Genomic DNA, 144,179 nt, shown 5'->3' with positions numbered 1-144,179 from the left:
TAATTGTGAATAAACAGAAAAGTATTCTACTTAAATAAAATAATTATGAAAAATATAACAAGATATGTGCTATTTCTTTCTCATACACTTTAATGTTTAAGATTATTACACGTGAATTAAGAAATTGTGAATTGAACTAAAAATCATTATATTTAGGTTAAAATATTCTTATTTAATATCTTATTTTTTATACCTGCATTACTAGTGGTGAATAATAAAACAGAATATATTTAAAAAAAACATTAAATAGATTTTAAAATTCTAAAATATTAATTATTTTGAGAAAAAATAAAAAAACTAAAACACCAAAAAACTATGGGAAGGAGGTAGTATCAAGTAAAAAGTAAGCTAAAATTTAAATTAACGCACACATGAATGTACTAAAAAAATATATACAATTTCAGTATCGGTAAATCCCTCACTTTTTATTTTTAGAATCAAATATAGGGTATATTTAGCAAGTAATTTTACTTATTTTTTGACTTTTTTTATTTGATAAACAAGTAATTTTTAGAATCCCTTACTTTATTTTAAATTTGATTAAAAATATTTTAATATATAGTGTAACATTAATAGTAGAATACATAATTTGAAAAAAATATAATAATTAAAACTAAAAATGTAATGAAAAATTGGAAATAATTTATCTTTAAAAAATAAATTACAAAATTTTAAAACTAATTAAAAAACTAAAATTTTATCACCTCAAAATATATTTTTATCCATAAAACAAAATTAAAATTCAAATAAAAATATCATATAATATATATATTTTTATCATTTTATATTTTTCAATTAGTTCAATAAATAATTTTAGCAGACACTTATTACTTAATTATTAGTTAGTTTAAAAGCTATAAACTTTTAAGTTTGTAGTTAGTTTTTCAAAGTTTTGTTAAACACATATTCTCGAATGAAAATATTTTTTTTGAGTTAGATGCAAGATAAAATCCTTTCATCAAATTCTTAATACAATTACACGTTGAAAACTCAAAAGTTTAAGACTAACTATTAAATTAAGATAGAGAAAAAAAATATTAAACATCTATATAATCATTCAATCAAGATGAGTTATATATAATAAATTTATTAATTTTTAAAATAATTATTTAAAAATAACTCAAATAATAATTTATAAGTAAATAAACATTAAATTTATTAAAATAATCTTTTAGTAATTGATATCTGGTTTCTCAAAGCACCTTATTGTGTTGATGGTAACATTGATTCCTGGCGTGGTCCAGCAGAATCCAAATAGAAAGGTGACACGTGGGCTGTGGAGGTGTGACGAATGGGTCAATGACGTAAACATATTGAGAGGGAGAGTGAAGATGTCATGCATGGTACTGTACTGTTCTTCTTGTTAACTTATCTTCAAGTACTCTACGGAAGATATTCATTCATTTTATTCAATGTATATCATTAAACTCAAAAAGTTAATGTACTGAGATCCAATTATTTAAATAATATTGAGTTTAACTTTTTTATGAATATAATTTTTAATCAAATTTTCTTTATTTTTTAACTGAATTTTAAATTAATTAGATTTTTTTTCTCTTAATAAATCAAAGAATTTAGAAAAAAAATAAATACATATCTCTAATCTTAGCGGATGCTAATATTATTATCATATGTGCCACACTTCTTCCATCATTACCTAATTGTACAAATCCTGTGCAGTTTCTGCATAATTGTACCACGCACCATCATCTTAATTCTATTAAATGACGTAAATAATAACGAAAATTAAATGTTATTTATGCAATAATTTATAAAAGAAATTATACAACTAAAAAAAATAAAGATGTAATAAATAATTAAGGGTAGTAGATACAAAAGAAAGTGTTATCATATAAATTTTATTTGAATAACATAACTTAAGAATAATGATAAAATTTGACAGTCAAATTATATGGGCCATACTTAAGGGTATATTTGGTTTAGAAACAAAAGTGAAAGAGAAAAAAGAAAAAAAATTGAGATGATTTTTCAGATTATTGAATAGGAAAAGATAAATAAAAGAGGATAGAAAGAAAAAAAAATGTAAATTTAAAATGATTTGAACATCCTTAATAAATAAAAATATAATTTCATTTGGTATCTAAGTTTAAGTCTAAGCTCGCTTTTTCCCTACTTCCGTTCAAAAAAATGACAATTTTAAAAAATAGTGAGCCCCATATTATATTTCAACAAAGCAATTACTCAAAGTTGCTTCAACCAAGAATTAATTCTTGACTCATGATTAATTTTAAAATTTTCACTATGATGAAACCAAACATGTAAAAATATATCCAAAATCAATTATAGACTCATGATCAATTTTCTAATGCCAAATCAAACACATGTGGGATAGCTTCTGCCTTGGATTCAAAATATTGTCAAGAATTTTATTTTTAATTTGATTTTATAATAAAACATTTAAACATAAATCACAGTAAAAAATCAATTTTACAAAATCAATTTACATTCAAAATCAAATTTGCCAACGGTTATCCAAACACATACTAATTTTAAAGTAATATGATTTATATTTGAATGTTTTTATTATGAAATCAAATTAATAGCAAAATTTGATATAAATTTTTTTATCCAACATAAAAAATTTCTAAAATCGCTTAACACATAATTAATGTCTGATCATCAAATAAAAATAGTGTAACTTTATCTATAATCATGTTATTTGATATTTCAACATGATTTTAGAAACCCAACTTGAAACAAAACATGCATTGATTATGATTTATGCCACTTTCTTTTCTTTCTATCATATTTCACTCATTCCTGTCAAAGGCTTAATATTCCTTTTTAACTCCTAATTAACTATTTTAAAAATAAATGTTATATATTGACAGTATATATAAAATATTTTTACACCATCATTTAATCATAAATTATTATATATATATATATATTTATATATATAATAAATTTGTTTATCTTAATATTAACTTTCTTAAAAATCATACTATTGATATTTTTTATTGATTAACCGTATTGGTGTATAATTATTAAATTCTTTAAGAAAAATGTCTCTCATATGGAAACATAAGAGAGAATTTTCATTTGTGAAAGGAAAATGTTAATTAATCGCCATTTTGGTCGGATGATAAACATTGTATAATGTAAAGGGATATGTATGATGTATCAGATTATTCCTAGATCATCCCACTTGGTTCTATAGATGCAATTAATGAACTCCTATATATATATATATATATATATATATATTCATGTATGTATATTAATTGAAGTATATTTATTAATTTTTAACTTATGCGGGAAAAGGAAAGAAAAAGGAAGAGAGGAGTTTGCATGAGAGTGGAATAAATCTGGCCACACGAGAAGTTTTATTTTTTATTTTTTGGAAATTGGCATATATATTAATCAATTTTTTTAGCCCATAGAATCTGTGTTCCAATATGGAAAAGGCAAGAAGTGGTTGATTTGCGTCCCCATGATAAAGATAATGAAGGCCAGCAAGGGAACAAAGGCTATAATGAGAAGGGCTCTGCTCTGAAGAGACCAATATATCAGAAGAGAGCTATGAGATGCCAAGCAAAATAGGGTTTTGTCTCTATAATTAGCAGCACCAACTTTTTCCACACGAGGGATAAACACTTTCATCACACTCCTCCCCTCCTCTCCATCTATGCCCACTTTCTTCTTAATTTTCAAATCCACACATATATAACAAAAAGTTATTAGTTTGACTCGTGTTGAATTCCATCTTTAAATAAGATTTTAGATTTAAATTTTATAAAAAAATATAATTAAAAAGAAAAAATCTAATAAAGATGATTCTTCATATTTTTAATAAAGATTAATCATCAATAAAATTACTAAGTAGGAATGGATTTAGAAACCTTAAGAAGAGATTAAAATTTATTTTCTTGCTTTATAATTCTTTAAATGTTTAATTTTTAATAAATAATAATTTTTTAAGAAATTATTATTTTTACACATAAAATTGAATCTAACTTTTGTATTAAATGATGACAACCTTAATCATTATCATAATAATAATAAATACACAATTATTTTTACACTGATCATCACTTTTATTATTAAAGTAAAACAATAAACATAACTAATTTTACACAATTTTATACTAATTAACATTAATCATTATTATAATATCAACAACATACAAAATTTTATACTAATTAACTTTATATATATATATATATATATATATATATATATATATATATATATATATATATATATATATATATATATATATATTTACAATGCATGCTTAAGATTTTGTGAATGGAATTGGGGTCCTCTAGTTTCTGGGAGGGGCTGTTCAACAGAGTGCACTGAGCAAATGCTTTCGATATTTGACTACATATTTCAGCCTGTCCACCAATGAATCATTCCGTTGATAACGTGCAAAGCTTATTTTGCTATGCATGTGTAACAGGTTGACCTATAAGGCAACAATGGCTTTGAAATATACATGTAAGTACTGGGTTGGCAATCATGATTCCTGCCACCCCCGTTTCATATTCAATGCCAAACGAAAGAAGTCCGATTCTAAAAAAGAAAAATATACAAATATTACTTTTGAAACTATGCCAATTTTATTTTATTTTTATCAACATCAATATTATAGTCCATGTGATTTAAGTTTGAATATTAGATATGTAGTTATATTTTTTACTGTATATATATAATTATATTAAATATCAGATATAAAACTTTATTACCTATAATAGTTTACAATAATAGTTTACGGTTATCTAATTCGAGTGGGATGGTGCATCTAATAGAAAAGACATATATCTTATATAAAAAGAAAAAAAAATCGGGTACAAAAAAATGTTACTGACGATATTGGTTGATTATAAAAAATGAAATTTACCTAATAAAAAAAATAAGCACTAGAATTGTCTTAACAAAATCTTTGTTTAGCGAAATTTTAACTGTAATTAGTATCAATTTTGAAAGTTTATACTAATAGTTTAACATATTATACTGGCATGATTTAATATATTAATGTTATATATCGATAATCTATACTAAAAAATATTTGTTGACTGTTAATATAAATTTATAATGTTTTTATATTAGTAAATTAATTTTTACTAAAAAGCACTATATCGCGGAGGTCAATTTAATAGAAAAGTAATACTACTTAATGATAATTTATTTTTTTAATGTGTCAACGGTATTTGTTGGGTAAATAACATTTTTGTTATTAGATATATAGAGCATTGATAAATTCATCTCCAAGAGAGAAATGTAAATTTTAGTCCCTAAAAGTAAAAAAAAATTATGATAAATTCATCTGTCTATTAATTTCTGTTTGTTACCATTAATGAAAGAGCTTATGTAATACGAATGGATAAAAGTATGACAAAAATGATTATCAACATGATTGCGGAATAGATTCGACCAAAATGGTAGTAAATTTCCATTGAACTAATTTATCATAGTTCAAATTTTGTTTCATTTAGGGTAAAATATAATTTAATCTTTATCTTTTTTTTCTTTTTTTTTATCGTTACAAGCATAACATTACAATAAACACTTAAAAAATAGGAAACCAAACATAAGTTAAAACAAATATAATAATAAACATAATTTGTTTGTTGCTCTGAAATTTTTAATGTGACAATACCTTACCCAATGTATGAGATTCAAACAAAAATACACAACCATTAAGTTAATACAAATTATGTTTTACCCTTAAATGAAACGAAATTTGGGGTCTCATAAATTATTCCAATGGAAACTTACTGATATTTTGGTCCAATGGAAACTTAATGACATTTTTGTCCAATCTATTTAGCAGTCATGTTGACAATTATTTTTGTGATATTTTTGTCCCTTTATGTCACGTCGGCTCTTTCTTTAACAATAACAAATGAAAGTTAACGGATGGACGAATTTGTCGTATTTTTTTTATTTTCGTGGATTAAAATTTGAATTTTCATCTTTCGAGGACGAATTTGTGAGCGTCCTATACATTCAAGGATGAAAAATAATTATTTATCCTTTATAATATGCAAACTTAAAGTCTCTGCCTATGGGGATGTCATTAATTATTGTAAAGCAAGTTGACTCTGCTCTATAATAAACTATTCTCACTTCATCTTGTGCGAATTATTGTTGTATTGTTGACATTTTCATGTCAAATTAGAATAATGCAAACAAGAACCATGTAATTTATTGAAAGAAAAATGTACCATCAATCACTTTAACCCTTTTCATGTTCATGCTGAATTAATGACATTCTTGTTAATTAAATGATTTTTTAATTTACTTTTTGTTTATATGTATATTACTCAACGAAATCAACTAATAAAAAATGTCATTTACTCATAAAAAAACATCAACTTTTTTTTCACAGCAAGAAAAAAATGTGATCTTATTTGAAACAAACACATCCTAAGATCTACATTATTTTATTATCATTAAGATAGACCCTGCATCCCTTCGACCCAGATCAGTCATACCAAAGGATAATCTTTGTATCTCTAACTTAATTTTTTCATGTTCACGCACTCAAAATTGCGAGATTCTGTATTCTTTCAGTCTAGAACAGTTGTACGAAGGACAACCTTAGGGTCTCAACTTACTCACTTTATGCTTATGCACTCAAGATTGTGGAGTTATGTACCCCTTTGGCCCCGAATAATCGTACAAAGGGTGATCTTTGTGTCTCAAACTTAATCTCCTCGTGCTCACGCACTCAAGAAAGTGAGACTTTGTAACCCTTCGTCCTAGAATGATTGTACGAAGGACGACCTTAGTGTCTCAACTTAGTGTCTTCATGGTCATGCACTTGAGATTGTTGGGATGAGTACTTCTTTGGTCTGCTTGATCGATTTTAACTCTTTCCATTAGCTCGTTCAATTTCTATTTTACTTAGAAATTGCTCAGATGCTGACCAGTAACCTTGTCTTGCTGGTTAAGCATTCCACTGCACACCTTGACAAATCCTTAACCAATAAGCAACCTCAACTGCTTGCGATACGTGCCCGAGGTTCTTGTGACCTCAATTGCTTGAGATACATGAACGAAGATCTAGTATTAATATTGGATCAAACAGTTAGAGTCCAACCCTTTATAAACCCTAGTATTTGACTTAGAAAGATAGATTACACTTTACACTTGAATGTTTGATAACTGTAGTGCATAAATATATTTTGTAATTAAGTCACATAAAAATTATTGGATTTTCCCTCTTTTACTACTTCTTTTTGTGTGAATCATTAGGATTTTGGCATCTCTGAGTTTTTGTCTAGGAGGTGCTTAAACTGGTAAACTTATATTATTTTGGTGGTGTATTTTTTGTAGAAACACAGAAGAAGGCATAGAATAGAGTTGAAGGCCTACAGACTCTCGCTTAACGCACCATACGCACTCAGCGTGACACGGTCGCTCAGTGGGCTGTCATCGCTTAACGCGAAGAAACCACTTTGTGAGTCAGATGTTACGTGAAGGCACGCTTAGCACGTGACCACTTACTCCTCGCTAAGCGCACAATCTCGCTTAACGCACAAAAGTGCAAAAATCAAAACTGAGTTGCGTTTTAAGTGGAAAAAAAGAGAGGGAACATTATTTTTGAGTTTCCCACACAGATCGAGAAAAGGATATGGTTGGTGCAAGAAGAAGAAAAACAACCATTAAGATTCATTCCTTTCCTTCATGACAATGAGAGACTAAACCCCAAATTGTTGGGAGCTTAGCAACTAAACACTCTTGATGTAACGATTCTTATTATATATTTAATGTTATTTCAATTTCATGGTCTTTTTTTTGCGCTTAATTTTATGCTTGTGGCTTGATCATCCATATTTATGCTATGTTTTAGGGTTGATGTATTGGAAAATGTTTATCTCTTAAAAATTGAGAAAAAATATCTAAATAATTCATCTCTAGGAATAAAATGATTTTATTTAGCCTGTCTATGCATATCCGTTTATAATTCAATTTAGCTAGTTTATCTCTTAAGAGATTAGGAGAAAAATTAGACTCTTTCGTGTGAGGATTCACGATTAGAGTATATGAGTAGATGTAGATGTTAATTGAAATAGTATTGAATAGAGAAAAATCATTAACATTACATCAAGAGTAGTTTCGGTGAGTTAAGCCCCAACATATTCATCATTTTGTATTGACCGTCACCTCACCGCTCTGAGTGCTTGTTTTTCTTACCCTTGCACATGCTAATTAATTAGTTTAATTTCATATTAATTTACTTTTGATACCACATATCACTAATATTTGAATCAATTTATTAATTACTTGAAAATTGCATATACACAACTTTGAGTACAGTCAAAATTTTTATGAATTCGACACTCGAACTTCCATTTTACTTTACTAGACGAATTAGTACATTTATCAATGGGTTAACAATATTCTTAAACTAGATCTTGTTATCCTAAGGCACAATCTAGCTACAACAAAGTCTAATCAATTTCTTCATCAATGGATTTTGAATTCTCGCTGAATTATCTCAAAATAGGCGGGTGGTTAGTTTTTGGAAATACTTTTTAATCTTTATTCCCACTATTAATCAAACAAAAAATATTTGTTTTAAAAATTTATACATTGAGAAAACATATTATTTTTCCGTAAAAAAATAAATTTTCAGTTATTAATGAAAATAAAAAAATATTTTCATAAACCAAGCATACCTTAAATTTCTTAGGAAATTGATTAAAGCAAATCAAATTCCAATAAGAATTAAATATAAGTATAAGAATAAAGGTGAATGAAAAATAATATAAAAAATAATTCTAATATAAGTTTGCAAACGTGAAAATTATATTAATGCTTAATCATTATTTCATATTTTTGAAATAATTGACTTCTATATATACTTTGCATATTTTGAGTACGTAATAAATATTGTTGACCAAATAGTTGGTGACAAGATATAATTATACATCCACTTTAATGAATATTAAGAAGGTCACTACTCACTAGTGATAGTAACTAGCTAACTCACTAATTGAAGGGTCTTAATAGTAGGCCTACTCACGTGTCCAGCCATGCATGTGACTACACATGGGAGGTTTAATTTGGAGGCCACAATTAATTATGTAGCTAGTGTCATTGCATTACTTTATTCATCTTTAATTTCCATATAGACTTTATTGCAAATTGACGAGACAAACATCCCATATGGCTGGTTCAAACTAGCAGCAACTAGCAACTAGCAACAAGCTGAAACTGAAATGCATATTGAATTGAATGAATATTCCATCCGCATGTAGATTATATATATATGATGATATTGTTGCGCACTTAATAAGTTACATCTAAGATCGTTGTTGTGTGCTTAATAATTGTTCGTCCTGGCACCCATTCTCCTGTAGGTTAAAGATTGTAACCTTGCCTTGATGTCAATCAATGTCAAAAATGTCATGCGTGTATATAATACTTTATATGTATAAATTATCCAATTATATATAGGTTGAATAATTAAGAAGCCTCTGTGTGTCTCTATGGGTTCTAGCTATAGCTAGGGACATATGTTAGGAAGGAGGTCAATTATTTGCATAGTACGTAAAAATTAAAGAATGAGAACAAAGCTCTGAGGGTCATGGTAGCTATCTTCATCTAGCTAATCGTAACTGCTCTATAGCTAAGATATGTTTTCATGGTGTCAAAAATAATTTTAAGGACCAAAAATTAAACTAGCCAATTAATAAATGAACTGGTTATATGGGACAACATCATTTTGCATCATCATGCTTCTCACATGGCTAACCTTTTGAGTGACCAACCAACCCAATATCCCTTGAATCACTTTCTTTGTCCCCTTTTCTAAGCCTTCACAATATACTTATTTCATATTCTTCTTTTTAATTACTAGTTTTCAAGATCTTTTTGCGTGTGCATATAATCTCTTTTTCTCATAAAGAAAAATAAACTTTCCCTCCAAATATATCTATCGAGCATGACCAACTAACTAACCAACATCATGATCACCATTCAGACCCTATAAATGCATCATGGCACTATGCGTTTGAAAGAAACCTATAGCATCTGCCATGAGAGACGCACACAATATATATAGATAACCCCATAGAGATGGCCTCTGCTCACTCTGCAAGCAACAACTCTCAGGAAACCACGGGCGTACGTGGAAGATTCTCCTCTCTCAGTAGTATATATTTGCAACCCTATCTATGCATATCTAATCTAGTTCATTAAAGCTACATGTATAGCATTATAAAGTGCTAGTAATTTTCCATGATTAATTAGCTCAACAAACTGTCTTTTTTTGTTTCTCAAGTTGGTTTGACATGTCCCTTAACAAGTCACAATGATTCATTTAGTATCTAATTAATTATCTGTCACCCAATAAAAATAAAGTGATATAATAGAAAGAAAGAAAATTAATTAATAATAGAAGTATGTTTTCTTCCTCCAATATATATATATATATATATATATATATATATATATATATATATATATATATATATATATATATATATATATATATATATATATCAAGTTTAATTACTTTTACATATGTCTAAGAAAAAAATTGGTATATAAAAGATGTTGAATTTACTAAATATTTTATTTTTACACATGTTTGACATGTCGCTTAACTCGTAATAAGTAGGGTTAAAAATAGTTGAAGCAGTCTATTAGTAGCCTACGACTTGGCTATGCTTGTCTTGGTTATTAAAAACGTTAGGATTAATTTTTAAAAAAAAAGCCTATTATTTAAGTAAAAATGTTGGGTCTCGTACTTTAAAAAAAGTTTATTAAGTCTAGCTAATAAGTCGACCTATTTTATATGGATATATAGTATATTATTATATTATATGTACATAATTATATATAATACATATACGTACATAAGTTATGCAAAAAAAAACTTATACGTACATAATACTATATATTACACATAATAATATAAAAATTGTATAATTATCAATAGATCTGCTTTACTTAACTAGGTTGATAGGTCCAATGACTTTTTTATAAATTTTATTATAAAACAAGCTTTTAAATAAGTTTTTAAGATCATATCTTAGAAAAAAAAATGCCAAATAATAGGTCAGATTTAAGCTTTATCTTTTTAATTAGTGAATTCCAGAATGAAACCTACTAAAACCTTACCTAGTTTCACCCAGCTTTGTTTGGTATTGGCCAAAAAAATTTCATAATTAAAGTAGAAAAGTGAAAGATTTATCATTTTCTTTATTTAGAAGTATCATGCAATAACAAAGAATCATAACTTATTTGAGTTAAATAAAAAATAAAAATATATAATAAGTTCATAAAATTAAAGTTACTTTATCATCTGCCTAATAAAAAAAGATTAATTAAGTTTTTAGTTTTTAAATATTTTTCAAAATTTGGTGTTCCTGAACAAAAGTTTGATAATTAGTCAAAGTCCCCAATTAATTATTTTTGTTAAGATTTTTAATTCTTAAATAAAAGTTTGACCTCTAAATTTTTAAATTTTTTTAAAAAAATTCCATTTTTAGTTAACCTATACAAAAATGATTAAAGAAGGTGAATTTAATTAATTAATGAACATTTTCTTTTTTCACACACATACACATCATGTGATGAAAGAGTGTATAGAATTCTATTATTAATTAATTTTCATATAAAAAATTCTGTAATGAAAGTAAATAAAAATGACTATATTTCTTTTTCCTCCTTTAAAGAAGGTACGAAACAAAGTCATATGAGCTTATCCCTCTTGCTCCCCACACATTGAGCTTGAATATCTCACTGTGTGGCACCATTGCCTATCAAATGCATATATAGCTGTAGCAGGTTAGGGCTCAGTTGGTTACCCATCATTCTCTGCCCACTTTAAGGTCGACACTTGGAGGGACCACCCCCATTTTGATGTCATTTAGGCATGCAGCCTAATTATATATGTTATGTTGCAGATGTTGTAGAGTAGAGGCTACGTGATTTATATTCAATTCCAGACATGCACCGCATGCATTTCTTTAACTCTACATATCTTATCGATATGTGTTCTAATCTCTTCTCTCTCTCTCTCTCTCTCTCTCTCTCTCTCTCTCTCTCTCTCTCTCTCTCTCTCTCTCTCTCTCTCTCTCTCTCTCTCTCTCTATATATATATATATATATATATATATATATATATATAACTCCCTTTCCATTTATTTATTTCCATAAGTATTTGCGATACGATATGATTGAAATACTATATTAAACATATATTTAAATATGTTTATATATATCTTGGACCTCTTTCTGATTTATATATGCAACATTTTCTTATCTAAGATAAGGTTTCTTAGAGGGAAAAGATGTCAACTCAAGCTACTTGTTAGTGCAATCTTATATGCAATCGCTTCATGTCGTTAGAAAAAGTAAGTTAAGCAATTAATGGGCGATATACATACTCCCAATGAATTGAAATTTGAAAATGGAAAAGACACTTTAGGTCCACTAAACACCCCAAAATTAATAACAAAAAAATTAACAAGGAGACCAGATCCAATTCAATCGACAAGTGTTTTTTTTTCATATTATTTTTCCCGGCTCGCACGCACACTGGGAGCATTGACATGTTTCATAAATGCATTTGTGTAAAACTGAGGGTAGATTTGGAAATAAACGGGAGTTTGTCAGTTGGAGAGATAGAGGAAGAATTGTTCTTATTTTTTATTATCTTTATTTTAAAAAGTAATGTCACAGAAATTTAAAAAAATGTTAAAGATATTATTGAATGTTAGTGTAAATCAACACTGACAGTTAATCAAACTCATTAATTCTATATCTTTTTTAATTTGGAAGAGTGGGAAAATTTGCTAAAAGCGCTTCCTGTATATATTATTTGTAAAAGAAGTAGCTAGGATACATTAATGTATGCAAGTAGAGAAACTATTTGGTCAGCCATAGAAAAATAAAATCGGTGAAGTAAGGATAATTACTTCTTTTTTTCAATACATACATGATACATATCTCATGTACAGAGAGAAATAGATACACTATTTGTCATTGTCTACCATGTATGTATAAGTTAAATTAAAATTTAATATAATAGGCAATATGATTAAAAATAATAGGATTCTATGTTGAGAATAAAGTATATATGGAATAAAGAAGTATAAATGATGTCACAATGTTTTATTAAAACATGTGTATGAAACCATATCACTAATATAGTGGTTTCATTATATTTATATGAAGAAGAATAACCTATTTAAAGAGAGAATTTGTGTTTGATTTTTATCATATGCAAAATATCTTTAGATCAATAATAATTACGTATCATAATAAAATTAATCTTTAACTCAATAAGTTAAAGGACATGTGTAGTCTTTGGTCCGGAAAAAATATATATGTATAATGTTGACAACTTTATCCTAAAAAAAGTATATACACACACACAATAATTTATAATATCGATAACATATTAAAATACCAAATATATTAATTGAAGTTTCTTGAAAAAAATGGTAATAGAAATATCAAGTATAAGAAACATAAAAATTGTCTTATAATAAAAAAATACAAGATATTTAGCTTAGATCTTACAAGATTTCAAATAGAAATAATATTTCAGTGAATTCAACATTAATATGGTATTATTTCAAAATTTATTTTTACGTGACTCAATTTTATTCCTGTATTTCAAATATCGATGGACTTTTATGTAAAGTTTCAGTTCTCATATGATTTTTTTTTATTCTTAGAAATTAAAGATAATCAAGACGTTTACTACATTCACACACTATATTCAATTAATTGAGATGGATCTCCTTGTAAATATTTAACAAAAACTATCATATATAAAATTTAAATATATTTAAACAAAAAATTACTTATCAAGAAATTAAATGTATATACTTATGTATGCAATTTAGACATCACTGTATTTTCAGTACAAGAAAAATTGCATTTAGAGACCGACTTTTCGATCCTTAAATTGAAATAAATAGTCTGTATGTTATCTATTTTATTATCTTCTACATTAACCGATTTTATCAGTTTAGAGACCGAAAAGTCAGTATAAAAGTTTCTGCCAGGACAAGAATAAAACCAAGGTGAAAAAACTGTTCAATGACCTATGCTAAGGGCCCAAAGTTTCTGCCAACTTCCTCATATATGTGTGGATGGTTTTTGTTTTCTTTGTGATTACCGTAAGTGGCCCATAGGAATTTTTTAAAATATTTTTAAAAATATGTTTTACGAATTAATTTAAAATTAATGGCCCAAACAGGAATTGAATTTGTGACTTTCATATTATTAGCATAACGCTCTAAGCTAATAGACCAATTATGTTTTAAAATAATTAATGTCGCTATATATAATATTAAAATTTCTAATGTATATTTAATGCACATGTAAATTTACATAATAAATTTTGTGATAATTAATTTTGATCTAATAATTAATTTTTTGCATATATAATTTGTTTATATATGTAAAAAAATTAATTATTAGGTCAAAATTTATTATGTAAATTTACATGTGCATTAAAATATACATTATAAATTTTAGTATTATATATAGCGACATTAATTATTTTATAACATAATTGGTCTATTAGCTTAGTTGATTAGAGTGCTAATAATGCAAATGTCACATGTTCAATTCTTGTTTGAGCCATTAATTTTAAATTAATTCATATTGGGCTTACGAATTCGTAATCCGTATCAGTTTACAGAAGGACAAAATTGGAATTGTGTATGTTGTGTTGGATGTACCTGCAATTTCCTGGGTTTGCAAAGAAAAACCCATCTGTGGACTATGTCGGCCTGGAAGTTGATGGCCCAGATGCCCTTCCCTGGATTCATATAATGTGCAGGCAACACGAGAAAGCTTTGGAAAAAGGAACTCTTAGTTTTCTTTTTATAAAAAAATGAAGTGGAGAAATACAAAAAATAAAAAAAAACGCAGGGACACAGTGATCACCCAAAAATGAAATAAAAAAAAATGAAAAACTTCTCCTCACACAATTCGACTGTCCTGCTTTTTTTTATTTACCATCCAAGGGTTGCAATTTGCCATTTTTTACTCTTAAAAATATTCATGTATTAGTGTTAAGCATTATGGCATTCATGTTAATGCCATTTAATACGAATTATTAACATATATTACACATTACACATGTAAATAAAACAGGGGACACATAAAAGCGCACACCAAGAGAGAAAATGTTTTTAAAGGAAAGAATATGCTAATGAAAATTGGAATGCAAATTTGACTCATGTACCCCCAGTACTGCTAATAAAAGGAATGAGAAGGAAAACTAGCATGGATGTATTTTTAAAATGGAAATGGACTGCAGAATAATGTTTAGGGATATCATTATTCATAACTTGGATTGGATGGGAACATTGGTGTGATAGAATATTGTTTAGGAGTAGGCTAGGTTATACCTAAACAAAGAAATGGTCCTAAATAGCTATTGCAAATAAGGGGGTTTATATATGATAGGTATGTAATTATACACATTTTAGGAGGGCAAGATTCAAGTAGAATGAATCATTAATTAAACTTTTTTTTAAAAAAAATTAACTCCTTTCTTGAATCTCAAATAAGAGAATTGTAATTTTGTTTGTTATCATGATATATATTAGTGCGAAATGTTCATTAATTTTACTCATAATTAATTTAAGCCGAAAAGTTTGATTGATCATCTTTAGTAAGATCTTTCATTTCAATCATGTTTTTTCATTCATAAAACTTAAACTCCAAATTTTATTTAAAGAGACAATGTTCAGGATCACTCAAACCAATAATTTATTAGGAACACTTTCTTTCAGTAATTTATGTATCATTTGTGATTAAAATTTTATCAACGTCATGAATTAATAATTATATGATAAGTGTTTAGCTGAGGTCATTCTAAGGCTTAATGCCGTTTACATTTTTTCTGTAGGCTAGGTTGTCGATATATCTCCTAATCCCAAACGCTCAGATTGTGTACCCAAGGAAACTTTGAACTGCTTGAGAGAAATATGAAATGAGAGTTCAAAGCAATATATTTACTTATCACTTATCATATTGCTTGTCAATGTATCTCGTAATCCTAAACGCTCAGATTCTTTATAGCAATTAATGTTTCTTGTGAGCAAGGCACTCCATGAAAATGTACTCAAAATCTCCAATCATAATTTTTTATTGTCTTGTGGCATATCAATATATGCAGTAGATAACTAATCTATAGGACGTTAAATTAAAACTGTTAGAGATTGTTCCCACAAGCATTGGAGACACAAACAAAATTATGAGTTCTTTGTTTCTATTATTCTGCAATCATGTAAGTTTTTGTTGCTAGTTTAGGAAGATATATCTTTACGGGAGATGTTAGGATGGTGACAAGTGTATCAATGGTACAACTAAAAGTTGAGAAATAAGAGTATGATTAGGGATGTTAATGGGACGGGATGGAATGGTACAACTAAAAGTTGAGAAGTAAGAGTATGATTAGGAATGTCAATGGGATGGGATGGAGCGAGGGTGAGAAGTATTCCATGACTTTCTGTCCCTGTCCCTAATTATCCCTTGTCTCCTTTCTTGATTCTCGGTGTGGGGAATTTTTTTTTCTATCCCCATCATCGAGGCTCCCAACCGTATCCATGGGATCCTGATTTTTTTTTAAAATATTAATTTTAAATTCTAATACAAATAAATTTAAAAAAGACTTAAAAAGTTTTATGAACATAATATTCAAATTCAAATAAACAAACATGGACAACAAGCTTAATTTGAAATAATACAAACATAATGTTCAATAATAATATAAATAGTTCAAACTACAAATATTTTTTTATAATATTTTGAACAACTAACAAGTCTAAGTCCTCCAATTCAGTAACCAACAAGACTAAAGTCCTCCAATTTAGAAACCCTCCAATGTTGCAAGTCAGTAAACTAATAATATATTAGTATATATCCATTACCTCACTATCATCATTCATGTCCTCAGCAATAGATTCAAATAGGTGTGTTATGTTTGAAGAACCTAACAAATAAATAACCAAATAAACTTTCAAGCCATTTAAGAAAATTAAGTGAATTAATATATATATATATATATATATATATATATACACACACACACACACACTACCTTTCATTTCTTTACCTAACCAGTTTTGGGTACACATCAAAGCCTCCAAATGATCTTTCAAAGAAATAAAGAAAGTCTAGATAATCAAAACAGGAAAGCAAACTTGGGTTTAAACTGAAAACTCAAATCTGAGCAGTCAACTAGCCAAAGAAAATAGAAGATTAAAATTTTCAAATGTAAATTGTAATTCCAAAATGATCAAGCAAAACTATGGGAAAAGAAAGCAATGAAGGCAATGTGTAGCAAACAAATCCATTGGCAGGAAGAGAGTAGCCATCACTTACACTCCGAGGTGACCTGTGGCGAGTGGTAACGGGACTAGGTGGCGACAGTGCGGTTTGGGGAGAAGTGAACGATGAGACACGATCTAGGGCGAGAAATGAAGTGAATAAGTTATTTAAGGATTTAAGCTTTAAGGAGGACTAAGTCGTTAGGGTTTCTTCAAATATAAGAGAAATTTTATAATTTCCTTATACTGAGGACCCACTGGGCGAGGGGAATGATCCCCGTACCCACGGGAAAGATAAATTCTTGTCTACGAGACCCCGAACAGGACAGTTTCCGTGGGAAATGTTTGTTTAATGTACAAATTAACTCAACAACCAATTAATTAACCTTTTGATTTGATAATTAAAAAAAGGTTGAGGGCTTAATTTTTGTATTTTTCTATTTAATTGAAGAAAAAAAACACTAAGAAAAACTTGTGAAAATTCAATTAATAAATGGAATTAGGTATCAAATTCCATATTGATTTTCCCTTAAATGTAATAATATTTTCCTTTCTTTTTATGCAATTTACCTTCAATTTCTCTAACTTAGTTTAATCCTAATCTCGTACATTATTTATTAAATCCTTTCATTTTTCTGTCTCAGTCATTGGACTTGTCTTACACAATCTTACTTGGGATCATCATTTTTAGAGTAGAGGTTCCATCTCGATGTATACTTCCTCGAAAACTTTTGAGTTTTCTAAGGTAAACTGCTTTATGATAACACATAAGGAGCATAAAAAGTTAGACCATCCCATGTCAAACACCTCAATTCTTAGCTATTACTTCTTGTCAACTTACAACATCTTTGTGAGTATCTAATTTCACTCTTTCCAAATTGACATTAGGAGTCCTTACAAGATCATGTTATGAATGTGTTTTTTTTTCTAAGGAGAGAACAACAACGTCTAATTCAATTCAAGAGACCCCTAACTCCGAGCATATATGTTAATACACATTGTAAATTTACATGTTACCGCCTCCCGCTCCATATTAGTACACTTTATTTCATATAATTTATGTCTATTAAAAAACTCATACGTAGGAAGTTAATTGAGTAGTGTTATTAAATATTGCATTACTTTTATTTTCTACTTCAATTTTAAGTCATTAAAATTGTTTCTTTTTTCTTTTTTATCTTAAAAGACTTTGGGAGGAAAAGAAATAAAATAAGTTAGTAAGTGTTTGGATGAACATTATAAAATTAATTTTAAATGAAATTGATTTTAAAGTTATATGATTTATGTTTGATGTTTTTATTATAAAATTAAGTTAGAAGTAAAATTTATATAATTTTTTTAACTAACACACAAGTTATGTGAAAAAGTTGTTTTAACTCATAATTATTTTTAGACCTATAATTAATTCTAAATGTGAAATAAAACATATAAATTTTTTATTTGAAATCAATTATGTAATCAGAATTAATTCTTGAACGTGAAATTAAATATGCACCTAAACAACTTAAAAATTTCTTATATATAAATTAATTCTTGTAACATAGTTAAAGTATGACAATTAAGAAAACTCTTTATTGATTCCTGGAGAATAAATAAGTCAATAATTTTGATATATTTTAGACTCCTCTTATACCATAAACTTTGAAAATTTCACCACAAGCATGTAAACTTGATGAATGACTTTTTAAGAAGAAAAAGGTAAACTAGTTTGATTTATTGTTATATTTATTCTTATAAGATATATGGAATATATTTATTATTAAAGTAAATTCATGGCATTTGTTAAATTTTTGCCCCTTGATAAAATTTCCTGGTTTTGTCCTTCTTCCTAAGTATATGAATTTTCATTGCTTAAAAGAAGTTAGTTTAAAAATGGGATTTTGTTAAGATTTAGGGTAGGTTTGGATAATTTTTTTCATAAAATATTTATAAAAGAAGAAAATAAGAAAAAAATGAAATAAAAACACATCCCATGATATCCTAAACAAATATCCCATTTTTTAAATTAAATAAATATTCCATGATATCCTAAACAAATATCCCATTTTTTAAATTAAATAAATATTCCATGATATTCCTAAGATAAGTCACACATATTACATATATTTGATATTTACAAATATTCTATAGTGATGAGTGTGTTGTAGTGACACTTCGTAAATATTTCAACTTGGCTTGGATAGTTGGATTGATTTCCCTTTTAATGGTCAAAATTGGCTCCCGCTTTTTTCGTGAGTCCATGTCCAGCCGAATTTTAAAATCTTTCCGAAAGTGTTGGTATTGTACAAATGAGAGACAACTCAACTTTACAGGTACATGAATAAAGACAAGCACATAAAATTTCACAAGATGATATAAATTGTCGAGGTTAAAATATATATTTTTTTTCTATAAAATTAGAAATATTCATTTTTTTATTTTTGTAAAATATTTAGAACATTTTTAGTTTCCGGTAAAATTAAAATATATCACTAAGTTAAACAATAATGCATTTCAATTTTACAAAATTAAAAGCACACTAAGTTTTACAAGGACTACAAGTATATGAAAAATTTTATAGAGACCAAAAATGAATATTTTTAATTTTATAAGAACAAAAAATATATTTTAACCAATTATTGATGTACATGTTTGTGAGATTTTTTTGGGGTGAAATATCTAAGTTTAAATTATATTGAATGAAAAAATAAATTTTATAGAGCAAAAAAATATATTTTAACCAATTATTGTATATGTTTGTGTACATGAATTTTTTTGGTAAAATATTAAAGTTTGACTTATATTGAATGAAAAATTAATTTGATAGGAACCAAAAATATATTTTAGTCAATTATCAATGTATGTGCAAATTGTTTTTTATAAAATATTAAAGTTTGATTTATATATTGAATAAAAAATCAAGGATTGTTACTCATATTACAACATCTTTTTCTTTTTTTAAGTATACTAGAAAAATGTAGACCTATATGAAATCATTAATTTAAATGTACTCAAAATAAAATTTATTTTAATTTTAAAACCATAAACAAACAAAGGGATCAAGTATTCCTTTATTGGGGTCCATTTTGGGTATTTTCTCTTAAAAAGATCAAGCATCAAACTAATAAACTTGTATGTAAATTTTTTATTAATCTTAATTTGTTTGAAACTTTAGAGAAAAATTATATATAAATGAAAATTACAAAGTTAAGATAAACGAAAGGAGTTTCAACTTGCAACGAATCTCTTGATTTAGTTACCCATGAGTTTTACCCCTCAAGAAAGGACTTGATGTACTCTTACAAGGTCAACATCAATGTTCTTCAATCTTCAAGCAAATTTTGTTTTTATACTCTCCCTTTCACCAAAGTACAAGAACAGCACAGTGTTTACACGCATAAGTTTTAGAATTACTTGCATGAATATTTGAAAGTAATGGTGATCGATCGATAGCTTTCACCTTTAAATTAACTTTGATTAATTTAAACAATTAGAGTCCAAATCACAAGTGCATGCATGGATTTGATCTCTTAATCCTTATTTTCTTAATTATATGCCACGGTTTCAAAGTCGCATAAAAGGAGGGTAAAAGCGAAGATTATTAGATAGATATTCCTAGCTACGAATCAATTGATCTTTTCATACCTCACCCCAAAAATGATAAAGCTGGAAAAAAAAATAGCAACATTGCTAGTTAGTGGGGTAGAAAAAGAAATATATGTTCAAGCAAAAGCGTCTTTTCATTGCATGTGCTTTAGTGCATCACAACTCATTCTATTTGGTTTCGGGAATTGGAAGCTGAAGAAATAAACGTCTATAAATAGACGCCATGTGCAAAGTAAAATGAAACTTAGTTCATTCATTTGTTTTCTCTCGAGAAATCTCTACGTAAAATATAGTTATTTTTTATAATTTAAAAACATTGATCAAAATTATTATCACACGTAATAATCTTGATTCGTGCAGTAATTTGATCAAACAGTTGAAGATTAACACATAGAATATGTTTGATTTATATTTAAAATTATTGGAACACGTTGAAATGTAAATTCAATATATAAAAATAAAAATAAAAATTTTAATGCGTAAAAATATTTTTACTTTAAAATTAAAATAGTTTTTCATCAAATTTTCAAACGTGTGGATATAAGTTAATATGTGAAATTCTACCAAAAAAAAAAGTTAACATGTGAAAGAGGATGTAAGTGTTACTTTTTCTTTTTTCCTTATTCTTGAGTTTGGAGAAATACACAATTTTGACTTTTCTGTGCTCTTACTTCTCAACTTTTTTATTGCTTTTCCTCTTTTTAGGAAAACCACTATTAGTTATAGTCTATATTTGGTTGATAGTTTTTGTTTTAAATCTGAAGGTCGATTAATCAAATCAAAAAGCATTCTATTATAAATCACTTGTTAAAATTAAATTCAGTCAAATTTCTTTCTTCCATCCTAATCCTGCCTTTTCCTCCAACTAAACACTATATAAATTAATAACTAAAAAATAAAAAATAACAAAAATTGGCATATTTATGTAATATTATTATATAAATTTTAATTTTATTTTATTGATAAAAATATGTTTTTGAATATTTAAAATTTTAAACACTTTTATTTCTTTATTTATAGATTAATTATTTTAATTATACTTTTCATGTTCAATTTTTCTTGTAGCATGAAATCAAGTATTCATTGATAACACGATTAAAACTCATCATCCTTTCCTTCAATATCTAATAATAAGTGTGCATGGAATTGTTTGAAGCGGATGAAGTATTTATCTCATATAATAAATGAATGTATAATAATCAACTAATGAATGCAAGTCAATTATTCAGTAATGACCATTAAAAATCATTATCTCTCTCATAATACCTAATAACAAATGTGCATTTAAAATTTATTTTCTTTTAAATTTAACACCAATTAATATGATTCATTAAATAAACTGAAAATAGAATAACCGAAGAAAATTGTCTGAAGTGTCCTTGGTATAGGGGATAAAAAGTGGCCCAAAACTATTATAATTTATAAAAGATATCCTAAAATTTGAAAAATTACAAAATAATTAAAAAATTAAATTATTCAAATTTAAATTACAGGCATAAATTTTAAACAATTTTGACTCATCTTGAATTAATTACATCTCAAAATGATTCTCAAATACTAAGTTTTTTTTTAAGAAATAATAAAATAATTAATAAAACACCAGATTAATAGAAAGCCTACTTTTAAGAACTAAAAGGGAGTTTTATTGCTTTCTTTTCCGGAATCAGATTCTATCAAAGGTAGAGGTAGGTTACCTTTCTCTCTGATTATTACTTTACCAGTAACCACAGTCCTATTGTTAACTGTGGCATTTTCTTACTTTATATTATTATATATCATTTAGATGAAATCAACCTACTAAGTTAACTCATAGTATTCATTATTAAATTCCATGAACTTTCTTTGTTCCTCCCTGCATGTTCCATTGGCTCGTTTTTTGTCATGAACGCAGATTTTCACGAGGGCTTGACAGAGTCTTTCTTCGGTTTCATTTCTCTTGTTTTGTCTCCTTTCACACCCTCTATATGAATTAGGCCAATAAAATTACATAGTAACTTAGTAAGTATATGCCCCATTCACATTGACACTGTTACTTTTCTTCTTATGTCATTTCTTATTATTTTGGAGGGTCTCCAACAAAAATGCATACTTTAACCCCCCACGTTTCACCATATTTGTAGGTTGTTGCTCTATTTCTTTCAGTGAGGCAATGGGGAGAGCCACTAGGTGGGTGAAGAGTTTGTTTGGAATAAGAAGAGAGAAAGAGAAGAAACTAAACTTCAGGTGTGGAGAGGCTAAAAGTATGGAATTGTGTTGTTCTGAGAGTACTAGTAATTCAACAGTTTTGTGTCACAATTCAGGGACTATACCCCCCAACCTTTCTCAAGCTGAGGCTGCTTGGTTACAATCATTCTGCACAGAGAAGGAGCAAAACAAGCACGCCATCGCAGTTGCTGCTGCCACGGCGGCAGCTGCTGATGCTGCCGTGGCAGCAGCACAGGCTGCGGTGGCGGTTGTTAGGCTCACCAGCCAAGGAAGGGGTCGCACCATGTTTGGTGTTGGACCTGAGATGTGGGCTGCCATCAAGATTCAAACAGTGTTTAGAGGATTCCTGGTGAGTTTGTATTCCAACTTTGTTTATTTATGCCCAAAAAGTATAGCCTTTTTTGGCTTCAATAGTTAGAGGGTTTATTTGATTCATAATGTTGCTCTCTATTTGTTTTTTTGGTGTTCACTGTGGAGTGTGGAATTTTAAAATTGATGACAAGTGTTTTGAACAGGCAAGGAAGGCACTAAGGGCATTAAAAGGATTGGTGAAATTGCAGGCACTTGTCAGAGGGTATTTAGTGAGGAAGCTAGCAACAGCAACCCTGCATAGTATGCAGGCTCTTGTTAGAGCTCAAGCTAGAATGCGGTCCCACAAATCTCTCAGGCCCATGACCACAAAGAATGAAGCATATAAACCTCATAATAGAGCAAGAAGATCCATGGTATTGGCAGAGATCTTGAATTGTAGCTACATTTCTCATTATATGAACTATGGTACTTATATATTCTAAGCTAGTTGTTGTGTTGAAATATTTTCAGGAGAGGTTTGATGACACTAAGAGTGAGTGTGCAGTTCCAATCCACAGTAGAAGGGTATCATCTTCTTTTGATGCTACAATTAACAACAGTGTTGATGGGAGCCCCAAAATAGTGGAAGTGGACACTTTCAGGCCTAAGTCAAGGTCTAGAAGGGCAATTTCAGATTTTGGTGATGAACCATCACTAGAAGCACTTTCTTCTCCCTTACCAGTTCCGTACAGAACCCCTACACGTTTGTCCATACCAGACCAAAGGAATATTCAGGACTCTGAATGGGGGTTAACAGGAGAAGAGTGCAGATTCTCTACAGCACATAGCACTCCGCGCTTCACAAATTCTTGTACCTGTGGCTCAGTTGCACCATTGACACCAAAGAGTGTGTGCACTGATAACTACTTGTTCCTAAGGCAGTATGGGAATTTTCCAAACTACATGACTAGTACTCAGTCTTTTAAGGCCAAATTGAGGTCTCATAGTGCTCCAAAGCAACGGCCAGAACCTGGTCCAAGGAAGAGGATTTCCCTCAATGAAATGATGGAGTCTAGGAATAGTTTGAGTGGGGTTAGAATGCAGAGGTCTTGCTCACAGGTTCAAGAAGTCATTAATTTCAAGAATGTTGTGATGGGGAAGCTTCAGAAATCCACATAATCTGTTAGGGAGACAGACAGAAATTATTCCCACCAGAGGAGGCGGTGACTTATCGGGACAGATTCACAAAGATATCTATCTCTCTTGTTTTTTGCACAGTAAAAACTCTATATTTGTGCCCCCAAAGTTTGGCAATTTGCAGATACATAGGTGGTGGTAGGAATGTGAAGACAAAATAGAAGGCAGAGAGAGAAGCTCCCCATTGTTTTGTGAAAAGTTTGGTCATGGAATTTTCATATATTGTCATTACAAGTCTATAATCAAATGCAAGAGTCGCAATTTTCCTATAGTGTAAACATCTTGTGTGCTGCTTTTTTTTTTTTTTTCCTTCTCTTTTTATTATAGTAGGAGTCTGTTTTGTTGGTGATAATGAAACCTCAACAACTCAATTGTTGTAGGCTTGTAGATGATAAAAACCATTTCTAATTAAACAAGATTCACAGTAAAGAAAAAATATTGGAAGACTAAACAAATAATTTTCCTATAAGAAAAAGAGGAGGAGGATATGGAAGAGCTTTTATATATAACGGATGTCACAACATGTCTCAAATATACTTTTGTTGTTCAATAATATGTAAAAAGAATTTTTTTTTTACTATTCTTTTTAGATGATGGAACTAAGGTTCAAATCCCTATTAAGAGAAATATCTTTATTTAGTGTTTAACCATTCAAACATGATTACTTTCAAAAAAGGATACATACAAAAAATACTTCTATTTTTAGGAGCATAGCGATGCCTAATACAGTTGATTATACAAGAGGAGCAATGCTATTCTTACTCTTTCTTTTTAGAATATTATTTTTGTAAGAAAACAAGCTAATTAAAATATAATCATTCATACGTGAAATGTGTAAACAACAAAGTGTACTAACATACCTCTAAAAGTGAAGCAACATCATGCTACATAAGACTTTTTGAGTTATCAGGAAATTTTTTCTGCCAAATCATTGATAGCATGATTGACTTTAAGCCAAGCTACATTGGAGTCACACGAAATCAGGTATCAGAGTTCTACCTTTTCAACAATTAGCAACTAATGATTGGAGATTTCCATTACCCAAAACTAAAAAATATTGATTGCATATTTCATTGTTACTGTCAAGGAATATTTAATGTCAAAGGACACTGTTGACTTCTGGCTCATGCACCGTCTGTCATAAGATACCTTTACTGGTATGAACAGTTTTTAATTGTTTTGAATTTTGAATGAGAATGGGACGGTAGAACAAGGGCTGTGTTGATGTTTGGCCTTTGGTGGTTTCAAAACTTTTGTTGCTGTTTGTATCTTTTATCTTTTTTAACTTCTTCACCACTAACTTTCTCTACACTTTGGCTAATGGTTTAATCAAATTTGATAAGACTGCAATGTTAACTATTGATCAACTGTATATAGATTGTAGCTAAGGGTCTAGTCAAATTTGATTAGGTTGCACAGTTAACTATTGATTAACTGTAGGTTGTAGAAAAAAAATATGTATTCATAAAGAACATGTAGGACACTTCATAAAGTGTGAATTTACAGACTGTCAAAGAGGTAATATTTTATATATGTTTATTTACTTTGACAGAGATTTGAAACTTATCTGAGAAAGTTTATATTTTAGAAAATAATTATTCTTTTCAAAAACTTTTAAGGGACTTGATTAAAAAATGATTATGTTTCAAAAACTTGACAGCTATGATTTTTTACTTTTTAAACATGCATTCATGTCCGATATAGGATACCAGTCAAACACAGAAGAACTAACTAATGCACTGTTGTGCATATATTTAAATGTAATTTGAAGTTTAAAAACCAACAACACTGAAAACGGTAGTGCCAAAGATATTACTAATTTATTTTGTTTATTAGATGAAGGACGAATTGAAAATGCTTAATGTTCATGCAGTTAGCCAGTCTAATTCTGGAAAGCGTTGGGTACTTGCATTTTTTCTGTTTTTTTTCCATTAACTTCTTCACTTTGAGCCTTTTATAGGTCTCTATAAATGCTAGCCTGTATCTCCACTTGTCAAGCAATATTTTAATTTCATTAGTTTCTTTACAACTTGCATAACAGTATCAATGAAACCTTCCTGTCAGGTTCTATGTTGGCATTCACCAACTCGCTCCTCTCAAATTGCTAAGGTGGCAAATGTGTGTGAAGAAGTTTTACATTAAATAAGAATAAACAAACTAAGCAACATATAAGTGGGAAGAATCTGTACACCTATATATGTTGTGTTCTAACTTCTAATAACTCACATCATGATCATGATATTCTACAGTTATGTTGTGTCAATGCCATACAAACCAAGCCCAAAATAGTAACATGTTAAAAATGAAAATATTAGTCAGTTCATGCTCTGCCTAATACCTATATCATCGGTATTGGTTCAAAGCTTAAGCTGACTATGATTATGGCTTGATTGTTGTGAATTTATGGGTTTGAGATGTCATTAATAAAACTCAGCAAAATCATTTTCTATATGACACTGGCAGTAAGGAGCATTTTACTTTCTGCAGTATCTTAGTGCACAAAAGGTTGAGTCTTTGCACTTTCCATCGGAACCTGATTCCATTCTTTGTTTCCATATATAGTCAAGTACTTAACAGTGGAAAGGAAGGGAATCATCTTATTATGCTTAAAGATTCAAATCCCCAAAGTCTTTCATTCATGCTCTCGACCTTTGTATCCAGAAAGTCAAAAGTGGATGAATGATCAGTATGAAGAATTTATTCATAGGGTACTTTAAGCTTCCTTGTTAAATTCTAGTATTTAGCTTATTATTTATGTTCCTTATTTCTTAACAGTGTAATGCATTGATCTTTCCCTTTCTTGATGAATTTATGAGAATACCAAGATATAGGAATCAAATCAAATCAAATTAAATTGATAGAATAACACATGTTGTTGCTTGAATTTTGCATCCATTAAGTGGGATATTAGGCAAACGCTTTTTGTTTTGTGCAGCTCAAGTCGTTTAGGAGAAAAACAGACCTATCACCTAGAATATGAAGGGAAACTGGATCTAAGAACCTTTGAAAGAAAAAAATTAATTAGGGTCATCTATAGGTTTGACTTTTGATGCATTCACGTTGTGCTTGAGATGGAGACCATGGAATTCATTAATTTGTTTCATTTTGTTTTTCAAATGATGAGTATTCCCAATGGCAACATAAATCATGATGTCACCCATCTATAGGTTTAACTGGTTCCCTAATCACATTAATTAAGAAATTACAAATAGAAATTTTTTATTGGCATTTAGTATATTAAAAATGCATTGGAAATCATGACAAATATGCATTGATTATATTTTTTAATGAAAATTTTCTTTCTTTTTTTATTGCTTAACCACTACTTTAACAAGTTACCAATTGTCTTTAGAGAAATAAAGAATCGGTCAAAATTGAACTTATAAATTTACAATCCTTACAAGTCAATGCATCTGTAACTTACTTTACACTAATATCAGAACTACGTACTTTCAATTGCAGCTTTAGCATCCAGAATCGCCCGAAGCTTCTGGTAAGAATTGACATCAATCACCTGTAATAAAACAAAAATGTCTGGACACGGAGAAATGCATAGATCGATCAATTAATTCGTAAGTGTACTAAATTTATAAGTATTCGGAAGTTCGATTTTCGAATTTACAAGAACTCTATTTGTACTTAGATTAATGTAAATCCAATTTAAAAATAATAGATAAATAATTTAAAATAAAGATAAGAAAATATAGTAGATAAGATAAAGATTTAAAGATGAAAATAAAAGATTTAAATTAATTATCAATTCAGGTAACTCTGTTCCACCCACATCTGTTCAATTACTTGTCCCTGATTCTTCAGGATGACAAGTCTATTTTATTTATCTATCTTCAAAGAATGCAAAGACTCAACAAATAAAATGCATGAAGTATGAATGAATTCTAGATGTTTGCAAGAATGCATGGGCATAAAATTATCGTTCTATTCCTAGTAATGATTTTCTTATGAAATCCTTTCTTTTTGTTCTATTAGAAGTTACCCTCTTCCGAGCGTCTAACCCTAACACCAATGCATGCATACCTTCCTTAAATTTTAATTTTATTTAGAAGTTACCCTCTCTCGAGGATCCAACCCCTAACAAAATAAAGATGAATAATGCAAGATAAAAGCATAAAAGATAATAGAATAGAAAACACTTTTTGCATAAATAGTGAATATATCATACATCGTTTGGCTTTTAGACCTACTAGGTCCTAACTAGGGGTTTAATCACTCATGGCCATTAAGGACGACTTTACAACGGATGAGGTATAAGAAGAACTGATGTGACAAGAGGGGCGAAAGAAAGGGACTAAATGAAACCCTACTAGAGGAGGATTTCTGTGGTGTTTTCTCTTCTCTTTGGTTTGACTCTTTTTTTATAATTGTTGGAGTGGACTTGACCTAATGCTAAAAATCTTCCTTAGTGATATTTTTTTGATATTTTTTGGATTTGTTTTGCTTTTAATCATATCTTCCTTGGACTTCCTGATATTTTGGATATTTTTTTTTGATCTTTTTCTCTTTTAATCTCTCCTTTTCATATCTGTAAGTCATAAATAAGAAAAATATCAAATCTTAATATTTAAACCAAAGATAACTACTAAATAAATATTTTTAAAGATATTTTCAATATATTTTTATCATCAAAATAACTCATATTTAGCCGTTATCAAAATCTCCTAAATTAAAACTTTGCTTGTCCTCAAGCAAAAATAAAAATGAGAGCAAGCTCCGAATGCTCCAACACTTTCAATAGCTGCAATTTTTTCAAATTCTTTCAACTGGTCCTTTCTGCATTTGCCATAATCTCACAATGGAAGCACAAACAACATCGAGATGAAAATAGTTAGTATCGGAAATCAATTAAGTTGGCTTGCCTCACTTTTCTCACAAAGGTAGTGTTTCTCTTTGCGCACAAGTGTTTAGGGTGAGTGTTTGAAATTTTACGACCTGCAATTAAGATTTCCAAATTTGCACTTCATCTCAATTAAAACTATTCTTACTTACACTTGCTGGATCATTAAGGACTTTTATTGGTTTGTAACGGAACCTGACTAAACCAGAAATCATGATTTTTCTTGGATTTCAAAAACTTAGGATTAGTAAGAGATTATGCATCCTTAGAAAAACTTTCACTTATTTCTTGCATAGGGTTATTTATTTTTTAGCCTTTATTCCTCTAACAACACTTTTCTTCTTGGCACTTATGACACCTCTATTTTTCTGCCTTTATTTCAAAGTTTTTTTTTTTTTAACTTTAGCACTTATGACACTTTTTTTTTTGCCCTTATTTACAATCTTTTTTTTCTTAAGAATACTTTGGGCTTACAAGCTTCTCAGGGTGTCATATTGTGTGCTGCTTTTTTATATATATATATAGGCAAATTTCCTTAGTAATCCCCCAACTTAAGGACTTATCATAACTTAAAACCCTTATCCTCTCTTAGAATCCTAAAACAAGGTCAAGGATATTAAAATTAGACTCAGGGATTTATTCAAACAAATCATTATTTTGGTGTACATTGCTAATGCACTCCAAGTGAAAAAGGAGCATGTCTATATTAACAAACCCACACACACACACACACATATATATATATATATATATATATATATATATATATATATATATATATATATATATAACACAGAGTTATTTTGTTAGTTCATGTTTAACAATGACAAATATTTCCAACTAATTATCAATTGATGAGATAGTGGCCCAAAAAAAGAAGAGCGACTACAAAGCACGTAAAATGTTCTTTATTTCTATTGAAGGCAGCACAAAAAAGAGGTGTTGTTCCTTTTATTTTCTCATTTAGTGTTATCAAATTAATTTAGGAGGTATGTTGGATTGAAATTGGAATTTTAAAAGACTGTTTAAATATAAAATTCTGTCAAATTTAAATGACCACATAAGAATGTTACGGCTTACAATATTTTTTAAAAGACTTATAATCTAGATTTTCGAGTTTCGATTTCAATATATTTATAAAGTAAGAATTTAAAAATATGAAAGGAATTTTTGAGTTTTTAGAAAACATTCACAGTTTAGTAGAGTTGATGTCAAAGATAAATTCAAATGATAAGGTTTATATAAACAAAATCAAAGTCAATACAGTTTTTCTATTTTTTAATAAATTATTAATTTTAGCTCCATGTATTCCTAGGTAACATTTCTCCACGTATATAAAGTTATACTATCCTTTCAAGCGTTAACATCTTCTCATTCTTGCTCTTGAATTTAAACACTTAGCTGTGATTTTAGTTATCTAGTAACACTAATTATGAAGATTTGCTCTTTTGTTCTATTGAAAATTTATTATAACACTTTTTGCAAAGAAAGTTATGAGAAAAGAAATTATGTAGGATGAAATAAAAAAAAAAGTCTGACTACCACCAAGAAAGGAAAGAATGAATCTAGAAAGTATCAAGGATTTGGATAAAATTAACTCATGAGTGTATTATTTATGCATCCTACTAAAAAAGTCACAAAATCTATCATGAAAACAACCAATCAATTTTTTTCATACCCACAATTTTTTCAAGAAGTTGTAAAAAGTTTTAATCAAATATCATTGAATTTCATTGCCTTCCTAAAAAAAACATAATACTAGTGTTGATTGAATACCACAACTTCACACCTTGTTATATCATTTAAGTTAAATGTCATTTTTAATTCATTGTGTTTTAATATTTGTTTCATTTCACTACATTAAAATTTAAAAATTTCATTTTAATCTTTTATGATTTTGAAAGTTTCATGGTCATTTCTTCTAATTTTTGTATACCATTAACTTTAAATTTCGAAATACTTAATTTAAAATGATAGTTATTTTTTAAAAAATACTTTCAACCATAAACTTCACTAACCTCCGTCATTTTCTTTTACAAATTCTTTAACCGTCACAACATAAACACTACAACTACCTCCGCTTAGACCCCACAACTTGCATCCACCTAACAACACCAACATGTCATCCCATAGACACACTGCTATGCGGCAGTAATTTTTTTATCTTGCTTTGATTTTTAGCCAATCAGTTAAAAGTCTTGATTGAAAACTACAAAACTTTTTAATAATAAAAAAAAACCTTTTGAAATCCTTTAAAATCCTAATCCAATCCACCCTTTTCATAAAATGATAGAAAATCAAAGGCCACTGCCTTCATAAGAATGGAAATTTGATTTCTTTCAATATTGCATGTACATCTAGAATTCTCTTGAGCCTAACATTCTGCAATCCTAAAAAAATCTTAATTCCGATAATTTATGAGCCCCTACTACAATGGATGACAAAGTAGTTTCATTGATATCTAAACACCTACTTAGAGGTTAAATATTAGATTCTCAAAAATAAAAGTAAAATCGAGCCCAGCATGCTATGGCTATATGACAGCAAAGACACGCAGCATAAGGGTGATTTAGTGGACAACTTATCGGTCCTTTTGGCCATTTACCAATCTATTAAATAAAACAACGGGCTACTGCCAAACCAGTACATAAATTTTTGGGGTCCACATTGGAAGCGCACGAAGATGTTACAGAACAAAAAAAATAATCATACTTCGGCCATAAGAAATCCAAAACTATATATACACATTAACTCAACTTGGACAAAAAAATATTTTAACGAAGTTCAGAAACGAAAGGAAAATGGCCAAGGTGTAAAATTGAATTTATTTCGGACACGAATTACAAATGTCACCTTCGTTCTCCTAGATAGAATGTCGGAGTAGTTCTATAATGCACCTTGCACATTGGGGGGTGAGGATTGAAATGTAAAATCAACTTAAGGGAGCATGGATGTACCACACATGCAAGGTGTATTGTAGGATTAGTTTAGAATGTCATTTAGGAGATCTTTCACATAGTTACCCACTTTGTTCAAGTTTTTGGCAACACCAGATGCCACCAGGCCTGCATTTCTTTGAAACCTGCATATTTAGAATCTTAAGATGTTAGAAGTAGTAAATTCAGATTACATCCCTAGAATTCGTGTAGCTAGAAGGCACACACGTACTACAAGAGTTGACTATGCTGAAAACTTCCACTTGCCTATTCAAGAACTCTGTCGCATGATTTGGAGGTATGTATCTTCGAGGTTGAGGAGCAGCATGTTCATCTTCAGGACAAATAAGACCAAAAACCCAGAAATGAAAACGCACAGTTAGTAAAAAGTACAAATAAAAGAAGAAAATTAACCACAAAATTAAGGAATCCTAGCTAATAAAATAACTATTCAGAAAACCAGATATAAAATCATTTTTAATATGAAATGACTTTTTGGTATAGAAATTCATGCAGGATGAAAAAATTATATTGTAAAACAATGACATTTTTTTCTGGCACACAGGAAGAATACTAGTCTAGAAGAATGAATCACTCCGTACACTTGTAAATACTAAATAGGATTGTGTTGAGTGTTCCATGTGATACATTCATGATTATCTATCATTCACCCCATTACAAGTGTAGAAAAGTCCACTGATAGAATAGGCACTAGGCAGAGGAAATTGCTTCAAAATCGACTGTTTTTTAAAGTTTGACACAGAACTTCTAACTGATTATAATATCTTCAATTAAAAGAAATTCTTTCAGATTGACAAAAATAAATGATGGTCAAATTAAAAAAGTTCTATTTTCATTTTGTTTAAAAGAAACTTGAGGATTGCTAGCTATCTGGGCGATAAAGTAGTCCACAATTAATCAAACTATGGTTCAATACGCAGGCAAGAGAAGAAAAAACAAATCTTTTATTGGATAATAGCTAAGAATTTCAAGAGTCTCAGCTTCTCTCCCAACTGTGAATTTCCGAAAACTGAAACAGAGCGGTTTTTCCCTTATTACCCAACTGCCACTAATAACTGTCCGACTAACTAATTTTATGTTAGACTGGCCCATGGGCCTAATTTCCCTCTAGTCTCTTGTTCCTTCTAAAATACACTTCAGTATTTGAGTTTCTAATCCTAACACTTGGTAATAAATATATCTAAGCCGTTTAGTGCAATAAAGAACAACTTTGCATATGAATTTCCAGCATAACATTTTTTACATTTTGGGAAAGTTATCATTGATACAAAAAGGGAACACAAAATAATCATCTCCAAGATACAAGAGAATTATCCAAATATGCTGAGGCTTTTACTATTACTTTTTCCAACTAAATGAGGAATGATTGAAAAAGAAAGAAATAACCTAGAACTGTAAATTTTTTTTCTAGAACTGTAAATAAAAATAAAAACCAAGAATTTCAATACCGTCAGTTTTATGAGTAGCAGGAACATGGCCAGCATCTGAATTTGAAGCTTTCTCCACTAAGACCACCTGAAACATGCATTAACAGTGTCATAAACTAAGACCACATTTTCATTTACATTTTAAGTGATCACTGATGCACCACCTCATCCCCCACTCTCCAACTTTTTAATTTTATTTTATCATGAGGAATGCTAGGTTGCTAGCAACAATCTTGTTGACCCTTCAGTATTGGCTGGAAATCATGTGAGTTACCCTAAACAATAAATGAGACTCATTCAACGAGTGGGACCCAAATTACTTAGTTGGTTCCACATAAATTTACCAAACATCAAAGAGTGTGCTAGAGTCTAGAAGTTCTCTTTTATCTTTAATGACTTCACAAGTTTTTTATTTGACCCCTGAAATAGATTTTGTTTGCTGCATGATATATATGCAACTCTAGATTACACAAATATGTACTAACTTCAAAGAAACCAATGGAACAAGATAAACCTAGTTTTACAAAATACATAAATTACAAGGAAAAGGAGGTTAAGATATAAAACCTCAAGACCAACACAAAAGGGCAATTTTGCTGTTTTATCCTGAGAGCCAGCAGAAGAATCTTTGTTGTCTAAGTAGACAGAGTATCCAATACATGCATACTTGAAATTTGCAAGGCTGCGGCCCTCTTTTGAAGCTTCCAACTCAGTTTCTCCAACAACAAAAGGGGGTACTGGTTATATGCATAAGAACAACGATATCAAAGGCTTATAATGATAATGAAATAAAGATTAAACACTCATAAGTAAAGCAAATGATAGAATATAAAACCAATCCAAAAGATTAAACTATAGTTTCTTTTATGAGAAACAATCTTTTTAAAACCTTGCTCAACAGCCCTCATACTCAATTTCTAATTAGTTTGAGTACAGGCTAACACTCAGCATAAGCAAATTAGAATCCAGCTGCAGGCTCAAGTCAAAACAAGAAATGCAAAGTCATCTTAGATACGTTGCTCTGAATCAAACTACAAGGTAAAGGCATAGGTACTCCGCAAAAATCAACAGCCAATCCAGTACATAGCTCGGAAATAATTGATAAATTTTCCATGCTCAGAATACAATATTTTATATTCAATAACAAGGTTCAAAACATTCACCCACAAAATTCCATTTCATGATTTTACCAATATACAAGTTTTCAAGATTCATCAAAGATATGAATAGTAAAACAAAGAGAGAGATACCTTGCTGGAGTGCTCTGGAGAAACCAACGCATGTGGGGTTTTTGGACTTGGCCTTATGAAGCGATGTGTAGTAGGTGCATCCCTTACACGATTTTCCTTTGGATCCTCTGGGGGTGTGAGGCATGTTCGGGTTAGGGTTTGGATTTGGATTAGGGTTACCGTTAGAAATTGGATTGGGAGGTTGAGCACCTCCTGATCCTGGCGTTGCAGCTTCGTCTTTGGTGACCTCCATCATCAATTCGCGTTTCTTCCTTTGTAAGTTCCCATGTCTGCGCTTGATCTCTATTCTAATGGCCGGGGAAAGACGACAATTCACCACAAAACGCAGCAACGGATGAACGACACACGACAATATGCTTTGGGTTGGGCTTTATTTTGTTCATTTTGGATCTGATCATAGGTCCAAATGAAAAACTGGGCAATCTGTCTCTCTATGGTTATTCGAGGCAATTGCTTGGTGCAACCCACACAAAATACTAATGTGTCTCCAGCAATTTAAGTGAAATGACAGAAAAAACCTTTTACTTAAAAATTTAAAAATCTTTCTTCTCCTCTCCCTCATCCTACATGTTGTTGGTGCGCCCCCTTCTTCTTTGTGTTTCGCTTCGTCTTGTGCCGTTAACAACCCGCTGTTGGTGCCTCCAATTGTTGCCACCACTTTCCGTTGTCATCGTCGCCGTGAGTGTGTGAGTGTCTTCGTCTTTTTTGTTTTAATGTTGTGTGTGACGCTGCATTTGAAGGATTGAAATGTTATATATTACATCGTATAAAATATGCGGATTAACAATCCTTATAAATTATAGGAATTGTCAATACGAATGAAGTATCTTATAGAAATTAAATTGTTGATAATAACGCTATATCTATTTTAGAAGAAGTAGTTATTATATAGAGCAAGAAGAATAGAATGTTATAGAGTTGCTTCTTATCGTAAAAGGCAAAACATTTTTTTCTTCTATTGAAAAATTCATTGTTGATGGATCTCTTTAATTTTCTTGTTTTCCTTTTAATCTTCCTTTTCATATTTTTAAAATAAACTAGTGATACTATATTATACACAATGCTCGATAACGAATACTGATTTTGGTAGTGAAATTGTGTTGGTATTAAAACAATAAGTGAAGTATAATGACCAAAACCTTAACATGACCCAAGATTTTTGGCTTGTTATCACCACATCCTCACAAAACATCTATTGATTCAACATTCTAATAATGAGGAGAAATTCTAATATGGATTCAACATTCTAACAACTTTTGATCCATTCACAAAACAACAAACTCAATAATAGGACCTAAAAAATAAGTGAAGCATATTGATCAAAACTAAATTTATTTGCATTGGTTGATGTTCACATATTTGTAAAAAAAAATCACTTTTACATCTGTAGTAGTACTTGTAATAAATTAAACAAATATAAAATTCGATTTCTCATAAATGTTAACTCGTGTCTACAATTGACCAAAGCCTGCAATTCAATGGGAAGGAAGCTTTGAATGAAATTAGACACAAATAACAAGGGTTTGGTGTGCATAGATGAACATAATAGTAGTAGTGTCTCAAGATAGTATTTCAATGGCTCAAAGAATCACAATTGAAAAAAAAATGCCTCTCACAGCCATTATTTCTACCCAAAGGAGTGGTACCTAATAACTAAAATAGTCAAATATGACAACATCTATTCTTAATTTCCTATCAGACAAGTGAAAATATTCAGTTTTATAACAAACAATTCAAGTGCATATGAACGGAGCCTATTATTCATTGGAAATGTTTCACATGGTACCAAAAGCATTCAAATTGTCATTCCAATCAGTGCACATATACATTAAGACATTAAATTTACAAAATTATTGACAACTCAAAAAGTGAACACAATGTAGATGCAAATTTGTATAGACAAATTATTGGGTGTTTGAGGTTCATTTGTCACAGTAGACCAGAGATTTCTTATGGTGTTGGAGTGATGATTTATGACTAGTCCAAAGCAATCTCATCTAGCAGCAACCAAGAGGATCATGAGGTACCTAAAGGGGACAAAAAACTGTGGTATTTTGTTTCCAAATCAAAAAGAGAAGGGTGATCTACATCTCGTGGGTTATACTCAAACTGGTGTGGAGATAAAGTCACTTCTGATTTTGTGTTCTTATTATCGGGTGCTCCAATATCCTGGAGCTCGAGGAAGCAAGATGTTGTTGCTTTGTCAACCTGTGAGGCTGAGTATATAGCTGCCTACAATGCATCGTGTCAAGGTCTCTTGACTATTGTCCTTACTAGCCGAGTTGAAGTGTGGCAGTTTTGAGAAGATTGAGCTGCAAATTGACAGTAAATCTGTCATAGATTTGGCCAAGAATCCTGTGAGCCATGGGAGAAGCAAACATATAGAGACTAAGTTTCATTTTTTCAGGGATCAAGTGTGCATGGGAAGGATAGGTTTGCATCATTGTCCAACAGAAGTTCAAGTGACTGATATTTTGATCAAAGGATTGAAGACTGAGAGGTTTTTGATGCTGAAAAAGATGTTGAACATTATGTGTTTCTGATATTTTTTTAGCAGTTTTCAGTATTGTGTAAGTTTAGAGCTTTTGAATTATAGGAAGTGTTAAAAGGATAATTCAATACATCTAATCTATAACCAAGAGATTTATTGATTAACATTGTAAATAGGCATAATTACTATTGCCAATAAATAACTTCTCAATAATACATTACATGTGCTGTACAGTTTCTCACGGCATTACATAAAATTCTTTTCTCTGGTTCTAACAATATATAATTTATACATCAAAGTGTTTTCTCCAAAGAAAATCAATATAAAAATAAATAAATATTGTGTATTGATTAAACTACACTTTGATCCATTCGGTTCCATCAATAAAGCTAAGTGAAAGAAAAGGTGCAGCTTCCTCGTCAGTAAGCTCTCTGGACCATGGTACTCTCCCTGCAAAACTTGCTCCAAGTCCTGTGCATTTGTACTGCCCATAGAATACAGTCCTGGACATAATACAAAAAATTAACACGGTGACTTTAATTTCTAAACATTCTTTGTATAAAAGTTTTTTTTATTATCAAAAAATTTATTAAAATAATAATTTTCATCTAATTCATTGATAATATAATTTTTTTTATAATATTACTTTCTTTGTCTCAAAATAACTTTAATTTTAGGTTTTTAGTTTTGAAAATAAAATTAAATAGATTAATATTCTCACTTTTCAATAAGATATTAAAACATCTATTCAAATTTTGTATAATAATAAATAATGTTAACGTATAAGCTAGACTTAATTATTCATTTATTGAAATTGAAAAAGAAAAAGAAAATTTTAGTAAAATTATTTCCTACTAAATATTAATTCTCTTGAAATACTTGTTATTTTGTTTTGTATGAAAAACCTTAACCATCAATAGTTTGAAACGTCTATACTAATCTTTCATTAAACTATAAACCCACTCACATGCGCATGCCAATATTTTTTTTTTTTTGGAACATAGCTGTATGCCAAATAACATTACAATAATAATATGTGAAGCTATGGATGGGATTAGGTGGCTGAGGCTCTTTTCAGACACTATATGCCTTATCTATATTGCACATACAGACATGAAGTTCAGTGGTGAGAATCCACCCAGTATAGTATTTAGTATTTACTTATCACTTTTCCTAAAAGTACTGTGAATTTTCTTATTCTTCAGAAAGTTCTTAGTCTTTTCATTTCTTTTAATTTTTTTATTGAAGGGTTCATGACATAACACGTAGGCTTGCACCATCCATACTTATACTTACGTATAGGGAATTGGACACTCATATAAAGCTAGCTAGGCCTATTTTCTTGGCCTCAAACTAAATTTGGAGATACCACCCAATATTTATTGCTATTCCCTTGTTCTATCACAAGAATAGACTCATTCATATTTCTTAATAGTTTGATGGAGACCGTTTGGTTATGTTGCTGTAGGGGTATTTTTGTCATTTAAGCATAAGGTTAGTGTGAATGGCTGAAGGGTGCTTGTGACTTATTTATTAAGTGTGGAACTCTAGAAAAAGAGAAAGATGACAAAAAACCCTTCACACCCATATTGTACGGTAAGAAAGTAAGAAAGTGAGTGGCACCGCCCCATTTTCGTCTAATAGTCATGAAGGGTTAAAATGTTGAGAACCCAACAAAAATTCATTGATGTGTAGAAGCAGATAGGAGCTAGGAAGATTTTTTTTTTTAAGTCAAGGTCCTATTATATGAAGAGTTAAAAGACTAATTTTTTCAGATATGAAAAGATTAACTTAAAAAATATCTCTCAAGTCTCAACAAATATTATCTCATACACATAAATTTAAGAACAAAATACTTTACTGTGTGTTTAAGAGACATAATTTTTTACCATGGTCCATCTTATTGATATAGGAGAAGTTTTTCAATATACTTTATGGGGATGTCAAACATAATTTCTGGAGGTAATATTTTAAGAGTAACTCATTGTCCTTTCCATTAGTGAGATGACACTAAGTGCATTACCATGTTGAGAAGTAAAATACTCTCAACAAGGTGCCAAGAGTTCATGGCAGATACACTGAACGGAAAAACAAAATGACCTTTAGGCCTTGTAAAAAATTTGACTTAAATAAATGGGAGGAAAAAAGGAGAGGTTTTATTAATTATATGGAGAGGGACGGGTCTGTATTGACATCTATGAGAACAATTTCCTTCACAAAGTAAATTTTACTTAAATGTATTAAATAATTATGTTCCCCCCAACAAAAATAGATGCCGCCTCCATAAATTTTTTTTTTAAAAAAAGAATATACAAAAATATAAAAGATAACAAAAATGATATTAATTTTACTCATTTTAGCATTTTAAATTTATAAAAACTTAAATATTTTTTTTTTATCATGAGATTATGCATTTTGTAAATATTTATTAAAAAAAAATTGTCTGTAAAATTATTATAGACCCTTTTTTTGCTCTCACTAAAGTAATCTTATAGATATGCAAAATGGAGATGTTTCACTTACACCTAAAAAATATTAACTTATTTTAACCTTAACCTTAAGTATTAGTATTAAATGAAGTAAGGTTCATTTAGAGAGAAAAAAAAAATATTTTCTAAAATCCTGAAGTGAAGTAAAATTTCAGTAAAATATAAAATGAATTTCTCTATGTAGTAGAAGAACATATACATACATTTCACGGTTAGGATCCCCCCAGTTATACCAGCCTTTGGGAATGATGATGTTGTCCATAAATGTGTAAGCAAAGACCACGCGAGAAAAGGGTCCCCAAGCCCTTCCAAGGTATAGTGCCCCTGATCCCGTGACCTTACAGTTCACAAATGAGAACCCCGTGTCCTCCAACATACTACTCCTTCCTTGAGCTGTTACTGCCCCTGTATTCTGTGCTATGGCATGCACGTGACATCCCTATAGTATAGTGTCATCCACAAACATAATCACTTACCTCATTGCTAAATGATTATTTTACCTTGCTAATTATAAAACAATTTTTGAATTTAATAAGAGTATAGTAAATAGTTTCTATGCACAGTGACTAATAAATAAGATTTTTAAGATAATTAATCTAAAAATCAAAACTTTTTTTTAGCATGTGATTGAATAAGAATGTAAAATTTCTTTAAACAATTAGTGCCTACACTGGTTACTCATAATAATTTGCAAATAACTAAAGAACTCATTTATTGCTCACGTAATGAATGCAACACAAAATTGGTTAGGTTATGCTGATGTGGCGGGAATTAAAACTGGCATATTCTAATGTTTCAGATTAATTGAAAGCAATCAATGCAGATTAGAGGTATGAAAAGAAAATCTAACCTCAAACAGTGAGAGAGAGTTGCCGAATATGAAATCAACAGAGCCTTCAATGTAACAATCCTTATAGTAATGTCTGCCCAAATGATCATAAAGTGTGTCTTGTGCTCCTAAGAATTTGCAGCCTACAAATGCTGCTGTGTCTGCTGAAATCCTCAATGCCACCGCTTGCTTTCCAACTGCTCCTGGTGCAGGAACTGGAGTTGTGTTCTGCATTCAAATATATATTGTTATGCCTGTAAAAAAAAACTCACACACATACACAAAGCTAAATTGGGATTGAAATAGAGGGAGAGATTTATTTACTTACTTGGAACGTGATGTTCTTAGCAAGGAAATAAGGTGAATTCACAGCAAAAGTTGCCGAACCATAGGTTCCTAGTGGCCTCCCATTTGGGCCAGGTGTTTGAGCAGTGTCACCCCATTTAACAATGGTTTTATCTGTACCAGCTCCTTCTATTGTTATGTAGGATTTCAAAGGAGGAATATTAACTTTCTCCCTGTACATATACACAAAAATGCAAGGGGAAAATTAGTGGCTTCCATTCAAATGCAATTCACAATTTCACTACAATAATAAAACATGGTAGAAAATTTGCATAATGTAACATGATGGGGTAAAAGGAAATGGAAAGAGCTAATAAGCTATTAGTTGTAAAATCATCTTCAGACAAAGACCAACTCTCTGAGAATCTGAATGATTGAATCAGAAGGAAAAGGACATTAAAAGAAACAAGAGTTGCTACAAGTGTAAACTAAAAAATAAATAAATAAATAGATATAGAACAACACAATTCTGAATGCAGACAAACAGCAAAATCCACGTCTTACAAGAACAAACCACGACTTTGAGAAGGGCACAAAGTAAAATGAGCAGAATTCAGTTAAAGTACAAGAAAATGTAGTACTAGTACTCACGTGTAGACCCCTGCATGGACTTTTATGACCACTCTCACAAGATTGATGAATGGAAGGGAATCAATGGCTTCTTGAATTGAGGTAAAATCTCCAGCACCAGGATCCTTATCAACGTGCAAAGTGTAAGAAGCCACAAGCTTATTTTTAGCTGACTTAAAAACTGAGTGTTTGAGGGAACCAACAAAATTCACCCATTTCATGAATTGCTGTTCAGAATACTGCACTCTAGTTATGTTGGTCGATAACCCTTTACCTGCAGAAAGTCTTGGTCTAATTCCCTTGGTATGGCAATGTATTCTACTGGGATTTTGCACAAGAAGAACTGCAAACAAGATGAACATGTAATGCAAGTTTGACATTGTAAGAGATACAACAAAGAGAGACAGAAAGAAAAAAAAGAAAGAAATGTGGAATAAGATTGTTGATGCGACAAAGAGATGGAGAAAAACAAATGATGTTAGTAAAAATAATGTAACAATAACACTAATGGGGAATGGTCTTTGGAATTTGAAGTGGCCTAGAAATTGTTTATTGCTATGGCTTATATGCTAGTTATGGAACTTAGTTTAGGTGTAAAGTAATAACTTTAAGTTGGTTGGAATGCAGCCTGTTTTGATTTTATTTTAAGTGAAATCTTAGGTTGGAACTTCCTTAGAAATAGTTAGTAAGGTTTTTTGATAATTTAATCATCAACAAACTCCAAAAATACTTCATACTTAAAACATGATAACATAAGAAAAGTTTAGGTGTAAAGTGAAAAATAATGACAGTGAAGGATTGGTCACGGGTGCTTCTTCTACTGACATCCATGTAGAAAAGAGGAGAGAGAAACAATCTCAACCACAGGACAGGTTGCACTTTTTGCGCATAAAAAACATTGTCTCAGAAATATTTGGTCATTAATTATTAGTCATCTTCCATTTGTTGTAGTTGTTTGTTTGGTGTTGCCCGTGAGCCTTTTTCTGTTTGTGCATGATCATGGAATTATTCTTATCGAGATAATATAATGGGTTGAGTTGTACTTATGCGCGTCAAATAGCATTTCATTTCATGTGAAAAGTATACATTTTGAGGCCAACTTTTCTGCTTGTGCATGCTGAAAATTGGTAACACCTACTCTTGAGTCTTGAATCATGGCCGTCCAATATTTGGACCCTCGTTAATGTAATTAGATTCTTCTTGTTGTTTAGCTGATTACAGTTATTTGACCACTTGTAATGGTACAGATTTTCTCAATTCTAAATTCAGTGCAGTTGGTGAATCATAGAAACTCTGTGGGCACCCAAAAAAGACTAGGTACTTTGGCTAAAGCAACATTGGTGAGGCCAAAGTCATAACTCTAGTGATGTGAAAGAAATGCACCGAGACAAAACTACAATTTGGTTCATTCTTCCCTCTTGTTCCCTTTTTATGCTTTTGTCATGTGGATTGTGGAGGTACTACTTTTCTTTTGGTAGATTCTGTGCACTGTTGTTAGTTCATACTACTACAGTGTTTTCTCTTGCTTGATCATTTTCGGTTTATAATTTTCTTTTTATATAAATCAGTTTTTATGTCAATTTTAAAACTTTACCTCGTACATTTATTCTCTCTAGTTGAAAAAAGTTTTCCTTAAATTCATCCAAGATTCAGAAAAAATAACAAAAATTGTGTTATACAATTGACAATAGGGAAATCCTATGTAAATACTAACTAATAATTTTCTTTGCTAAAAAAGTACTGACAGAGTAACTCTAATGTTTTGTTCTCTAATATTTTAAATAGAATCAGTCAAAATTATAGCGTATTGTACTCTAAAAAAAAAAACTTATGCACAAAATTCACAGTAACTCTTGCAATTTAGAACATAGTAATCAAAGGATCTCGATCAATTTTGTGAAATCTAATAATTGTGTGAAGAAAAAACATATTACAATTCAATCCATGATCATTATCATCCAACCAACAATTCACATTGCCGTGTTATAAATCATTAAAACTATACCACATCCATCTAGTGCTCCTTTTTTAAAGCATAATTATATTCTTTTTAAGCTTCATAATTCAGTTATACTGAACTTTCAATACTTCTCCGGCAGCACCAAAGATACCTTCCTCAGTCACCCACTCAAAACAGTCACATTAGCAATAGAAGAAAAGAAACTAATAAAATAAGACAAGCAGTCATACAACAAAAAACCAAATAAAATAATGTACCTAACCTAATAACACCAATATCATCTTTTTTTTTAAGAGGTTATTAATATAATTAAAACATACAATTTGAAACTTCATATACAATTCCATTCCATTTGCAGAATACATGAAACATACAAATAAGACTTAGCTTTTGAAAATTCATTGGCTAAAGATTCAACTTAAGTTTGTAGAAGGATACTGTTGGCACAAGAGATTCACAAAATTAGAAATAATAAAAATACACTCAAAAGAGAAGAAGTGAAAGTCTGATGTTCATTCTTAGAGCAGCTGAAATGCTTTGTATCTGATACATATATTCTCACAAAACAGAACAGTAGTTACTTCTACCCAACAAGCTTAATAGCTCGTATACTGATCATAAACACAAAGCTTAAAACACACTAGAGCAAGTACTAGTCAACACACTTACTGAACATACACTTACTGCAATGCATAAAGTATAAAACTCCAATAGAATTTTTGTCTTCCAGTTTGTCAACCAGCTGCCATGTATTGTTGTCTTCAATGGTGGTCATGAAATCTTTTATGTTTTTAGCCTCATTCATCTTTAAGGCTTCACACTCCCACTTAAGGTTGAGAACCTACATTTTCTTGGTCCTCTCATTTCCAAAGAACTCCTCTTTAAGCTTCTCCCAAATCTCCCTTGCTGTATCCAAGTTGGAAATTCTCATAAAAACATCATCATCCACAACTGAGTGCAAGATGGTAAGAGCCTTTGCTCTTTTGGCAACTTGCTTACTGTGAAATCTGATCTGAGCAACAGTTGGATTCTCTTCCAAAGCTGGTGGTTCAGTTGTTTCCATTGCTTCCCAAAGATCAAAAGCTTTCAACTGACTTCTCATCTTCACAACCCAGATTTCGTCGTTCTTTCCTGTGAATACAGGAGGTGCTAGTAATGGAACATTGTTGGAAGCCATTTAAAAAGTTGGGTGTTCTGAAAAAGGATTGGGTTCTCTCAAACTCTGTTTTTGATTTCCATTTTCTCTCTACACTCAAGGTTCTCTCACAGTCCCTCATGATCAAATCAACTTTAGATACCAATTGTTGGCACAAGAGATTCACAAACCCAGAAATCAGAAAAATGCACTCAAAAGAGAAGAAGTGCAAGTCTAATTCATTCATACAGCAGCTAAAATACTTTGTGTCTAATATATATATTCTCACAAAATAGAACAGTAGTTACTTCTATCTAACAAGCTTAATAGTCCATCTACCCATCATAAATAGAAAGCTTAAAACACAGTCCAACAAGTACTAGTCAACACACTTACTGAACACACACTTATTACACTGCATAAAGCATAAAAAATAAATACATATAAGAAAATTCAGCAACTACATTAGAATTTTCAGTGCATCAACAGATACCATTTGTGCTTTTGAAATGAATATATGTTCATAGTCTTTTAAACGTGTTTGAGAAAGGTTTGAAGTTTGATTTCCTCCTAATAAAAATTAATAAATTATTAATTAATATTTACCGTTAAAATAAAATAAAAATGTTTTTTCAATTATACTTTTAAAATTATGATTAATTCCTTTTTAATCCATCCATCAAATGATGTAAGATATCCTCAGTATTACTCCAATAAGATAATCAATTTTTAAAGTACACAAAAATTACAAACGAAAATACAGAGTTTGCATAAAAAACTCCATTGTCACTGATGGATATACAACACGAGGATGGCTAAGTGAGGTAGCTGACAGTGGGGCTTGGAAGTTGAAAGATCATGATATTGATTGATTTGACCCAATAGCTTTTTCTTTGGTCCAAGTATTATTCTTCTTAGCTTCAATGGAATCCCACCTTTTCTATCCAAAATGAAGGTTAGGCTTATAGAATTTTTGGATTTAGGCTTGGCTCTACAAACCATCCATTACTTACACACTTTTTTTATTTATGCATCATTAAGATTGCTTTCTCGTGTACTTGTGCACATATAGATCCTGTATCTCCCATTTTTTTTTATATTTTTTATTTATAAAAATAACCTTTTCACTAAGAATTTTTACTTTTCAAAATATAGTTATTTAAAATAGGTTTTTGGAGCACATCCTATGATGATCATTCCATAAGATAATATTACATTAATAACTATTTCGGAATAGTTTTCTGAACACCTATTCCTATTTCGAATAACTTACGGAATGATTATTTTGAAACAAGTTGAGTTTTAAAATAGACTTTTTGAATAACATAAAATATGTTTCCAGAATACGTGTTCTCAATAATGTTATTAACACTTTGATTTGTATGTTCCGAAACAAATATACATATTTCCAAGTAATTCGAAAGTTTTATTCTATTATTATGAAACTCATATTTCAAAATGAAAATTATGTTCTAAAATGATCATTCCGTAACCAAAATAAAAGATTCCAAAATACTTGTTCCGAATATGGTGGCCACTATTCCTCTTCTAGAAAAGATTGTCTATAAAACAAAAACTTAATAAAAAAATGGAAGAAAATACACCTGCACATTGATCCAACCTCATTGGAGTTGTGCATTTGAAAGAAATCAATCTTAGAGTCGATACAAATGAAGACGAAGAGCACAAACAAAAGTTTGTGAGATGATTATGCATGGACACAAATGAAAACCAAGAGGAAAACCTAACAGTGAAAAAAAACACAGATGGAGAACGAAAATGAGTGAGACTTCCTCATGGAATAACATGTTGAGGAAAAGGAAAATTATAGTATGAAAAAAATAGTTTAAAAATTAAGAGATCAAATATCTCAATTTGTGATTCACGAATTTTAGACATATATTGAAAGGGCCTCCTCATTCCCCCCCCGCATATTCTATATGCAATGTACAAAATGCCTATGAGGGCAAGCATATCCGGGACATCAACAACGGGTCACAATATTTTACACAAGAAAAAATAAAATGAGTCACAATATTCAATCAAAACAAAACGAATTGATAGAGTTGGATGAGAATTTAAATATTGCAAGTTACGTAGTCATGACTCACAATGACACTTGATGAATTTTCCTAGCAAAACATACAAAGGACAAAGACATCCTACTTAATTAGTTCCATCAACATTAAATAATCCCCTGATTTGAAGAATTGCAGCGGGATTTCCATTTGATCAGTGTCACTTCAAATTTAGTGCAAATTACATGCATGTCATTTAAGTTTGATAGCTATCTCTTTTGGGAGAGAGCAATCACACTTATTTATTTTATTTTATTTTAATGTTTCGATTTAACATGGGAATCCCCCAAATTTGCAGTTGTTTATATATTTATTTCTTGGTAATTTTGGAATTACTTTTGGTACCTTCTCTATATCGAAATATAACACTTCCTGATAACAAATTAAAGGTCCATATTCATCTCATTCAGGAGAATAGCCACAGAACATCAAAACCAACATAAAAGACGACAATAATAATAAGAGGCATCTCTAATAGTGTAATCATAGTATGGCCATTTAATTTATTTTTGGTGGATTTTACATACGAATTTAAGAATTTCAACAAGTTTTCTCTCCAATAATGACTCACAGTTCATAAGATTTGTTAACAATTTTTGTATAAAATTTGTCATGTGTAAAACTGCTTGAGAATTGGTTCTTAAAAAATTAGTTGTCTTGTTAGAGAGTAATATCTGAATATATAGATGTATTTAGTTGATTTTTCCCAATATATAATCTTTTATATACACAAATCTGAATATTAAATTCCTAACCACGAACCACATCACTAAAGGAGTTTGGATCTTCTCCAATTCCTTTTTTTATTTCTGTTATAAAGCTTTTTAGAAAATAAATGTCATTTTCCATTAAATTTGTATCATTTACATTTTATTTATTTTTCTAAAAGTTTATAAAACAAAAGAAATAAATAAGAAAAAAGGAAAGGATTCATTTCCTTATTGAAGTACACAGGTTATCTACTAACCATACATATCATATTGGTGATATATCTATCACATCGATATGCTCTAAAAATCATGATTCACACAAAAAAAATAAGATGCTCTAATAAGAATGGCCAATACACTTTCATATCCTCATTATCTTTGACTTTGATTAAACCACCCCAATGCTCCTCGATTTGATACACTCCTTAAACTTACTTACCAACCAAAGTAAGAGTTTAGACCAAGTTTGGCTATCAATCAGTGCTACCTTATATTACAAAACCAATCACAACACGACAACATCTCTTTCTCACACACCAGAGAAGCCAATTAAGTGTTCAATATTAAGTGCCTCAAACATCAAAGAAACAAAAAAGAAAGGCATAGAATTGAATTCCAGAGAGAGTCATGAAAACAAGCACTACTACAACTACAACCATATTAGCCATAGCCACCTCTTACTTGTTTCTTCTGATCACGCCAACCCAAAAATCCACGTACCACTCTCTCTTCATATCCGATTCCCTATCAGACAATGCCTCCATATACAACCACCTTAAAACTCTCACCCGCAGACCCCATGTCGCAGGTTCCAAAGCCAACGCTGAAGCTGCCTCATACGTTGTCTCAGTCTTCACCTCCTCATACATACCATCACACATAGTTTCCTACGAGGTTTCTCTCACGTACCCTTTGTCACGTTCGTTGGTTCTAATAACGAACCCTTCTACAACCTTCACTCTCCACCAAGAAACCTACGAGGGTGATCCTTATGCTGACGTGGCAGATGAGGTTGTCCCCACTTTCCACGCGTATGCCAAGTCAGGCACTGTGGCTGCTCCTGTGTGTTATGTGAACTATGGAAGAGTGGAGGACTATTTGACTCTGAAGGATAAAAATGGTGTGAATGTTTCAGGCACTGTTGTGTTGGCAAGGCATGGGAAGATATATAGAGGGGACATTGTGAAGAATGCTTATGAGGAAGGTGCTGTTGGGGTGGTGATATATTCAGATAGGAAGGACTATGGTGGTGAGGAAAAGTGGTTTCCTGATGAGAAGTGGTTGCCACCAAGTGGGGTTCAGGTGGGGACAGTGTATGGTGGGTTAGGGGACCCCACAACTCCTGGTTGGGCAAGTAGTAGTAGTGGTGATGGAGAGTGTGAGAGGTTGAACAAGGATGAGGTGGAGAAGGGAGGTGATGTTCCTCTCATACCTTCATTGCCTGTGTCAGCTGCTGATGGGGAGAAGATAATGAGGTCAATTGGTGGACCAGTTGCTGAGGATGATTGGCAGGGAAGCAAGGATGCCCCTATTTACAGGCTTGGACCAGGACCAGGAATTCTCAACCTTAGTTACAAGGTATTGCCATCTATCTTTGTCTAATTGTGCCAACTTTTTTTTTAGATGAATTCGGTGTATGTGCTAATGGAAAGTTGGAGACTAATGTCTTGAGGTATTAAAGATCCATTTAAGGGATTGACATTTCTTGACATATGATCCTTCATACATACAAACCTAAAAATCGAACCCGTGACTCTATGCTTAAAGGGCTTGATTATCTGTTAACTATATCACACCGTATTGTTGTCTAATTGTCTTTACTATTTACTGGAAGTTTGATTTAATTTGTTACTCAGTCGGTTTTTTTTTTAAATTCTATTTATGTTATCAATTATTGGGATGTGAAAATGTCATGTGCAAAAGATCCTGATTGGTAACTCAAACAATAAGAATTTATTGGATTGGCTAAGTACTAAGTGGATTTTTTGGATGTTCGTTTTCAGGGGCAGGATGTTATAGCCACAATTCAAAATGTTATTGGTGTGATTGAAGGGGCAGAAGAGCCTGACCGGTATGCAAGACATCCTCCTTTTATCATTTTGCATTCAGTAGGACAAAAAATTAGATTGTAATGTAGCCATGAGTGAAAGCTTTGAAAACATACATCTGGTTTAGTTACTGTTGCAATTGCTTGTAGATTTGTCATACTAGGTAACCATAGGGATGCATGGACATTTGGAGCGGTTGATCCCAATAGTGGCACTGCAGCACTGCTTGAGGTAACAATGGATTTGTTTGTAGGCATTGTTTTGCTTATTTATATCAAACCAATGGCACAAGTGACATGTCTCATGAAATTAGGTGGCTCAAAGGCTAGGGAAGCTTCAGAAAAAAGGGTGGAGACCTAGAAGAACAATTTTATTATGTAATTGGGATGCTGAGGAATATGGCCTTGTAATTTTCTTTACTTCTTTTGTCTCTCCTTGTTACTCACAAAGGTGTGTGCAACATGAAAGTTTGATAATGGTTATTGCCTCCAGATAGGATCAACTGAATGGGTAGAAGAGAACAGAGAAATTCTTGCTTCAAAGGCAGTTGCTTACTTGAATGCTGATTGTGTAGTAGGTGGACCAGGGTTCAATGTCCGTGCCACTCCACAGTTAGATGAATTGATCAAAAGAGCAACTCAGGAGGTATCACCAAAGTTGAACTAAAAATAATAGAATAAGCTCTTTTGTCCATAATCAGGGAAAGAAGATACATGATGGTGGCACCAACCACTTTGTTAGTATTGATTTTTTGTAGGTCAAAGACCCTGATAACTCATCACAGAGCATTTATGAATCTTGGACTAGTTCTGGTAGTTCTCCTCTGGTAAGCATATTGCAGCTGTTTACATCTTTATGTTATAAATCCAATTAAATACCTTGGGATCGGGCTGAGGAGAGAGTATAAACTGAGGGAAGACCAAAATCAACTCTGCAAAAAATTCAAGGGTGAAATGTGTTTTAACCCTCAAGATTTGATTAAAATAGGTTTTAGTCCTTATATTTAAAAAACAGTGGTTTTGGTCCATGTATTTCTAAAATTTGGTAGATTGATATATAATAATAGCGGAAATCTACCACATGTCAGACATACGAAACCAAAATCACTATTAATGATTTTGAATTTTGATAAGGACTAAAACTAATATTAATTATTTGAGGGATCTAAAACACATTCTTAGTTTGCGGTTAATTTACTTTGTGGTTAATTTGAACAATTAGCCAGTAATCACTGGGAATTAAACTTCAGAATAGCTATATATTCTTAATAATTAGTTACCTGTTTATGCTAATGAACTATTTCTCTACGTTGAAAGTTTGGGAGGTTAGGAGGTGGAGGATCAGACTATGCATCTTTCTTGCAGCATGTGGGAATCCCGGCTGCTGACATAGCCTTTGGAGGAGGTAACAGACAAAACTCATTGTTTTGATCATTAAGATGTTGATGCATCATTATTCTCATGTCTGCCATGCATGTCATTGTTCTGGTCAAGCACGTAACAAAATGAAAGAAAGAAGTCACAATACTTTTAGCATAATTCAAATTCAGAGAATAAAAATTCAAATTCCATATATTTCTGAACAACAACTCAAACAAGGACAAGACAGATTTTGATAAATCAAGTAATTTGAAAAATTGTTAATTGATGAGAATTATTATGACCCAGTATGGAAAAATATTCCTATAGTTTGTCTCAATGTTAGCTACTAAGGATATATCTATTCTTGAATTTTAGTAGGTTAAGATCACTATACACTTTAAATTAAATCCAGAAGGATAGATACATCATACACCCTATTTACACACATTACTGGAGCCTTATCCAACTAGGTAATGTGTTTAACTACATAAGCAAACTTAGGATGTGACGCCTAGAAGTAACATTTTGTCACCAATGAGTGGTAACCCCCCATTTTGTCAGATGTTGCAGGATACCCGGTATACCACTCACTCTATGATGACTTCGTCTGGATGGAAAAATTCGGCGATCCTATGTTTCAAAGGCATGTTGCAGGTTGATCACGTAAATTTCTTTTATAGTTTCTATATATGCAGGTTGATCACATAAATTTCGTTTTGAAAATAATGAAGATTTTCATACATATATAACTTTTTTTTGTTACCATAGATATGAAGATTAAAGAAAATTTCAACATGGTAAATTTTCCACAATAAGAAGACACTAACACACACACACAAAGTTACAGAAGAGATTTTTTTGTTACCATGCTTCTTTTAGCAAGCCTTAATTAAATCTCACTGTGCATGCTTTATTACTAGTCTGTAGCACGGATCTTAATTCACTTATCCCATAATTGCTTATGCTGTGGAAAAACAGCTGCAAGTGTTTGGGGTCTGGTAGCACTTTGGTTAGCAGATGAGGAATTCCTACCTTTTGATTATCTATCTTATGCCAAGGAGCTCCAGGTGTGCCTACAATTCATTAGATGGTGATTTAATGTAATTTTTTTCAAAGACTGTGCTCACTGAATTTGAGAGAATGAAAGATACTTTACAACACCAAATATTTAAATCACAGCTTAGCGTGGAGAATCTGGAGGATGAGATTTCAAATAAAGACATAAATTTGTCACCTATATTCAAGTCCATCAAGGGGCTTGAGAAAGCAGCAATCAAGATAGATAGCCAGAGAAAGGTATGTCTTGAGTATTCTTTAAATAACCAAAATAGCATAATGGTTCTTGTGCTAAACATTCAAACGTGATTGTTCAGGAAATAGAAGCTGGTAAAGGTTGGATAACAGGGAAGAAGGACCACTTGAGAGTGAGAGAGCTGAATGATAGATTGATGATGGCTGAGCGTGCATTCACTGACAGAGATGGCCTCTTTGGAATGTCATGGTATAAGCATTTGGTAAGTTGTTTTCAGGGGAGGTGTTAACCAATAACCAATGATATGTAAAGATTACAAGCGGAGGCAACTCTAGATTACCAGGGATAAATTAAAATGTTTTGATAATAAGCCAAAGCAATATCAATCAAAACAAAGAAAAAGATGGATGACCAATAAGGTGTAGTATGATTGACAAATAATCATGTCCCTTAATGTGTTAGGAGTCTAATCTCAAGACACCTGTGTATTGAAGAGAGCTTATGTTGGAGGAAAATTTGGCAATATATTGGGAGAAGTCAATTTCTTAAATGTATCTTTATCATGAGGGATTAGTCTGTAGTTCACGACCAAAAGATTTCTTAGTTACAAACTGCACCCCTCCCCCCGGAAATATGTTAAGAGAAATCAATTTCATAAATGGATTTTTATCATAAGCCATTAGTTTGTAGTTCATGATCTGAAAGATCTCTTACTTTTACCCTCCAAAGAAAAGTCAATTTCTTAAATGTATCTTTATCATGAGGGATTAGTCTCTAGTTCATGATTGAAAGATTACAACTACACCCCCCTCCCCCCCCAGCTTATGTCATTTTGTGTTGATGTAATTATCTATTAGAACATTTTGTTAAAGTTATCCAAACATTTAATAATGAAGTCTTTTTCCCTTTAATTCCATTTCCCTGCATTTTTCAGATTTATGGACCATCAAAACATAATGACTACGGCTCTCAATCTTTCCCTGGAATCGATGATGCTGTTAAAATGGCCAAAAATCTACATACTGCAGAATCGTGGCATCGTGTACAGCACGAAGTTTGGAGAGTCTCAAGAGTCATCAAACAAGCCTCGCTAGTTTTATTCGGTCTACTATCATGAATATCAATTTAGTTGTATATTTCGATTCATGGTAAATTATATCTCCGTAAGAATAAATATGTATATATGTGTGATGATTCATAAATCTCAATAACTCAAGAAGAGATTTAGGATTTTGTTTTTCCCCGCTTCTCTCATCTGTCAAATTCACTTCGCAATTCGAATAACAAGTTGCAAAATATATTTTTTTCATGCATGGTACAGAGGCTGCCATAGTTCTGTAATAAGAAGCCAACACGTAAATCCCTGATCCGAATTAGATCGTTTTTATTGTGTTTGTAAATATTACGTTTCTTTATGAACCTTGTCATGAAATGTCCCTATCATCACTTTTGCACAATGCTTGCGTATATTTCCTAAACATCTCTGATGATTGGTGGAAACTGAACCAGAACCTCGCACCCAAGAAAGTAACAAGCACGGAATTTTCATCCATGGTCTGAACACTAATTCATTTTTTATTCCTACTTCCTATCCCTATCATTAAGCACATATTTGGATTTCTGTCCAACTTGTTATTGCATAAATTCCCAGACAAATCCAATGATTCCAACGCAAAATTAAGGAGTAGACGCTATTTCAAACATCCTTTTCTATCAACATCTGTTTGAAACGGATACAAAAACATGTTCTAATACATTATACATTTAAAGGGGAAATGATTTAAATACAAAATTCTGTTTTTTGTTGGGTCAAAAGTATAGAAATCTGGTCACACATAACCACACAACAAAATGGGGTCTGGTAGCACTTTGGTTAGCAGATGAGGAATTCCTACCTTTTGATTATCTATCTTATGCCAAGGAGCTCCAGGTGTGCCTACAATTCATTAGATGGTGATTTAATGTAATTTTTTTCAAAGACTGTGCTCACTGAATTTGAGAGAATGAAAGATACTTTACAACACCAAATATTTAAATCACAGCTTAGCGTGGAGAATCTGGAGGATGAGATTTCAAATAAAGACATAAATTTGTCACCTATATTCAAGTCCATCAAGGGGCTTGAGAAAGCAGCAATCAAGATAGATAGCCAGAGAAAGGTATGTCTTGAGTATTCTTTAAATAACCAAAATAGCATAATGGTTCTTGTGCTAAACATTCAAACGTGATTGTTCAGGAAATAGAAGCTGGTAAAGGTTGGATAACAGGGAAGAAGGACCACTTGAGAGTGAGAGAGCTGAATGATAGATTGATGATGGCTGAGCGTGCATTCACTGACAGAGATGGCCTCTTTGAATGTCATGGTATAAGCATTTGGTAAGTTGTTTTCAGGGGAGGTGTTAACCAATAACCAATGATATGTAAAGATTACAAGCGGAGGCAACTCTAATTACCAGGGATAAATTAAAAATGTTTTGATAATAAGCCAAAGCAATATCAATCAAAACAAAAGAAAAAGATGGATGACCAATAAGGTGTAGTATGATTGACAAATAATCATGTCCTTAATGTGTTAGGAGTCTAATCTCAAGACACCTGTGTATTGAAGAGAGCTTATGTTGGAGGAAAATTTGGCAATATATTGGGAGAAGTCAATTTCTTAAATGTATCTTTATCATGAGGGATTAGTCTGTAGTTCACGACCAAAAGATTTCTTAGTTACAAACTGCACCCCTCCCCCGGAAATATGTTAAGAGAAATCAATTTCATAAATGGATTTTTATCATAAGCCATTAGTTTGTAGTTCATGATCTGAAAGATCTCTTACTTTTACCCTCCAAAGAAAAGTCAATTTCTTAAATGTATCTTTATCATGAGGGATTAGTCTCTAGTTCATGATTGAAAGATTACAACTACACCCCCCCTCCCCCCCAGCTTATGTCATTTTGTGTTGATGTAATTATCTATTAGAACATTTTGTTAAAGTTATCCAAACATTTAATAATGAAGTCTTTTTCCCTTTAATTCCATTTCCCTGCATTTTTCAGATTTATGGACCATCAAAACATAATGACTACGGCTCTCAATCTTTCCCTGGAATCGATGATGCTGTTAAAATGGCCAAAAATCTACATACTGCAGAATCGTGGCATCGTGTACAGCACGAAGTTTGGAGAGTCTCAAGAGTCATCAAACAAGCCTCGCTAGTTTTATTCGGTCTACTATCATGAATATCAATTTAGTTGTATATTTCGATTCATGGTAAATTATATCTCCGTAAGAATAAATATGTATATATGTGTGATGATTCATAAATCTCAATAACTCAAGAAGAGATTTAGGATTTTGTTTTTCCCCGCTTCTCTCATCTGTCAAATTCACTTCGCAATTCGAATAACAAGTTGCAAAATATATTTTTTTCATGCATGGTACAGAGGCTGCCATAGTTCTGTAATAAGAAGCCAACACGTAAATCCCTGATCCGAATTAGATCGTTTTTATTGTGTTTGTAAATATTACGTTTCTTTATGAACCTTGTCATGAAATGTCCCTATCATCACTTTTGCACAATGCTTGCGTATATTTCCTAAACATCTCTGATGATTGGTGGAAACTGAACCAGAACCTCGCACCCAAGAAAGTAACAAGCACGGAATTTTCATCCATGGTCTGAACACTAATTCATTTTTTATTCCTACTTCCTATCCCTATCATTAAGCACATATTTGGATTTCTGTCCAACTTGTTATTGCATAAATTCCCAGACAAATCCAATGATCCAACGCAAATTAAGGAGTAGACGCTATTTCAAACATCCTTTTCTATCAACATCTGTTTGAAACGGATACAAAAACATGTTCTAATACATTATACATTTAAAGGGGAAATGATTTAAATACAAAATTCTGTTTTTTGTTGGGTCAAAAGTATAGAAATCTGGTCACACATAACCACACAACAAAATTTGGCCGTGAGGAAAAGACGGGAGAGAAAAAATGAAAGGTGAGATATTTGATGTTCAGTATTTATTATTTAATGAGGAAGAAGCTGTTTAACTAACACGTAGGTTGTAATCTTCATTCCAAATAAGATTTTAAGCCACTTTTGCTTGTCACTTCACTTAGAAGGCTGACATACATTTTGGCAGACACGAAATCCAAGATGTGAGAGAAATTAGCGTTGGTGTTATCAATTGTCATATGAAATGATTAATGGCAACTAATTAATTGGAACCACAAGACTCAGACATCATAAGAGAAATCCCTCATATGATTGATGTGTTTTAAGAGACCACCCAGCCACCGGGACAGGGCCGGCCAAGAAGGCACCTTCAAATAAAACTGAGGTCTATCTAAAAATATCAAAATCCCATTTTTTTCCTCGAAAATGTTAGTACATCATATTATTATCAATATCACACAAACATATTCAATTGTTAGACGAAATCTGCTAGTTAAGTATACACTATACAGACATAATCTCACCAACTACTTGTTCCATTAACACTCGAGGGTTAAATTAAAGATTATGTCAATGAAACTACCAATAATTCCCCTGTTCATAATACCTACGGGTACAGATCAGGTGTACCACAAAAATGGAAAAGTATACAGAGAGAAAAATAGGGGGGGGGGGGGGGGGGGGGGGGGGGGGTCTAGTGACTACCTGCTGGGTTAGTGCCTATAACTTAATTTTGTACAATTTTAACTATACTAGGATTTGACACTACTTATGTACAAAAATAACCAAAATGAACTTTTAGAAGTTTACTTCCAAACCTTGATGGCCCCATCTCTACCACTTGAAAGTAAGAGTCTCTGGTTTAACTTGATAGAAGCCAAAGAAACAATAGAGTCCCTATGGCAACCGCCAGAATCAGTGGCAGCAGCTGCAAGAATTGCCTTTGCTGTCAGCTTGATTGTAAGAGGACGTCTTTTTGTCTCCTGTTTATAAGAGTAAAAGATAAAATTTTAGCTGCGTATATTTCTATATAAGTTGGAAAGTTTATGGAGCTGCAAGTAATATCCAACAGCATTTAGAAGGCACCATGAATTTAACCCGTAAAACATTCACAAGGATACCAGAGATTTAGCCATTACAAAACAAAATTTATTGAAGAATGTAAAGCTTCCCATCACCCATGCTTTAATCTGTCATCCTATCAAATGTTGATTCCCTCCGGCAGCCTATTATTTATTTTCCCTTGTTCCCCCTCATCAACATTGTTTCAACATGATGTAGAAATGACCTCTCAATTTGATTTAGAATGAGTCATTCACACCAATATTTTCTCGAAGTTTCTAATTCTATAGGTAGAAAACTGTGAAGGATGACTTTGAACAAGAAAAAAAAATCATGAAAACTAATTATTTCAGAAAACATTCATCAAAGGATAGTTGAGTATGTCTAATTTCTTGATTCGATCAGCAGATGAATCATTAGCTGATCCCTGGCAGTTGGGACAGAAAACATAGAGAAGAGAAAAAAAGAAGGATGGTGGAGCTGAACCAACCAATAGTAAACTACCCAGGTCATCATCTCAAGGATAGTTAAGTACCTAAATTGATATTTTATTCAGCCCTACAAACCATAATCCAGCTTTTGTACCTACCCTGATTGAGAACCTCCCTGCTCAAACAATATCCATGCACAAAAGAAATATGAAGTTGATTACACAATCTACTGAAACATAAATTACCTGTACAACTTGCACCCCAAAACTAGATTTAGTTTCATAAAAATCATCATTTCCTATTCCTTTTAAGTTTGGTCCACAAATACAGTAACTTCTGTCAGGACTGCAACAAAGAACACAGATTAATTCAATCAGACCATTCTTGCAAGAAAAACAAGTAAACAAAACTGAAAGTCCAATACAATACCTGTAATGATCCCACCGACGTATCTTTAAATCAGTACCTCCAGTCAATAAATCACCCCCAGGCAAGGGAAGTAATGAACGAATACCAGGAAGACGAGGAGGAGGTTCATTTAGCTCATCAACTCCATACTTGCGATTAACATTTCGTCTTAGATCTGATTGGGAAGTTGGCTTACTAGAAGGTCTGGCCAACGCCCAGGGCAGATCAGACATTTCAGCATCGCTGTCATAATTGGCCGTCCTTAGGACCTGTGAGAAGATATGTTAATTGTACAAGACAATAATCAGAATATTATAAATATTAAATATTACATTTACGTATGATTCAACAAGGTTACATGTGATTAAACATAGTAATAGTAATCTGGGCACAGGTTTATGCAATAAGCCTTATGGAACCATCTCATCATAAATTTAAGTTACACAGCAGGCCAAGTACTAGTGATAAAAAAAAAAAAAGATGGAAAACTTCATTAGAAAACCATATTTCTCAGGATATATAGAAACTTGAACTTAGCTGGAATATTTGTTGGTACTGCATTTCGTTCTACCACATATTGCTTTTATTATCTATAAACAAATATAAAACAGTAACCTCATACCTGGTGGCAGCTCGCATTCTCTGCATTCCAAAGAGAAACTTCATTGCAACCAGCAGCCACATAAACAAGGGGCCTAGCAGCTGAAGAAACAGAAGCATTTGAAGGAGGAAGAAAGAGGCGCATCTTTTCTATAGGGCAAGCAAGAGAATACTGCCAAGAATTCACAGGTATAAGAAACCTCAGATCCCAAAGTGTAATAACCCCCCTGGATGACCCTGATACAAACCAATTACCACAAGGCCCTGATGCCAGAGAAGAAGCATAGCCCTCCTCAGGAGTAGCTTTAAGAGTCCAGGTATTGGAATTGGACCTAGTATCCCACAGATGAATGCCACAGTTCTGGGTGCTATACATGATGGTATAGTTATCCACAGGGCAATTCAAAAGGTTGAGTATGGCACCTTCCTTAATATCCTTCTTTGTGATATCAGCAATACCAGAATATTTCTCAACAACATTTCCTAGACCTCTAGAGATATGATCAACAGAAAACATATGAATAAATCCATCAGACGCTCCAATTATAACTTGTGCAGAACCTGGAAGCATTGTTGCACACAACACACGGCTTCCCTCCATGTGATAAGTTAGCTTTGACCTGAATGAAATGTCCTTTTCCAGCTTTCTGGAATCCCAAATCTTTACTGTAGAATCATCAGATGCACTCACAAAGAAGCTATGATCAGCAGATATAGCTATGTCATTGACAGCTGAAAGGTGCTCCTGGAGGTGTGCAACCAACACCCCACGGGGCCTCCAACCAGAGTCGGGAATGGAAGCTCGAGCAAATGATGGAAATCCAGATAGATCAGTTTGGGAAGTTGCATCTTCCAATGCAATTGAAGTACCTTTAATATTAGCAGATAATCCCACATCTTGAAATGTGTTATTAACATAGGCTGTCTCATTTTCCCTGGCTTCTGGTTCATGTACCACTCGATGGAACTGTTTAGAACCATTGCTGATACTAAAAGAACCTGAAAAGAGCTTTGGTGCTGGAACTGAATTAGCCAAATTAAAGGACTTACTAAGTGGATTAACCCAAGGCATTGCAGATGAACTAACACCCAGAGAATTCATTGGCAGTGGAGGATCAGATGCTGCAGGAGGGATTCCCATTCCTCGCCTGTCCACACTGAAGGAGTACAAAGGTATGCCTTCTGATGGCTTTTCATATGTCAAACTGTTCATACCACTAAAATGTGGTGACATAAATCCTGAAAACTGTAACTTCTCTGAGCATTGGGTATCACGATGTACCACATTATTGCTATCATTATGCATAAAGGCCCCCATATCTCTCAATTTTGCCTCAGCTTTGTCACAACCAGTTATCCCTGGCTGTTGGAAGGCAGTGCCAACTGTTTGTTGAACCCCATGACCTTGTTGCTTGTCACTCCAGTTCTTTAATGAATCCAACTCATCAATTCCTTTTTTCAGTAAATCAATTTCCCATAGTTTAGATTGTGAAGAACTATACCATATTTTTCTCTGTCTTTCTAACATGTCAGAACTCCTGGAGTTCTCCAAGACTTCAAAAAAAACCTGTCTTGAGACAGGAGGTTTTAAACATGAAAGCAGAGCCTTCTCTGAAGCAAGAGACACAGGTTGCCTGCGGAGGAAAGGCCGTATAACAGGAGCAAGAAAAACATAAGAATCTACTGCACCCAAGTTCTCACTGCTAGCCGCAATAAAAGAGACAACCGATCTCCGCACCCATTCACTAGGATAACACAATAAAGGAAAGGCGCGCTCTATCATTTGAAGCAATATCCTCTTCCGGAAGAACCCGCTTTTGCATAGAATAGTCATACATTCTACAGCTTTAACAATGACAGCTTCTGTCACGTCACTTAAAGCTTGCTCAATGTAAGGTAATAAATATTCCTCAACACTTCTTTGGCCCACAAAAAAGCAGACATAAACTATCTTTTCGTAGAATACTGTCCTTAATTGCTCATCCCGATCATTTAAGAAAGCAGGAAGGATAGGTAAAAGAGAGTCATTACTCTGTCTCACACCAAAAAAGCAGCACAGTTTACCAATATCCTGAAGAAGTGCTCTCCTTATATTTGGGGTTTGCTTAGGACCCATAACAAGTTCTTGGACAACCTCTGCAATGGATTTCCTCAGCTGCAGAAGTTGGGCATCACCATTTATCCTCTTCAATCTTCCAGAACTATGAGTGGATGATGTCAATGGCTTCTGTGGTGAACTCAATTCATCAAGGACACCTGCCTCACTCAAGCATATTGAGTGTATCAGGAATCCATAAGCAGTCAGTGCCAGCTTAGCTATATTGCTGGCATAGCATATCCTCACACTTTCCTCTGGATCATCAGGAAGCATTGAAAGCATTGGAAGAATATACTCAGGAAATATTTTTGCATCACTGGGAGGAAAATCCCGCACTAAGGGAAGAATGTCACACAAAGTCTCCAAAGCAGCACAACGCACAATTGCTGCTGAATCAGAAAGCATCACAATCACATAAGGGATAACACGCTGCAAACGATCTTCATCATCAATATATAGGGCAGAAGCCTTCAACAAGAGTACAGCTGCCCTCCTCAAGTGAGGCAACTTGACATTTCGTATGCAAGAGCAGAGCAAAGAAGTTATCAGAACCATGCCTTCACATCTCATACTATCCTTTGGTAATGGTAGAAAAGGCATTCCAAACGTATCCGATTGACTATCATACTCAGACATCAATGAATTTAAATCATTCATAGTAACACTTTTCAGAAAGGGATGGTCATTTCCTCGAAATGCATTGGAGATAGTTTGAAGTAGTTTACCAGTTTGCAAATTTTTTAGATTTTCAGGAAAGGTAGAATTATGTGCATTTTCTGCTACATGCGATTGATTATTATTTTTTTTAGCATCCCTCAGTAGGCTATTAATATCACCTAGAAGTTCATAGTGATCATGGACTAAGCCTTTGCCTATGTCCTCTCTCTTCATCAGTGAATCATTCATGAAACTCACACTTTCTTTAGCAACCATGTTTTCCAAAAGTTCACCAGAATTAACCCCTGCATCATCATATGACTTATTGTTCATCATTTGTTTAAGTATCTCCGGAAAAGCACTTTGGCATAGTAAAACCTACATTCATAGATTGGTCGATGCAGTCAGGTAAAATAAGTAAGTGTTACTGAAAGCATCAAATCATTAATGATATAAAATATATCAGCAAAGCCATATACCCTCATATCAGAATGAAGAGGACTCCAGCATCGGTAAAAGTCATGCAGAAATGGTGAAAAATAGATTGGAAATACAACTGCAGCATATTCCTTCAGATATCTTTCAGCAGAAAATCGAGACTCTGGTTCTAACTGAATCATGTGTAATATCATCTTACGGATTCCAAGATCTGGTATCTGCATCCCATAGAGAATACAATATTTAAAATATTAAAAACTGAGTCATGAAAATGGGTAGGGATTATCCCTACTGATGGGACTACGGGATTACCAAACAAGACTAATGCACACACACAAAAAAAATTACTTTTTCAAGATGCTGACTTGGATCATATTGCCCTCTGCGATAAGCAAGAAGCTGAGACAGTTCAAATAGTGGCTGCCCCTCAAGGAAAAGTTCAGCAACTACACACCTGAAGATGCAAAATGATATTTGCAACTTAGAAAATAAAGAACAAAAGCATAACACAAAAAAAAGTATTTTAGAAGATTATATAACTACAGCATTGCATCAGTTACTGCTTCAACAAAATATATCCTAGAGAGTTCAGGTTCAACATAAATTTATACAGAAATCAAGTCAATAGCAGACTAAAACATCAGTATCTCACCATAAATACAGCAGTACAATGCCTTGCAGATCAATTATTTTGTCCACCACTTAGTCAGTTAATTAAATTGCGCAAAAATATTCGTATTTGCAGCCTAAAATATGGATGGTTTAAAGACTAAAACATCTTCAAAATTAAGATTCTTGCAGCAAAGAATGCTCACCCGACAGCAAATATATCCATATAGGGTTTTAAGGGGGTGTCTTGTGCCACCTGCATCTCCCCTCCATGTTCATAAAATCTCTGACACGCCACAGCCCCAAACAAAAAATGAATGAAAAAAAGAAACAAATAGAGAGGAAGTTAGTAACATTTTATCATGTTAGGGTTTTATGGAAGTTAGTAGCACACTTCAAGGATTAACATTTTTCCTCACTAATTGCAACTTTTAATTTTAATCAAACAAAAAAGGTCATGACAAATTTTGTGCAATAAAGGTCAAAAAGACACCTGTACAATAATTTTTGCAATAAAGGTCAAAATTGTTAAATCTAAAAAAAAAATCTAGAAACTGGACATCCAAGACCATGGCAGATTTTTTGTTCACCTCAGTTTCAATTCTCAAGACAGATTTGTCTTATTTATAAGTCAGTGACAAAAAAATATTATAGCTTAAGAGTCTTGGTTGAATGAAAACATCAAGGTCATTAGCTGAATTCATAATTGAATTAAGCCTCTAAACTGAGGGTTACCTGGTAAGCAGTTCGCTTGCATCTTTATATTAAAACTTGTACTAATTAAAAAAAAGGGAAGGAATAAGAGAAAATACACAGCAACAACATATATAATAGTTTCACAACACCAGATGTAGATCTAGCTTCTAACTCAATTGTAGCAAAAACAAATAAAATAGACATAGAAGGAGGAAAAAGAAGAAACCTCAGGTGCAAGATAACAGAGTCTTCGTCCACCAGTGTCAAAGAAAAAAGAGAAATCGGAGGGGTCATCATATGGAATGTAAGTGGGTTTGAAAGATGCAAAGTCAGCAAGGTAAAGCCAATTGGAGGACGTAATCAGCACATTCTCACACTTGATATCACCTTGAACAACAAAATGAAAATTTATAGCATCAATGCATTGCATTGACAATCAAGGGTTGGATTCAGTTAAATCAAGACTTACCATGGCACACTCCGTTCTCGTGGCACTGTTTTACAGCTACAAGCAACTGCAGCATATTACCCCCAAACCAATAATTAATTAACACAAGACGATAAAAAAAAAAAGAATATCCAAAAAAAAGACTCATCATAAATAAATAAGAAAGAAAGAGTACCTGAAAAGCCAACCATTTCTTCTCAACGAGACTAAGAAAAGGGCGCGTGCTTAACCTATCATGCAGATTATGGAAGAAAAACTGTCTCAAAAGATATGCTGCTTTATCTGTTTCTTGCCAAAACTGAAACAAGAGACTCACACTCAGTTTTCTCAAATGAATGAATTAAAGTGCATGTTTGGTTTGAAGTTCAAAATGTTAAATGTTGAAAATATTTCAATACAAATCCAACTGATGAAAGCAAAAACCAACAAGTTGTTGGTCCGAGAATAGTCCTGGGCTCAGTCCCTTGAGCAAGGTATCGGGTTCGAGATGAAAAAAAAAAAACATGATTGGTAAGTCAGGTTTTCCGTGGAAATTACTCATCAACAAAACTTTTATATACTCCGCACCAATGCCATGGTGACCCATTGAATGGATAAAAGCAAAATGAAAGTAAAAGCAAGGGGTTTTGATCAAACGTAATTTTGCACCTGAGAGCTAAAGATGAAAATGAAACAGAATTATAATTGAAAACCTGAAAGGGCCAGACGTGAGGGTGATCGATGGAAGTGAAGATGTGTTTGATCTGAGAGAGACGGCGCTCGTAGTCGGAGAGATCGAGGAAATCGCCGCGCTTGAAATAGACCTTGACAAGGACCAAACCCTCGTCGTGTTTGCACTGAATCGACTTGAAGAAGCGACCGCGACCTAAAACCTCCTTCAGAACCAGATTGTACGTCGACGGCAGCTCGTGTAGGTAGTACTCCGAAGCCGATACTTGCGTCGTGCGCGCGATTTTGTTCCCCATCGCTTTCACTCCATTCTCAGTTCAAACAATCAATAATCAATTAATATAATATACGTTTCGGATAAATAAGGGACTGTTTGGAATGGAACTCTCCAGTTCCAAACTCGGTTTCGATGAATCAGAATCTCATATCATTCTTTGCGTACGGTTCGGGATAACCGGTTCCTTCATTTGGATTTTGGACTGCAACCAAGTAATTTATGTTTTGATATTTTAATTTTAAAATCAGTTGGTAACAAAATTAAGGTCCCGTTGAAATTTGAAAAAACTAAAACTAGTTTTGAGTTTCAGTTGCTAACAACCCTAAATCCACTCCTCAAAAGCAAACCAATAATGTTGATTTCTTTGCTTTGAATATTAAGAAAAGCATAGAAACAAATGAGTCACAATATTGAAAATAGCTAGAGGTGTTTCTCCACTAGTGAGGTCAAGAAAAAAAGTTGAGGGAACCAATAGCAACATTCACTCTAACGTCAAACACTGATGAAAGTAAAGTACATTTTAAGAGAAGTCAAATGGTAGAAAAAAATAATAAATGCTAGAAAATCTGGATTGAATCAAATAGATAGATTCTCAAACATAAGATATGATTCTTACTTCCCTTTTTAATTGTCTAAGTTAACTTTCAACAAGAAATAGAAGCTACCTATGCTTTTGCTATATAGGTTAAAGAGTTTTATTCAATAATAATGCGTTAAAACCAAACTTTAATTCTTTCATATATTATGTTTTGACACAAGAAAAATGAAACACAGTGGACTACTATCATAATATTGAGAAGATGGCGTTAAATTATTTATACATAGTATAAAATTTTACATGGTCAATCAATCAAATTATCATAAACATGTATTAAAAAAATTATTGTTAAAATCAACAATCTGTACATATCAATCTATAATTAGATAACAATATTAAAAGAAAAACTTAATAGTTTATCCAATGTTATGTTCAATATAAAAGCATTGATTCATTACATTATTTCATGGTTCCTTTCCTAATATTCACCGTCCAAAACTAATGTTTTACTTTTGCTTGATATTTAATTAACGCTTTTTTTTTAAGATTTAACTAGCCCATTTACATCCAACATAAATAGATAATAATATTCGATAATCAAGCACTACATCCGCTGATGTTTATATTTGGCAATTGGCATGACATTGGCTGCTAATATTCTTTTTTAATCACGTTTATGCTTCATTTGGTTGTGTGAAAAGAAATGGAGAAAATGAAATAAAATAAAATAGAGAAAAATGTTTGAATTATAAAAAACGTGAATTCCACATTAAGTTCCACATTAAACGTAGATTACACTTTTAAACACATGCAAACTACACTTCTACAAAATTCTCTTCCTTCTCTTTTCCATAGTAACCAAACAAGGGGCTAAGTCTTTTAAAAAAAATTACCACTAAACGTAATAACACCAAGAAAATCATTGGTCGACATAGTGGTAAGAGTTTGGATCATCTGTTTTAATCTTGTACTAAAAAGAACACCACCATCAATTTCAACAGTAAGCAATAATGTCATGTATCTGAATGGATTTTTGTTTTTCTACATCGTGCAAGAAAAACTAAGGGCACATTTTATTACTCTTTTTAGCAAGTATCATATTTATCATTTTTTTCTCCATACTTATTCATTTTCTTTTTATCTCTCTCCTCCCTCTACCCAAAATGGGGCGGACGTTTATAATTTTCTAAAAACAAGATGAGAAAACATCCACCTGTTTTTGTTTGTTTTTAAAACAGTTCACAAACAATTATCAAAGCTTAATCAATTTTTAAATAGAAATTGACAGTTGAACAGTAGAAAAAGTTTTACAGGACAGTTTTTAATTTTAAGAAAAAAAAACACTAAGAGAAACGAACAGTCCCTAAGCTTTACATTTTTTTTCAGGAGGTGAAAAGGAGGGGGGGAGGGTTGAGCAAAATTGAAGAGGCTAATATACAAAGAATCAGCAGAAATTCATGAACAGTGCCCAATGGCATTTTTTCTGCCTTATAATTGCCCAGAACTGGATCATCAATTAAACTCACGCATCTGCCAGTTTTAAGCGGGGAACAATATTCATTGATTGGAGTTCCTGAAAATTGAGAATCAAAACAAATTGATAAAAAAAAAGGTAGATTAAATCAACAAAATAAAATAAATATTGCATGGCATAAACAAATTTTGTAAATGTCCAGACAACACTGGCAACTAAAACAAAGATTTCCTACGCCACTACTAAGATGTAGTTGTACTATCCTAAAATAGGTTCTAGGATTGCTCATAATTGATTCTATAATACATATACAAGATTTCCTACGGTAAATATCTAAGATATTCTAACACATAATACCTGAATCATGAGCTTGCATGCATATGGTAGCTTCATGGTAGAAATATTGTCTCCATTCTTACAAGATGAACAAATACCAGTTTTCAGCTTATGGTTGTAATATCCTAACAACCCACATGCGGTACATACCTGTGTAAAAAGGAAACTATCTTAAGTCACTTTGATTTTAAAGAAGATAACAAGGCTACATAGCAGGTTGCCTCTAATTTTTTCACTAAGACGGCAATCACATTGAGGTAAATTGTCCCTTTTTAAGAGAAAAATCCAATCTGTAGACATTAAGACTAGTTTTGTCAATTCAAATGATTAATCAGTCAGCACATTTTTCACCAAATTTTTGAGAGATCCTTGGATTAATTGTCTTCGTAACAAGTTTGGTTCATATGATTATGACCTACATGTATGAGTATATGTCTAGCTCCAGTATATCCTGTAAATACAGTAATGGGAATATTTTATTATATTCAAAGAAAACTTTATTCCACTAGGTGAGGCCAGCTACCTGGATCACACAATGCCACTAACTAACTAGGCACAGTTAAAGACCAAATCGTCAGAGATATTATTCACCATAAAATCCTTCTTAACAACTTCCTCCAATGTCCTTCTCGGTCTACCTCTTCCCCTTTTCACAGGACTAAAAACCATGTAATTTATATTCCTCATTGGTGCTTCCATTGGCCTTCTTAGACATGCCAAACCACTTACCCGATTTTCTGTCATCTTTTCTTCAATCGGTGCCATGCCAATATCTCCCTGTAAACAATCATTTTGCATCCTGTCCTTTGCTATGTGACCACACCTCCATCTTAACAATATTATATCTGCTATATTCTCACCTTTTTCTCTTGTCCAAAAGCAATGACTAGAAACCTACCTCCTCAATATCTCCACTCTCTTCCCTTCCTGATCCCAATCCATAGAACATTGTCTCCACGTCTACCAAATGGTAATCTATAATGAAACCAATAATATAAGAGGCCTTTCAAATTTGGAAGAAAGGCTTAGCAGAGTGCATTTTCAGATTGTTACATTAACGAATTACAAGCAAGAGCCACAGTCTAATCCTTCAAGAAGGCCCCGTTTTCAGCACTGAAGCAGAGTTCAAAAGCTTCAAAATAAAGGCAAATGTTGAGCACGAGCTTTGACTCTCATTTAATTAAAACAGAAAACATGGGCTTTCAGTTTTATATTATTCATTAACCTTTTCCATTTAAATCATTATTCATGGGAAGTGCTTAGTGACACCATATGCAAAAAAGAGGATGAACATATGGAACCCAGTTGTCTACAAAAAATTTCTTCTGTTAATATTGTAAACCATTCAATAATGGGTTTTTTGAAATCAGACTTGGATGGTGGAGTGACACTGTTGAAATGCAATCAAGAATGCAGACATGTGACATTAACATAAAAGTTCAGATTATTACCTGAACTTCAAAAGGATCACTAGACAACATGAGTCGCTCATAAATTAACATACTAGCACCATATGCAATCAAGCAATCACGTTCCATTTCTCCAACACGAAGACCTGAAAATAATAAGAAAAAGAGTGATGAGAAGCTCTACATACATTAATTAATAAATAAATATATAAAACACCATGTAGATTAAAGCCACAAAATAGAATTTTAATCACAATTATTTAAACCTGGAAACGAACAGAATAGCAGAAAATAAAAAGAAGTTTAACCAAATACCATTCTAGTAATGCAGGGGAACAAGAGCAGTGATCACAGCAACAATTTTCAATAACATGTAATAAAATTGTAAAACTCATCAAGAAAGTATAAATTAAAAACCTCCATTTCTAGCTCTCCCTTCTGTAGGCTGTCTAGTTAACATGACACGAGGGCCACTACCACGAGCATGCATCTTATCAAGCACCTGCTCAACACCACAGCTGTTACTTGTGAACTTATACACAGGCAAGTTACGACTGATAAAAGAAAAAAGATTACTTTCCCAAGCAATTTTATAGGTTAAATTAAAAATCAGGTCCTCATAATTGACACTTTCAATTTTGCTGCATGCATGAAAAAATGTAACAAATCAACCCCTACTGTTATAACAATGTTGGAAAAATGCTGCCTTATCTAAAACTTTTCCTTTGCGGCATTTGAGTCCTCGCATGTGAAGGGTCCATCCACTTAACAAAGGCAAACAGTAGAGATTGACCTGTTTGCATTTATCATGTAGGAACCAAAATGTAAGTTTCTTGGTGCAAAGACCAAATTGAAAAATGGTGTCAAGTGTGGGACACATTTTTAGTTTAACCTAGTGTCAGATCAACAACCAAAAACAAATTCCAGTTCTCTTACTAATAGCAATATTCTACCACAAATTCACACTAGGAACAGAAAGATTCTAATTGTTTAAAATAATTGTACCTGAATATTGAGATAGTATTGAATTTGAGGTATTGTGCGAACTATTTGGTATAATTAGGGAAATATTTTCTATTTATGTAATTAGGGAAATTCTGCTCTTTTCCTTTATTTCTTTAGGTAAATTAATTCTAATCCTTGATTTAATCCCTAAACTTATGGGATTGATTTTCAGAATTGTATGTAAATATGATACAGTTATAATGGAATAAACATCATTGTTTACTTTCAACATGGTATCTGAGTGATCTCATCCTCCATCTGTGGGTTACAATTTTGTTGTTATGTTCGTAAAAATATGGAACAATTTGTTTGGTGTGTATCCTCCAACAATATATTTTCATCTCTAGTTTGCTCTATGACACTTACTGTGTCCCATGGACTTTTGGTTATGCCCTTTGTCTTTGGCTTTGCTTTGTTGCTGTTTGGCAGTTGCACTTGTTTTGTTGTTCCCTCTTGTTTGGCAGCTTCACTTGGTTTGTTGTGCCCTTCTTGTTTGGTTGAAATTCATGTGAGTCCCATTAGTTTGGAAATGGGACCCACCAAACGGGGAATGATACAAATATATTTAGAGGAAATCACATGAATTTCATCCAATAGAAGAGGATTTGTTGGAAAGAGAGTGTTATATAGTGTATTGCTAGCATTTTTCTTGGTATAATTAGGGAAATACACCCATTTATGAAAATAGGGAAACTATGCTCTCTTTCCATTATTACTATAAGGTAGATTGATTCTAAATCTTTAAATTTATGAGAGTAATTGTATCAGCCTTGTATATAGATATGGTAATGTTATCACAAAATTAACATCATTGTTTCATTTCAACAGATAGTAAAATATGTAGAATTAATTTCATGCTTAATAAAACAAGTTCATCGTTTCCAAAATGGTCAAAGGAGAACTGCATAGTAATATAGAGAAATGGACTAGAAACATATTTTGAGTATTTATGGGTTCCCAACACCCTTATCTGCAAACTGGAACATGGTATATTGTGGTTGGTACTTGAGAGAAAATATTTTCTGAAAGGACTTCACTAACCATATGTTTTAATTTCTGGTAGTAAATTGGACCCATGAAAATATATGCTTGCAGTGGGCAACCCGTAATACCTGAAAAAGAAAAGGCAAATTAGCACACCTCGTAGATTGATAAATAGAAAATGGTAAACAAGATTGCTTGTATATATTTATTTGTCAATGCAAAACAAGAGAACTGAAACAAGCAATAAGTGACAGAGCTAGCAGCAAAGAGGTATCCTTGCGAACAAAGGCATTTCCCTCCAGCTATACACACAAAATAACCATAAAGTATGTACTAGAATAAAGACCTCCCATCCTTATTCTTGTCAAAATCTGTAAGACATAGTCAAATGCCTTATCATAAAAAACTGTTAAGTATATTGCCCTAAGAAATAAATTGTTCATATTTTATTTGCAATTTCAAACTCTCACCACAAGCAATGCCAAAAGTCCAATTCATAATCATTGTACATTCAACTTCTTATATAAAATATACCTTGACAGGCCTGACCAGACATTTGGCCATATACATATTACATACAAATCCCAACGGTAATAATTTTACAAAGTCCTTTTATCCACAACTTAAAATGATAACTAAGAGAAAATATAAACCTGAATAAATGAAATCTTTCCCACTGTAGTTGAAGCCTTTACTCACAAGAGTTTCACTGCAAGAGCATGAAGACTATTTGAATACAAATATGGATAAATCATGGAATGAATACCATACAAGAGACAATCAAGATACCTTATGGTTTCAACCTTGTCAGCATGACCACTTCTCTCCCCAAAAGCACTGCCGTAATGAAACCTACCACATGAAACCCCTGCTTTCCCCCCAAGAAGCTCTATCATCTTTCCAACAGTCATTCGACTGATACCATTAACAAAAATAAGTTCCCATATCAAAACTTTTTATATTATGGCTATGTTCGGCAAGGCATTTCAGCTAGCTTTTAGCTTTTTTACTAGCTAAAAAACTTATTTAACTGTTCAGTAAACAAGCTTTTTTAGTAGCTTCTAGCATTTTTTAAAATGCTACTTGAAGTAGCCTTTTTTGAAAGGCTGGCTTCTAGTTTCTAGCTTTTTATATTTTCTTCCATTTTTATCCTCAATATATTTATCCAATTTTCTAGTTACCTTTTTTAAATAAATCATGATTTTATTTTATTTTTTGTCATTTTATTCTTTTCAGTTACTTCAACAGCTAGTTTTATCGAACACTTACAATTTAATAAGCTAGCTTTTCAGCTAGTTTCGCCAAACATAGCCTATTATTCATTAAAAATAATTTTTTTTGTAGGCAATAGGCATATAAGAGAAATCATAACTTTAGTTGACTAATAGTCTGACCTATTCTATAGGCTATCAAATCTAGACAAGTATTCCAACAACAGCCTTGCATTCCATAAAGGTCACAATTTTATTTATATGATGGAAGATAACAATAATTTTTAAGTTCAGAATTCAGATCTGATTGGTTATCCAAAGCAATTTGAGTTTATTATTTGCTTATAAGAAATTTGTGGCCTCAAAATATATTAACTGTTGTGTTGCATCATTAGCTTACAATTTGTTTCCTTTTATTTAGCACAGATTTGTTTCTCTAATTCCTTGAAATTGGTACAGATATGACTGTACACATTTTATTTGCCTGCAACTTTTGTACCATTGACATTATAAATAATATTCACTTTCCAATTTTCCAAGTCTTCCACAAAATGCAATTTTTTCCCAGTAGGAAAGGCGAAAAATGTTGACCATGTAGTAAAGCTATTCAGCTATGGAGTAGCCTTTGAACTTGGGTTAGATTCATGTCATTGAGGGAACAGAGAAGAATACAAAATCATCACAAATAAATTGTTTCAGTTATTTAACTAAAGAGGGTTCCCTGGAAAGGTAGGTTCCCCACCTATATATCATGAGGACAAATGACACATAAATGAGTTATATTACCTTGGGAAACCATGAGGATTCATAATCAGATCAGGACAAATGCCTTTCTCAGAAAACGGAAAGTCTTCTTGCGGGACAATAGTTCCGCAAACACCTTTTTGCCCATGTCTGCTGCTAAACTTATCACCAAGCTTATGCAACAAATTCAGACTAGAAATTAATACACTACTTCAAACCAATAGCACTAACTCATAATAAACCAAAAACACTTTACCTCAGGTCTACGAGTGTGACGAATTAGAAATTTGATACACATGTTATTATCCTTATCCGAGCATAGAACCACCCTATCAACTACTTCTCCTCCATTACCCTTGAATGATTGTGCATTGGACCGATATGCACTGCTTAAAAAGAAAACATTAGAAAAAATGTGAACCAGCATATATCCAACAAAACGTTCCTACATTTAAACTAAAATTTTAAAAAAATACAAACCTATCTGGCAAATTTGCTGCAGATCCTGTTTTTGGAGTACGTGTATCAATCGGTGATTGTTTATTGATATAGATGTCATATGGCCTAAGAATTTCCCCAGGAGCAGCAATACCATCATCATCAAGTATCTACAGGAAGCAAGAAAACATCCAATGGCATAAGAAACAATCTTATTTCCCCTGGAGCAGCAATACCATCATCATCAAATATGGTAAATCTGTATTTTAGGGATTAATAGTACAAATATATCCCTGCTAATTATAGCCTTGCAGATTTCTCTCTAGTATCGCAATAGGATTTTATTTTCTTTCCTTTTTTTTAAGGATCCTAATTAATGTACCCAATTGATTCATGGAATGAAATCACCTTTTTCCCATATATTTCACAGATCATGTATAATTTTTTTTAGGTAATTGAGACATTTGTAGATATGCAATTCAATAGTTCAATAGTAGCTATTTACTTATGTTTTAAACAGCATATTGAATGTTAAAGTAAAGTAATGTAATAAGACATCAAAATTTATGCAATTTTGTAAACTTGACATACTTTATAAAACTTTAAATTTAACAATTAAATTTATAAAATTTACTTTTAGAACAGCTACCCCTTGTTTGGTTGTGAGGAAAGAAAGGGAGAGAATGGAAGTGAAAAGGTGAGAAAAGAAAAGAAGATAAATAGGTGAGAAAAAGGGTGGAAATAGAGGTTGTTTGGTTGAAGAGAAATAAACTGGAATAGAAGGAAAATATTTGAATTAAAGATGTTTGTGTTGAAAAAGCCGCCTTAATTGCAGACACCCCTTAAGCCTGCCTTAGTTGCGGCCTCTTTGGGGGTTGCCTGAAGTGCAACCTTGAGGGTGGTGGTTTAGAGGTTTAGTCCCACATCGACTAGTTGGCCAAAATAGTGTATATAAGTGGGAAGCAATCCTCACCTTACAAGCTGGATTTGTAGGGGCTGAGTTATGCCCATAACCCACATTCTAAGAATTTGTTAGGTAAAAAAAGGAAAAGAGAAAGAAATTAATAGAGTAAAAATACATTTTTATCATTATTATTATTATTCATTTTTTGTTTTATTATTTATTTATTTGTTTTTATTATTATTATAATAATAGAAAAACTTCACCAGGACCCACTGTTTTTGTAAATAATCTTTAGCTTTTGTAAAAACTTCTACCAAACTCAATTTTCTCACTTTCACTCTCTTTCTTCCCCTCCCCCTCCATTTCTACTATATCAAACACACCATTAGTGAAGTTTCACTTTACAGAGTTCAATACCTAATGTCACTTTAACCAACAGGTTATAAGATACATTAAACCTAAATCTTCAGCAAATAACTACAGTAAAATGAGTTAGTAATTAATTTCTATGAACTACAAAGACATTACCTGCATACGTCCAGCGGTGTCTGCAGTTCTATTAGGCCTAAGTATTCGGTCTGATGTGTCATTCGAATGCTTCTGAATGATGGCATTATACCTATACAGCAGGGAAGATCAAGATCAGAAATGCTACCTTAAAAAGCTTAGACAATAAAATATGAAGCAACCAAAAGCATAAAATCACCAAATAAAATTGCATACTTCTTCATAACAATACAACGACCAAACCCACGATCAAGAGATGCCTTGTTCATCACAATGGCATCTTCTATATCATAACCACTATAGCTCATTACAGCTACTGTGGCATTTTGACCGGCTCCAAGCTTATCATATCCAACCTAAAATGAAATAGATTAATCAAAGCCCTTCAATCATCAAGAAATTAAACAATGAAATTATACTCACCAGCTCAATTGTCTTAGTTGTAAGCAAAGGTCGTTGAGGATAAACCAGTAGGTAAAGCAAACTGTCCATCCGGCGCAGCTACAACAAGACCAAATAAGTTCATCAATTATGTACTCAGTATGGAATTTTCTTTACCCTGATCGACCCTGCTCTACTAAAAAGGTTGAGTGAAGCAATATAGGTACTCAACACATGATATGCAAACACAAGAAATAGTACCAAGCCACAAAAACAAAAAATCTGAAACTAGACATATTTTCGGCAGAGAAAAGGTGCTATAAAAGTCTCAGAATCTGCCATGTCCATGCTATGGACCAATGGGCAAACATCTTCATGAAAGCTCTATCTTCACTACAATTTGGAGAACTTGGTGACAAACTCTTTTTTTTCAGTTCTCTTTGATCCACACCTCCAGAATTTGAGGGGTGTATTAGAGTAATCCCTGGATCACTGCAGCTCTCTAATATTGATATTGATCAGGCAGTTACTCTACTGTTATGAAGTTAGTTTGCCTACAGTTCTTAAAGTTAGGTACCATTAGCTTATGTCAATTGTACAGTGGTGTACAGCTGTTATTATTTTAGGAAATTAATTATGTTGCTTCAAGTGTATAATGTAGTGTCTCTGAAAAGTTTCAAATTATCAAATAATAGAAAAGGGCTACTCAATGTACAAGGCTCCCACCAAGTGGAGTCTGGGAAGGGTAGATTACACAGCCTTACCTTTATCACAAGGCAGCAACTTTACTTTTGCGACAAGGCTCACCCTTATAAAGTTATCAAATAATATTTAAGACTTTAGTTCTACAATTTTCTCAAGTACTCAGATCCTGTAGTTACTTCTGGCCACAACATGAGGCCATGCATTATTATAAGCCTGAAACAAATAGTTTTTTATATGGATTATATAGAAAAGTAAGATAAAATCCATTTCTTGACTTTTAATTTAATAGCTTCGGCTTTCGGATATATAGTTACATGATAACATTCAAGTTCAGAATCCAAAAGTAACTCAATCATAATTCTTACTGTATATTCTTCCTAAAAGAGCCTGGGTTTAAAACTTACAGAGATATGCAATGGCCACTCTTTAACAAAAATGAAATACAAGGAAAAATATATGATTTATACAAATGTGATATAGGTATACATTAAAGGCAATATTCTCTGGCAGCTTGGTTCTTATGCAAATCTTTTGAATTTTAAATCTAGATCCATGCATGCATTAAGGTGAAATTAGTGAAAATTTATCCATTCAAAACAAAAATCTTAACTTTGATGATTTTTAAAAAATGGGAATATAATTTTATGGGGTCTAAAACATCATGCAATTGCTGAACTCAAGTCATATAACCAAGAAAACTTTACTTACCTGGTTAAATGCTATATTTCCCATAGCTTGCTTACCCATGGCACACTACAGTGAGCAAAACAATAGTAATTTCAGGTTGGAAGAGGAACACACTTCATTCATAGAAGTCCCATAGCTCAGGTAGTTATACATAGAGAGAGGGAGGGGGGAGGAGGAACCTGATACGTGTTTCTAGGTGACTGATTATGATGAGGATATGGAATTAACCCTGCAATAACTCCCAAGATGGTAAAAGGCTCAATCTCAATATGAGTAGTTTCTGATGTGGCATCTCCTTCATATAAAGCAATCTAGGGAGAAAAAAGGCAACTGAGATTATCAGTTATCAGGAATAAGATAAGATTTCATAGATGAAAGAAGCTAAATGTAATTAGAGCAGAACAAACCAAAGCATTGTTTTCTTCATTAACATCAAGATACTCAAGCAAGCCATCTCGTAAAAAATCATCAAATGTGCATACTCCATCCTGAAAAAGTATAAAATTGAATTTTCACTTTGTTTGTTTCCAGGATGAAACCATATGGTACACTTACCATTAATTCTTTCATATGATGCTGTTTGATTCTTGATATTCCCTTGTCAGCAATGACCAGGGGACGGCAAACTCTACCACCATCAGAAGCTAAGTAGACACAATGCTGCAAACATGTTTTTTCCCATTAAGACCAGCATCCATTCACACATTTTTGACATTCAAATAGTAGTTGAAGTACAATAATTAAATGGAAATCATAAATATTATGATTTAGAGCAAACATGTACCCCTAAAAAAGTAAAACAATACACTAGAACCAAATAGTATTTTCTTGAACTAAACAAAAATTCATCAACCACAAACCAAATAATCAAAGCATAAAACAGGAAAATAACAGAAACAAAGGGGGTAGGCAATGGGTAAAAACCCCGAACAGAATTATTTACCTGCTTTTCATTGACATAGACAGACACAAACTCACCAATTTCACCTGCTCTCCGCAACTTTCTAATTCTAGTAGCAAAATGCTTGAATAAAAAACAATGTTAAGGTTAACAATAAATAATAATACAATCATGAATGCATATTTTTTTACAAATTATACATTTGATGAAAAAGAGACAAATACCAGTGGCCTCCTATGCTTGCCAAGGATTAAACCATTAAAAATGACAAGAAAGGAATCCGGTGTATGAAGCTCCTCTGCAAAGAGGTGTTCTATGCGTGCAACATCCAAAGAATAGAACTGTCACAGAAACAGAAACAGTGAAACACTATAAAATGCTTTGCATCTACAGCAAACAATGAAGTATATGGAAATCTCCTGTATTTTACATCTATATCAAACAATACACATTGAAATAGCAGCACAATGACTATTTCAATCATTTTTTCGTAAGAAAAACTTTTCCAGAAAAAAGGGAGGAAAAAAATTTGGAAAAGATAAGGTATTTCCCAAACCAGGGGGAGGGATGGGATACTTAATCTTGGGCTTAAGCCCAATAATTGAGCTGAATAGGATAAGGATATGTTAAGAGTTATTATAATAAAGGGTTTTACAAGTTAGTTGTATGTATATGGGCTTGGCCCACATGCCTTTATGTACATAATCTAGTAATATAAATATGAGGGTCACTACACATTGGAGTGTATCCCGTTATAGTTTATTCACGCGCCTCTTTATTTTTCTCTCTCTTTCTACATGGTACCTAGAGCTGGGTAGGATTTAGTGCCATCTTCAGCAGCCTTTTTCCACAACCCTAAAAAACTCCACAGATTAGGGAGATCACAACCCTGAACGCACGTGTTTGGCAGGTGGCTTTCATTTTGGGGACAAAGCTGAGTGGATTCCGTGGCAGTGGTGGCATTCTGAGGGGTTACAGTGTGACCTAATGCTTTTTTTGGGTCAAAATTGTTTTTCATTGATTGGATGGTGGATAACAATGTCTAACAGTGAAGGCAGCTCCAAATGGCATACTACTGTGATCATTACTACTTCCTTGGTTCCTCCAAACTAACCGATATTAGATGGTGAGACCCATGAAGTGGAAATATTTGGTTGAGGTTAGTCTTGGAGGGATGGGTAAGGAAGATAACTACATGTTCGAATGAGTTGAATGCAGCAGTGGTATGGAATATGGAGGACAAATGGATCCTAGCCTTACTCATCAATTCTATTGACATACAGACTCATATAGTTATTACTCATTGTAAATGGATCCTGACCTTACTTGTCAATTCTATTTAGTGTGAAAACATAGTTGTCACGGTGGTTGTCAGCGGTGGAAAGGAAGACACCAGTTCAGCATTGACAGTGGTGGAGGAGGAATTTGATCGGAAACCATGGAAGCTTGGACCTAGGGATCAAACAGGGCGCTTGATACCATAAGAGAAAACTAAAGAGAAGATTTTATGTATTCTGTACAACAAACTCCCAATATTACAATGGAAGCAGAACAAGCCATTTATAGCTGATTTGTTTGTACAGTAAAGAACCAACTACCTAATGAGAGCTGGTTACAGTATACAGCTGTCAAACTAACTGAATTAAAAATACACATTACGACAACTACACTGACTACTGGAGTAAGACCATACTCTAAAATAATATCCAATCCCCCCCCCCCTCTTAAGTTAGCTTTTGGATTTAAAGAATAGGGACTCCGACTAAGCTACGACTTACAAATGAACTAAACTATTTTTGCTAAGAACATAATGAATGGTGATAACTGGCTATGGAATAGGGATCAACGACTGTCATATTCAAACATACAAACATTTTACACTAATTAGGCAAAAAGAAAGTGATTGTTCTTTGTCAGCCTTCTAACAGCTTATATTTTTAGTTCAATTAAATTAGTTATTGATTCAGTATCAAAGCCCTTATGACCAAGTGCTCAAGAGATCAATGATCTATGTGTGGTCATAATTAAATTGAATTTTAGCCTCAACAGAAATTTTGAAGATGCCATAAATCCCACTACCTGGATATAACATCTATAAGTAGCTTACAATAGTCACAATGATAAATAGTAAGTAAAGGAAAATTTCATCAACCTACAATATCACAAAACATACCAGAGAAATCAAGGGCTTCTCCTCTTCATCAGTAGTAACATGAGTCATCAAAGCCAAGTTCTTTACTAGTCCACAAGACTCACCTTCAGGGGTATCACAAGGACAAAGCATGCCCCACTATCAAATGGAAGAGATCAGAAAAGAAGGTATGAGTTTATAAGTAGATAAGATATTATAAGTTAAAGTAAAAAGAGTAAAAAAAAACTAAGCAAAATAAGAATAAAACAATAAAAGTCTTTTCCCACCAAGCAAGGTCAGGTACAAGGATCAAACAATCCCAGCATTTTCTATCCAAAACTCATAAAACATGAGAATGATCCATCAAAATAGATACAAAGTGGACTGAATCTCACCTGGCTAGGCTGCAAAGCTCTAGGTCCACTTACTTTCCTGGACTTCTCAAACTGTGGTGAGACTCTTGTCATGTGGCCCAAAGCACCAATAAATGATAACCTTTGTAACACCTGTAAAAAGAGAAATTTCATCAGAGGATATATGTCTTATGTGTTAGATAATTCCAAGCCCCATAATTGGGTCCCTTGGTACATGAGCAAGAGCAAGTGACTTTGTCATAGTAAGTATCAAGAGAAAGGAAGGAAATATTTGAAAGGGAAACAAAATACAACCTGTGTCATTCCTTTCCTTTCCATTCTGAACCTTTTAATTTCAAAATTACCAGTGGAGAGAGTCCTTTCCAGACCTAGAGTGATGATACTCCGAGTCCTAGTAAGAAGCTATGAACATTCCCAAAGAAAAATGTAAATAGAAAATCAGACATGCTAAGATCAGGTCGAAAGAACGCAATAAACAACAATTGTGAACAAACATGATAAAATGATAAAATCAGCACAATTTATAGATATTACGTTGATAACAAAATAAAGTTTCAGCAACATTTCAACTTTGAGATTCCCCGCAAACTATCACTCTGTCAAGATCAGAAGCTAGCCAAAAAATCACATTTTGTTCTGATGTTAACTACTTGTCAACTTCATATGTTAAAACAATGAGAAATTGCTCCTGGTTTTGTCTCAAATAACAATATATTTGCACCTAACATAGATTGTAATAGGTTGACAATCAAAATTATAGCCAGGATTTTCACGAACAATAGTTGTCAATCTTGGATACCAGCATGAAACAGCCAACTCTGAAAAGTCTATAGCAGGATAGCAGGATAGTAGGAAGGCAGGATGGCTGATATTTTAAATATTATACACTAAAAAATTTATACTACACATATAAATACTTTAAAAAAATCCATGATAAATAATAAGTCACTTATTATTTTACCCAAAAACTGCATTAGAAAATGAGGGAGAAATCACAATTTACCCAAAAAAACACACCCTAAACAACATTATTTTAGTGGTGAAAATGGATTTTTGAAGCCTATATCATGGTATTTCCATAAGAGCACCTGAACAGCCGCTATGGCGGCCGCAATGGCTGCAATTGAAAACCTATCCATTGTTTGAATCCCATAGCAGCCTAAAATAATCAGTGACTTATTATTTATCATGGATTTTTTTTCTATTTTTTAAGTATTTATATGTGTAGTGTAAATTTTTTACTGTGTATAGAAAATGAGGGAGAAATCACAATTTACAAAAAAAAAACACCCTAAACAACTTTATTTTAGTGGTAAAAATGGATTTTTGAAGCCCATATCATGGTATTGCCACAATAGCACCTGAACAACCGCTATGGCGGCAATTGAAAACCATTCTGTTATTTGAATCCCATAGTATCCCAAGGCTGCTCTGCTATAGCACTGCTAGTCCGCTACAGCATTCTATTGACTACTATGTCACTAGCTTCTGGCTTTTCGGTTAGGAAAAGTTTTAACAAGACACAAAAGGGACAATCATGCATATTAAAAAGAAAAAAGAAAGGCATCTACTTGGACTAACAAGCCAAAAATTACGAAAAGAATCAGATGGAAAGAAAACCTTATAAAAGCAACTCTTTAATGTGAAAAGCTAGAGGATTCAGGACAGCTTTAGCAAGATTAAATTAGATTAAATTAAAGAGTGCTTACAGTACATATGTCAAAATTCTTAGCCTTGTCCGGCTTATCTAACATTTTGTCTGTCAAGTTCTTAACTTCGGTTGTCATTGACTTAAAGAGATCCTACAACAGAAAGAAGAATATCAATTAATACAATTAAATGTACAAAGTAATGAGTATATCTACAAAAGCAAGGTGTGTTGTTATCCTGATATTATTGATTTCATAAGAGAAATTACAATTGGCTCAAATGAATCTCTGTGCACAAAGAGATATATAATAGAACAGAGACTCTAACTAACTGATAGCTGTAAGCAGCTGTACTAACTAGCAAGGGGCTAACTCTAACTGGTAGAGTTAACTTACAGAGTATGCACTCACACACACCCGCAAACTGAATGGGACTGAGAAACCAAAGGGAGGAGCTAAGAAACTTTAAGTTTGGAACTTAGAAAAGAAAATCTAGTAGATGACAAAGGTTTGGTGAGCAAATCAGCCCACTGATCATGGCCAGGAATGTGTTGAACAATCAGCTTCTTGGAAAGGACCTTTTCTTTGACAAAAGAGATCCAACTCCATATGTTTAGCTTTAGCATGAAGAACCAGATTATGGGCCATCTGCACAGCAATGGAATTATCACAAAGCACCATAGGAGTGAGATGAAGAACTGCAAGTTCACTGAGCAGAGTCTGAATCCACAAAATATCAGCTGTAGCAGCTGGAAGGCTCCTGTACTCAGCCTCAGTACTTGATCTAGAGACCACTGTCTGCTTTCTAGACCAGCAAGCAACCAAATTGGGGCCAACATAAATTGCAGCACCAGAAGTAGACCTTCTGTCATCAGGGTCAGCCACCCAATCAGCATCACAAAAAGCTCCAATGGAGAAGGATTGATAGAGAGGAGCAAGATGGAGAACTAATCCATGATAAAGGTGACCTTTTAGGTACATTAGAATCCTTTTTACAGCAGTCCAGTGACTCTCAAGGGGAGAAGACATGAACTGATAGACCTTATTTACAGAGTAACTTAATTCAGAATGAGTAACTGTCACATATTGTAAAGCACCAACAGTGGACCTGTAAAAAGAAGCATCCTGCATAGATTCAGAGCCATGTTTTGACAACTTGCAGCTGGATGCCATAGGGGAAGAAATGGGTTTAGCATCAATCATGTTAGTTTAGACCAGAAGATCCCTGATATACTTTGATTGAGTCATTAATAAAGATCCATTAGGCAGAAAATGAACTTTAATGCCTAAAAAGTAATTCAATACCCCAAGTTGTTTTGGAGCAAAGGTACCATTAAGCTAGTCCACTAACTGCTTCAACAAAGAAGGAGAACTTCCTGTGATAATGATGTCATCAACATACACCAGAATATACACAGTAGAAGATGTAGTGCTGTAGGTGAAAAGAAAGGGATCACACTTGCTGCCAGTAAACCCAAACTGAAGAATAGTGGATTTTAACCTTTCAAACCAAGCTCTGGGAGCTTGTTTAAGGCCATACAGGGCTCTTTTTAACTTGCAGACCAGAGATCTGTCTGAGGATTCAAATCCTGGTGGCTGAACCATGTACACTTCTTCTTCTAGGAAACCATTTAGAAAAGCATTATTGACATCCAGTTGCAGAAGAGGCCATTTAGAGGTGAGGCCAAGGGTGAGAATAATTCTGATAGTTACAGGTTTAACAACTGGAGAAAAAGTTTCATGGAAGTCAAAACCAAACTTCTGGTTGAACCCCTAGGTAACCAGCCTAGCCTTATACTTATTTATACATCCATCAGAATTTTCCTTAATTTGAAATACCCATTTGCAGCCAATTGCAGATCTGTTAGGGGGTAAAGGAACTAGAGACCAGGTGTTGTTTCTCTCAAGAGCATCAATTTCATCTTTCATAGCAGCAAGCCACTTTGGATCCTGTAAGGCTAGTTTAACAGATATAGGTTCAGCATGCGCTAAAAGCTAAGTGGAATTAATCCTTGGTTGAACTATCCCAGCTTTAGCTCTAGTGACCATAGGATGCATATTGATAGGACTTTGGGCAGTAGGATTTTGGGCAGCCAGAGGTGACTGTTCAGGAGAAGAAGTACTCTGATTCTGATGAGAATGAGATTCAGAATTGACAGATTCATTACTGGAAGAGGAAGCTGGCTCAATGACTGGAGAGTGATGAGACTCATTGGGAATAGAGAACTGACCAGACTCAGTAGGAGTAGAATTACTGTTTAAAGAGACAGGATTAGAAAAAACAATGGGTAAAGGGGTGGATATAGGTGAGGGTGTAGGTGAGGAAGGAGAAGAAGCAAGAGAAGAAAACAATTGAGGATAGGAAAACCTATGTTCCTTAAAAAGAACATCTTTGGAGATATAAATGCGACCAGAGGGAGACATACACTTGTACCCTTTATGACTGGTGGAATACCCTAGGAAAACACATTCGGTGGAATGAAATTCAAGTTTGTGAGAATTATAGGGGCGCAAAAAGGGATAACAAACACTGCCAAAGACCTTAAGAAAAGTGCAATCAGGAAAAGTATTGAACAAAGCATCACAGGGTGTGTTAAAATTAAGAGGAGCAGAGGGCAGACAATTAATCAAATACACTGCAGTAACAAAGGCATGATCCCAAAAGCTTAAAGGGAGGGAAGCATGACTAAGTAAAGATAAACCAAGTTCAACAATGTGTCTGTGTTTGTGTTCAACCACACCATTTTGATGATGGGTATGAGGACAAGAGAGCCTATGAAGAATGCCAACTTCATTAAGGTAGGAGGAGAAAGTACGAAACTCTCCCCCTCCCCCCCCCCCCAAAAAAAAAAAAAAAAACTGTTTGAAGAGCCTTAATATGCCTATCAAATTGCAATTCAACCATTGATTTAAACTGTTTTAAAACAGTTAAGGCATCAGATTTACTTTTAAGCAAATATAACCAAGTAAAACAAGTACGGGCATCAACAAAGGACATATAATAGCTGAAACCAGAATGTGAAACCATGGGAGAGGGACCCCACAAATCACTGTATATTAATTCCAAAGGAGATTTATACACAGTTTGAGAAGAATGAGAAGGGAAATGATGTATCTTGCCCATACAACAAGCAGAACAAAAGGTGCCAAGTATACACAGAATTAGGCACTTCATTATTACAATCAGAAGCAGAAACAGTGTTTATACAAGGGGAAACAGCACTAGCTGAAGAGGAGACGGCTGAGCAGAACTTGAGACTAGGAAACTGATACAAGCCATCAGGTCCAAACATCACCTTGAAAAAGGATTTCATTGGAATCCTGAGATTTGACAAAGCAACAATTAGCATGAAACTCAAAGAAAACATGATTATCATGAGCAAATTTGCTTATACTTGTGAGATTTTTAGTGATTTGAGGAACATGAAGCATATGTTTAAGAGCAAGACTAATAATAGGGTTATAAGGAGAAAGGAAATTAGAGTGACCAGAAGCTGAAATTTTCAGACCTTGTCTGTTACCAATAAAGATTTGGTAGGTACTTCAACAGGTGAATTTTGCTGAATATTCTGGGAATTGTTGGTCACATGAAACAAAGCTCTAGAATCTCAAAACCAATAGGACAAAGAAGTAGCATCAGAATTGGCTACCATAGCTTGAGGAGGAAGATTTCCAGAATTCTGAGATTATCCAGAGTTCATATTATTTTGCTGTTGTGAGGCAGTTAGAACTAGAGGAGTTATTCCAATTCTGATTTTTCTGTTGAGAGAGCCAATTGAAACCAAAGGAGTTGTTCCAATTCTGATTCTGGTTTTGAGACCAGTTAGAATGATTACCATTGCCATTGTCGGAGGCCTGATACTAAGGATTAAAGTGATTGTAACATATAAGAGCAGTGTGATTGTACAGTTCATTTTAACCAATGGACTACCAATCTAACACTAGGTTTCTGTACTTAGCTTGGGAGTATGGGGGATGGATTTTTGTAGCACGGGTTAGGTAGCAGGGTGCTGTGGTGCTGGCTTCGTTCCTACCAATAATCATAGGAACCAGCTGGCCCCTAAAATACTGTAACTTTAGTACCACTGGTACTCATTATTAATATATCATATCTATGTTTGCTGAGCAAAAAAAAGAGCAGTGTGATTGTACTTAAAACACACTTGACACTGAACAAAGCTTCAACCACCATGGCAACCACTACGACCACCACAGCGGTTGAAGCCACCTCCACCTCAATTACAACCACCAGAATCCCTAGAATCAGAGGAATACTGGTTTGCATATGTCATATTGGTATTAGAGGAAGAATTAGAGACAGAATCATCATCAGCCATGGAATGCGAAGAGTTTCCATGTGTAAGATTCACTGACACCATAAAAGAATTGCTCAACGAGCTAAGTTTGGCATATTTTTGAAGTCGCAGTTCTTGCGCAAGGATTAAACCTTCAGCTTATTCAATGGAGATATGTGGAAGACGACTCTCTATAAGAGCAATAACAAAATCGATGTCCCTGGGAAGACCTTCAAAAATAGAGTCCATGTGCTCGCAATTGGTTGCGACATCTCCAACTGAAGCAAGATCATCAACAATCGTCTTGATCTTTCCAAGAAATTCCAACACAAATCAATTTTTGAGATAGGTATGACAAAGTTCAGATCGAAGTTGTCACGCCTTTGTCCAAGTGCAATGATCCAAGAACACAAGCAAGCATTGAGCTCGAGAGAATAGACTAAAGCCAAACAAGAAGAAATTTGTCTTGCTTCAGAAAGATATCGCGGAGGGACTTGAGGACTAGCTATGAAATTGTTGAGCCCAAGCGGAGTGATTGCTGACTCAATTTGCTGTTTCCACAGCAAAAAATTCTTATCATTGAACTTTTCAGTGATTTTTTGCGAGAAATTTGTCATAGGGACTGACAAAGAAGGAACATCTGGTTCATCGGTACAAAATGAACCAGAGTTGGAGTTCCAATCACCGGAATCTCCTCACCACCGGTTGCACAAGCCATGAAAAGGATTAGAAAGCTCTAGATACCATGTTGTTAAACTGATATTATTGATTTCATAACAGAAATTACAATTGGCTCAAATGAATCTGTGTGCACAACCAGATATATATAGAACAGAAACTCTAACTAACTATTGTAACTAACTGACAGTTGTACACAGCTGTACTAACTAACTAGGGGTTAACTCTAACTGGTAGAGTTAACTTATAGGTATACACTCACAGTGCGTGTCAAATTTAACATGATAGTACCTCAAAAAGCAGAGATATTAACTGGCCAGATAACTCCAACCGCTTGTTTCCCACATAATCCTACAAGTTAAAAAGAAGCACTTAGTAGATGATACTAACTCTTTTCCTTCATTGTAAAAATCAAAAGCAAATTAGAAGATGGTCACTAACTCTTCTCCTTCATTGTGAATATCAAAAGCTAATAGCAAGCCATATGGTTTAAACTACTGCAATACAGTGCACGACACTGTATCCTATATGAGCTAGTTAGTTCTCTTTTACTACTAGTTACAATCAGTTAGAGTTAGTTATAGACTTATAGTTAAGTTTCTGCTGTAACCTCTTTTATACAGAGTAATTGTGTTCTCCAGCTCAATAAAATACCTTTTCAGTTTCAGCTCAGATTTTTTTTGGGGGGGGGGGGGGGGGGTGTCTTTATCTTAATTATTTGGTTAGTCCTTGAGAATTTTTTATCATCTTGCATATGTATAGTTCTCCTCTATATTAATAATAAATTCTATGTTTGTCAAAAAAAGAAAGAGAGAAATAGATACTACCTTGTCATCCATTGCATCTTTATTTAAAATTGCATCCATTATGCGTCTCATCATAACAGCAACATATATACATTTTTTCTGAAAATTATCTTGATCCACCTATTTGATAACAGAAGAATTAGCAACTCATAGCAAACCAAACACAACTAATGCAAATTACATGTATACTGATGTTAGAAAAGTTTCAGAATAATGCTCATTGTATAGAAGTAAAGTAGTTTCAATTTACATTGAGGAAATAGGGTTGGCCTTAATTATTCATCTTGTAAATTAAATTTAAAATTTATTACATCTCAATGTTTATATATATGACATTCCGCTGAGTCCTCAGTTAGCTCAAGCATATTCACAATCATTTCTGTCTAATATTTCTTTTGTACTCTCTTTAAGTTGGTATAAAATCGGGTTTAGCCCACTCTAAGTCACAGACTCACAGTCGTTAGTCAGTTTTTCAGGGCACCGTCTGGCTGCCATCAGTCAGTTTTCTGGCCACTGTTCATCACTGATCTGAGTTTTTAAGTTTGACAAACTCCATTTCTGGTGTCACTCATTATCGGTCGTCCCCTGAAATCACACTACCTATCTCTCATTCACACACCGCCACTAGTTTCTGCCTTTAGCAGCGCATGTAAGTCATACATCGCTTTGAAACAAAAGACTTGGATTGATCGAGATTCGAGATACTTTCTTGGGATTGTTGCTGGATCAAAATCTGGTATTGTCATGCCTCCAAAGAAAGTATCTTCTTGGTATTCTTAAAGAAACTAGCATGCAACATTGGAAACCAGTAGGATACTAGGATAGTCCCATGGACCTAAATGATAAGCTTTTTTCCTAATCAAGGAGAACTTGTCTCAAACCCAAGCAAATATTGAAGGTTGGGAGAAAAGAAAAGCTGAATTATGTAACTGTTACCAGACCAAATATTTCTTTTGCTATAAGTGTGATGAGAAAATTTCTTAATTCTCCTCATATTGATCACTGGAACATTGTCATAATATTGAGATTTATTAAAGGAGCACTAGGAAAAGAATTAGTGTATGAGAATAGAGGGGCAGAAGGCACAAAAATATTGTTGCCTACACAAATGCAGATAGGGTTGGATCTACTTGTGAAAGGACAAGGAGATCTGCCTCCAGATATTGTTTTTTATTTTCTGGTAATCTTATCTCATGGAAGAGCAAGAAACAAAATGTGGTTGCAAGGTCAAATGCTGAAACAGAGTATCAACAAATTGCTCTAACTACTTGTGAACAAATTTGGTTGAAACAAATCATTAAAGAGTTCAAGTTTTGTGACAAAAAAAAAACTATGACACTAAGCTATGATAATCATTAATCAGGCAGTTCTTCATATTGCTTCCAACCCAATCTTCAATGAGTGAACCAAACATATAGAAATAGATTTTCATTTTATTCAGGAGAAGATTGCTTCTGGAGAAATTTGTACCTCCTTTATAAAATCAAATGATCAACTGGCAGATTTGTTCACCAAAGTTCTCCGAGGACCAAGGATATCTTGTATCAACAACAAGCTGGATGCATTTGATCTCTATACTCCAGCTTGAAGCGGGGTGGGTGTTGGAGAAGTAGATTCAGAATTAATGTTCACTTCAGAATCAATGTTCATTCACTTCATTGTATAGAAATACAGTAGTTTCAATGAACCTTAGGAGATAGAGTTAGCCTTCATTATCCATCTTGCAAATTGCATTAAAATGTTAGCCTTGTAATCTTAATGTGTATAAATATGACATTTTTCTGAGTGCTCAGTAAACTCAACATATTCAGAATCATTTGTCTCATTTATTTGGTGCCTTCTCTTAAGTACTAAATAGAATGAAATCAAGTTGTCCCAAAGAAACACACACACAAAATTCAAGAGATGCTTAAGATTCAAAGCAATCTTACAGGCACATTTGCAAGAAATACATCTCTTAGGGCAGAAAATGCTGCTCCTTCCTATATAAAAGGTTCAAATGACAAAAAAAAAATTGAAGAGGAAAAACAGAGATTAATAAATTATTTTATCCAAAGCATGATAATGTATAAAAAATCAAACTCGCGAGAGACAGAGACAAATGAAACCTTTTCAGCTGAATTGCTTGAATAAGTGGGACGTTTTACCTGGTGAGTACACAGGTCATTAATAAATACAAGGAAAAAAATTATGTGTATGCATCTAAAACTAGAAAAGTAGAAAAATTTTGTACAAGTCAAAATCAGAAACTGTCAGTAAATTGTCATTTTTATTATATTACTTAACAAGTATCTGCAGGAGTTAGAAGGGTATTTAACAGCTTTTAACTACTTTTTTCATAACAGATAATTCAAGAGAAGGCAATCCATAGAATAAGCAATCATCTAGAACAAGAAAATAAGCAGAACACAAAAACAGAAAACATTGGTTCAAAAGATCTCTCCAAGTTCCTTATAAATCTGTTGGAACCAACACCACATATATCTTCAACTTCTTTAATAAAATATGCAGACTAGCTCCCTGTCACAAAGATAGACCTCCAGAAACCCTTATAACAGAAAAATAAAAAATCCTAACTCAACTCTTGGAAAAATGTAAATGTTGTAAATAGGCAAACCAACTCATGTGACTATGATTATTAGGATACTTGGGATTCTTGTAATTATTATGATAAGTTTATATGATTGAACCTTCATTGTGTAATTCTGACACAGGGATTTCTTCATGGCTCTCTTTTTCTCTTCCTCTAAAAAAGAACTTAGAACTGCACAAAATAAATTACAACAGATACCTCTATTTGGTAGTTTGGAGTTCGCTCTAGCAATTTCATAGATTAAATAGGCATTTAAAAATAAGGTTAGAAAGAAAAGTATAAATTTCAGCACATTTGGCTAATGTAGACAGATTCCTGGCTGCAATATCTTTTTAGCAACCAAATGATGTTTTAAAAGTTTAAAGGAAATAAATTGTCCAAGCAAAAGGAGATTACATAAAATAAATATTTCAAATGGAAAAGCAATCTAACAGTAAAATTAACATCTAATAAAGATTAAGTATTACAGAAAGATGCTCCCTCACACTATTAATTTCCAAGACAACAGAAAACAACACTGGTATAACAAAAAAGAGAGGAAGAATATCTACATATTTACTTAAGGAAGATCAATTCCACAAAAATGCACTCAGATCAGGAACCGTCACAAAAAGGGTAAAGGGGTGTATGAAAACTGGATATTTAAGGAATTTATGTCTATTCTTAGTCCATATAAAATATAATACAAAAGGCAAAGACATTGTGCTGTAGAATAAAACCTAAATGATACATCCGTCCAACTCACCAGCTTATCAAGGTACTCCAATGCTTGCTCTTTTGTATATACCTTACATTTTCTACATTCCTGATTATGGGGCAAAACATATTTCACGATTCATTGGTAGCATAAATAACAACATAATTTACAGTTCATAAGCTAAGAATGAACAGAGAAGCATGTAATGTATTGTACAAGTCCCTTGTTTCTCCAATCTCTCATAATTTATTGGGGATAGAAGCATCATAACATTTGACATAACAAGAATGACATTAATTACCTCAATAGAGGGCAACAGTAGAAAACTATAACGAGGATCTCTTCCAACCATCTGTATAACTTCTTGATCACTCTCCATCCCCATAGCTTTCATAACTACCATAAGAGGAACCTATCAAATAATTTTAATGGAAAGAGAGAGCAAATTTTAATGGAAAGAGAGAGCTAAATAAAGGTAAATAAGTCATGTTTAAAATCTACAAAAAAGAAAACCTTCTTAGGAAATTTATTCAATTGTAACCAGAGCTTCTCATTTTCCATCACAATAACAGTTTTTGTTTTTATTTTCTCCGTGCTGCTTGTAACAGATGCAGTAATGCTGAAAGCCAAAATAAGAATCAAAATTTACTTTAAAACAAAATAAGACAAAATCATTGGTAATCTATATAGAGGACATGAAAGTACAACCAAATCGAAAGTAATCAATAATATACAGCTAGGAGAAGAATAAGATAACCTCCAATAACAACCAAACCTTATGACCTTACCCCATGGAAAATCAGTTTCTATATAGAAACAAGCATATAAATTGTTTATGACTCCCATAAAATGCAATTAACAGAGCACATGAACAAGTTGCCAGATGCCACTACTTGTCAAACCAATGCCTCTATTTTGGTGATAAAAGGAGAGAATTCATAGATAGATAGCATGGATCACAGAGCACAAAAAAGAAGTTACAAGCAATCCACCAAGGAAAAAACTACAGGAAGAGAACATTAGCCCAAAAGAGATCTCCATGAAGAAACTCTATGCTTTTACTATCATATTTTTGTACACCAAAGCTTCATACTTTCATTTGATTCATGTATATAAAGCATACAATATGATTAATCATATTCACATTTACGAATCGGTAAAGGGTTTTCATGCAAAAATTAATTTTATAAATCCTCACACCTTGCTTAAAGAGGGCTACTTCAGTTCTTGACAAACCCCTTCGGAATCTGAAGCTCTCTCTAAGTACTGTCTTTTATATGGACCATGGTGCTTAATAGAATTAATATTAGTGACATGTTTTCATCAAAATAGAAATCCTAACAACATAGTCTCGGATCTTGAATAAAATCAGAGACTAAGAGTTTGAATAAGAGATTAAAGTTAACCCATTCTATATTTTATTATTTTCTAACTGACAACTGGATGTTCTCCCAGAACCTACAGAACTGAACTCAGTTAAAAGGAAGGGGAGAATACCAGAGGAACGAACCAACATGAAAATAACATGGAAAATGTTTATAGCTCAATTGCTTGAAAGACAAGTCTTAGTGGATGTATATTTTAATACATGAACAAATACAATCATATCCTTTGATTAGAGGGATTACAGCTAACTGAATTAAAATCCAAATTATCTGCACACAGTAAGTGTCTAACTTGAGGAGGCTAATGATATTCAACAACATTCACCAAACCTCATTATCACTTTGGCAACACTAAATTACTTGATATGTGAATAAACATCAACTAAGAGCATTTGTTAAATAGCCTACCAAGTAGGATAAAAATAGGGAGGCAGTTGGCCAAAATACATGACGTGCACATGCTTGTATTTATATGAAAAGGCAAATAATAAGGCACTATTGTACCAATAATGATTTCTTACTTTCCTTTCTTGTCGGTGTCTATAATTATTCTATTCTTTGACAGTTGTTCTTGTATCAAAATCACCTGAAATTGATTGGAAAAATCATAATTTGAAAAGGATAAAAGGAAAATTGCATGGATGATATTATATTAAAAAAACGAAAGTTACTTTCACAGATCCAGAATAAAAACAACTGAACAAGTTTGATATTTCAATTTAAAATGCTTATCCATTTATCCATGTAACTAATAACTATATCAATTTTCATTTTATTTTTCAAACACTTTCTTTGGAGACTCAACAATTAACTCTCAGTTACAAGTTTTTGCCAATGTCAGCTGGTCACAGATTAAATGACAAGCAGTGTCTCTAACTTGGAGAAACAAGAATATAAAGTCAGAAAATCACCTTCTCAGTCCCTTTGATTACAAAATATCCTCCGGGATCAAGGGGGCACTCACCTAATGAAAGGAAAAATAAATCAGGTAAGATTTTTTATATAAAAAAACAGCTGAATAATATATATATATATAACCATATGTATTTCAAATTCATTCAAACCAAGTTTAGCAAGTTCAGCTTCATCTTTCCCATGCAAGACACAACAACAACTCCGCAGCATAATAGGCATTCTTCCAATTTCAACTCTGAGCTGTGAAGAAAAACAAAGAGAAAGTTAATAACACAGATCTTTGTCAAATTCAGATTACAGCAGTGTTCAAATACCGTTCTCTTGTTGTCTGGTTTATCGTGACTTCGTAGCGTGTACTCAACATCAGCACATATTGGAGCCGCATACCTTTTTATTAGACAAATAAAAAGGAATCATAGTTTGCAAGAAGTTCAGCACAACAAAAAAAAAGTGTGACATTTGGTCTAACTATAACTTTCAGCCATTAAGTACACTAAAAGCCTGTAATTACATAGAACTTAACAAGTGATTTAAGAGAATATATGTGCATAATGATTAAAATTCTATCAATAGCTAAGCAATATCCAATTAAAACATTAGATCATGTTTTTGAGAGCAATGAATCTCACGTCAGGTCACTTAAGCGGCACGTTTGTGGAGTAAGGCCCTCAGTAACCTCATCAATCATCATGGATGGTTTACCAATTCCGACATTTAAAAACCTGCCATTGTATATCCACTCATCAGTAAAACAACCAAAAGCAGCTGAAGCTTTGAAAGACTAAAGAACAATAGAATATAAGTTTCAAATTAACCGTTTTGTTTAACGAGAATTAAGTGATTAATACAATCAGAGGTGTCATCCGTAAGCTTAAAAGTTGACTCCATTCCTCAATTCTAACCCCCCCCCCCCCCCCAATTTAGAATACCTAATTCATAGCAAAGTTACAGAATACCCAAATCAAATGGACAAAGTATAAGCAAATCACCATCTGTACCTTAGATATATGTGTGGGTACCTACTCGCCATGATAAGATTGTTAGCACGAACGATTTTCTTTATATCTGTCCTCACAAAATAGTTAAAGGAATCCAAATGTTGCTTCACCAATCCCCTAACCTACCAAATTCCAAAATGCCAACAAGTTATCAAAAACCAATCACTCATGACTATACTATCTCACAAGCCATAATATAATTGCAATCCATACTACACAATGAGTTAGTTACCTTGAGGAACTCAGGAATAAGCTGGAACTTGTCAACAGCAGATTTTATGGGAGCAGTTAGGACCCTTTGGTCAAAACCAGAATCACCACAATGGTCACCAGGTAACTTGTTGCCCCCATTGAACCTTAGTTCACAAAAACCAGCATTAGCACATACAAATGGGAAAAGATTAAAGAACCAAAAAAAAAAAAACTTACACTGCAAAACACTCAGAAAATAGTAATTGGACCACACTGTAAAACATAGTGCACACACAATTTTCTCAAAAATAAAACTCAACCCCAGATATAGTTTGGGCAGAAAACATAAGAAGAGTTAAAATAACAAGAAACAAACGAGGAGCATTTTCATTTTCCAACGGAATCTGTGAGGTGAGGAATAGAGAGAGAGAGGTACTCACTGATTGGTGGTGGGTTGTTGCAAAGGATCGTGCTTGAGACCCATTACGGTGATGTGTCAGTCAGTTGCAGGGCTATGTTCGGAGTAGGTTTTGTACTTTGCGGTGAGAATGTGAGCGTGCTCTGTTTAGGGATCGTGCTCTGTTTCTGCTTCTTGATGCTCTGTTAATGCAGAAAAGTGAAAACAGAAGCGGCGGAGACACTTGTAGATGGGTGAGTGGTTCAATGTAATAAGTAAAAAAATAAAGGATCAATTAGTTAAATATTACTAGTTAGTTATGATTAGTATTTTATTAGATAAGATTAGAAAGGTATGATTAGGATTTTATTTTAAACAATTAGATAAGATTAGATAAGATTAGGAAGTTATGATTAGGATTTTATTTTAAACAATTAGATAAGATTAGGAAGTTATGATTAGGATTTTATTTTAAACAATTAAATAAGATTAGATAAGATTAGGAAATTATGATTATGATTTTATCTTAAAGAATTAGATAAGATTAAGATTTTATCTTAAAACAATTAGATAAAATTAGGAAGTGAGAGTATTTAATGTGTTTACTCTTGCGCGGTGTGGGTAAGAGTGAGTGAAGTTACATTATAAATTTATTTCTAATTGTAACAATTGGTATCAGTTTGATAGGTGACAACAAAAAAGCTTGAGACACACATGGATTTTTATGAGAAGATTGTCTCTGATCTTCAAGAATCAATGCAAAATTCGTTCGCGATGATACACAAATCTATCAAGGGACTGATTGTTTCGATTGCAACCCAACATAGGAGACCTAAAATCACAACTAAGGATGAAAATCATAGTGGGACTCAGGAACCCATGGTCTCAGTGGTGGATAGGACGCAAATCCCTTTTCCCTCTTTTGATGGTTCTAATTATCGAGAATGGAAGGCAAAATCCGAACAATTTTTTGAATTGGAGAAGAGCAACAAAGTCGGTTGACAAAGGCATTACATGCAAAATGTGAATAACAAACACAAAACGTGACGGCAAATTTTGCAAGACGTGGGCAATCAATTTGACACTAGTGCATTCAACAACCTGATGGCAGAACTTGCGAGACTGAAGCAAGAAGATTCCTTAATTGAGTATCTTGAGAGATTTGACACACTTTTGACTCGTATTGCTATATCAAAAGAGAGTTGGCATTGAGTATCTTGAGAGGTTTGACACATTTTAGGTTTTGTAACAATTTTTATCTTTTGGTATGTACATATTAATTGACAATATTAACTTTAATATGATGGAAGGATCATTTTTGAATCAATTTAAAAAGATGATGAACTAAAATAAACTTTAAAAAAATAAAAGACCAAAGATCAAATTAAATAAAATAAATAAGATAAAAAAACTAAATAGATCACAATAAAATATCAGTAAACTATAAGATTACTTTAAGATAAACATTAAGTTATTTTATAATAATTATAACTAAAAATACCTCTATAATTAACATATAGATTAGCCTAATAAGCTGCAAAAAAAAAACTTTTTAAATAAAAACCTTAAAGGATATCTGGGCAATTTATTTTAGCCTTCTTATTACAAAAATTTCAGCCGAATAAATTTTAAAATCAACGAAATAAATAACAAAATGATCAAAAGTAACGTAGAATGAAAATCACTGATACAAAGCCTAAAAATTAAAGGAAACCGTCGGTATAGCATCAAATTAAATTTTAAAGAGCCTTTTGAGTAAAATTACAATCATCTCGTTCACTATTTTCCTACTTTCCCTTCATAAACACTAGGGAACAGCTAATTAGCAAGAACAAGTTTCCTACACCAGCGCAGACAAAAATAATATCTGTTGCAAAAATTTGCATTTGAAGCTCTTCAGGTAGGTCATAGCCTGTATACAGGTTCAATTCCAAGGAGATAAAAGCATTGTCTCATCACAGTCACTGTTGCTTCACATAGCAAGAGTCTACTAGTCTCCTCAGGCGACCCCACAACCTGCCAAAGGTAAAACAAGTTGAATTTCATGGCTTCAATCTAACATCATTCTTTCCCGTTTCACTGAACATTGCACCTAGGATTCTATGACACCCAACAAGAAGTAATATTTGAGAAAGTTTTAAGGCGAAGAGAGAAATTTCAGCTGATAACCCACCATCAGGTATTTATAATCAAAATAGTAATCTATCTTTAACATCTTTCGCAGTAAATACAACAGCTATGCTACTTGGCGATTTTATGCATACCACTACAACAAAACAGGAATAGGAAGTGCATAGAAAACAGCATAAAGTTATGACTTTAGAAGTATACCTGGCAATTAGTATAAAATTTTTTTGTAAAGATTTCTGTCAAATTATAGAGGTATTCACACAGCACATTGGGCAACAAATTGGTCAACGACTCCTCAAAAACCTGAAAGAATAAAACAACACAGCCGAAATATCTTCGTAAGTATCTTCTGGATTATAAAACAATATACAGAAATGTCAAGATAGCATAGCCAAAAATATCCAAAGTCTTTTATTTAAAGAAAATGGAGTTCCAGTAACAAAATTCAAAACATTACTAGCATGCAAGCGTCTAAAGCTCAAGAATAACTTGTGCTATTCACATTTCCTACCTCAGGAAATTGTATCAAATGAAGCCCCAATGCACGTTCATCTTCATGATTCAACACTATATTCCCATTCTGTCACGCAAAGTTGTTGAAAATGAAACATGTATTAAGGAATGTGCACAAGTTGATGATACTCGATATTCAGTTGACTGACTATATATACAAAGTCATGAAAATTATAATAGATGAGAACAAAATTGACTAGCAACAAGTCAACCCTGGCAGAGTGTAAACAAAGACAACTCTTATTTTGTATTGTCAAATTAAGGACAAGTTAGAAAAACAATTGAATCGAATATTAGATTATTATGACATTTAATAAAGTAGTAAATCATCATCCGGGGAAGAAAAATAACTTACTTTCTTTATTTCTTCTATATCTTTACCAGATTTCCTCATAATAGAACAGATCCTAGCATGCGCATACTGCAAATAAACAGCAGTATTTCCCTGTTTCATGACAACTTTGGATCAGCAAGTTTAGATGGGGATGAAAAGAGAGTTCAACAATAGCAAACAGAAGTCTCAACATTTCTTCTTAGCAGTTCCAACACCCATTGTTAATAAGGTGCTAACAGTTATAGTTGTAGTTAAAAAAGGCTCCTATTTCTTAGGGTGAAGGATACACTCTAGACGGAGATGTGCAACCGATAACCAGTGAAGAAAACATCCAAGGATGTGACTTCAACATATTAACGGTCAGTTATCAATCCAATATTTTATTTTTATCAAAATTATAACACAGTGCTATTTACCATCCATGGTTACCAACCACACATTAATCTCAAAGTTACCCTATACTTCATCTGATGCTTGTTACACGGGAAATAAAAGTGGCACAGCAGCCATAAATAATTGTCAATGATCTAAAAACTTCTTTACTGAACTATGCTAGCATACACTGAATGCACCTTATCATTAAGCATCTGATCAAAGCTGAATGTGTAATTCGTTAATCTGTTGATCCTCAAGTCAGCATACCTGCAAACACAAATTAAAGACACTATCATAAGGACCTGAAAGCCTACAACTCATGTTGCATTCCCATTACAGGCAAAAGTAAACTCCAAGTGAAAGATTTGTCAAGTCAAAGAAAAGCGATATGTAGAATATTAAGTTAACTATAAGCGCACCTCATAGCTGTCAAACAAAAATATAATACCCGGACTAGAATTTAGCAGGAAAATTCACAGAATCACAGAATGGTAAAAACCCAATAAACTCATATATTTAGTTCTGATTTATTTGATTTAGCACTTACCACATACAACCAGAAAACACAAATTGAAATTAGTATGCATTAACAGGATTCAGACATTAGTTCAGAATTTAAAGCACCATATATACTATACAACAGCTTAAGAAAATCCATCAACAGGAAATATTAGCTGATACATCTCCATAAATTAACACAAGATAATACAACTACAATGAAACAACCAATGACACAGCAGGGGAGAAAGGATTGAGTTAAAGAAGCTTACTTAACAGCCCCGTAACCAACTGCTTCTGCTGTCTTTTCGATCTCTTCCTCAGACCAATCTTTAACAGCATCTAAAAGTGCATATGATTTCAAAGATTAATCATCTAAGTGTCTAGAATCTCAAAAAATGGGATTCGAAAGAACACACACTCATACAATATAGTCAAGCAAAAACTTCCTTTCGTTCATGCTTGCATGCAGACAAGAAAGAAGTAAAAATTGCAGTAGGTGACTAGGCAACTAGTACTTTACCACGCTCGAGGAGGGAAGCTTTACAACGCCTTTTGGCTTCATCAAGCAACTCAACCAATCTAACAGTTTCACTGCTGCGTGTCCGAAATCGTTTTCCATCTTCCCCAAGAACAAGACCAAAACCAATATGAGTACATTTGGGGAACTCATTTTCATGATTTGGCAGCCATCCTGCACGCCTAAAGGCCTGAAAGAAGATTTGAGGGAATGTCTAACATATTTTATCTCATCAGAAAAATGCAAAGTAGCATCAGAAATACATCATGGTCCATGAGCTTTCTCTTTTAGAAAATTGAAAAAATAATGGCAACTTAACAACAACAAATTGAAACATGTCATGGGAATAATGCACAGTAGCACCAGGAATATGTCATGGTTCAAGACTTTTCTCTTATAGAATATTGGAAAAAAAATGAAATGAACAGCAAAAGTATTAGGACAGAAAATAATTAGCCAAGGATGCTATATCCTATCAACAAAAGAAAGAGACATCAATAATCAAGGGCAACTCACTACTGAAAAAAGTAGAAAGAGCTCTGGTTACAAGAAAAAATCGTGGTAGCCAAGAGAAACCATAAAAACCAAGAACTGAGATATACCTTAAAAACCATATCAAAGTGTTGCCACTGCCCAACATCTGTAACGTATATATTCCACTCAACATTTTCCACATTTAGACGATTCCTACATGATTCAAGTAACTCAGATAATCATTACAGTTTATTTTCTGCAGTCAACGTATTTCCAGTTCCATATTCATATTACCCGCAGTTGTTATATACAGAAAGTTTACATGAAAGGCAGAGTATACAGAGATTCAAAAGATAAGTAAATTTGACATATGCATGTTTGGAACAGATTAATAATGGGGATCAAACATTCTCTCACCATGTCTAATACGTAAAATACACAGAAGCTGTTTATATAGCTTCTGATGGATGTTGATCGGTTTTGATTAAACAAGGAAGCAAACATGCTGATGAACGATAACCAATTTTGACCACTCAAGTGATCCAGCAACTTTAACAGTATGTGTGTGTTTGTTAAAAAACTGAAAGTGCAAACTAACCAAAGTGCTGCTAGATCAGTTGAAGAATAGTTGTAGCCACCATCTCTTTTCACAGCAATAATTGGTATATTTACACCCTCAACAAATATCACACGAGCACCATCATCTTCTTCAATCAGTCCTAAATTATCCAATCTCTCCAAAGTTTGAGGGATTAAATCATTATAGTAGCTCTCTCCCTGTAACCAAATATATTATCATTCAGTACTCAGTAAAATGACACAATTATTCAATCAAACAAAAACATATAATTACAACAAAAATCTATTTATTCAATCTACACTAATTTATTGTTACACTTTATGCACGTCATCACATAATCAGCTCAAAAACAATGCTTTTTAAGCTGAAAGGTTGATAATTTTGGCTACAAATGTCAAGGCCAGTAAATGAATTGTGTTTCCTACAAAATTCTCATCTCAATCTTAGTTGACAATAAAATTGGAACAGAAAATCTAAGTTATCAAGCAGCTTCTCAGAGAAAAAATTATTCATTTTTCTTAGGCTAGTTTGAGAACAGACACAAGACTTAATAGAAACTAGAAAGAATATGGGAGATCTGGTCAAAAGACAGAAATCTAATCCAGAAAATACTAACCATGAATAGAGTTGGTAGTGCTGTAGTGCTTATATGACTCATTAAAAAATAAAATAAATATTAAAAATAAAAAAGCTTAGAATATCCCCCCCCCCCCCCCCCGGGAAAGCAATAGACACAGTTGAACTCAGTCAGTAAAAAAAGGAAACTAGAAGCCTTACCCTTGCTTCCAATCGAACTCCAAGACGTTGATAGACCTTTTCAAATTCAGCCTGACTAATATCACAAATTTGCTGCCATGCCCTGTGATACTTTTCTTCTCCACTCTGAAGCCAAAATTAATACATATATTAAATTTAAAACCAAGTTCGTTAAGATATTACGAACAAAGGAGGAAAAAAAGGAAAGCTCTCAATATAATTTACCTGGAGCCGGACCACTGACTGTTGTGCCCTCAACTTAAATTCAGGATCATTATCAAACCTCACTTTGGAGGCTTTATAGAATGCCTAAAAATGCACCATCTCTCACAAATTTCAGAATCACTAATGATAATTCACTTATCCAGTGAAACAAAAAGCTTCATAATAGAAATATATTTGACAAAAACAACCAAGTTAAAAACTAAGTGACAGTTGACGAGAATATTGTCCCTCAAGACCTATAAGCATTTCCATTTCAAGGTTGATGGTTCATCAGTTATAAGAATTGACAAAGAACAACATTAATAATAAAACATAACCCAAACAATTGTTCTAACTTCACTCCTTTGCTAATTAGCTTCTTTCTACTTTTAATTAAAAGAAAGGTGACTGACTATAGAGGTATAGAACTGATTTCAATCAGCAGATCCATTATGCCCAAAGTTTATTCACAAACAGAGCATAGAATAACCATTTAAAGCAATACATGCAGATAAAACAGATCACTTCTTTTTCAGGCACCGATTATTTTTCTTTCACGCTGTTGCATGTCTGAAAATAAAACCTTGTATTTCCTAGTTACGGTAAATGGCTATTATAGCAAATTAATTTCTAGATTGTCAAATAGAAATTCAAATGGTGACTGCCAAGCTTATATTTGAACTGTTAATTATATTTTGCATCAAATTGCAAGATTCATAGACAGTGAAAAAATACTTCAAAAATATCATAAAGATAATATATAGTGTTCAATGTAATAAATACTAATTTTAAACTAGAACTAGAAATAGATAAAGCAACCTAACCATAAGTCTTCTAAAACAAAATTACTAGACATATATGATATTATAATACAAACTGATGGGTAGTTGAATCATATCAAATTGCAGGATTCGAATCGTGAACCATACGATTCTAATAACTATGTTTGGATTGCATAGTTTTTACTTCCATTTTGAAATTAGAAATTAATTCAACAACTGAACTCAAAAAAGAATGCCAGGTCTGAATAAAGAAATATCAAGAAAACAATGTAGGATTAAACATCTAAATAAAAATAAGAATAAGAATAAATGGAGACAGTTCAATTCATCTATTTTCTCACCTGAAGATCCCCAATAGCTGCTTCATTAAAATCTTCTGGGTTTGGATAAGTGTCAAAGAGGTGTGCTATTAGCATCCCAAACTGTAAACAAATGCATGGACTTTGAGCCATATGATACCAATATCAAAATGAAAATTGTTTTATGATTCAAGCAAATATGTCACACAAACAACCCTATAAAAATCAATGTATATTCCATATTTAGCAACTAATTGAAATAGTTCAATATCTAAATTATTTTCTTTAGACAGAGAGAGAGCAGTGCTTTAGGACATTAATTTCTTAAAGCTACACAAGAGAGCATAGTATTACAGAACACATCTTAGAAATTGGTCTTAGGGCCCAACTCAACTTCACAAAACCAGCTTATAAGGTGAGGACTTTCCAAGTTTTATAAGCTCTATTTAAGTCATATCTCTAGTCAATGTGGGACTAAAAACCACCCTTGGGGCTGCAAATAAGGCAGCCCCCAAAGAGGCACAACTAAGGTGGACTAGGGGCAATTAAGGCATCTTTACAACACTCCCTCTCACACCCAAGGCTAATGGCCAGGAGCATGGCAATTGGGGGAGGCCAAACAATGGATCTAGATTCTAGGATAGGCTATGATACAATCTTAGTAACTAGTATTAGGCCTAACCAAACCTCACAAAACCAGATTGTAAGGTGAGGGCTGTCCAAGCTTATAAGCTCTGTTTAAGTCATATCTCTAGTCGATGCAAACTAAACAACACCCTTCAGGCTGCAACTAAGGCAGCCCCCAAAGAAGCAGCAACTAAGGTGGCTATCCAACAACACATATCATACCTTCATCAAATTAGGAAGGATGTAATACATGTTCTTGCTCATGAAGACAATTAGAAAAGCAACTTACATCAGCCACTGTCCCAAACATAATTAGTGTCAAGCCTAGTAATGCTAACATACATAATTATGTTAAATTACTGTTGCAAATATGCTACTCAATGCCACAAATTATATGAAGGGATCTACTTTTCAGTGTATGTCAAAGATTTAGTCACAACAAGTCACATAAACCATTTAACCTTGGATTAAACATGCAGGATTTTCATATTCACAGCACAGATAGCATTACTTTAGAAGATAATTCTACCTGAGTCCCCCAGTCACCAAGATGATTTCTGCGGATAAGAGTTTCCACACGTGAAAATTCAAACATGCGAGCTAATGTGTCCCCAATAATGGTAGATCTCAGGTGTCCAACATGCATTTCCTTTGCTATGTTAGGTGAGGAAAAATCAACCAGAACTGTCTTCACGGGAAGTCGAGGTGCCCACTTATCAATACCATCAATCAGCAACCTCTCTAACCTCTGCAGGAGGGATTTTTTTGTTAAGTACTAACAGAGAGTGGTGAATAAACTAATAATAAAAAAATGAGAATCTTATAGCACCCTTGCAATCAATGAACACAATGTTTCAGACACACCCGCTCCCCCAAACAATAAAAACAGACTTAAATAATGTCTACATACCATTTCTAACTAAAGATTATAAGATAGAAAATGCAATCACCTGCGCTATCCACTTCTTCGACAAGACAATATTCACAAACCCAGGACCAGCTACAGAGCATGATTCTATCATTTCAGACTGCGGAAGATGGTTAAGTATGGCCTACACAAACAAAAACACACATTTATGATCATTTTCCAAAAAAAAAATCAAAATCAATAATTAGTAAGGTGAAATGCAAAAAAGTAAGGGAATTAATTTTGTCTCACTATATATACCTGTCCAACTGCCTGGGGACCCCTGAATCCTGTCTGCTTCCCTTTCATCTTAGCAAATAGACCCATTGCATTATTACTGCACCACCATACATGAAAATGTCCACTAGTTAGCATCTTAACTTTACCAACACAAGGCGCAACTAAATTAAAACCCTAAATGCATATCGCAATTCACACATAACTAACCATTGATAATCAGCGAATTTAATACCAGCTTTGTTGGCAGCGCAAGGATCAATAGAAGGCACAACATCGGGTTCATCAGGCACGGTTATCCGGAGAGACTCCTCAAACTCCTTCGCCAACTGCTTCTTAACACTAGCTGGACAATATACTTCCTGCAAAATCATATCATTCCAAACAAACAAACAAACGCGTAAGCTAATTAAGAAAAAATCAAAACAACAACAACAATAAAAAGAAAAACAATTGCAAATTAGTTGGTTAGTTTGGAGATGGAAGAAGCTGAGTGAACTTACAACATACGCCATGGAAATGGAAATGGAAACGGATTGTGGTTCTTAAATAGCAACGTTCGGTGAATCTATTTGCACAAAAAATGATAAGAATCGAACGAATCGACGTTGTGTTAAAAAGTAAGGAAATGAAGAGGAAGAGAGAGGTGAGTTTACAGAAAACGAACCAGAAGCAGAGAAGAGTGAGTGTGTTGTGTTGAGGGAGAAGAAAAAGAAATGATGGGAGCGCGATAACGGCGCAACTGTGAGCGTTTTTTTTTTTAACTTCCAAAACAGCCCTAACCCTAACGAACACTGTTGCCGGTGGCCGGTGGCTGTTGACGTGGACCAATATTCAGGCCCACCATTGAGAGGGATTTTTAATAACACCCTTCTTTTTTTTTCTTACAACTATAACACATTAACACACTTCTTTATTATTAATAATAATAATTAATTAATTAAAATTTGAAAACTATTATATAATTTATCTAGTATTATTCTAAGGGTAAGATTCTCATACAATTTTTTTCAAAAAATAAAAAAAATTGTGTGTTTAATTGCATCACTGTAACTAATAAAACATGTATGAATATAAAGTGTATATATATATATATATAATCTTATCCTAATTCTTACATTTACATCAACTAAAAATTATGTAATTATATTTTGTAATAATTAATTTATCATTTAAATTTTGATTTCTATTGGATAAAAAAATAAGAGAGAGAAAGATAACATCAATGAAATGAAAGACCAAATAAATTTATTATTATTTTAATTATTGATCTCTAAGTAGGGTATTGGGAGGTTGAGTTATGTTAATTTTGTTAAATTTATGATTCAACTTAATTAAAATTGTCTAAATTGAATTGGGTTGAATTTGGATAATTTTATTGTGAAGCCTAAACTAAATTAATCCGATCATTGGTTTGATTGAATTGATAGGAACTGAATATTCAATATTTTTAAATTTTTCTAAAACTATATTTGAAATAAGGATGAAAATTGTATATAAATTTCTTTCAAGTTAATTACTTTGACACTTATGTGATGTTATATCAATATTTAATGATCACTAATGTTTGATTTTTTAATTTAAAAGTATATATAAATAATAGTCTTGAATATTTTTTATCTCTTAAATTTAGTCTAGTGTTATTTTTATCTCTTAAATTTAAATTTATTTTTTACTCCTAGAACTTTCAAAAGTGCTCTTTTTAGTGTCTCCTCTAATAAAAATATTTTGCATCCAAACTGGAAAACATCAATCAAGAGAGACTAAAAAGAATAATTTTCTGATTTAAGAAACTAAAAATAAATTTAAATTTAAAGGATAAAAAACAAAAACAACCCACTTTTGAGAGACCAAAAATATATTTAATAATAATAATTTTAATAACATTCAAATCAATAGGTTGAATTCATAATTTAAAAATAAAAATTATTATAAAAAAATTAAAATATCTTATCCAACTCATACATAAACATGTTGAGTTGAGATGAGTTCAATCAAAACACTCAAAAAAGCTATTTCAAAGTCTATTAGGTCGATTTAAGTTAAATCAGTTTACACTTATTTGTACCTAGGGGTGCCAATAAATCAAATTAACTCAAAAATAATTGAAAATTCGATTTGATAATTAACTCATTAAGAACTTAATTCATGAATCAAATGAGTTGAACTTGAACTAAAAATCGAAATTGTTAAATAAATGAGCCGAATTCTCTCTCTCTCTCTCTCTCGTATGGAGGATGGGATAGTTTTTTTTTTTTGTAGACTTTGGTTGTAATTATATTTTTTTTTATTGTCACACCTTGTGGCCCTACAAGGCTAATAGAATACCTTGAGTTTTGCCTTCTTAATCAAATTAAACAATCGTTTTATCTAAAATCTACTAATAAATTAAGAAATTGAAATGTATATGATTTAAATTTTTTTACCATTGATTCATGTGATTTGAGCTGGACCAAGTTGTTTGTGAGTTTTAATAGAATCAAGTTCAAGCTGGAAAAAATGGTCATGTTGAGTTTTGAGCTGAGCTAAATATTAACGAGCCGAGTTAAACTAAATTGAACTCAGATTAGCTTGACTTATTTTAAGCCTTAGGATGTACCCATGAACACCCCTTATCTTTAAATATATATTTTATTATTATTTTTCTTTTCATACTTTTTGTAATTATTTATCAAAGGCATTAATTTAAAACTTTTAAACTAATTAAAAATATTTATTAGTGTTGGATTAGTTGGGAATCTATAAGGGGTGAGTTGAATAGATTATTTTCAAAACTTTCACCTAATCATTATTTAGATTCAATTAAAATTAAACCCCTTGTGAAATCAATTTTTTTTCAAAAGACTTGTTGTAAAAGATTAACAACACAATAAATCAATGAATTCAAAAATCTTAGAAAACAAAATTTTATGGCCCACACATGTTAATTTCAATATCAAGATTTATCCACAAAATTAAGGATTTGACAAAGAGAGAATCACACGCATATTTTATAGTCCTTAAGAGGAACTACATTTAGTTGTTTTAATTATACTATTAGAGAACTAAAGTACAAATATCATACACAAGCAATTCCCTAACAATTTACTTTTTCCTTGAACCTTGCAAGTGAAATTCCAAAACCTTGTTGAACCCTACAATACGAAATTTCAAGAGTTAAAACCCTATCAATTCAAAATCCATTGGTAACCCTAATCAAGATTAAAACCTTATTAATCCCAACTCAAAATCGCTCGATAGCGTCAAACACCAATGGATCCTTGTCCACTGGAGTTTGACGCTATCAAGCATTTTTGTCGGTGGCTTGTACATTGGCAACACCGACGAAGTGAGGAAGCTATATGAGAGCGACGAATTGTACGAGCTACGAATTGTACGAGCTGATCATACGATTGCCAAGAGTCCTAAATTGATTGCTGACATGCTTTTCTTGCCAGTCATGACAGATAATGAAACTATAGGTGTGAAAAACTTTTTGACTTATAGAGGTTTAGTGTTACTTGATGAAAATAAACTTAATAAGAAATGAATATTGTTGATGCCTAATACTATTTTTATTTACTTAAAAAATGTGATGGGAGATTCTTTTCCCATATCTACTTGAACACGGAGAAAGTCATGTTTATTGATTGTCATGTTTAGTATAGTCATTTTTCTCCTTTGTCTTTTCTTTTTCTTGGCAGGTGTGTACAACTTCAACCATTTAAATTATTTATCTATTTTTCTTATTTTTTATTTGCACACCTGGTTACAACATTTTTTTAATACTAAAGTTCATGTCCTCCCAAGTCCCAAGTATATAAAGATTTAAAATTTTATTGTTATTTGTGATGATGATATACAATATGCATATGATAGGATGAAATACAATATGGTGTCACTTTATATGTTTTCCAGCTATTTACTCACTGTTACCGTAACTGTGGGTGATCCCTTCATAACTTAATGACGATAATATTTCCTGTTTTCTTCAGGTTTGCATCCTCATTTCAATATTCTGATGCTTATGTGGATGAAAGGGACGTAGAACTCTTGGTAAACGGAAAACCAGGATTGTTGTTGCAGTTGATGAATTATGTACCCAAGAGATGAGAGAATACACAAACAGATATTTTTCAACGTAAGGGATAAGATGGGAGGAAGACTCCTCAGAGTTTCCACGTAAGGGGCACATATATAAAAACCATGGTGCACCCTCATCCAGTATCAGTATTCACTCACTCTTACAAGAAAAGAAACTAAAGATAGAGCATTAAGTGCATTCAATCATGACATTTTGATACAAAAGTAAGTTTAGTTAGTCTAAGTTAAAGATTAATTCATTTATCCTTTAAAAAAAGATTAATTCATTTAAAGCGTAAAATTATTAGAGTGAAATTTATTTGTTCTAAATATGATTATTTTAGTTAATTCACAATTGATTATTATTTTTACCACAATATTTTGATTAACTCCCCTGTATAAAAACCTTGACATGGGACACTGGGACGGAGTGCATGAGTCATAACTGGTTCGTCGTTCATGAGTAGTATTCAAATCACTCCTTTTAAATCTGGGATCACAATCGATTAAATAAATTTAGCGGCAACAAAATTTAGATGCAGTTTTTTTAAGCCAATTTGACTGCCCATCATGGCTTTTGTGTTCATGTTTCATTTTTGACAAATGGTAACCCATCCAAATCATTAAAGGAATTTTTTTTTTTATTGAGATCGTTAAATCATATTATTCAGACTTTTTTTATGTTCTCCTAATCTCTATATTAAATAGTTTTTTTTAATTCTTTAATTCTCAATATTTTTTTGTTTTTTTATATAATCTTCTAAACAAACTAAAAAATCGTCTAATTTTTCTTTATTTATACTTATTTTTCATCTTTTTTATAATCCTTCTCTTCCCCCACTCCAAAACTAAAGACACTTACTAGTCATGATCTTAGGTGTTTAATTTAAAGAATAAAAATAAAAAAATAAAAATTTAAATTAAAGTAGAACATAAAAAAATATGAATCTCATAAAAAAATACATTTTTTCCAATATTATTTCTCTTGTAAGTTTTATTTAATATAAAAAAATTTAAATATATTTTTTCGTTCTTATAATTTAATATTTTTTATTGTTTTCTTTTTAATAATTTATTTTATTTTAATCCTTGTAAAATATATTTTATTATTTTTTATCCTGTATTTTAGATAATATTTTTTTTTTCTGTTTAAAATATTTTTTTACACTTCAAAACGATTTAAAACACTTTAAAAATATCACATCCTATAGAGACTGAATCAAAAACAACACTAAATTACTTTGAAAAAAAACATATTTAAGTTCTAAAAAAATTATAAATAGTTTTGGATACGAGTGCACTTCCAACTCCAAGACGATATATGTACAACAAGTGCCATGCTACTACCAAATACCGCAGATAGATCAGATCTATAACAATCAATCACAGAAAACGCTTCTTCTCCGATTCGCTTCACATTATTGAACACGAAAAAACACGTTTCGCCAATTACTACTATTTACAGACCTGGCCACCGGAAACCACCGCGATCACACGGTGGCGATCTCCACAGGATCCTCGAAGTTCGGGTCCTTGGCGTCCATAGCACCGTGCGGCATCTCAACTTGCTCGTAGCCGTGGCCGATCCACGTGAACTTCCCGCCGTGGCCTCCCTTCTTCGGCGATCCGCTCAGCCCCGTCGCCGACTTCCGATCCTTCCGAGTCTCCGGCGACAGCTTTCCGTTCGCCTTGTGGCTCTTTCCGGCGTCCTTCATTCTTCTTCTTCTTTGCTCTCACAGTGAGTTAGTGAGTAAACTGTGTGCGACTCCAAAACCGCGCTGGTGAGGGCTTTTATATAAAGGAGATGAGGGTAATTTAGGGATTCACGCAAACAATTTTAAAAATACTTTTTCTGCCTTGTAACGTACGTTGAATCTCTGGGTGCGTGCGTGTTGGAATGCGATTGGAAAGTTGCGATCGGATAAGAACGGTGGGCAAAGATTGTGTGCGGTAAGGTGCATGGAAGGTTGTGCAGCAAAACTGCAAAATTGGCCTCGTAATCTGCATTATTACCCGAGCTGCTTTTTTTTTTTTAATTTAAAGGATTAAAAAATATAATTAAATTTAAAGGACAAAAATATATGATTCAAATTTGAAATATTAAAAATATATTAAAGTATTTTTTATATGCATATTTTTAGTGTACTTTAAAATAAATGTTAATAAAATTGATTTTGATTAAATTTGATTTTGAAATGATGTGATTTATATTTGAATGTTTTATTATAAAATTAAGTTAAAAATAAGATTCAATTCTAACACATAAATTGTTCATCTCATAATTAATTATAAATTCTTGTTAAGCATATAAAATTATATTTAAAATTAAATCTAAACTCAGAATTTTTTTTCTAACACCAAATTAAACACGCACTTAACCTGTAATAACATAAAAAACCTTTCTTTTTCTCATGACTTTCAGCTGTGATACCATCCTTCTAAAAAAAATTAAATTAAATTATTAACTAATATAAAATGAAATGCATTTGGAAATGTAAAAAATTGGTGCAATTTTTGTTAATATAAAATGGTCTGTACTCTGTTGAGTGGTGGTGGCCCACTGGTTATCTTCAGCGGGGGTGAGCACACAGCACACAAAAACGGCTAAAACCATAACAAGAATGGTGTTTGGCTCAAAAAAAAAGAAGAAGAAGAAATGTTAGGGTTAGGATGCTTAAACCTCAATCGATTCTCTCACTTCCCATCCCCTCCCTCTCTACCATCCTCTCGTTCCGGTCAGTTTCTCTCGTTTTCTTCAATATCTACTTCAACGCCTTAACTCAATTCACTAACACGGCCTGGTTTTTTTTTGAACGACAGATTTACTTAAGGTTGCGTCTCGTAGATTCGCTTTATCAGTGACTAAAACGCAGCAATCTCCAGTCACTAAGCCACAATCCACCTCCACCGCTATAATTGCAAGTTCATTAATAAGTTCTCGTTCCTATTTATTTGATTTGATTTGATTTCATTGTTTTTTTATTTTATTTTATTTTTTTAGCTGCAAATGTTAGTTGTTAGCTTGTTAGTTTTTGTTATCGGGGGATTCAAACCCATGCCGTATCCCTCCCTCCCTTCACCCTTTATCACCAAGCCAACCTTATATCTCCCTCATTGTTTTCTTTGTGATAAAATGGTGTTGTGTTGTGTTCTGTTTGGAATGATATTAGGAAATAGATAACCCGGCCAGTGTCAAAAGGCAATTGGCGCAGCTGTTTGACTTGTCTCTGAGGGCAACTGTGCCCGATGAGCCAGATGTTGTGCCGTTAATTGATGCTTGTGCTGTTAAAGGTGGCGTAAAATTTGGTGATTATCAATGGTTAGTTCACTCTTCTTTTTTTTTTCTCTCCTTGTTGCATGTATTTGAATTTTGAAGTGAATTTCAGGTTTTGATTGGGTTTTGCATTGTTCAAAACTGATATTGTTATGTATATGTGCAAACTGAAACTAAGAGTTTTACTTGGTGCAGTAATAATGCAATGGGTATATGGTCTAAGATGAAGGGAAAGCAGACAGGATTTAGGGGTCCCCCAGCAATTGGTCAGGTATGATCACAACTAATTCACTCACTTTTGTGGCATTTTCACCACCTATGTGTGCTCTTTTTTTATTCCTCTTTATAATTATTTATTTGTGATTAGAGTTTGGTTTGTTGTTGTTAGATGGTCATCTGTATGTTTTTTGTATGTGTAGGCTATCGTTAACAATCTTCCTCCATCTGAAATGATAGATTCGTGCTCTGTAGCTGGTCCTGGATTTGTCAATGTTGTATTGTCAAAGAAGTGGATAGCTGAGGTGATGGCATTTTCTATCTTATAATTTTAAATTAGAAATACTATGTACATAGTGTGTAAGTCTTTATTTATTTATTTTTTTAATTTTCAATGGGGGTGGGGGTCGGGTCTGAGTCATAGTGTTCATTGATTGGAAGGGTGAATATGTGAAAGTTAAGGTTTTCACTTTGTTTGGATGTTGAACTTGTTAAAACATTTGTTAGTACTTAAAAGCAAGAGAATTCCTACTGCAGAGCTTACAGAGAATGCTAATTGATGGTATCAATTCATGGGCACCTCGACTTCCAGTCAAGAGGGCTTTGATTGATTTTTCCTCACCTAATATAGCAAAGGAAATGCATGTTGGCCACCTGAGATCTACCATTATCGGTGATACATTAGCTCGTATGCTTGAATTTTCACGTGTAGAGTGTGTAATCCGTAGAAATCATGTTGGTGACTGGGGAACACAGGTATAATTTAGTTCTAATATTGTGCTGTTTTTGTGCCATGAGTTTGAAAATAGTGCATGTTTAATCTGATGATAAATTATTTATGCCATTGCTCGTCACTACATCTTAGGTCAAAGCTAGGTTTCTTCATATAAGGCACAACTTTGGGTAATTCATATGCAACAGTCATTTAACTTGTCAAGCTTATGTCGTTAGCATATCTGCATGGCTTGAGAAAATTGCTGATATAAGTTGCTATATAATTCTTTTAATGATCAAGTACATTTGCATCTCACTGTGTGTCCTCTGATATTCGTCTTTGTTGTGTAACCTTGAAAAATTGATGTCCTAAGACACTGCTCCCCCCTCCCTTCCAATAAGGAAAATACTTTAGATATTGCATTATTTCAATTACTCATCAAATTAGCAATGTACATTGATTTCTTATAGGGATATCCTTATGACATATTTGCTTGAATGATAAAACATTCCATTAGGAAAGTTCTCATTTTAATATTGGTAATATAAAGCTCAAAGTACATGCATTTGTTTTGTAGTTTGGGATGCTGATTACAAACCTCTTTGAAAAATTTCCAAACCCAGATGATGTTAGTGAAGCAGACATTGGAGATCTTCAGGTGAGAAAATATATTAAAATAAATTTCATTTCAATTTTTCTTATTTAGGTGTTTATTTTGTTGTTATTTCTTCATTCTGATCTGAAAGACATTGTTGTTGGGTAAAATATGTTTAGTCCCTCAACTATTCAAGTTTTTGTTTTTAGTCCCTCTACTAAAAGTCTTGGTCCTTGAACTATTTTCCATTTGTGTTTTGGTCCCTGCCGTCAAGTTCTCCCATTAAATGATGACATGGCTACTGATTTGTGGCAGTTTTTTTTTTTGAGGGGGTTAAAAACCTCTAGAAATTATTTGGCAGATTTATTTAAAATTTGATTAACCATTTTCTGGCGGTGAAAAACCGCCAGAGACTGCTTTTTTTTTTTTTTCCTTTTCAAAACCAGGGTGCTCAAAGTTTCAATAAGGAATTAAGGATACAAAAATCATTATGGTGCTCAAATTAGATTTCAGTGAGAACACAAATTTTGTTTTTTTATTTATAAAAGAAAATAAACATAAACAACCAAATATCATTATGAACTTGACGATCCTATCTTATTAACTTCAATTGGATATTAGGAGAAATTTTCTTCTTTCTCACTTCATGCCTTGCGCCTTGTGAAAAATTTAATCCAAAGAGACTTAATATAAGAACTAAGCGTTCAATGATCTTTAAGTTTTAAACAAATTGAGAGCAAAACGAACCAGCCAAATTGTATTGGCAATAATACTTATGAACACAGTATAACTTACCAAAACCTTATGAAAATATTTAGTGAAAAATATCATAATGAATAAGAACTTATGAATACAGACATCTTTTGCACTTTGGTCTCTGCAACATACGCAAACTCATCACAGGCAGAGGCTATGACGACGGGATGGGATTATCAGCGGCATCAGGGTGGAGTTTCTCAGTGGCGGTTAGGATTATCTCCCCAAACACGTGATGCCTCCTCCAATTCGTAACCCGGAGCACGTCCTCCACAAGACGCAGTGGCTGGCTATATTCGCTCTCTTCGGTGCTTGTTCACTCTTTGCACCACCTCACTGTCAGATCTGAGTGTGTTACGACCCTGTTTGATGTTGTTGGAGTCAGATCTGAGTGTGTGCTGTCACATATGCTCATCGGTGAGGTGACACAGGCGGTGGTCAGATCTGAGTGTGTGCGAGATGAGCGGCAACGATGTTCAGATCTGAGTACGTGCGAGATAGGCAGTGATGATGTTGTTCAGATCTGAGTTTGTGCGAGATGGCAGCGGCAACATTGTTGAGATCCGAGTGCGTGCGAGATGAGAGTGTGTTCCCTCTTTTTTTCAATTTCTATTTTTGATGTTTATAACTACCTTGGTAAGTGGTTTAAATTCTTCTTCCGTATTAGATTTCTTATTGTTTTGATTGTTTTTGGTGATTGTTGTTGATTCATCTGGTAGATGATACTTTTGCCATATTTTTTTTAAATAAAATAAAGTAATTTCTGGCGGTTTTTAGTTCCCAGAAAAAAATTGTCACAAATCAGTCGCCACATCATCATTTAACGGGAGAACTTGACGGTAGGGACCAAAACACAAATGGAAAAATAGTTTAGGGATCAAGACCAATCAACTTTTAGTTGAGGGACTAAAAACATATTTTATCCTTGTTTTTAATTTATTTGCTGCATGCTCATTGTAATTTGTAATTGTATTCATTTCATAATGGAAGTAAAAACTATGCATTCAAAGTTATATATAAATTATTTTGCTACAAATACCATTAAACCTAGCTAGGAATATAAATTGCTATTTTCCCTTGACAAAAACCCAAAAAAGGAGCAAATGATTTTCTCTACATGTAGTGTGCAAATAGTTGTTTCATGTTTTGTTGGTTAAATAAATTTTTTACATAATAGATTTGCTATCTGAAATAAGTTCCATTCTTCTATTGTCACCCTTTTTTTTAATGTAGAAAGAAGAAATAAATGGGATGCCAGAGATGTGGATACAAGCTTCAGAAGCACATAGCCTTCATTTAAGTAGAAGTGAAACAAAGAATATCAAATGTAAGTTTAGTAGGAGACCCACTAATTCTAGCTTAGGGGTGAAAATTAGAGACATTATCATTCCACATGCCACACAATTTTAGTATCTTGGCCTGCCATACAAAATGATGAGGGAATATAAGATGTAAACCGTAGGATTCAATCGGGGTGGGTTGAAGGGAGGAGTTTTTTGGGTTTTGTTTGTGATAAAAAGTACTGCTAAAGTGAGAACGAAAATTTTACCACATAGTTAAAAGACATGTGATACTGTATGGGATTAAATGCTGGGCAATAAAGAGCCAACAAGAAAATAAGCTCAACGTTGAACGAATAAGAATGTTATGAACTTACGATGGATGAGTGGGTGCACTAGACAACTTAGAATTAGGATGGATGCATTTAAGAGAAAGTTGGGGTAACACCCATTGTAGGAAAGATAGTAGAATCTTGCCTTAGGTAGTTTGTGCTTGTGTAGAAAATACCTTTAAAAGCTCTTGTAAAGGGAGCAGATCAAATGGAGGAAAGTCCAATAGTTAGAGGTAGAAGGGACCAAGAAAAACTATTAAGAATGGTTTAGATTTAAATGGTTTGTCATTAGACATGATCCACATCAATCGATGCATGTAGCTGATCCCACTTAGTGGGAGAAAGTTTTTTTTCTTCTTTTTTTCCTATGTTGTTGTTCAATAGAAAGAAGCTAAGGAGTGAAGTTAGAAATAAGTATTTAGGTTATGTTTGGTTATGAATATTGTTTTTTATTAACTTTTATAAATGATCCATCAACTGTGAAATGGCAATGTGTACTGGTCATGAGGGATAATTTTCTCATTAATTGTCACTTAGTTTCTCCATATGATGATGATGAAGCATTTGTTTTTACTGAAAAAGTTATTATTGAACTCATGTTGGTGCATTTTAAGGCATTCTATAAGGCTTCAAAAGTGAGGTTTGATAGTGATCCTGAGTTTAAGTTGAGGGCACAGCAGGCAGTTGTCCGCCTCCAGGTAAAACATATGTTAAGATTTTTCTCTTTTTGCCTCCTATTGACTAGATATTGGGGAACTTGGATTTTAAATTTTATGTATGTCTTGATTTTGATTTCAGAGTGGAGAAATCAAGTATCGCAAGGCATGGAAACAAATTTGTGATGTTAGTAGGGCTGAATTTGATAAAGTCTATCAACGCCTTGGAGTTCAATTGGAGGAAAGGGTAAGGGTTCTAGTTTCCTTTTTCACTGGCTCTTTGGAGTTTAAGTTGTTTAACAATGATGTCTATTCTTTTGTACCTTCCAGAAGGAATCTCTAAGACTTCTTTCAATGCATTGCTAGACCACTAAAAATTCTATGAAAGTATGCATGCTTAATATTTGTTGAGTTTGTTAGTGACTCTTGCAGTTGCTGTGCTTTTTATTCAATTCACAATGTAGCTTAGATTCTGTCTTTTAACCAGATCTGCCATAATCTGTCTAGTAAAACTTGTCTTTTTTTTGTTCTTCTATGACCAAATGTTTGATTGGTTTGATCAAATTGCCTTAGGATTTGGGAACCTTTGTAATTTCTCTTTGGCAACTTTGGTTTTTTGTTGGAATTATATTATCATAAGGATTTTGTGCAAAACATGACTCCTCCGTATGCTTGATTGATTTCCAGGCTTTAGCCTTTGGAGTGACAATTATCAATATCACAGATGAAAGGGCTTGTTTTCTGGCTGTCTGTCTTTTATACTATGTGTGCATACAGTTTATCGATAAATTTATTGAGCATATGTAATTTATATTGCAGTAATTAGAGGTGGTTTTACTTGAATGAGTAACCGTGATGTTTTTTTGAAGTGTACTGAATGGTGATGTATTTGGTCTCAGGGAGAGAGCTTCTATAATCCATATATTCCTGGGGTTCTGGAGAAACTAGATAATTTAGGACTGATTGAAGAGAGTGATGGCGCGCGTGTGATTTATGTTGAGGGTGTAGACATACCACTTATTGCTGTGAAAAGAGATGGTGGATACAACTATTTTACAACTGATCTAGCATCACTTTGGTTAGTTTTACTCTTTCAGTTTTTATGGACATACATTGGAAAATCCTGTTAGAGTTGCTGGCTCACTTGAGTACCAAACTTGTTATCAATTATTATGTAAAATTTATTCATATTGGATGTTTATATACTCTGCTTTTCATGTAAAATTTGGGATACCTATTTTTATTTGTCTGCATTTTTTTCCGAGTATGGAACTGGAAAAATGAGGAAAACAGACTGTTTTGTTTATCTGAACTACTTGAACCATGTAGGTATCGTCTAAATGAAGAAAAACTTGAGTGGATTGTATATGTTACAGATATTGGGCAGCAGCAACACTTTGATATGCTATTTAAGGTATATCTCAAATTATGATTTTCATGGTATGTTATGGTTACTGCATCAAATTGTGTCAGAACCCTTTTCTACTTGTTTTTTCCAGTAGCAATTTGTCCTTGTACGTTGTGTATTGACTTGTCTTTGTTTTTCTGATATTTATGTCCAAAAATCTTTTTCATATTATTTCTTCAATTTTTAAAAGAGAAAGTCATGGACTATGATATATTACTTGAGCTGCTGTTGCCAATATTCCAGTGAATTAAAATGTCAAACTTCCCATTTTCCTTTTCAGGCCTATAGGCGTGCAGGTTGGTTACCAAAGGATGAGAATGCATATCCAAAATGTACTCATATAGGTTTTGGTCTTGTTCTTGGGGAAGATGGAAAACGATTTCGGACTCGCAGCAGTGAGGTTGTTCGATTGGTTGATTTACTTGATGAAGCTAAAAGGCGCTGTAAAATTGCCATTCTTGAACGTGGTGAAGCTCCTGTGCTCTTTTTACTTCTTCCTTGTCTGCATGCAAACATCCATGAATGAAATTTCTGTGTGATTAAGATTTATTAATGTTGCCTATTTTAAATTTCATTTAGTGAGATTCTAGGCACTAGACAATTAATTTTCCAGATCCTATGTTCTTTTAGATACAGCTAAAGATTGGTCTGAGGAGGAGATCGAGAAAACATCCGAGGCAATTGGTTATGGGGCCGTTAAGTAAGCTCCTTTAACTCACCTAGTAAAGGCCATAGATGTTGGACACTTTGTAACTGTTTTGGTGCTTCTCGAACTGTCATTAATATATGCTTTTGCTGATTTAAATAAAAAGTAAGCTCCTTTAACTCAATATTTCCCCCTACTTTAAGAAAAATCAACATTTTGTTCTGTCATGCTAAGTTGTATTTTGCTTCTCTTTGGGCATATTCTTGTGTTAATATAGACAGGTGATTTGGCTAACAAATTCCTGTTAACTGAATATTAAAAGCTGTTATATACTGGGTATTTTATATTCTGAGCCAATAATCCTATTGATATATTTTATCTTTTATCTTTTACTGAGGTTTTTGATTAAATATGATGACTGTGAGCAGTGAATACAATAAATTGCATTGAAGTAAAGCATATGACTTTGGCTAGGTTGTTAACATTTTTGTGGTTTTAGTAACATATGGTTTTGCTTTGACTTGATAAACCTTTCACTTGCAGTTTGCTTGAGCAGTTATACCTGTGTTGGGAACACTAAATGAGTTGTAGGCTTGTATTGTTGCCATTTATATTCATATCCATTTGTGTTTGCAGGTATGCTGATTTGAAGATCAACAGATTAACAAATTACACATTCAACTTTGATCAGATGCTTAATGATAAGGTGCGTTCTCTGTATACAAATTTTGAGTGTATGATTGTGAGGTTTCAGTAAAGAAGCTAGTATAGACCATTATCTATGGGTCCTGTCCTGCTTTTATTTTCCCCCTTAACAAATATCCTCTGAAGTGTACAGTAACTTCCAAGAGTAGTCTGGTTGATATGTGATAACCATGGATAGAAAATATCACCGTTCTTGATTTTGATAAAAACTTGGTAATAAACTATTGATTTGTGAGAATCAACTACCTTTGGTGTTTTCTTTAGTTCTTATGACTTGCAATTGACTCTCTAAAGCGAAACTATCCCTTCAAGGAGCCCGATCCTTTTTCTTTTTTAAAGTTTCAACTACACCACTAACTGTTTGCTGTTTGCTTTTATTAACAATTGCTGCTAAAACAGCTAAAATGCGCCTATGAAAGTCATGTTGTCTATTGTAGAACTCTTAATCCCCCAACAAAACTAACTGATCTGAAGTTATTTTTGTCTTACTTTCCCGAGTTTGTTGTGAAACAGGGGAATACTGCTGTTTATTTGCTGTATGCACATGCTAGGATCTGTTCCATTATCAGGAAATCTGGTAAAGACATAGAAGAAGTAAAGAGAGTAAGTTTAGCTTCTTTTCTCCCTGGATGATGATGAAAACTGGTTTATTAAATGTTTATTTTTAAAAAGTATTTGATTTAATTATTTGTGTCATATGCTTAATTTTTTTTTATTTTTTTTGTCAGCTCATATGCTTAATTTTACTATATGAGATACAAGATTTGATGCCTAGGTTTATAATGTACCTTGGTTGGCTTGATAAGTATTTGATTTAATTATTTTTGTGTCATATGCTTAATTTTTTTATTTTTTTTGTCAGCTCATATGCTTAATTTTACTATACGAGATACAAGATTTGATGCCTAGGTTTATAATGTACCTTGGTTGGCTTGATGCTAGTCATTTCAGCACTGATATTTTATAAATGTGATATGACTCAATGGTCCATGTGTTTATAATCATCAGTCAGCTAAATATTGTCTTTTGCCCATTTCTTACTGTCTACATGTTTATCAACTTTTTGACAGAACGGGAAAATAGTGTTGGATCATGAAGATGAACGTGCATTGGGGCTTCATTTGCTACAATTTCCTGAGGTAGGATATGTTCTTGAGCTTTATACCTTTGTATACTAGTAATAATTTAGTCTTTGTTACCGGGGTGCCATTTTCTTTAAATAAAAGACTGAGATATCTAGATTACAGCGGTTGGGATTTCTGCATATTGGAGTGTTTTCTAATCCAAAAGATGCTTACCTCGTGGGCTATTTGTACTGTTCTATTTTTCAGGTTTATGAGGAGGCATGCACCTATTTGTTGCCCAATTTCTTGTGTGAATACCTTTACAATTTGGCAGAAATCTTTACAAAAAAATTTTATGCTAATTGTCAGGTATACTTCTAAAGCCATTAACTTATGCTATACATTTACATTTCTATGCTTTTCCCGTTCCTATTTCCTAGTAACGAGAGTATCCATAAAACTGTCAAGATCAAGAGTGGTACATGTTAAAAACAAGGCACTATATATATCCTAAAGAATTCCTAGGTAAGATTCGGTGAAAGAATAATGTTTAGATGAAACCACGCAGTTTAACTTCTTACCCTTGGCAGGTTGTGGGGTCGCCTGAGGAAACTAGTAGACTCTTGCTATGTGAAGCGACGGTGACTGTGATGAGACACTGCTTTTATCTCCTTGGAATTGAACCTGTATACAGGCTATGACATATAAGAGCTTCATATGCAAATTATTTATCAGATTTTTTTGGGATATACAAGTATAGGAAACTTCACAATGAAAATTGTTCAGGCAAATTCGATCACCTCTTCCCCTCTTCCATTTTGTTAATTGTATTTGAGTTGTAACTTTTACGAAGGAAAGTAAATAATTTATAGCAATATTGTTGACAAGGTCCCATGAAATTTATTTAGATGAGTTATATTTTGCTTTACTTGTGTTCCAAGAGAAATTACTAGAAAATGGACGTTATGGAGTCCATTGTACATTTGTACTAAAGAAAAATGCAACTGTACCTGTTCTTTTGTACTCTTAATCTCAAAAGTAACAGGACTCTTTTTATTGTTTGGAATTATGTTTTGAGGAGTGAATGTGATTACTTTCTGCGTGTTTTGTTTCTTACTGTTTTTTCCTTTTCCTTATTTATTTATTTCATTGTTCAGTAGTAAGGCATCCTTTATTGTATAATATGCCTCCACTCTGTGTTACATTTATCCCTTACACTTAAATTGTTATATGTAGAGCGTTGGGTAAGAATATTTTCAACTGAATCCATTGTATAAATACAGGTCGGAGTAAGGAAATTTGGGTTTGGGTAGCTGAATACAAAGATAATGATTTGTGGGCAATGGATGAACAAAACATGTTCACATAAAAATTAATTAGTCTCTTGCCACTAGCTATGAATCAATTTTACAAAACCCTTTGTCATTCTCAAGAAACTCAACAAAATACGACAACATATGGTGATTAGTTTAAGTGTTTATTTTTGTTTTTATTTTTTATTTTCATTTTTAAAATTTTCAGATTTAAATAACATGTATCAAGAAAAAAATATTTTAAGGTGTGACTGCATTTTCATTTCTTTAGAAAATGAAAATAGGAAAACATTGATCTGTTATTTTTAATTTTAGATCTTTAATTTTAGATCTGTTTTTGAAAATATTTCGAAGAATATGTTTTCTAAATTTTAAACAAATTTATTTTCACTCTTATTTTTCTGTTTTCTTTAAAAATGAAAATAGGAAACAATCAAAATCGTCTAAAGTTTTCATTTTGGACACCTCAAATCAAGTTACTTCGTTTTTACTCAAGGCCTACTGTTGGATTGAACAATTACAGCGATCAAATGAACTCATGCGGTACTAAGTAGAAGATTAATTACCCTACGCGTAAAAAAAAATACATATAAAATGAGAAGACAATAAAAGTTTGGGATGACCATACCCCTCTTCTTGATTAAGATAGTTTCAACCATGTAAATGGAACATAGAAAAGGAAAATGAATAGATCAATCGTGTTTTGTAAAAGTCAATATACCACCTTCTACACTATGTATATCAACTAAATAATTACTTTAAAAATCAAACATACCATCAATTTTGATCAATAATGTATAATAATCTTTACTAATCAGCAAATCTACGTGACAAATCATCATGCTTAAATCGCTTAGTTATTTCTTGTTCCAAATTTCTTGATGAGAGAAGTTTAATTTATCCTATCCAACTTGTTCAAATGCACTTCAGTTTTAAATTTTAAAGAACTTATCAATATACCTTACTATTAGGCTTAAAAATTGGATAAAAGGACTACAACATAAACATGGAATGGTTTAAAAATCGTATCATATGTTTTTAGAATCTGAGAACCAAAGTACACGTAATTCTAAGTGATAATATATTGGAGTTTTCCCCTAAATTTATGAAAAAAGTATGTGCAAGTAACTGATAAAGTATACATCTTACGGAAAAGAGAAAACCTAAAATTTGATCTCAAAAAGGATTTGGTGTCACATGAATCAAGGCAATAACTTGGGATCATTGAGTCAGAGTAGTAATGACTGTAAAAGGCAAGGATCATACCACCATGGAAAACAAACCAATAATGAATCTCAAATATGTAGCTAACTGATCATATATGGCTTTGACTCAATAAGCTGAAGCTGCAGGACTCAAAATTTTCCGGATTTTGTACATGAAATAAGCAATAACTCTTTAACATTTTGAATTTCAAAAGTTCTTTTGTTGAACTGCAATGGAATATCTAGACCCTCCTAGGAAACTTCCTCTTTTGCTTAGTACAGATGCAAAAGACCCTCTTGAAGTTTTCTTTGATATTGTAGACTTTGGACTGCACAATAGTCTCTGACTATTCAAGCCTCCCCCAAAACTTTTGCATGATTTCATTCTCTTACTATAAGGTGTGCCTTTCTTGGGAAGATCTTCTATGCTCTCCACCCTTGCTAAAGAAGTGAAAGACTGGGCCTTCCCTTGATAGAACATAGATAACCCTCTCCTGCACAGGTCAAATATAACCTACTTAACACAACATCTTATAATAAGTATATAACAATTCTGAACATTGATAATAGATGATGATGATTTGTGCGTAATTTTTTTTTTTTCTATAGAGAAAACAAGTATCCTCCTTCATAGGAAACAATCTTGTTCCACCTGATCTACACCTCGATCGATGGTACATGTATGTGTTTGGTTAAAGGAAATTGAATAAAATTCAGAAAGGCATGGGGGATTAATTGCTTACTTAATAGGGAGGTGGCTCATGAGGTCTGATAATTCAAACAAAGGTCCATTTGAATGTGTTGGTGAATTAGAAGATGTTGAAGATGAAGCGTCCTCGGCCAACTCTGATGAAGAAGAAGAGCAAATAGAATCTTCTGAGTTGAATCCAATGGATGATGAATCGTTGCTATCTTCTACACCATCTTCCTTAATTACCCAATTAGTGTTCCCAACTCTATCACCATCCATGATTCTCTTCACATCCATCCCCAGATAAAAATTCTGTGCATTCTGATTCATGTATGCTAAGAAGAAAATAAGAAAACGAATGACACCCAACAAGATACGGAGCAGTTATGTTCAACCGATAAAATGTTGGGTCATATATATATATATATATAGATGTAAGAAGATTTGGATAACATTGACCAATTTTATTATTTTTCAATAATATTGAGTTAGGTTTTACTAATTAATGTATATAAAATTGTCACAATCAGATCACGTTATACATGGTGTGAAATTGATAACTTGTATGAGACAGGTAGGATAGAGGATAAGGTCTAAAATTTGTAGACATCCATTTCATTCCATGTTGTGACTCACCGTTTAATATTATTATTATTTTTGGAGGGAAAAACTGAGGTCCACATCTCGCCAAGTTTGCTTCATAAAGCCATGACAGATAAGTATATTCCCACCTTTTAATGCGTCTCTATCTACCCGCAAAAATGCAAAAGAAATTCGACTATGCTTTCATTTTCAACACTTTATTAATATATTTTATCATATTATAAATTTTATGATATTTATATATTTTTTTTTCTCTCACTAAGTATTTAATAGCATTTAGAGTGTTAATTTATCTTTTTCCAATGGTAAAATTATGATTGCAGTTAATCTATTCCTGGTAAAAAGTGTTATTTATAGAATGTTTCCGTTAAAAGATCCACATTTTGTACGATATAAAAGCATGGCAGTTCGTGGGACAGATTTATTTATGTTTTTATTTGGCATGAGATTTTGATAAAATTAATTTTATGATCATGAATTCGAATTTAATTTCATTAAGACTCAATAGTATTTGAAATAAGATTGTATTATTAATTTGACTCGTTGACACAATAGAAATCTTAATATTTATATACTTAAATCGTGTTAAAGAATCTATTTTAGTTTATTTAACAGAATGTCGTGAATGATGTAAATTACTTTTATGATACTCTATATTCTCATGAATAAAAAAAAATACTTAAATGGTAAACTTAATGATTTTTTTTTCAGAAGTAAACTTAATGAAATATATATTAACAATTAAGATATATTTTATAATATATATTTTGTAATAAATATAATATTATGTTAAATAAGACATTACTTACATTTATTAAGACAATCAATTGTATTATCAACAGTTATTATTTATTTTTTATTTAAAAAAAAAACACATATATGACATTAGATTAAATTGAGAGATGATTCAAATTATATCTTGAATCTGTCCTTAAAATATACCTGATTTCATTTTTTAAACCCAGATCCCTCAATAATTCTTTCGAACTTGGTAGATTAGTGGATCGGAACTGGACTGTCATGAAACCCCCAATAAAAAGCAGGCAATTGCTTCCTGAAATTTTGTTTTATTTTTATCTTGTCAATGTTAATTAGTACATATAAATTGATAGAGAACTATGCTGGTATTTTCAAGCTAGAAACAGTTTAATTTTAAAAATAATTGATTCATAATACATATAACTAAAATGGTTTATAATTATATTTACCGCATTCATTCTTCTATCTGCATAATTAAGACTTCTGTATTTTCTAAACCAAATTTGTGAATGATAATGCTTGGAGCTTAGTGCAAACTATATTGAATTGACGAGTTATTTAAAAGTGTTATTTCTTTTTCAAAACTTGTTGTGTTATGTTGCTTGCTAAGATATTCCACCCACGTGGACAAACCTTATAGATGGATTGGAATACGTCGACGTTTTGCAATTGGTTTGAAGATGTTGCCCCCATCATCCAAACATTAATCATGCATTCATGCATGTTTCTCTATCAAATCATGCCCTCATCGGTATTGGTCATATAATCTTCATCTCTAAATCAAAGAAAGAATAAGGAAAGGGGAGGAAGGGGGTGTTTTACAATATTTTTGAGAAAAAAAAAAGAATTTGAAAATTGTTAGCAATATTTGTCATACATATTTTTTATTAAGTAAAACTATAGGAGTCTTATTCTCTTTTTAGAGTATGTCTGAGACAACTTATAATTCTCTATTTCAGTTGTTTTTATAGGAAAAAATATATTTAAAAAGAAACTAATGTATTTGAGATATCAATTGAAATTTGTTAAGAATTTTTTTTATTGAAAAATAAGCTATGTTCATACATTTGAAAATTCGAAACTTGAAATTATTTCTCATTTCTTTTTCTTTTACATCATTTCTCAATTCTTCTCAAAATACGTTATTTCCCAATAGTGTCAAAATTTTCTAATACTAACTCTTTTTTCCCATTCCCATAACTTACTGTGAAAAGCTGTTTTTCTTTTTCACCTAACAAGATTAATTATCTTAAAGTTACTTTTCAACAAGCATAAACAAAAATTAATTTGAACTATAATTGATTATAATAAGCAATTATTTAAAAATGTCTTCACACAGCTATTCTAAATACATTCTTAGTGGGTTTTATTACCAACTAATAGACCTACACGAATTATTATTTTTTATGAAGAGATACATGGATCTAAACCAATAAATAAATGTCCGAATCCTTTTGTAACTAATGACAAGACAAAATCTATTGTTATATTAGAATGAGCTGTATTGGTACGATGAGAAGGATATGAAGATAAGGAGATTGACATAGTCACAAGTCACGAGTGATGTTTGGATATGGGCAATTAGATTGCCACCACATGCTTCTACATCGTATGGTTTTGGATGACACTTGCGAGTAGGCCACATACTATATTCACTATATATAGTGTTTAATTGAAATAAATAAATAAATAAATAAACAAACATGAAATAAAATAAAGGTTTTGCAAAATCTTATTCTTATCTGTGTCCACGAGTGATTGGATTATGACGCTGTTTTAATCCATTGATTCAATAAACTCCAACTGATATATTCAATGGAAACGTTTGGTCCCCTCATTGATTGTCACCATTAATCCCATCCATTGAGTTTCTCTTTCCTTCCAAAAGTTCACAAGCAGAGAAGACAATATTAATTAGCATTATTTTATATTTTTGACCCCATTCATTATAGTAGGAAAAAAAAGAGCTTGTCACCTCACTCTAAACTTCGTCCCTCATGTTTTTAAATATAAGAAAAAAAATGTCTTGAATGTTACTTTAAAAATATAGGTTCTCATAGTTGTTGACTTAATAATTTTTTTTAAAAAAAAGAAAAAAAGGAGAGATTGTGAGTTTTAAATTTCTCTCAAAGGTAAAAATTCACAAATTAATATTTAATATTGTTTTTTTTAAAATTAAATATAAAATATTATTAATCACTGCTCTTAAGACGTCGATAAAAAATTAAAAAGAGAAATTTTTTATTAGAAATTATATGAAAGCATATTTTAAAATTATAAGAGAACACGTTTTTATTGCATTTCAACAAAAACTTTTTCCTATTTACTTCCTTAATCATTTGCCATAAATATAAATCAATTTTAGTTTATTTAATGAGACTATTTTTAAAATATCCTTTATTTAATAGATATTTTAATTTTAATATTTTTTATTTTTGATATCAAATTTCAATGAAAAATAGTTTAAAGTAACTTATTTTTTTTATAAATGCTAACCAATGCTAAGGGGGTTAAGAGAAACTAAAAACTTAATCATTTATTAGGAGATTTTTTTTTGTTGTTTTGCTTCTTTTTGTTAGTGATTTTCATAATAAATATTTTTCTGAATCCTTAACTAGTAAAAATACCTATTAACAATATTCTTTATTTTTTAATTGATATTGATGTAATTAAGTGTTGATAACCAACTATTCTGCAAATTAAAAAAAATAAATTTAGTATAAAATTATGATTTCTGTCAAAATTTCTTAGGATTCTATATATTAAACATTTTTAGTTTTATTTTATTTTAATTATAACTAAAAGACTCGTTGAACCTTAAAGCTGGACTGGGTCATAAAAATTTAAAATCCAAAAGAAATTCTGGTTGGACTGACCCAATTTCACACTCTTATTCTAAATTTCTAATTGCAATCAGGAATTCTCATGGCAAGTCGATGCGAAGCCTTGTACTATACAACAAATAAAATAGACACAGACCCAATTCAACGAGATACTAATCACCAAGCATTTTAATTACAATTTTTTTTTTTGTTAACCAACTATTCTTTCGCGAAAAGTGAAAGATTAATTCCGAGATTCAGAGTTTCAACTACAATTAATGTTTCACAACAAAATCCATAGTTTGTAAGAAAGATATCGAGCTTCGAATTCAAGGTAATTAATGCTTGATAATAAACAATTAATCATTTTAATTTCCTAGTATATTTAGTTGATCACCGAATTATCATTATTTCGTTGGCAATTAAGCCACATCATTAGAAGAAATTTTAGAAGAGTGTATTTCACAAGATATTTTAAGTAGATCTTAACTTTTTTATTAATTGAAAATGTGTTTGTTTGACTATTTGATAAATAAATTTTTTTATTAGTTTTTAGGATTTTTTTAGACATTATTTGAAGTAATTTTTTTAAATGGTAACTTTTAGTTTTTTATATTTATGTTTTTCTGTTATTGAATATTTATTAGATGTCTTCTTTAATCTTTTTTATTTAAGGTAAAATTTTATTATTTTTATTTTTTAATGTAATTTTACATTTTTTTTAGCTATTCCAATAGATAATTTTGTCAAACACTTTTTATATAATAAGAGTTTAGTTTTCTAGCTTTTAGCTTTCACCTATCATTTAATTAATTTTTAACTTTTTTTACTAGTTGAAAACTCGTTTGATTGCTCGACAAACAATTTTTTTTAATAATTTTTAATATTTTTTGAAATACTATTAAAGTAGTATTTTTTAAAACACTAGTTTTTAACTTTTTTATATTTTATTTTTCTTTTATCCTTAATATATTTATCAAATTTTTTTGTTACGCTTTTTAAATAAATCATAATTTTATACTATTCAACTACTTTAATAATTAGTTTTTATCACATATTTATAACTTAAATAACTAGTTTTACGATCTCTAGCTTTCTTTTATATAGTTTTGCTAAACATATATAATCTAAAGAGTTAGCTAGAAGTTAGTTTATTAAATTATAAATATTTAATAAAATTAACGGTTAAAATAATTGAAAAATAATTGAAAAATATAAAATAATATAAAAATAATAAAATCATGATTTATTTTAAAAAGATAATTAAAAAAATTAATAAATATATTAAGAATAAAAGAAAGAAAACATAAAAAGTTATAAGCTAGAAACTAGTATTTTAAAAAATCCCATTTCATAAAACGTTAGAAATCACTGGAAAAATTTATTTACTGATTGTCAAACAAATTTTTAGTTAGTAAAAAAAATTATCAATTAAAATATTTTATCGAATATAATTATAGGTTACGCCCAAATGGAGGTCCTCATTAGCAGGTTATTAAAAAGAAATTTTAGGAGGATTTAAAATCATGTATTTGATAAAAAAGCTCATTTACCATCAAGATAAAGGGAATAACATTCAAAACAGTGACAAGAATTCTATGAGAGTATTCCTAGCATTGTAAGATTGTATATAATCAGAATAAAGTAATTTAAATTGCGTCCACTTAGATTTGTTTTTATCATTTTTTTTTTAATTTGATTGATTATTGTAAATAGATTTATTGATCACTTTTTTTTGTTGATTTCAAGAAAAAGTTATATTGATCCTAGGAATAATAATATAAAGAAACATGTTTATGTATATCCTTTTCATGAAGAAAAAATGTGATTTACAAGTTAAGCAAAGTAGAAAACACCATTCAATCATCAGGGCAATGAAATTTAAAAATTCAAAAGACGAAGAACTGTTAAATTCTCATATGCTTATTGTCTGCAACAACTCCCAACATGGGGTTGAAATGATGCAGATCATAATTGTAAATAAAAAAATTATAGTAACCAAAAAAAAAATTCAAATATGAAAAGATCTTGGTCTACAGACCCTGATCAACAAGGTAATCTCCCAACCTCTCAACAATCATGTTGCATTGTCCAGGAGTAACAGGTTCATCATATATGCCGAAAACTAATGCTTGACCAGTTTTCTTTATGGTGATACCTCCAGATCCCTGTCCATCAAGCATATATAGGAGTCAGATATTTTAAAACAAAACAAACATAGGAAAGAGTCATACCATGAAATTATGCTGGGAAGGTCGACCATGGAAGCGATTTATTTATTACGGCGGGTGATGGAACAATATCGCATGGCCCAACAAGACTTGCACTTGATTTTTATTGACTTGGAGAAAGCGTATGATAGAGTGCCTAGAGAGATTTTGTGGAAAGCTCTAGAGAAGAAAGGGGTTAGGGTTGCATATATTCGAGCTATCCAAGATATGTATGATAGGGTATCGACTAGTGTTAGGACACAGGGTGGAGAGTCAGACGATTTTCCCATCACAATTGGTTTACATCAAGGGTCAACCCTTAGCCCCTACCTTTTTACCTTAATTTTGGATGTCCTCACGGAACAAATCCAAGAGATAGCGCCGAGATGCATGCTTTTTGCAGATGACATAGTCCTCCTTGGAGAGTCGAGGGAGGAATTGAATGAGAGGTTGGAAACTTGGAGACGAGCTCTAGAAACACATGGCTTTCGCCTAAGCAGAAGCAAATCGGAGTATATGGAATGTAAGTTCAACAAAAGAAGGAGGGTTTCTAACTCAGAGGTGAAAATAGGAGACCATATTATCCCTCAAGTCACACGGTTTAAATATCTTGGGTCTGTAATACAGGATGATGGGGAAATTGAAGGGGATGTGAATCATCGCATTCAAGCAGGATGGATGAAATGGAGAAAAGCATCGGGGGTGTTATGTGATGCAAAGGTACCGATCAAGCTAAAGGGAAAGTTTTATCGGACTGCGGTAAGACCGGCGATTTTGTACGGAACAGAATGTTGGGCGGTCAAGAGCCAACATGAGAATAAAGTCGGTGTAGCGGAGATGAGGATGTTGCGGTGGATGTGTGGTAAGACTCGACAGGATAAAATTAGAAACGAAGCTATTAGAGAGAGGGTTGGAGTAGCGCCTATTGTAGAGAAGATGGTGGAAAATAGACTTAGGTGGTTTGGGCATGTAGAGAGAAGACCGGTAGACTCTGTAGTGAGGAGAGTAGACCAGATGGAGAGAAGACAAACAATTCGAGGCAGAGGAAGACCCAAAAAGACTATAAGAGAGGTTATAAAAAAGGATCTCGAAATTAATGGTTTGGATAGAAGTATGGTACTTGATAGAACATTATGGCGGAAGTTGATCCATGTAGCCGACCCCACCTAGTGGGATAAGGCGTTGTTGTTGTTGTTGTTGTTGTTGTAAACATAGGAAAACTACATTTACATATTAAGGGAAAACCATCTAGCAGAATGTTAGGAACTTAACAAATTATACTTATAAGTAACGCAAAATTGGAGATATAATGTTGGTATAGTGATTGTGGGTTCTAATTTTTCTGCAACAAAAACTAACAACTCAATAGAAAATAGTACGCAAAATTAAATCACAATATTGTGAGGACTAGCTTCCAAGGAAAGAAAATAACACAAATAATTATGCACCATTGCTAATGGTTACTACAATAGTATTGAGTTGTCCAACTACATTCTGTTTTTGTTTTTCTCATATCATTTATATAAAAAGAGGAGAAAAGTAATACGTGCATGAGAAAGAAGTTGTAACAGGAACCATCCAAAGTTACAGTTTAATAATGAGTAATAACAAAAATTAGAAATAAAAAGGTGCCACCCCTGTGGTAAATAGGTCTGAAATTGAATAATCACTTATTCATTAAGAAGATAGACAAATTTTCATATAGTGGCCTACATGTGGCCCTATATATGTAGTGGTTCATCATTCGTAAACATAAGTAATTTGTGTCTTTCTCTCGTAACATACACCATATTATAAGGAAAAGAAGAAATCAAAATCTGAGTATGCTGAACGGTTTTACCAAGTTTAGTTGTAACTTAGTATAGCGGAAGAAAGAAGCTTTAAATTTGTTGTTCACATAATATTCTTGGGAGCTTTGGAGGATAGGTAAAAGGAAAAAGAGAGTCATCAATGTTCATGGATGAGATCACATGAAACATGTTTCATATTGCACTAGGCTGTACTAATTCATAAAAAAACAACTTTGGTTTGCACAAAAAACCACCTCAAGAAGAATTTGCATTAATTAAAGCCAAAATATAAGAACATTGATCAATTTGCCTTACACCGTTATACAAGTTACTGCAAAACTACAACAAGTGTGTATTTGAGTTGGTTTACAATAACCGTAAAATACTTATTGTACTAGGTATAAGGTGGACTATGGATCACATGATAAACATTGGAGCCAGTTAAAAACCAAATTTTCAAAGATTATTATTTATTACAAGATTCATCTTAAACAAATTTTTTCAATGAGTCTTGTATTGGAAGGAGCAACAAGGATAATACATTTCGCAATTTTTATTCATGAAAAAAGGAGAAAAGGAAGATTAAAAAAGACATTGGATTATTGGAATAATGTGTTAAAAAGAAATCTCATGGAAAATAATATTTATAAAAATTTGTTCTTTCAATAAATCAAATCATATTATGTGATTCATATTGACGTTCTCACCTAATCAAATAAGGCTTTTATTACTTCTATTACTACATTGTTGTCGAATTTCATGAAAGAGTTTTAAAATATAAAGAAAATATTTATTTTTTCAAATAAACCAATACAAATATGTTAATAATAACATCACCTTCTGTGTAAGATTGATTAGTTTAATTATGAGTACGATAAGTTAGGAGTTGATTATACCTTCTTCCCACGAATGACGGCTCCTGGCTCTCCTTGTATTACCATGTATTTGGTGCCTCCAAGGTGGAGGCCAGTAGGAGCAAGATGCCCAGGTTCATCAAAATCTTTCATGATACCATTGATCTCATCAGACTTAATCTGAAAATAAACACAAAACACAAATCTCACATTCACATGAAAGCAACACGTAACTCATGACTAATCAGTATATACAAACAATTCTTCGAGATATAAGATGGGTCTAATTTTTTTAAAAAAAAGAGAGAAATCATAAATTCAAATCATTCTACTAACAAAAATTAATAACACTAACAATTAACCGATAAAAAACCAAAAACATTCTCACATTATTATCCTCAATTGAATTCCATTCAAAGAAAGAGGTTTTTGACATGATTGCATATGAAAATAATGTGAAGTCAGACCTGAGGGAAGGAAGAACTCTGAGCCCAGACGGAGCCGTCGTGGCCGATGATGGCAGAGGAGGAGAGGTGGTGTCCTGTGCCATCGATATCGCACATCAAGTGGTCATCTACGTAAGTTTGCCACGACATATTTTCTTAATATTTCAATCTCTTCTTCTTCTTCTTCTTCTTATTCTTGGATCCTTGTGGTGTAATTGTGTTGTGTGGGTTTGGAATTAATGTACGTACTAGTTTTAAATGCATGGCATGCGGTGATGCGGAATTGCTAATGAGATGACCGTCCATTTTGCTCTCCATTCAATTCCTTCCATTCAACTTCTCCTTCACTTTAGGACCCATTTTCCCCTCTCTCTTCTTTTCCTTCCCTTCCCCCCAAATAGAAAACGCCCATCCCATGCATATCTTACACTCATCACTCACCCACAACAATTCATTCCTATTTTTGTCTACTATAATATGCATGCCTAGTGAATTCATAACTTACTTTATGAATATATAAACCTTCTAGAATACAAATATTTGTAAACTCACTATCACTTTCCACAATTTATAGGATAATAATGCAACCTATTAGAATCAACTAAGTGGTGAGACTTAAATTATAAGTAGAAAGTTTTATATTCTCATTTTTATTTTATATTTTTTTTGCCAGATGTATTTTGAATTTTTTTATTTGACACCTAATTAATATTTCTTCATTGGATTGATCCATTTTGGGATAAAGAGAAAAGTATTTATATTTTTTTAATTTTAACTGAAAAACTTCACAATATCTATGGATAAATTATTGTTTTTAAAACAATAATGAACAACAAAAGAAATGTATTTTCATTTCGAAGAAACTCTCGACTAAAATATTAAATGAAATGATAAATGGACTTGATTATAAATGAGAGAAATCTTAAAAAATCCATATAAATTGAAACTTATGAAACTAAAACCGTAAAATTGCAATATTTAAAAAATTGAAAAAAGCAATTGAGCCAAAAATATATATTCATTTGTCAACATCGTAACAACATTACTTAGACATCCATAACACACCATACTAAAACATTTTTGTAAAATGAAGACTTCTCTTCTACTTAAAACAGTTTGTTTAAAGGTAATTTGTGTGTTTCACTAGTGGTGCCAATTTAATCTCACATTTACAATATGAATAATAATTTAATAAGAAAAATTATGAAAATTTTAAAATTATCTAAATACATGATAAAAATATACTTTAAAATAAGAAATTACTTATTTCTTCCCGTTGAATAATTATTTTGTCCAACTTACAAACTATCTTTAGAAGAGTCTAATTACAACTTGATGTATAGGCTAGTCTAGTTCACATAACCCATAAATAAAATTAAAATAAGTTGGGCTAAATTGGTCTATGAAATGAGCCGAACCGTGGTTGTCTCACTTCGGCTTGTGGGTTGGTGGATGGGGTTGCTATTGTTCCCAAGCAAATTGCTATTACCCCTACCACCATTCTGAAATATTAAATTTATCTTCACTCACAATGCACAATAAAATCATGCTAATGAATTTACGTACTAACTTGTTTTTGTAATATTTGTTAATTTTCCCCTCGCAATTTAATATAACATGTTTTTTTCTTATTTCTGATTTTTGAATCACAATCACAAACTCATGCTCCTTTCCAAGACATCGAGCCCAAATTATTGAAGAAATAAAAAGAGTAAAATAATTATCGAGTGGCACCTTAATCTTATATTATTGAAGATAAACCTATCCTTTTGTGACATGAGAAATAGCATGAGGAACGCTTCCCTAAGATATTCTTTTAACACAATTTTTATTAATTAAAAATTATTAAAAATTATAAAATTAAAAGAGATGTTCATTAAATAAGACGGGAATTGTGTCTAGCGAAAATAATTAGTTTTTCACAATGACAAATCAAAGTTTGAATTTTTACTAAAAGATGTGTTCATATTAAATGTTCACTCATGTTTCAAACACTAAAGGAAGACATCCATAAAAGCAAAATAAAAAAAAACATAAAATTGAATTTAGATTCTTTAAGTAATCTCTCAAAAATTCAAATCTTCCAGACAAAAAATGATAATTGAAAAAATAGACTTCACCAAAGATGATCTATTATTTTCTTTAGTAAAGATTAATGGTGAACTAAACCGATAATAATTCACACAAATAATGAAAAATAATAACCATCACATCATTATTGTTTCAAACTTGCGAAAAAAGGAATTCAGCATGCTATAAAAGCGTCAAGAGATATTTATGTGCATAAACTTGATGATTACACTTATTTACATGTATCCAATTATATACATATAATTTCAATTTAATTCGAACTAGTACTGCTATATAAATGTACAACTCATTAGGGGTCCTTAATTACGACTTCTAACTAATGATGGTTTTAAAATATCATAGTAATGGTTGTGGTGTATGGGCATGCAATGGATTCAGTGCAAAGCTTAGTGTTAATGGTCATTGATTAATTTGATGCAAAGTAAAGAAACAGGGATGGGGGGTCCACAGGGAAGCGTTGTGTTGCAAATTAACATCAATGTTGACCAAAGACCAAATACAAAATCACAACCCAAATGGGCCTGTCTGCCCACCAGCTTCTCCTTCATGTTTTGATGCTGGGAATGTATTAACATATGCTATGAATGAATGTACGGCACATCGATGCCAACCTGGATTCACGTATACTAAGCAAAGAGCCAAACTGTAATTGTTTATCAGACACCCAATGTATTATTCAACAAATATAATAAAATTTATGATTTGACAGAAAAAAGATTAAGATAAATAAAAAGTGTTAGTTAATTAAGTGTTTAAAATGAAAAATAATTTATATATTATTACTCAAACCAAAAATATCACTATTCATTCAATTGGTTGGAGAAATATGACCCAAAGGTGGGGCGGGGCCATTCTCATTCCTGCACCTTCCCATTCCTCTAATTAATTTCAAAACTTCATTTGGCAAAATCCATGGCCAGTTGCTCCTTGAATAAATAATTTCATTATTATTTGTTAACGGGAGAAATTAAATCTCCTATCTTTTTCTTCTTTTCTTCTTCTTTAACCACTAAGTGATATATGATCATGTTTGGATAAAACTTAAAAATGATATTTTTTTAAATTTAAAAATTTCAATACTTACTAATTTTCTTGTATATATTTATTATTTGTTGCAATTGATCAAAAGTATGGTGGAGGCTGAGGTTGTGTAGGGAAGGGGGACCGGGCAACTTCGTCCCTGCGTTCTGCTTGCATTGGCTCCACAAGCTTTGATGATAACAAAAAAAAAATGTAAAGTATTATATGAATCAATCTGTCATATAGAAATACTGATCTATTTGTATACAAAATTTATATACAAAATTTATATAAAAAATTCTCGTCCTCATTAAATGTACCTCCCCCCTCTTTTATTTGATACAAAATGTGATTATTATCAAAATATGGGGCAGTAGCGATAGCTTTCCAACTCTCACAAGCTGGATTTAGAAACCAACTTTCCAACTTACTCAGAGGACTAGTGGAGATATATGATTCAAATTCTGGACTATAATATTTATATTAGTTATTTATATAGGTAGATTGAATATAAGTGATTTAATTTAATAATCTAATGTAATATATTTTAATGTTATTTGATATTTTATATGATTTGTTCAAATTTCAACCCAACTAACATATATTTAAAACAATGACTTAACTATTTGGTAATTGTATGTGTTAAAATTTGTTGATTTACCTTTTTATTTATGCAATTGAATATATATATATATATATATATATATATATATATATATATATATATATATATATATATATATATATCATATGCTTCTTATAGTACGGTAGCTAGGTTAAAAACACTCCTCATATGCTTTTTGCTCAGAATTTTATTTCTATGTATTATTAGTGTAAAAATTTTACATTATCAAAATGTGAATGAATTAGTAATCAAGATATTATAACTTTGAAATAGTTATTGTAAAATAGTCACCGCATTGCTACATAGCGCATCTTTAAAAATTTAAGGGAAAAGTATCTTAATTCATAATATCATATATTTTTTATGCTTATAATATCATATGTTTAAAGTTCTAAGATTTGCAATGTCTTAATTATGTCATATGCTGATATGCATCAAAATGAAACGAAAAAGTTGGGAAAAGCCAAATCCATTTTTGCCTTATTCTTATCTATTATTTATATCAAATTAAAAGTTTAAAACATATTCATGTTAAAAATATGTATGTAATATATGAGAAGTCTAAGCGAGGGGCCCTTGTAATTCATGATTGTATTATTTTGTGTATAAAACGAGTAAAAATTAAAATGAATAGTTTATAAATTAATATAAATACTAAAATATATGGATTATACCAATATAAAAGACCAAACAAGTAATTAAATGTTTTTTTTCTTTTCATTCCCTATTACAATATTGATTACATTTATTAATTTAATTTCTTTTTCTTCTTTTTGTTTTTACTCTGTCTCTATCCCTTTCATCACAACATCAATTATAATTATAAATCCACAGCATCATATGAATCTCAGCAAGTCCCCCACCATGTGTCATCGTGTTCTCATTCACAATTTCCCGCTAATAATAAACCTTGGAATGTTCCTACCCCAATAAACACAAAAACCACACCCTGTTAAGTTAGACTATATAGAAAAACTGATATGATTTGATATAAAAAGCAAGAGATACAAAAACAAATAAGAATATTAACTCAGTGTTTGAAATTTATTAGTGTTAAAAACATTAGGACTCGACTATATAAACAGATACTGAGAAAGCAGTGAAACTGTAACATCTTAGTCGTCCTATACATAGAGAAGAAGTAGTACGTAGTAGATGCTTTCGAAACCCTACTCTAACAAAAACCAAGACATTTAGTTTCATCACCACTGTTGAGAAACTTGGAGAAGATTTTCACCAATGGATCCCTGTCCCTTCGTGCGTCTCATGGTAGACTCTTTAGCTCTCAACCTTCCCTCCGCCACCAAACCGCCACCTGTCTCCGGCGTCCACCCTTCCACTACCCCATGCTTCTGCCAAATCCGCATCACCAATTTCCCCTCTCAAACCGCGCTTCTTCCACTCTCTTCTTCCTCCTCCGGCGACGCCAACCCCGAAGCCGCAACCTCCGCCCCGGGCTTCCACCTCGACTCCAGCGCGCTCCGTCGCCTCTCCGCCAAACCTCTCACCCTCCGCCTCGCCGTCTACTCCGGCAGCACCGCCCGCGCCTGCGGCATCTCCTCCGCCAAACTCCTCGGCCGCCTCAACCTCACCCTCGACCTCTCCGCCGCGCTCTCCCGCCCCAACACCTTCCACTCCGGCTGGCTCAACCTGAGAAAGAACAGAACCGGCTTCGAACCGGAGCACAAGCCTGCGCCTCGGGTTCACATTGTGGTCCGGTCCGAACCGGACCCGCGGTTCGTGTTCCAGTTCGGTGGCGAACCGGAGTGTAGCCCGGTGGTTTTCCAGATTCAGGAGAATAATATCAGACAGCCTGTCTTTAGTTGCAAGTTCAGTGCGGATCGTAACTCTAGATCCAGGTCAGTGTCTTCGCAACAACTTTTCTTCTTGTTAAACTATTCTATGCTGCATTTTTTTCTTTAATTCGTTAGAATAAAAAATATCAAAAATTTATATTAATTCATAGACTTGTTGAAATAATTGAGCTAAATCTCATTACCGTAAATTTAGGTCTAGTTAGTGTAGTTTTCAATCACTCTATCTGATTCTGATACTCTCACTTCCTCAATCAACCACTCTACTACATATACTCCTTTATTTTCACCTTTTTTTTTTCCATATACATTCATTTTTCTAAAAAATATACTATGTGCTACTTTCTACGTAGTATGGCAGAGAGACATAGAGATTACACACATCTGAAATAATGAATTTACTTCTTTTTTTGAAATTAAAATCTTGTTTTGATTAAATATTAGGACATTAAACTTTGGATTTAATTACCATGTTTTGAGAGAGAGCATATAGTTTTTTTTACATTGATCAAACTTGTATACAATTTCTTTCTTTATGTATTTTTTGTTATTGTTCTACTATTGAATAGAAGTTTTGACTTTTATTATATAAATTCTAATTATAATTGAAAAACTACACAAAAAATAATTAAGAAACTGCAGGTAAGTTTTGACTTATTTACATTCTCATTTAAGCATTTTATTCCGTTTAATTAATTGGTATTTTATTATTTAGGATTGAATATCTATATATATATATATATATATATATATATATATATATATATATATATGTTTTTAGGTAATGTTTAGTTTCCTTTGAGTCGTTTATTTTAGAAAATGCGTTACATATAGTCTTTGTCCTTCCAAAATTTTCGTCTTCTATTAGTCTTTTATTTATAGAATAAGAACAGCATAGGATGATGCGTTTTCGTTAATAAGAGATTAAAAGAAGATTTATTTCTAGAAACTAAAAAGAAAGTTTACCTTGTTTATTTGTGACTAAAAAGATAAGTATGAACTGTGACGAAGAGTAATAATGGTGGGAATCTTTTTATTAATAATATAGACAACTCGTAATAATAGGTGAAATGTAAATTTATATAAAAAATAATTGACATAAATAATAACGATCTATGATTTGTGTTTTCTAATTAACTAATCATGAATTCAACTTTAATTTCATGCCAATATAATTTGATATCAATATTATGGTGAGAAAAAAAAAATACTATGTACTAAAGAAATACCAAAGTTTTGTGAAGCAAGAATTTATTGGTGTGGGTTGGCAAAGTTACTGGTGGGGCTAATATGTTTGGTCAGTTATAGTCATGAATTAAGGTGAGGGTTTAGGCATGTGTGCTGGCTTGTCGATATCATCCTTGTAGTTGGTACCTAACCATCAATCAGCACATGCTTAGTCCAGCTCACAATTCCTTTTCATGCCTTCACTCTCGCGACGTCGTGGCTTAGTTGTTATCCTTTTCTGTCCATTTTCATTTGCTTATTGGTATCATCGGCACTTTGTTTCTGTCTATTTCTCGTGAAACAAACATGCAAAACGCCAATGGTACAACGAAAGTTTCATTTTCATGCTTGGCAAACTGCCCTTCACACTTCAATTTCCACATTCTTAACACCTTTTTTGTCACTCTCCTGCTCACAACTTTAATTCATTTTTTTTATTTATAAATATTAATTATTAATTTATTAGTTTTTTTTAATAAGGAAAAATCCATCTTTTTTTTTTCTTTCCTAATCATTCAACCAAATTTATATCTCTAACATTAATTTACTTAACCACTTTGCTGGTTTCTGAGTATTCATTCTTTCAGTTACTTTGTCTTTAGCAGTTTTTTTTAATACTTTAATAAGATAAACGTAAAATCATCGGCAACTAATTTAATTTAATCATAGATAATTACGAGGAATTAATTAACAACACCTATAAATGTTTGCCAAGTTCAAATTAAGCTATCTTTGCATGTGCTGTGGTATCTGGCTGCATTGCATACCCAGGTTTGGTCAAACAGACAGGCCGAGATTTTCTAAACTGTGAAACTTAACTGCCCTGGATTCCCTCCCATGTGCCAGTATCTGCCTGCAGTCGCAATATCTCTTACAATTTATTATCCTACCACGTTTGACATTTTTCATTAGGTTGTTTCCTGTTATACTAACTGAATTAATGAATATTTTTTTTATCATATGCTTTTCAAATATTTAATTATTCCTCTTATATCTGAGAATCAATACTTTCATCTTCACATATTTGTATATGCATGATAGGTATTTTTGATACTAATATCAGTGGATATGCTTCACTGATATGTATCTATAAAGTATCTTAGTCTTTAAAAAGGTTATAAAAAATTTAATACGATTAAATATAAGATATAAAAGTCTGTATAATATAGAGACATGAAAGCATTTTTCGTTGATGAACCAACAAGAGAAACTGTCCTCCTTTCTGGATGATTTCAAGAAGGAAATAGGATTGATACTATTCCTTTTTATAGACAATAAGAAGTGATTTATAATGTCAATGACTTAAAAAAGATTATTTTGCTTTTAGTAATCTCCAAGAAGTATGACTTTAATTTGGATTTGTAAAATTACAATTATATAGTTATTATGTTTTATAATCTTGTCTTTTCAATATTTTTATATGATTGATTGAAATTTGTTAAAAAAATATCATCAATTTGATAGATTTCATTTATCATTTAAAAATTATCTCTCTTAATTTATTTATGATAATGTGGCTAGTATTTCTCTTTTTTTTTTAGAGCAACCTATGATTCGCATCTATGCATGATAGGCTCTTATTCATGATTTGTTTTTCTTTTTACTTAATGAAAATTCAGGTGTCTACCCTCAGATTTTGCCAACAACCCCAGTAGATGGAGGAGAACCTTGAAGGGTATTAGAGAGCGTCATGGGAGGGAGAGAAAGGGTTGGATGATAATGATCCATGATCTCTCTGGCTCACCCGTTGCAGCTGCCTCCATGATAACCCCATTTGTCCCTTCCCCTGGTTCAGACAGAGTATCAAGATCAAACCCAGGTGCATGGCTCATTCTTCGCACCAACAATGGTGCCTCTGTGAGTAGCTGGAAGCCATGGGGCCGTCTCGAAGCGTGGCGAGAACGAGGCCCTGTCGATGGCTTGGGCTACAAGTTTGAGCTCGTCACTGAGAATGGACCTGCCAATGGGATACCAATTGCTGAGGCCACAATGAATGTGAAAAAGGGTGGCCAGTTCTGCATTGACTACAAAGTGATGAGGGATTCTGGATTGGGTTCAAGGTTGAAAGGAAAAGGGTTTGTGATGGGTTCCACAGTGGAAGGTGAAGGCAAAGTTAGCAAGCCTGTTGTGCAAGTTGGTGCACAGCATGTGACATGCATGGCTGATGCTGCTTTGTTCATTGCACTTTCTGCTGCCATTGATCTTAGCATGGATGCATGCAAGCTCTTCTCGCATAAACTAAGGAAAGAGCTTTGCCATGAAGAACAACAAGTTTCCTTTCCCTAAAAACCTGCTAGAAGAATTGAATTGTTGTCCTTAGTTAAATTACAAGTTAGTTATCATCTGCTGCAGTGATAGCCAATGCGTTCCTAGCTTGATGGATAGTGGGAACTCTGGTTTGAGCATAGAGACAGACTTGCAATTAATTATCAAGTCTTTGCAGCTGCTATGGCGGATTCAGTTTTGTGAATGTTGTCAGGAAATTAATCAGAGTTGCTAGTTTTGTTGATTCTACCTTTTTCTGGTTGGATTTTCTAAACAGCAGAAATTAGAGGGGTGATTTTAGCAGCATTTTTTGTACTGAACATGTACAGAGTACAGACAAACCACAGGCAAATGTATGTTTATATATTTTTATTTTTTTATATATTTATTAATTTTTTTTATGTCTTTATGATGATGTTTGGTTCTGCATCTTGTGCCAATTGACGACTTTTACTTTTGTTTGTGTGTTTGGATAATCTTTAAAATTATGATAAATGAGGTGAGTTTATTTTAATTTTGATTAAATTTTTGTTTTTAAAATTATGATAAAATCAATTATGATAAAAAAACATTATGATACAACTCAAGTAAGTAGGAATACCTTCTGCCTCTATCAAAATTAATTTCGTTCAAAATGAATTTTATCACCATGTGTTCGACTAGACGCTGCTCTCCAACGTAGATTAATTTTTTCTTTAACATGACCACAACCAAGTATATATGTAGATTATTTAATCTGTATTTTTAATACACTTAAATATTTTTTTTATTTCTAATACATATTAATTTTTGTGGTGATTTTTTAATAAATTTTTTATTTTGCGTTAAGTACCTATTAAAATAATAATTTTATTTTTAATTTTTAATATTTTATTTTAATCTCCTATAAATTAATTAATTTTATTTTAATCTCGATTAATTACAGAAAAAAATCACCTTTTAAATATTTGTTTCAAAGATTCTACTACTTTTTCGGACCCGAAGTGATATCAATTCTTTTTAATATTAATTTGCATTTTCATTGTCGTCTATAATTAATTGTTTCCTGCGCGAAAACCAGATATGTTCAATAAGACTTCCTTTGATGATTTGATGGACTTGCGTACAGACCCATGTCCAGTTTGCCGGCCAGTTTGAGATTGTATAACGAACTTCTCGGATTGGGTTTCAAGATATTTATCTTAACTGGAAAGAAGGAGCATCAAAGAGGTTTTACGGAGAAAAATCTTCAACCTGTCGGGTACACAAAATGGGAGAGGCTCATATTAGGGTACACAAATTGTTAATTCTTGGATTATATTAGTCTAAAAAAATATAAGGAATAAGAGTCGATTTACCCTGAGTTTGGTGATATTCTCAAACGAATAAAGTTCCATTTGAGTTTATGTCCGGACTACAAAGTCTATTTTGTTGGAATCATTTCTTAGTTAAAACAATTACTCATATTATTATAGTTTATTTTTTTTAATCGGCAAATATTAGTGATAATGATTAAATATGAGTTGTTTTTACAATGAAAATAAAGTAAAAATATCTTTAAGAATAATTATTTAGCCGTTATTCACGCTTAATTGTTAAGAATTGATGTTTTTTCTATTCATGACTTGCAATTATAAAAGGTAGGGATTAAGAGACTTAAAGCTCAAGAAAACAGTAAACATTGAAAAAGACCCAGCCCAATACGCGCATAATGCAGAGGGTGTGCTAAGCGCAAATACAGGCACTCGCGCTAAGCACGAGTATGCAGCCCAAATCCACTCCAGCAACTATAAAAAGAGAGACAAGTCAAGGAGAAAAGACACTTCTCAAAGCACTCTAATACATACTCAAAGCCTGAGAACTCTCTCTTCTCTCTCATCATTTTCTATTCCCTTTTTTCATCTCTTTTCTTCTATCAGTTCTTATACCCCTCTTCTAGTGTAAGACCCCTTATGGTTATGAGAGGCTAAACCCTTAGGGTCTGATAAGCCTAAAAAGCCAAAAGATGTATTGTATACTTCATATTTATCAATGTCACAAGTGTTTTCTTTCCTATTATCCTTTCTTACTTTTAATTTCATGCATCATTCATCTTTCCATTATTTTAGGGGTTAGGTGCTTGAGAGAGAGTAATCCTTAATAGGAACGCAAGGAAGGTTTTGTATGCATCAATTTTAGGAATTAGTCGCTCGATAGATGGTAATTTCTAATAGAACTAAAAGAAAGATGTATCTTAATAAAATCATTACTAGACATAGAGTGATTGCATTATGCCCATGCATCAAAGCAAACATCTAGAATTAGAACTTCATGCATTTTATCTATTAAATCTTTGCAAATACATTTGAAAGATAGATAGGTAAAATAAGTTTGTCATCGTGAGACATCAGGAGCAAATAATCTAATAGATGTGGGTATGATAAATTCATCTGATTGATAAAGAAAAATAAAAAAAATAATACATCTTAGACAAATAAGACACGCTAGATCCTAACATTCTTGTCTCATTGAATTCCCTATTGTTTCTTTTGTTTTCTATTAATAGTTATTATTTTATATCATGTTCTTTTAAATTTATCTTTTATACATCATATTATCTTTTTTTTCTTATAAATTAAAAATTATACAATACAAGTACAAAACGAAGTTCTCCTAAAAATCGACACTCCAACGTTTGAATCTTTACTACTTGGACATTTGGTACACTTGTCAAACGATTAACAATTAGTTTGTTAAAAATGTCCGTTGAGAGGTTACAAATGAAATGTTGATTTCATAGGATACTTTTTAGAGAGAAAAACTAGTTGTTGTATACTAAATGCAAGCATGAGTAAAGAATCTACTTAGGGTGTTTGGATCTTGTTACTGAGCAATCTCTAGGTATATATATGTAAGCACTCTTTAAAGGGATAGTTTGGTGAGCCTTCTACTCTATTTTACTTCAACTAAATCACCTTTCTTTTTATCCTATTTCTTACCTATTTATCTTCTTTTCTCTTCTCACCTATTCTCTTCCATTCTCTCCTCACAACCAAACAATACTTATGAGGATGATTTGGTTGAAGAGAAAAAATTACTATTCAAGAAGAATTTTTCACAAAATAGCATAAGTTCTGCTTCTCTTTCTCTTTACTTTAATTCAAATATTTCTTTTAAATTATCTTTTATTACTTTCTCTTCTACACAACCAACACACACTAAGTTGTGACAGGGTGTGAAGTTCACCTTAACTTTAGTCTTTTGAACATGTTTTCTATTATTGGCTGAAGAATTAATTGACAAATTGCAAATTTTGTAGGCTCTAGTTTTTATTTTAAAAGTCTCACTCAATGATTGTCTAATTTTTAATAAGTTTTAACCATTAATATAAAGTGTGTTATTAACAATCCTCTCTATATAAGAAGCATATCAACTATATAATGTTTAAATTTATCAATTTTCTTCGGATTGTTCCAATAAGTGGTGGTATGTTACTTTAGCTTTTTTGTCTTTCAGGCTTACTACATAAAAAGTGGT

At 32.3% G+C, this 144,179-nt stretch overlaps 13 protein-coding genes across 23 annotated transcripts; 5 read left to right on the top strand and 8 right to left on the bottom strand.

Moving 5' to 3' along the window:
• Window positions 1-22,676: 22,676 nt before the first annotated feature.
• IQD1 (protein IQ-DOMAIN 1) lies at window positions 22,677-24,869 on the top strand. The gene is made up of 4 exons (XM_003517589.5): window positions 22,677-22,868; window positions 22,991-23,424; window positions 23,591-23,800; window positions 23,898-24,869. The coding sequence occupies exons 2-4, from the start codon at window positions 23,020-23,022 to the stop codon at window positions 24,543-24,545; spliced, it is 1,263 nt and encodes a 420-aa protein (XP_003517637.1). The 5' UTR covers window positions 22,677-22,868; window positions 22,991-23,019; the 3' UTR covers window positions 24,546-24,869.
• A 7,112-nt stretch (window positions 24,870-31,981) lies between these two features.
• On the bottom strand, window positions 31,982-35,375 carry LOC100527738 (uncharacterized). Its single transcript, NM_001249728.2, has 5 exons — window positions 35,050-35,375; window positions 34,367-34,536; window positions 33,821-33,887; window positions 32,619-32,685; window positions 31,982-32,497 (listed from the first exon to the last, which is right to left on the bottom strand). Exons 1-5 carry the CDS (start codon window positions 35,282-35,284, stop codon window positions 32,398-32,400), a joined length of 639 nt encoding a protein of 212 aa, NP_001236657.1. The 5' UTR covers window positions 35,285-35,375; the 3' UTR covers window positions 31,982-32,397.
• A 2,304-nt stretch (window positions 35,376-37,679) lies between these two features.
• Window positions 37,680-42,656, bottom strand: LOC100793314 (probable pectinesterase 53). The gene is made up of 5 exons (XM_003516479.5): window positions 41,795-42,656; window positions 41,187-41,376; window positions 40,880-41,086; window positions 40,233-40,468; window positions 37,680-38,043 (listed from the first exon to the last, which is right to left on the bottom strand). The coding sequence occupies exons 1-5, from the start codon at window positions 42,151-42,153 to the stop codon at window positions 37,896-37,898; spliced, it is 1,140 nt and encodes a 379-aa protein (XP_003516527.2). The 5' UTR covers window positions 42,154-42,656; the 3' UTR covers window positions 37,680-37,895.
• Window positions 42,657-47,866: 5,210 nt separating this feature from the next.
• On the top strand, window positions 47,867-53,626 carry LOC100797366 (probable glutamate carboxypeptidase LAMP1). Of its 4 annotated transcripts, none has more exons than XM_006572872.4 (12): window positions 47,867-49,234; window positions 49,660-49,727; window positions 49,854-49,935; window positions 50,018-50,110; window positions 50,197-50,349; window positions 50,462-50,530; window positions 51,021-51,108; window positions 51,636-51,719; window positions 52,044-52,132; window positions 52,245-52,361; window positions 52,439-52,579; window positions 53,252-53,626. In XM_006572872.4, the coding sequence occupies exons 1-12, from the start codon at window positions 48,284-48,286 to the stop codon at window positions 53,432-53,434; spliced, it is 2,118 nt and encodes a 705-aa protein (XP_006572935.1). In that variant the 5' UTR covers window positions 47,867-48,283; the 3' UTR covers window positions 53,435-53,626. The 4 variants fall into 4 exon arrangements, with proteins under 4 accessions (XP_006572935.1, XP_006572934.1, XP_014620079.1 ...); XM_006572871.4 differs by having other exon boundaries at window positions 51,627-51,719; XM_014764593.3 differs by lacking the exons at window positions 52,439-52,579; window positions 53,252-53,626 and having other exon boundaries at window positions 51,627-51,719; window positions 52,044-52,165; window positions 52,245-52,360.
• Window positions 53,627-53,748: 122 nt separating this feature from the next.
• LOC121175242 (probable glutamate carboxypeptidase LAMP1) lies at window positions 53,749-55,739 on the top strand. The gene is made up of 5 exons (XM_041017777.1): window positions 53,749-53,844; window positions 54,134-54,247; window positions 54,360-54,476; window positions 54,554-54,693; window positions 55,365-55,739. Coding segments are annotated over exons 1-5 (468 nt in total). The 3' UTR covers window positions 55,366-55,739.
• A 957-nt stretch (window positions 55,740-56,696) lies between these two features.
• On the bottom strand, window positions 56,697-65,031 carry LOC100796837 (serine/threonine-protein kinase VPS15). 2 transcript variants are annotated; one of them, XM_041018254.1, is made up of 11 exons: window positions 64,417-65,031; window positions 63,900-64,022; window positions 63,746-63,791; window positions 63,503-63,663; window positions 62,787-62,866; window positions 62,320-62,425; window positions 62,013-62,189; window positions 58,801-61,911; window positions 58,200-58,447; window positions 58,016-58,115; window positions 56,697-57,260 (listed from the first exon to the last, which is right to left on the bottom strand). In XM_041018254.1, exons 1-11 carry the CDS (start codon window positions 64,687-64,689, stop codon window positions 57,084-57,086), a joined length of 4,602 nt encoding a protein of 1,533 aa, XP_040874188.1. In that variant the 5' UTR covers window positions 64,690-65,031; the 3' UTR covers window positions 56,697-57,083. The 2 variants fall into 2 exon arrangements, with proteins under 2 accessions (XP_040874188.1, XP_040874189.1); XM_041018255.1 differs by having other exon boundaries at window positions 63,900-63,954; window positions 64,417-64,504.
• A 1,426-nt stretch (window positions 65,032-66,457) lies between these two features.
• Window positions 66,458-94,283, bottom strand: LOC100790845 (DNA-directed RNA polymerase III subunit 2). Of its 5 annotated transcripts, none has more exons than XM_003516346.5 (38): window positions 94,048-94,282; window positions 93,648-93,771; window positions 93,416-93,537; window positions 93,047-93,139; window positions 92,732-92,804; window positions 92,567-92,657; window positions 92,414-92,466; window positions 92,024-92,088; window positions 90,631-90,736; window positions 90,419-90,529; window positions 90,166-90,225; window positions 88,936-88,974; window positions 88,759-88,809; window positions 86,849-86,947; window positions 86,313-86,372; window positions 81,109-81,201; window positions 79,694-79,801; window positions 79,421-79,531; window positions 79,068-79,184; window positions 77,119-77,235; window positions 76,937-77,017; window positions 76,549-76,653; window positions 76,401-76,481; window positions 76,173-76,304; window positions 76,015-76,059; window positions 74,644-74,721; window positions 74,437-74,576; window positions 74,242-74,332; window positions 72,852-72,979; window positions 72,628-72,757; window positions 72,414-72,544; window positions 71,206-71,331; window positions 71,070-71,125; window positions 70,474-70,544; window positions 68,845-68,929; window positions 68,470-68,573; window positions 67,040-67,168; window positions 66,458-66,781 (listed from the first exon to the last, which is right to left on the bottom strand). In XM_003516346.5, exons 1-38 carry the CDS (start codon window positions 94,089-94,091, stop codon window positions 66,731-66,733), a joined length of 3,501 nt encoding a protein of 1,166 aa, XP_003516394.1. In that variant the 5' UTR covers window positions 94,092-94,282; the 3' UTR covers window positions 66,458-66,730. The 5 variants fall into 5 exon arrangements, 3 of the variants coding, with proteins under 3 accessions (XP_003516394.1, XP_006572931.1, XP_025980713.1); XM_006572868.4 differs by having other exon boundaries at window positions 90,631-90,712; XR_003263814.2 differs by lacking the exons at window positions 66,458-66,781; window positions 67,040-67,168 and adding an exon at window positions 69,106-69,220 and having other exon boundaries at window positions 68,509-68,573; window positions 94,048-94,283.
• Window positions 94,284-95,726: 1,443 nt separating this feature from the next.
• On the bottom strand, window positions 95,727-104,004 carry ARGS (arginyl-tRNA synthetase). 2 transcript variants are annotated; one of them, XM_006572726.4, is made up of 18 exons: window positions 103,908-104,004; window positions 103,744-103,808; window positions 103,451-103,602; window positions 103,265-103,340; window positions 103,047-103,148; window positions 102,626-102,844; window positions 101,512-101,592; window positions 100,410-100,493; window positions 100,206-100,310; window positions 99,447-99,625; window positions 98,977-99,061; window positions 98,378-98,564; window positions 98,127-98,196; window positions 97,554-97,623; window positions 97,003-97,092; window positions 96,646-96,714; window positions 96,336-96,437; window positions 95,727-96,020 (listed from the first exon to the last, which is right to left on the bottom strand). In XM_006572726.4, the coding sequence occupies exons 2-18, from the start codon at window positions 103,753-103,755 to the stop codon at window positions 95,910-95,912; spliced, it is 1,794 nt and encodes a 597-aa protein (XP_006572789.1). In that variant the 5' UTR covers window positions 103,756-103,808; window positions 103,908-104,004; the 3' UTR covers window positions 95,727-95,909.
• A 4,554-nt stretch (window positions 104,005-108,558) lies between these two features.
• Window positions 108,559-109,324, bottom strand: LOC100816703 (programmed cell death protein 4). The gene has a single exon (XM_003516404.5). The coding sequence runs from the start codon at window positions 109,015-109,017 to the stop codon at window positions 108,793-108,795; it is 225 nt and encodes a 74-aa protein (XP_003516452.1). The 5' UTR covers window positions 109,018-109,324; the 3' UTR covers window positions 108,559-108,792.
• Window positions 109,325-109,844: 520 nt separating this feature from the next.
• On the top strand, window positions 109,845-119,836 carry LOC100796303 (arginine--tRNA ligase, chloroplastic/mitochondrial). 2 transcript variants are annotated; one of them, XM_006572867.4, is made up of 18 exons: window positions 109,845-110,037; window positions 110,123-110,220; window positions 110,473-110,621; window positions 110,772-110,847; window positions 110,996-111,097; window positions 111,330-111,548; window positions 112,085-112,165; window positions 115,085-115,168; window positions 115,269-115,373; window positions 116,026-116,204; window positions 116,456-116,540; window positions 116,815-117,001; window positions 117,165-117,234; window positions 117,817-117,886; window positions 118,399-118,488; window positions 118,956-119,024; window positions 119,217-119,318; window positions 119,540-119,836. In XM_006572867.4, the coding sequence occupies exons 1-18, from the start codon at window positions 109,959-109,961 to the stop codon at window positions 119,648-119,650; spliced, it is 1,956 nt and encodes a 651-aa protein (XP_006572930.1). In that variant the 5' UTR covers window positions 109,845-109,958; the 3' UTR covers window positions 119,651-119,836. The 2 variants fall into 2 exon arrangements, with proteins under 2 accessions (XP_006572930.1, XP_040874180.1); XM_041018246.1 differs by having other exon boundaries at window positions 109,986-110,037; window positions 110,123-110,236.
• A 1,705-nt stretch (window positions 119,837-121,541) lies between these two features.
• LOC100306340 (uncharacterized) lies at window positions 121,542-122,546 on the bottom strand. Its single transcript, NM_001250350.2, is given in 2 exon segments — window positions 121,542-121,961; window positions 122,211-122,546. Coding segments are annotated over 2 exon segments (564 nt in total). The 5' UTR covers window positions 122,489-122,546; the 3' UTR covers window positions 121,542-121,675.
• Window positions 122,547-128,259: 5,713 nt separating this feature from the next.
• On the bottom strand, window positions 128,260-131,843 carry LOC100778045 (profilin-4). Its single transcript, XM_003516339.4, has 3 exons — window positions 131,664-131,843; window positions 131,239-131,376; window positions 128,260-128,510 (listed from the first exon to the last, which is right to left on the bottom strand). Exons 1-3 carry the CDS (start codon window positions 131,790-131,792, stop codon window positions 128,376-128,378), a joined length of 402 nt encoding a protein of 133 aa, XP_003516387.1. The 5' UTR covers window positions 131,793-131,843; the 3' UTR covers window positions 128,260-128,375.
• Window positions 131,844-136,361: 4,518 nt separating this feature from the next.
• On the top strand, window positions 136,362-141,148 carry LOC100805866 (uncharacterized). The gene is made up of 2 exons (XM_003516328.5): window positions 136,362-137,237; window positions 140,039-141,148. The coding sequence occupies exons 1-2, from the start codon at window positions 136,618-136,620 to the stop codon at window positions 140,703-140,705; spliced, it is 1,287 nt and encodes a 428-aa protein (XP_003516376.1). The 5' UTR covers window positions 136,362-136,617; the 3' UTR covers window positions 140,706-141,148.
• The last annotated feature ends 3,031 nt before the right edge of the window (window positions 141,149-144,179 follow it).

This window comes from Glycine max, chromosome 1 (assembly GCF_000004515.6).
Source record: "Glycine max cultivar Williams 82 chromosome 1, Glycine_max_v4.0, whole genome shotgun sequence".
NCBI lineage: Eukaryota > Viridiplantae > Streptophyta > Magnoliopsida > Fabales > Fabaceae > Glycine > Glycine max.
This window is presented reverse-complemented; position numbering and strand designations above follow the sequence as displayed.

Bases quoted from the DNA above. Each gene is read 5' to 3' on its own strand.
- LOC100816703 (XM_003516404.5), bottom strand. From the start codon at position 109,017: ATGAAGGACGCCGGAAAGAGCCACAAGGCGAACGGAAAGCTGTCGCCG.
- LOC100805866 (XM_003516328.5), top strand. From the start codon at position 136,618: ATGGATCCCTGTCCCTTCGTGCGTCTCATGGTAGACTCTTTAGCTCTC. The intron at 137,238-140,038 runs GTCAGTGTCTTC...ATGAAAATTCAG, and splicing joins GATCGTAACTCTAGATCCAG to GTGTCTACCCTCAGATTTTG.
- LOC121175242 (XM_041017777.1), top strand. From the start codon at position 53,749: ATGTCCCTATCATCACTTTTGCACAATGCTTGCGTATATTTCCTAAAC. The intron at 53,845-54,133 runs GTAACAAGCACG...TTGGGTCAAAAG, and splicing joins AGAACCTCGCACCCAAGAAA to TATAGAAATCTGGTCACACA. The intron at 54,477-54,553 runs GTATGTCTTGAG...GTGATTGTTCAG, and splicing joins AGATAGATAGCCAGAGAAAG to GAAATAGAAGCTGGTAAAGG.
- LOC100796303 (XM_006572867.4), top strand. From the start codon at position 109,959: ATGTTAGGGTTAGGATGCTTAAACCTCAATCGATTCTCTCACTTCCCA. The intron at 112,166-115,084 runs GTGAGAAAATAT...GTGCATTTTAAG, and splicing joins CAGACATTGGAGATCTTCAG to GCATTCTATAAGGCTTCAAA. The intron at 118,489-118,955 runs GTAAGTTTAGCT...ACTTTTTGACAG, and splicing joins ACATAGAAGAAGTAAAGAGA to AACGGGAAAATAGTGTTGGA.
- LOC100793314 (XM_003516479.5), bottom strand. From the start codon at position 42,153: ATGTCAAACTTGCATTACATGTTCATCTTGTTTGCAGTTCTTCTTGTG. The intron at 41,377-41,794 runs GTGAGTACTAGT...GTATATGTACAG, and splicing joins GTCCATGCAGGGGTCTACAC to GGAGAAAGTTAATATTCCTC. The intron at 40,469-40,879 runs GTTAGATTTTCT...ACTATACTATAG, and splicing joins ACTCTCTCTCACTGTTTGAG to GGATGTCACGTGCATGCCAT.
- LOC100790845 (XM_003516346.5), bottom strand. From the start codon at position 94,091: ATGGGTCTCAAGCACGATCCTTTGCAACAACCCACCACCAATCA. The intron at 90,226-90,418 runs GTAATTAATGTC...CCCCATAATCAG, and splicing joins TACTGTTGCCCTCTATTGAG to GAATGTAGAAAATGTAAGGT. The intron at 77,018-77,118 runs GTATTTGTCTCT...TTTTTATTCAAG, and splicing joins GCAAGCATAGGAGGCCACTG to CATTTTGCTACTAGAATTAG.
- LOC100778045 (XM_003516339.4), bottom strand. From the start codon at position 131,792: ATGTCGTGGCAAACTTACGTAGATGACCACTTGATGTGCGATATCGAT. The intron at 131,377-131,663 runs GTCTGACTTCAC...GTTTATTTTCAG, and splicing joins AGAGTTCTTCCTTCCCTCAG to ATTAAGTCTGATGAGATCAA. The intron at 128,511-131,238 runs GTATAATCAACT...CTTGATGGACAG, and splicing joins CCGTCATTCGTGGGAAGAAG to GGATCTGGAGGTATCACCAT.
- IQD1 (XM_003517589.5), top strand. From the start codon at position 23,020: ATGGGGAGAGCCACTAGGTGGGTGAAGAGTTTGTTTGGAATAAGAAGA. The intron at 23,425-23,590 runs GTGAGTTTGTAT...TGTTTTGAACAG, and splicing joins CAGTGTTTAGAGGATTCCTG to GCAAGGAAGGCACTAAGGGC. The intron at 23,801-23,897 runs GTATTGGCAGAG...AAATATTTTCAG, and splicing joins ATAGAGCAAGAAGATCCATG to GAGAGGTTTGATGACACTAA.
- LOC100796837 (XM_041018254.1), bottom strand. From the start codon at position 64,689: ATGGGGAACAAAATCGCGCGCACGACGCAAGTATCGGCTTCGGAGTAC. The intron at 63,792-63,899 runs GTACTCTTTCTT...AATATGCTGCAG, and splicing joins AGAAATGGTTGGCTTTTCAG to TTGCTTGTAGCTGTAAAACA. The intron at 57,261-58,015 runs GTAATTTATGTT...TCTTATAAACAG, and splicing joins TTGGGGTGCAAGTTGTACAG to GAGACAAAAAGACGTCCTCT.
- ARGS (XM_006572726.4), bottom strand. The intron at 100,494-101,511 runs GTGAGAAAATAG...GTGCATTTTTAG, and splicing joins CAGCTATTGGGGATCTTCAG to GCATTCTATAAAGCCTCCAA. The intron at 97,624-98,126 runs GTAAGCTTCTTT...TTGTGTTTGCAG, and splicing joins GTTGGTTACGGGGCTGTTAA to GTATGCTGACTTGAGGATCA.
- LOC100797366 (XM_006572871.4), top strand. From the start codon at position 48,284: ATGAAAACAAGCACTACTACAACTACAACCATATTAGCCATAGCCACC. The intron at 50,531-51,020 runs GTAAGCATATTG...CTACGTTGAAAG, and splicing joins GTTCTGGTAGTTCTCCTCTG to TTTGGGAGGTTAGGAGGTGG. The intron at 51,720-52,043 runs GTTGATCACGTA...GTGGAAAAACAG, and splicing joins GTTTCAAAGGCATGTTGCAG to CTGCAAGTGTTTGGGGTCTG.
- LOC100527738 (NM_001249728.2), bottom strand. From the start codon at position 35,284: ATGATGGAGGTCACCAAAGACGAAGCTGCAACGCCAGGATCAGGAGGT. The intron at 32,686-33,820 runs GTATTGAAATTC...TTTGTCCTGAAG, and splicing joins TGCTACTCATAAAACTGACG to ATGAACATGCTGCTCCTCAA. The intron at 32,498-32,618 runs GCAAGTGGAAGT...CTAAATATGCAG, and splicing joins GCGACAGAGTTCTTGAATAG to GTTTCAAAGAAATGCAGGCC.